Source organism: Diprion similis, chromosome 2 (genome assembly GCF_021155765.1).
Source record: "Diprion similis isolate iyDipSimi1 chromosome 2, iyDipSimi1.1, whole genome shotgun sequence".
Taxonomy (NCBI): Eukaryota; Metazoa; Arthropoda; class Insecta; order Hymenoptera; family Diprionidae; genus Diprion; species Diprion similis.
Window position 1 is genome coordinate 17,582,207 of NC_060106.1, and position 122,619 is coordinate 17,704,825.

Consider the following 122,619-nt stretch of genomic DNA (forward strand, 5'->3'; position numbering starts at 1 on the left):
CCATAAGTAAGTAGACGTGTAGTCGTATACTAGATAAGGTCATATAGATAGGTATATACATTATATGTATATACATGCACACCATGTGGTCGGAGAAATTCTTTATAGAGGAGGCGAATTTATATACCCGATAAACTTATCGTCAGGAGAGTGAGAGGTGTCTAGCCGCATAGACGATATATGTATGTATAATGCCGCATCAAAGTAGCTGGTAGTTACGAGGTTATCACTTTCGCTTATAAGAGACCTTGTCAAAGCTCAAGGAATCGAATTTTTTATTTCGGTTGTGCCTTTCGAGTATTATACATTAATTATTATATCACAATGTTGGATACTTGTATAGGAAAAAAAATGCAGGATTTTTAAAACTCGATTGCTCAATCTAGATATAGTGACAAGCCGCGTTATCCGCTGCTTCGACCGCGGTTATATTTTTATTACTGATAAGATAAATTATAGATTCGTCTTTGTCGAGACGTGTTTATTGCATTTTATTTCTTTCTAATTTGCGCGTCTGTATATGCGGACCTTGATTTGTGCGCAATTATAATTGTACGGTATAATTTACTCTCGATAAGAATTCGTTGTCGATATTATTAAACTTGCGCAGAAGTTTCACGCGATATTCAACGTGTCGTAGACGGAAATAAAAAATGTAGAAACTTGTTCGGGAAGTTATACATTAGTCTGTTACAGTATGCCTGTAAAACAAGGTGTAAGTATAGTAAGATACACATAAGATTACGGTACACCTGTTCTCCGTTAATTCCTACTGCACTGCGGAAAATTGTGGGGAAAATATATGACAATTACCTATGTGATTTAGCAGAGTATTTCCAATTGTTTCCCGAAATAATATTACCTCTGTAACAGCTCGACGTAATGCAACAAATATAAGTATATGCCACGTGACCGTTTATACACCGACATATTCGCATAAATTCGTCGAATCTGCAAGCTCCCAATGAAAGCAGCGAATATATAATATACGTGCCTACATAGGTACGTAACTTTATTCACGGAACACTAACATTGAGCAACAGTTTACAGTCAGGTTCCGATCTGGAATATCCTGGAAAGCACGCGGAGAATGATCTAGAATATGTATGAACTACAAAAATAATCTGGAAAAAACAGTTGTGGTATTATTCTTTTTTTTTTTGTTTTTTGTTTTTTTCGTTTCTGCTGACGAAACGTACAATATTAGACTGTATATTTATGAGTTCAATTTTGCAGGGTATAATTTTGGTACGATAATTAAATTAGACTTGTTTGCGTGTAAAAATATTCGTCGCAGGCAGACGTTCGTTTTATCCGACAGCGCTAATTATCCATTTGCGAAAACATATTTATACCACGTATGATAAGTACAATCTGTAAATGCCTGCCGGTACATCTGCAGGGTGTTTTTCTACGTTCTTATTCAAGATGTAACAAACACAGAATTAATTATAGAGAAGAACTGCTACTCGCGTAGAGGCTTCTGTATATACTAATCAAAGAATTTCTTTTATGTCAATAGACGTATATTTCGATACGGCGAAATAGATGTTTTGTTCTTATATTATAAAATTTTGTTAATAGTTAACGCATCATATTTGTCTAAAATAAAAATTGATGATAATAACGAAATATCTATTTCACGGTATACAAATATATACAAATGTTAACAGTAAATAAACTCTTTGCTCAGAGTTACTGCGTGGCAAAAAAATAATTCGCCAACATCGAAGGTCGATTACCTAAAAATACCTATCGACGTCTCTGAGTCTGCAAGTCGTGTAAAATATACTTATTGCGACGTTAATAACACCGAAAGAAAATGGCACGTAGACGATAAATACGTAAGTATATATATAACAGATCATTCTGTGAATACATGTAGATTGATACGTTCATCTGATCAGTGACCCCAAGAATATCGCCAGAGCTAATATACGTGTATATACACAGTTCGCCTCTTTTGCGTATGAACGTTTAAGACACGCGTACAGCATCATCGTTTCACATGATATGCTCTTCTGCGAAAAAAATCACGATCGTTACACGCGTTTTATCACAGGCACGGCAGCGTATTTTAATGATAAACAAAAACCAGGCCATATTGTAGAACATATGCACACGCATGGGTGGACTGGAATCCAGTGCACACATTACCCTGAAATTCAGATACGATAACATATGTTGTTCGTAGGATAAATCAGACAGTGATTTAAATAGGCGAGTGGAAAATATTTCCTATTTGTCGCAGATCACGTGTAATGAATTACAAATGCCTGCAAGTATAATAAAAAATAGAAACTAAAAAAAAAGAAACTCTTCCAAGATTTTGGTATTATTGTAAATATAACACTGCAATGGTAAATGGACGTTAGAAAATATTTTTGAACGGAATTGCGTAAGCGTATATGTATATAAGAAAATAAGTTGAGAGTATTAATTTTCATCTTACGATTAGATAATTTCATGCAACTTTAATAATAACAACACATAGATAAACGATATAACGTAGAGTATCAAAAAGTTCGCCGGACGGAAAGTGCGCGTCGTATTTCTCAAATATTCCACTATCTCCGCCAAATATTCAAAGTCCATTTCTTATCGAGCCCGATTAAATTTTGCTTCGCTGCAGTTTCCAACAAACGCGCGATAGCGCAAAAATTATCGAATGCAGATCGGCATGTTATGTTCTCTATATCTTCAATCTCCGCCCCTTCGGATCACGTATGAAAAATACCTACAATTTGCATCACGTGTGTGTTCTCAGGCAGGCCATTTGCTGATGTGACGAATGATCATAGGATCGTGTGTCACGTTCTCGATCATACACATTTAATTCATTACACACGCATTACAGGTGTACCAACTCTCATGCAAGACGTATCAGCATCCCGTTTCCACCTGTTTGCACCTACGTATGTATATAGACGCGGTTGTGCGAACAGGAAATCTGAGAATTTAAGGAAAAAGCGACGGGATGAAAAGATTTAGGTCTTATTAATGAAGAAACCGACGATTCAACGCATGTTTCGTGTCAGCACTATTGTCGAGTTCTGAACAATTTAATACTCCGGAAGTGAACACTTAAGGGAGCACGTATGACTGAAGAGACAAACCCATTACCCCAACATGGTTGTTGTAACTCGATTGATCTGGTTTCTTGGGATATACAGGCGTGTGGGTTGCTCGTGTAATGTTATGTCGTATGCATAAAAGCGGGCTGAAAGGCCATCGAGGAAATAATGCTATTATACGTATGTGTGCTGGCACACTTTCTGGCCCAAAGCACTATGCATATTAGACTCGATGGCCTGCCTACATTATGACTGATAAGTCAGCAGCAATGCACAAGCCCATAGAAGCTTGAGTAGAAGTTTCGAAGCGCGTATTGTGTATACCTGTATATACTTGTGGGCGGTAGACAGTGTTGCTTGACAGTGATAGAGTTACCTAAATTCGTCAGATACAGTGGCATTCAAACCAGTAAGGGTTGGAATATAAGCTCATGTCGAAATACATATATCAGGTATTCCACCCCAAACCGATCTACGTCTGACCCTAACCATCGACGATTTTTTTTCTTACAGTATGGTGAGAGAGTGCAAAAAACATTTTTCACCAAGATATAGATTTTTTGACCATCTAGACCATTCTGAAAAAGAAAAAAGAAATCAGAGGGACAGAAGTGGGTCGGTTTGACGTGGAATGCCTCATATGCAGTCTGAATAAAACTGATCGAACAATCCCGGTGGGTAAAATTTACCTCTGAAACATGGAATAATGCGATAGATAAAAAATTGGAGGACTTGAGGATAAGGAATATTCCTGATGAACGATATAAATATGTTCCAAGATATGGATCCTCGGAAATGAGAACGCAGGCAAGCTGCCAGAGCCAGCTTTTTCCTTGACCTCTGGCTGATACGCTACTCATTGAAAAACAAATAAGCCTATATAAATCAGGCATATATATACGAAAAGTTATTTAGATAAATATCTATGGTCTCGTTTAGACATTTGCATTCTGAAAAATGGCCACTTCGTTACACTAATGTATAATCTATACATTATTGTCCTTGCCGTAGACAGATGTTGAGCATATATATTCAGTCGAAGTTTTTTAAAATTCGTTGCAAAAACGCGCCGAGCACATTTGTTACATGTATATAGTGCTTAGGTTGAACGTGTCCTTCGAGCATCGACGTGCCGTTTCGATAATGAATTATTGCATGAAAAAGTGGAAAAGTGGAGTGTATAGGTACTCTATTTTTTTTTACCATTTTGCAAACCAAATGTAGACCCTTTTTGGAAGTTTATAACGAGGTCTAGGAAATACAAAAATCTAGCAATCCCAGACGACTACTTCGAAGCATTATTTAAATCCACGTCAGTTCCTCAGCTATAACCACGGCCTTCAGACACGACGCCTGAAAAATGTTTCTGCTGAAACTCGACACTGACGAATCGGAGGGTCAAGTGTGTCCCCGAAAATGTCTGGTACATATAAGGAGATCAAATGGATGAGAATATTGAAAGGGATTAGCAATGACGTGGCCGTGAGAATTTCCCGAGTCGCATGTAGCGAGGAAATTTGAAAAACTTTTTTCGAGAGTATATATAGTTTGCTGTCTGCAAAAGATTAAGATCCACGTTTATTTTTGCATCTGTACCTAAAAGTAACGGAGATCCGACGCATGGTGCGGGGGGGTGTATTTTTAGAACTTCCCAATTTCAATATGTAGGTATGTATGTACGTGGAAACGGAATGTCGAGAAACCTGCCACGTATCCGGCATTCGTGCGTAAGCTTTATCGCGGTTCTGTGAGTTTATTATCAACGGAGACTTTCGTATTCAAGGGATATTCCGTGAACGCGTAGGAACCAAGTTAGACGTCGAAGAACTCGTTTCAAATATCCTGCAGACAAAGTATAATGCGAAATTGAAACAGAGTCTCATCCGTTTGCAAATGATTGAAATAGACTCAGCTGATCCTTTCGAATCGCGTGTATGTGCATACCTCAATGGCCAGAAGTAGCTGCCAGAGGATCAAGATTTCATTTTATTTCAAATTCTAACGCTCTGACTGCGGGGCATTAATTTGCAATATATAGTTACATACCTATACTTTCTTGATACGCGGAAAGGCAAAATTAAAGCAAGTTATTACATCTAGAGATTCAGATGAGAAACCTATCATGTATGTGTGACGTGCATATGAGTGAGTGTCAACTTTCCTCCTACTCAGTGTAGAGTTGAAAACAGAATATGAAACATCTTTCGAACGCAGAAATATAATGATTGAAAGAAGACTTTCTCGCGATATACCATCTCTGGTAGATCTCGTGTAACCAGTTTTACCCATTCATCTTTCATTCACCTGTACAAATCGATAGCTCCACGACTACAGGATACACCGCTGCAAAGTTGTATAAAAAACACGCGAGTGCTTTGGTTTGAGGAAAAAGAAGAATAAAAAAAAAAGATTTTAATATTAAGTAGGATTGCTTGACATATGTTTAAAAATAATTCAAGGTCGCGGGCAGTCTTGTCTTGATGTCATCTGTCGCAATGCAGTAATACCGGTTGATCGTTATGCCATAATACCTCGAAAGGATGATGCAGTATGCAACTACTCCGGATTGCATGTATCAATGACTCGATTATTTCCTCCTTACTACTTGCTGCACGCTCTCATCGATCAAGGTCACAACATTCGCGTAACAATTTCAATATACGATATCACAATTATACAACGTGGGCAAAGTACCGTATTGAAACGATTACTTACTATTTTATTTCCCGACCGTCGCGTCGGTGACGTCGAGCATCGTCGTGATAGCGGTATAAGCGTAACATTATACAGTGTATGAGAAGTCCGTACAGTCAGTCAGCTGGCCGCCGATCCGACTCAACAGAAATATATGAAACAAAACGGCATGTGAATTTGCATACATCGATGCCGATGTACGCATTATCAGAGTTGCAGAGATAAAACCAAGGGGGTGTGCCTTCGACCCTGGATCAAACATTATAGGACATTTCCATGAAACAACGACGCTGAGTCATCGTTGGAAATATAAACTACGTCGTGTTTTGACAGGGGCCGTTGTATTCCGGGAAAATAATTGTATGACGTCGACGGTTTGATAGAGACTCTCTTATCGCGATGTATGAGACGACTAATGACGATGAGCATGGGTGTGCATTTACATGGGTGTTGGTGCATCTACGCACGAAGCACTGTTTCGTGGAAACGTCAAATGAGCTGGCAATTATAGGTGGAGTATATTATATAAGACAACCCGCCTTGGATTCACCTGCAATTTATGATATACTGTCCCTAATCCGTACAATGACGTCCAGGATATATGGTATTATGGACATTATTTAAAATGGAGTAACGATTACTGCAGGTATAATTGACAAGGTATATTTCTCTGGAATTTCAGGTGGACATCTGCCCGATGAGCAAAACCACGAAGATAGTCTAGAAGCAAGGAGACGTAATTTTGTTGACGCTGATTAACTATATAATATGGGTCGTTCAAAGAGTATTTTGAAACAATCTAGGTATTTTAAACTAATCGAGCTTAAACCGAGGATCATTATGAGTTCTCAAACTCTGTAATTGCTACTGCGTTATCACTAATTCGTTTCTACTGGCTATGCAAACAGAAAACATATAAACAGGTTGAATCATTGTAATAATAATATATGACGTGCGGCGAATTGCGTACAAACACGTAATCACAGGTATTTTCGCTATTCAACATTATTTGTCAGGCACGAGTTTACGAATTCATGATATCCTTGGTTTCAACTCGATTAGTTTAACACAACTACATAATATTATAGATTGTTTGAAAATACTCTTTTAACGACTTTTCATATCTATATATATATATATATATATATGTATACATGTACGTATATGCAGGCATATCAGGTTATCGTACACGTGTAAATTTGATAGGTGGGATCACGCACGATGTGAGGGCACATGTCAGGTAAGAGGGAATTCACGTGGCACGATAAAGGTTGCAGGCGTCTCGACGCCCCCGCGCCGCGTCACGGCGTCGTAGCGGCGCGGGTATCGATTGTGACGTCACCGGCGGGGGCGTGGGCACAGACGGCGTAGACGCAAGGGTGAAAACGCGACGTCGCGACGCCCTGGACCGTCTAGTCGAGCGGTGGGCCCTTTACTTTAGCTCGTCGATTGTCGGATCGTTTGGACGAAAAGCGGATGCGGTTTCTCCGTGCAGGGAAATCAAGCTTTTCCCGTCACTGCCCTGCCGTGCTCGTTGAGAAATCGGTTGGACGTTGAGAAACGGGAGGAAAAAGAGGGGAAAAAGAAGGGAGAAAATGCGACACAGAGTGAATAGCTGGACTTTGAATACAACAAGCAAGTAACCAGTGACGTGTATCGGTATTAGTGTAGTCCGCGTATCCGCGGGGAAGGTAAATTGTTTATAGTGTGTGGGAAAGACCCGATTGGGGGGAGGGGGGACAAGTGAGGGAGTGAAGTGAAGTGAAGCGGGAGGGGCGGGAAGGCAAGGGAGGGAGAAGATCCTATATATTGTTCAGCGCGAGTTCCTTCACTTCAGTTCTGCTTGGACTTCGGACGCGTGAACTTTACTAAGCCTTCAGGAAGCGAAAGTTTTCATTTGTTTGGTGCGCTCATTGTATGGGTGAGTTTTATCTTTGTTTACTTGTAATATCATTAGTCTAATTATACGGAGGTCCTATATTTCCCTGTAAGCCAGACCCCCTCGCAGCGAAAATCTCCCGGATATTTATTCGTCTTTAATCCTCATAAACACGTTTCATGAACGGTTACAAGCCCACACTGACCCTGGGACGTAGGATTTTACCGTACATTTAATTCGCGGACGTGGATTATTTACAAACAAGAGAATTAAAAGGTGGCGTTTTTATGCCAGAGAAAGCGGCACGTCTTTGCGCTTTCTCTTTGTCTCGTTGGAAAGCTTTCAGAGCTAGATATTCGACGTAACTTAATACGTAACACGCGTATCCTTGATTTGTAATACCCTTCTCGTAACGTGATGGTCAATACACATACATGTATATTATACAACAAAATTATAAACGGTCAAGGTTTTCAAGTTTCGGGATTTTCATATACGTACCTGCTAAAAAACTGCACACTGTTGTGCTGATAGGTCGAGTTTGCCGTTAGTCATCTTCTACACCGAGCATATATGTATAATCTCTTGTTCTACTTTTGCTTTGGAAAGAAACGACCGGTCGACTCACAATCAGTCACAGTTGTTGACCTCGTGATCTCATCCCATGTATTTGCGTCATACTGTATTTTTTTTTTTTTTTTTTTTTTTTTTCATCATATCAACATACGTCGATCTTATTGTAGTAAACAAAGTCTGGTGCAAATTTGCAAGCAGTATTTCACAATGTAATTGATACACAGCCGTATCTGACTGCAGAGAAGCTTGAGTAATACATCCGTTTACTCGCTTTATCTTTTTTTATGTAGCTTTTTTCCTCCCATCACTTCCGTTCTCACCAACGCGTCATTGCGGGGGATCGTATCTAGGTAAATGAAAGGCCATTCATGGCACACGTGGCATAAAACATTCCGACGCCCCCGTATTGATTCACCACGCGTCACAAGACGCCATGTTGAACTAAGCACGAGGTGCGAGATGCGAAATGGGCCGAAGTAGAAGTGGCGGCCAACGTGACCAAAATGACAATTGAATTACCTCGAAAACAAAAGATTGTGCGCGCGCCATGATTCAAAAGTATTCTTCGTATTTAACCCCCCCCCCCCCCCCGCCGTCGCATTTGACTTGTCTAAAATTTTCAACAAATCTAACGTTGATTTGATAAAATACTTCTTTCACTACATTTTTACTTGGGTAGTTATAATAAAACAAAGAAAAATTGGGATAAATTTTAATATGAATTTTGTTTTTCTAGAGCGAGAGAAGATCGTAAAACACGGAGAGCGCCCTGTGGAGCCAATAAGCAGCTGCAGGGATGAGCGTGGCTACGTGCCGACCGTTGGCCGCTGGGGTAGCGAATGGCCAAGTTGACTCGAGACGGCAGAAACATGGTGCCAGCCGCGGGGGCAGGCACGTGGGCCCTGGATCAGGAGCCTGCCGTTACCCCTGCCGGTTTGGGCCAACGACGAGTCACCAGCCCTGACCTTTCCCACGGTCGAACAATATGAGGAACTAGCAGGCAGCGTTGAACTCGAAACGCAACGTCTGTTGCGTGAGCATCGCTATGACACCGTCGGCAACTTCCTTAGGTAAATAATTGCTCGAATGACAAGTAGGATTGTGTTCACTAAATTTTTCCAATCGCTTTAATAGTAAACTAATGTGGTATGAGTTTTTTAAAGTAACTTACTTTGAAAATTTTCTTACAGACTTTACGAAGAGTTCAAAGTGAGCGGAGAAACTTCGCTGGAACGCTTCTATCGCAAGTATCAGCCAGTGATAACCAACGAACACCATACATGCGTAGGTCTTGGCTTTGAGTTACTGCGACGTTTGTGCAGTCTTAATGAGAGATTTCCTGGCATAGCCAGTCGTCTGTACTTGGTATCCTGTGAAGAGGTAAGAAATACATAAGATTAAATTTCAATATTTCAATGCGAGAATACCAGAAGGAAAACTTTGCACTATTATACTATGTTTTCTTAAGCATACACATTGAAATTGGCGATCAATTCTAATTTCCTGAAAATGTGAAATTTCTTAGTCCAGGGAGTCAGTGATCGGCTCAATATTATCATGAACTACATTCATTTATTGATAAATATCCCCTTGAGCAGCAATCAATTAATCACTTGTTAAATCTTGCAGACAATCGGTGACATTGCTGGGTACGTCGGTGGCGCACCAGCTGCTGACAGTGGCGAGAAAGAACATGTCTTGGTCTGTCTGAAAATTGAGATAAACGGTCGTCGAGGAGTATTGCTTCTTGACCCTGGTTACCATGTTGCGCGTGTCGTCACCGTGATGGCAGATAAGCTGTACCCGCACTCTGGATGGTTTACGCAATCTGAGGAACCAAACTGTAAAAAAGAGTACAATTACACCTTGTGTACTAAAGATTCTGACTACGTTGAATGGCATGAAAGAGAAAACCGTCCAGGAGTTCAAGAGAGAACACAGGTTGCCCTTATCTACGTTGCAAGGCCATATTTAACCGCTATTGACGTTACTGAGCGACGAAACTTAGTCTACAACTTCAGGAGTCTACTTGCCAGGGACACCAAAGGTCATGTTACCGCCGGAATTTACTTTCCAGTCACAATCGAGATCAACAAGACACATTCGTTTACCATCTTTTATCAGACAAGCAATGGAAAAAAACGCCTGAAAATGCCGTTCAGTAAATTCGATGGCTCACCTAAGGTGATTATTAATTTGAATTTATTGAGATTAAACTGTGGCACTATAATGTTTGATACAATACAGAACATGCGTCGACATGTATTAATATCAAAATTTTTTTAGCTTAACTAATGTCCGTAGCTGGACGGAAATATTTAATTGGTTGATTTGTAATTTGCACATGAGTATGTAACGAAATTAATTACTTTCTTTCAGACCTCCAAAGACATCGAGGAATCAACAATTCTAATGGAATGTGCACGCCAGATGGGTCTAACGCATGAGAAACTGGAAGGTCTTCTAGCCAGTCTTGCCAAAGTTATGTGCGATACACAGTATATTGCACAACTTTTAACCATCAATGCAAGAATCAATACCTTGGCTGAAGACAATTAACAGAGGCCGCTCCACCCAAAGAGGTGTCAGCAACAAAACTTAAAAGATTATCATTTTTTCTGCCAGCTTTCCTCTTTTGTTCTTTTTTTATTATTTACTATTGTTTCTTTATACAAATTCTTTTAAACAATGACCACAAGCCAGTCAGAGACTGAGTGACTCTTATTTTTCTTTTATTAACACTTGTTATAATATTTGGGCTTTGCACTTTGGTTGGGTTATTATAATTTTCTTTATTGTATTTTATTTCGTTAAATTTCATTGTTCAATGGAAATGTTAACTGTCATCGAATAATATTTATAACTATTTTCTGCACTCTTATAATTGGCCGTGATTTAGATTTGCCAAACTAAAATCGAAATTCATCCTCCAAATGTGAACGGCTTAATTGATACTGACATTTTAGCAAATCAGGTGTACGATAAAATTTAATAAGCATGACCAAAGAAACTGTTTACAACGAAACGATGCCACTTGACTGAAGTCGAATGATGTGAAATAAAACTAAATATAAAATGCAGTGCATTGAAAAAAGATATAACAGATGATAACATTTTCGTTGAATTTATCGAAACTGACTAAATAGCATATCTACTTCTTTCGTATGTAATTCGTAGGCATAATATGATTGGAATAGTATTGTTATGATGGGATACAATATATATTTATTTTATACCACACTTTACAATTTTACTTTTATCAGTACACTATAAATTGTAACGACAGATTTCTCTGCTTGGTTCAGTTTCAAATAAATCATGGAATTAAAGCACTCTAACAAGTGAGATGTCATTATTTTGTCATTAAGATCCTGTCCCAAAATATATCCTTAAATTCCGTACAACTGTAAACTGTCCTCTTATCGTCCTATGAATTCTAAGAAATCAATAATATTTATTATATTACAATCTACGGTATACCTCAATTATTTATTTGAATCATCTAAACTACAGTTCCTCTATATTCATTTAAGCAGTTTTCGCACACGTGTTCATAATAACCGTGTTTGGCGTTCAGTTATAATTCGGATACAACTGTCGGATTTAAATTGTAGCACACATAGTTGATTTACGGTGAGGTTTCGTCACAGGGCAATATTTTTGTATCGCAAATTTTTCTGCCCCGGATATCGGAGGCATCATATTATAAAAAAAAAGAAACAATGGAGAAATAATGTCCATACGGAAAAAGAAGGTTGAAAAATGAAAACGATTGGTGGAATAAAATCTCTCCACGAGAACGAGCAGCTTCGTTAGATTAAGGTCTATTAATATGAAAAAAAAAAAAAAAAATCATTGCTGCGATTTTTGAACTAAAACTACTCCGAAAACGGAAATGAAAATTATTGCGCTTGTATCGCAATCAAATGTCCCACATCCACACAAATATATTTAATCTTACATAGAAAATTAACGAACTACCTTGTACTTTAGTAAAGATTCACTTCTACAACCTCGAACGCTTGAGTTTGGGCTGCGGCTCAAAAAATATTAGATGCTTGACGAGCAATAGCAGCACAACATTGTTGCGTCTGATAATATCGCAGATGTGTAATTGTATATGTATATATACACATATATATATATGTGTATGTATAGGTATAAATACTACTTAACTCTGTTTTGCAAGCCTTGAATCCATGATTATTTTAAATATAACATCTAGATCGTCGACATAAATGGGACAGTCTCATAGCTAATGATGGTACAGTGAAATCTCGGTACTTTATAACTAAGCTTCATACCAAGGAAAATTTCCGTTTGTATTGTGAAATCAAACATGCCAAAATCGATGTATGATATATGTGTAAATATTAATATGTGATATTATAAGCTGAAACTCGACACATAATATATTTCACTAGTCTACACTTTAAAATGTAGTAAATTGTAAATCTGTAATAGTCTCTAATAGTAAATTGTAGTCTGAGAAGCTTAAATGTAATTAAAACTTAGCAGTATTCAAACGTTCGAAATAGAGATCTTTGTTCGAACCGATTGAGGGATCCTTAATTCATTTTGGTGTAGTGATAATAACTTTTAGTAGGAATGATAATGAATCATACCGAGATTTTACCATGAAAATGAAATGAGCTCTGGCATTTCGCCTGTCTAAGGTGTCTTCAAGCAGTGGAATCTGGATTGGAGTGTCGCTTATGACTACTCTCTTTCTCTGGACTATGATCACGCTTGCGACTTCCTAAACCAGCAGGTGAGGTTGACGGAGGCTGCGTCACTTTAGTTTCTGTTGATGTAGTTTCTGATCTACTGGTGCTGAAAATAGAAAACAAATAACACTTTAAAGAGCAAGTTTTTTACATGTTGCTGATCTGCCGAACAATAACCATGCGCTAGATGCAGATTACCAAGGTATCATATATACAGATGGAAATACGAAAATGTTTCTCGTTCTTCAATCATATAAATATGAAAATAGCGTCGTCAGTTAAAACTAGCTTACATTTGAGGCAAGTCAAAGGATATTATGCAATATGTCTATTTGAATTACTACAATACACTGTTTTTTACATTACCACTATTACCTTGTAAAAAGAATTGTGAAACATTTCAACCTGAATTAACACTTCATTATAGTGTATTTTTTCTAATTTCATGTTCATGAATTAAATGACATCGTCATGCAGTATCCGATGTAAGTAGCTGGTGATGATTAAAACCAGATATATTATTTTCATTTTACTTTAATAATTTTCATTGTAAAAATGTTATTTGACACTAGCAAGTTTATGAATATTTTTGATTATGCCGATGTATATATGAATACATACAAGTGAGGTATTATTCATGACGTTTGCTTTAAACTGAGGAGAAATGGCTCAAATGTCAAAAAAGTGAAACAATTACCTATCTTAAGCTATTATTCTCTTCTAATTTCAGTAAATTTCAAAGTACCAGGGAGGAAAGCAATTCACTCGTTTGTGTTTGACTAAAGTAACAATTTACATTTTCCTATCTGTGCAAAAACTCCGACTAACTAAAAATAAAAATAAGAAGTTTTCATACTAGAGATTTATCAACGTTTTATTTGGAGTTACTGAACCTATTTGAAGATACCCTAAAATATTGTTAATTGCATTAACATCAAGCTTTATTTTTCAGAAAGTTTGAGACACAACAATGCAGTCAACAATTAGATGCAACACGAAGATATTGAATATCGCACATGACCTATAGCACTCCAAGAAAGAAAAGTAAAACGTCAATCTTCGATTTAGCAATCCATTATTTACAACAATTATCACATACTGAGACATTTAGGTAAGTATAGGAAAACAAGTGATACGTTTGTAAAATTCCATTGTGACAATTGTGGTTCAAAAAATATGTCTGTAAATGGATATCATGGAACAGAACATTCTTTGTGAAGGAACATTACACGGTACAAACGACTTTTGCTCTTTTGACATCCGTTGCTCAATGGATAACGATTAGATGTGCTTATAAATAATTGAACTATTTCTTATTTGATCTATTTTTAATTGCAACGTATTAAATATAACAGGGCGTTGTTATCCATAATTACGCTACTCTAATTTTCCGTTGATGTAATTAACACATTGAAACTATCTTTACTTCTACTGAGAGTGTGAGAATATTCAAGGCTAAGTGCCTATTGCACATTTTGATAAATCTTAGATTTGTACAAAAACGCTGAAAGGTCCTGCATAATTCATCGAATTGAAAAATTTTCTTCAAGAACTAACACTGGCAGAGGCCTGTTCTATGTATACGAATATATATATATATATATACATTAGATTAAACTGAAAAGGGAGTGTATACAAGTAAGATAAAGTTTGATGCGTTTTTTTTAGCAATTAAGATAATTTAATTAGTAATTTAATAGATATAAAAGTCTATGTTACGCATCGTACTTACGTCGTACTAGCGTCACCACTGTGTACTCTACGCTTTTAACTATTAATATTTGCGGCTGTACCTGCAATAGACAATAAACGATATTCGATACTAGTTTAGTTATGTTTCTATACAGTAAAACAGAAAGAAAATGAAACAAGTCTCTCAGCTCCCTGTTGTTTTAAGATAAAGAACTTTCAAATTGTTACGAATCGAAATGGGACAAATCATGCGGGAAGAGCGGTGGTTTGGGGGGGGGGGGGGGGGGGGCATGATAAAATTAACAAGGCCACCTGTTTAATTTTCCTCATACTTGCACATAAACACAGTCAGTTTTGTGCACATAGACAGAGTTCAACAAAAAGACATGGATGAAGTATAAAATAAGTTTTGATCAAAATGCAAAGCCACATGTTCAAATACATTGCTTGAGAAAGATCTTAAACATTAGTGAAGAAGAAGAGAAAATATCTTAGACACCGAAATAATTAGCAAAAACAAAAAATAATTGTGCACCAATCGATGTTTACTAAAAAACAAGGTAGTAAAAACAAGATGCTGATATCAAATTGTGTTCAGATAATTCTCCCTTCTGTAGACCTGAGTTGTAGATAGTTGTCAGTTTTCAGGAGATAAATCAGCATGTACCAATAGAAACTTACCGTGATGTGGATAATAAACTGCTGGGCTTTGGAGAATATGAGGTTCTCAAACCTCGCCTTGGAGAAGGTGCCCACCTGGAGCGACTAGATAGTCGGCTACAAAAGTATACCAACCACAACCAGACCAGGACATAAAATAAAAGTAAAGAAAATAAAAAAGTAAATAACCATCTAATACAAGAGTAAATTTAAATGAAGAGTCGACAATCGAAGACCTATGCTTTCCAGTTAAGATTGACAGATAAAGTAGTTCTACTTGTCTTTAGTTTCAGCCAAAAGAGTAATAAAGTAATACCATCTAATTTGCGACAGTTTTTCATTCAATAGTAAAATATGTTGATCAGTCAATCACACAGTGATATAAACTCAAGCGTGCTAATAAACTCACCAAAAACTTTGTGGAAAAATTTCTTCGTCATATGTTACAAACATGGATAAATTTACAATACCCTTGATTTTTAGATGAAAAAAAAACCTGATCAACTAATGCCACAAGAGCATACATTCCACTACATAAACTACGATACAAAACAAAACTACGAAATAACAATATACTAATTTTTGTGAATTTTATTAAATTCGTGCAGCATGAATATAGTTTATTGGCGTGCAGTATTACAAGGTAATTTCACAGAGGAGACATGAGCAACAAATGATCATTTGCAGGATTGAATCTCTCTCGTTATCACTTTTTTGAGTAGGTATTTTTACCAGTTCGCCTTCCACGTTTCTTGTATCTGCTAATTGAATGCATTCTAATAATGTAGTACATATGACATGCAAAAAAGACTTTAAGAAATAAGATGTATCATGAAACAAGTTACTATACCATCAACTCGATTACAAGAACATTGGATATACTCTATCCATGTATTATTATGATACAACATCTTATAACTATACGAGCAAGAAAAAAAAAAGAATTGAATCAATGATGGATATATTGAGAGCCCAAAATACAGTATCTTACCCAAAGAAAAAAAAATGATGAAAAAACTGATTAAATTTGTAATACTCCACATAATTGACACCTTTAGAATCGTGTGACTAATGGAACTCATAGAATAATTAAAAAAAATATAATAGATAATTGAAGCAGTTACAGAGTTAAATTTATGATTAATCGTCTACATTTTATGTGATCAGTAAAAGTACTTTTATGAAACCTATTTTTCATCCACAAATAATAAAACAAGTATTGATAATAGATTTTCCTAGGAAATTTACTATATGTTAGGCTCTTGTTATGAAGTGAAAGTTGGTAGAAAATAAGTAGCCGAAGGTCAAAACTCCAAGCCAGAAGCAATAATTCTCATGACCTTGTTAGAATTCAGTTCTCATAGTCGATAAATGCAGTCACACGAGGCATCAATATTGAAAACTTCATTAAAAGTGCTTCCAACAATCCTGATTGTGCTTGCGAATATCCATGATGGCGTTAACAGTAAAGAAAATTGGGAGTGGTAGAAAATAGAAAGAGAGACATTTTCATGCAGAAAAGTGGCAAGTTTAAGGTTGTTGGAAGAACATTTGATGAGGACTTCAATATGGACGCTTTGGGTAATTGTACTCAATGACTTTGGCAACTGGATTCCAGCCATGACATGAGAACCACTGTTTCACGCTTAAGTTCTGAATTTTCTGCTACCAATTTTCTACGAAATTCCATTTCATGCTCTTATTTACATTGCCAATGCAAGCAAAAATGAATATAGCAAATTGTTAGCAATCAAGCAAATATCGCATTGTGATAAACTGACCTTGCTGTGGGCGCCGGCAAAGCCAGAGGAGTATGTTCATGACGGTTCCTGTGCCGAGACACCGCATAGCCAGCAGGTCCATGAGTGTGGTGATCCACTGCGCCAACGGCATGCTTAGTACGAGTTTCCCACTCCTGGTTGAAATCTTCGGCTTCCTCTGATAAAGATGCAAAAATATTCGAAAGTTGAAGTGAAGATAAAACAAACAATATAAGTATTAACAATTGATATTAGGATTGCTAGAAGCAATTACGAGTCAAGTAAATACTTGATGATTAATTTATTCGAAAATTATTTTACCTTCTTCAAGATTTATAAATTCCTGACGTTCTTCTTCATCACCGTTATGAACATTCTGCTCTCGTTCGTAGATGTGAGCTCTTTCTCCAATATGATGACCAATTGCCATCTTTTTTGTACCTGTACGCGAGTCACATACAGTTTTCTTTGTCTCTTTAACCCCTCCAGGTGCAGTTCTTGTCGAAGATGATGCTTGATACACCTGTGGTCTGCCATCCGGACCACTGGTCATAGTCATGACAGAGCTACTCATGAAAGAGTGACAATTTCCGTTATTTGGACCCATGTTTCCCTGAAAAGAAACGATTTTCCAAATTAATTAAAATGACATTACACACTCTGAGAGTTGGATTCCTGGTAACTGACAGACCCATTAGATTGATTCTCACATATTCAAGGACACTTACCAACGGAACATTTAAACCGGACAAGTTTTTAAAAAAAAGTACCAGATCAGTGAAAATAACTGAACCAAAGGCTTGATGACTGATCAAAATCCTTGAATACCCTGACATTTTTACTTACATAATCTGCAAAAACACGATTCATGTTGAAAGCAGGCATCGGGGGAAAGCCAAATGGCATCATTTGCATTTCGTTATGACGAGAATTTCCCCGGTGATGATTAGACCCAGTAAGTGCAGCGGGTCCACCCATCATACCGAAGGGATCGCTAAAGAGCGAGTTCATCATGTTGTTCATATGTCTCATAGATCGCATGTGAGTCCTGTTGGGATTGAAAGATGCCTTTTCAATTTATTATGTAGAAATAATATTATTTTTGTACACTTCATATATCGTCATACTTTAACCCTTTGTATAGTCAACCGTTTAATTTAATTTCCTCATTGTACAATATCATCACTGTGAAAAAAATTAATCATTGCAAAATTAAGCCATATGAATTATGCAGCAATAATAATCGCAGGCTAAAATTGATCATAAATAAAACTCTGTTTCCATGGACACATTGGTTTGTCAATTGGTAGTGCACTGTCGGCAAATGATTTGGAACAAAACATTACCACTTAGTTTTGAATGTAAGCTGTGAATAAACATCTAGTACAGAAACTGATATTATACGAATAAGCGCAATTGAAATTTTAATACTCTTGGACATAATTATCATAGTTATATAGTGTAAGAGAGGGTGAAAAGATTGTTCTTTAAATTTGATAACAGATTCAGGCGTTGACTTGACAGAGATTATAGGTATACAACAATGTGTAAGGTGATACTTGCTATTAGTATGATTTTATAATCCACAAAAAACTGATCCTGAATAAAGCATTAAAAAGTGCAAGGGCAAGTAGAAATAAAGTTTTTCAACGTGCAGCGAAGATTAAGCGAAAATGAAAGTTGGTATCCTGCTGTAGTAATAAATAAGAAATTGTTGTAGGTCAGTGACTTAAACTGTGGGAAAATTTGTATCACACATTGTGTAGGTACAAAACACTCCCAACTATTCTTGGTTATTTCGAACGCTTACGGAAAATTATTTTGATCGTCAAATCTAAATGTTCAGGGAAAAAAATGTTTCAAGATAAACAGAGTATTTCCTGCAACACATACGTCGAAATTTTTACTGTAGAATCAGGAAAGTGTTTCGGTCTGCCAAGCTGTAATAATCAAGTTTGCATTGCGTTTATTGAAGAAAAAGACGAAAAATAGCTGTTATTGTGAATGTCAAAATCAATACAGACGAACTGAACTGTCTGGAACAAATTATGAGGCACGGTGCCGCGAACATTCTCCGTTGACCTGCCAGAGTGACGTTACGGCGCTTACCTCACCATACACGATTAACACGATTATATACGTCTAACGATCGAGGAGTGCTAATTTGCCAATTAGTAAGAGACTAGCAAATAACCTTACCCGATGATGGGGTCCTCTTCAAAATCGCCCATCAGGGATCCAAAAAGGGACATAGTGGGTAACATGCGCGTGAAAATTCAGATGAAATTAAGTCTCGGGTTTGTCTTTGCGATGATTTTTCACTCCCTCAAAACTAACGCGATATTCGATCGTATGGAAAAGATAACTCCGTAGTGAAGTCAGATGCTATTTTCTCGGGTGCTGTCGTCGATCTTTCTAGGGCAAGTGAAGAGTTGCCTATACCAAAAGTCCGCGACTGGTCGCAATACACAAGATCACATAAGATGATCAGAAATACAATGGCAAGCTGACCGGAAATGCTAATTACCACTTCACGGATTACCGATCGCAGCGCCTCCTGGCGGCCCGTGGGACCTATAAAGATCGTCTGAACTGGTCTGAACTCTGGCCATAGACCGTAGCCATAGACTTACTAAAACTATGTTCTAGGGTAGCGAGAAGTAGCCAAGTAGCAAGAACTTCTTTTCAAGGAGCCAGAAATTTTATCGGATAAGTCAAAAGTCACTTTTCAGAATAAAGTACGTGAGATAAAGAAATATTATATTAGTGCCGTTATTGTGTGAAACGAGCATCTGATTCATGAACTTTTATAGGTCGTGAAAAAACATACTTTGGTAATGTCCGCAGTAAAAAGAGCACAGGTTAGTTTCATATCAAAGTAGTTTTGAACCTCCTATGAATCTGAATGAAAAACGCTTATTTTTCTGCATAATTTTAGCAATGGGCTACATTTGCCAGAACCTGGCATCTTTTCGATGCCACATGGCAAAATCCATTTGACAGTGCACAAGTAATAATCAAGCATCTCATGGGTTTACACAAACCCATATACCATCCAATGAGTGAGTATACAATTACTGAGGACTTGTATTTAGTGAAATATTTACGTAATCAATAGTTTAGTTTTCATTTTTACTATTAAATTAGTGAATCTTTGAATCTCATCCATAGATGATTGTGGAGATCATGTTGTTGTCATGAATAGTAGAGACATCGCCTTACCAGGTGACGAATGGAGAAAACGTGTGTATTTCCATCACACAACTTACCCTGGGGGTGCATCGTGGACACTTGCCTGGGAATTGCACAATAAAAATCCCACATTGGTAAGAAATGACTATAATTTTATGAAGAATATAAATGTTCCTTTAAAGATCTGTTAACTCATGTATTATTTTCTTTTTTTTTTTCTCGTATAGGTCATAAAAAAAGCTGTGTATAATGGAATGGATGGCAACTTACAACGGAGACATACAATGCAACGTTTACATGTATTTCCAGACGATAAAATCCCAGAAGAGATCTTGAAAAACATCAGTAATCAGATAAAATACTTGAGACCTGTTCCAACTCGATTGGATCATATTCCGCCAGAAGAAGTTGAGAACTTCCCGAAAATTATTGACTACCCAGAACAGTATATTGTGCGATAAAGTAATTCAGCATTTTACAAATTGGTCATAACAAAAAGCTTTGTAGTTTGCAATTTGTAGGAAATTTCAATTACTTCAAAACATACTGGCATTTTGTACATCTGTAAATAGTCGTGAGAATAAATTCATACCAAGTAGATTCCTTCCAGTCATGGGTTATGTATTTAAATCTGTACTTATTTTAAGAACAACCGTTTAATAACAGAGCTGATGTCGGTCAACAGTACAAAACGCAATCAATCTCACTGCTAAAATAAACAGGGTATTACTTAGGTAGTAAAACTATATACATATTTCAACACGTCACTATTTGTTTCCATCTTCCCACCAGGTATAAAATATTTTATTCATCGTACAAAATATTTATATCAAGATATCCATTCTGTCCCATTATTCAGCAAGTATAATTATGATTATCATAGGCACATATGTCAACACTTCATGCATCGATGTTTAGATGCAAATCTGTGGCCACTGTATGAGCGCTGACGTACATCATTTTATCTTTGTTTGCCAAAAATGTATCGATGGCTTGTTGGCGGACCTCTTCCCATGCATATAAGTCTCGGTAAATCGGTCGAACGAATTTCATACGTCCTTGTTCCGTTACAAAGGTTAACGCAAGTGATACTTTGGCTCTCCAACGACCTTTAAGTGACAAACGTATCCATCGAAATCTGTTGAACAATGTATCAATGGATTAAGTGTTGATAGTGTCGCACGAAGTTCAAGACAAATTTACAAACTTTTAGTACTTATGATTGTAACAATTTATTCTGTACCTGATTTCTGCATTTTTCACAAGATCTAACTTGTACACTTGATTCATGACTTCCAACTTTTTTTGTGATAACGTTTCGTTGGCTAATAATAATTCAGCCAGGAACTCAATCTTTTGATTCGAACTTAGTTGGGTAATATCTGATGCGTCGAATGGACTTGTTGTGTTTTCATCCCACTGAAGCCACCGGTCAGCTAATTCTTTACATACCTGTGCCAACGTTGTGTCATACGCTGGGATTACAGGGGGCATCCCTGGTTTGTAAAGCCATGTATCCCAATCAATAGAATTTAGGATCTACAATGAAATTAAAACCCTTAATTCTGAAAATTTATGATTACCCAATGCGCAGAAATCAATTAGATCAATTTCTCACATCAACTTTATCCTTGAAATAATCATACAAATAATCTTTCCAAGTCGATGTCACTATACTTTTGTACTGATATTTGTGCAAATAAGATCTCAAAAATGGTTCAAACACTTCAGGTCCTCCGAGAAGCTGCTCAATATAATACAAGAATGTGTGACCTTTTTCATACGGTATTGTTGAAAAAGCATCATCAGGATCCACGTTTGTCAAGTTTGGCACAAGTTTCGTAAGTTGGTTGGTTTCACCAATTGTTTCAACCTGAAAAGCGAGAATATCGAAATCACCATATTATTCCCAACATACGCAAATCAAACAAATTGTGAATAATCAGGCAGGAATACTCACAGCTTCACGTAAAGCCTTTACCCCCGCAATAGCTGAAAAGTCTCGAAATTTATCACCGTACATTCTCCCATTTATTTTTCGTTCAACAAACATAGTGAATCCCTCATTTAGCCAAAAGTGTTCAAAGTTTGCGTTTGTCACCAAGTTTCCAGTCCAGCTGTGAGATATTTCATGAGCAACCACATCTGCCAGAGAACGATCCCCAGCCAAGAGAGTCGGTGTTACAAAAGTTAAACAAGGATTTTCCATCCCACCAAATGGAAAGCTCGGCGGTAAAATCAACAAGTCATAGATTTCTAAAATAAAAGCTCTGAATATGTTAGAATATCAGCAAAATCCTGGATGTAATAAAATAATTGAGAAATAAACCTGACTCAATACTCCTGATATATCATCACCACATCAGAAACAGAACCTACCCCAAACATAAGGGCCACAAATATCTTCAGCAGTTTTTAGCATGATTTCTGTTTCACTAAATTCAAATGCACTTTGCTCAATGAACTCCTTTTCCGCCCATACATGTGATTTTGGGCCAATTCTCTTGGAGACTATTTTTCCAACAGCGAGTGCAATCAAATAGACAGGAATTGGAACTGGTTGACGAAATTTGTGTATCCCGAGATCTTCACCAGACTCTACTGTTCCGACACGCAAAGCCGACATCAAGACAGTCAAATTCACTGGTGCCTTTATCTGCATTGATACACAGTACATTATAGGGTAAAACATAATGGCCATATTTTATACACAGTGTGTTTCGTTTGCAAAATATTTTAGTGAACATTGCACGGATGCATTACCTCAGCAGTATAGGTCGCTTTCACAGAAGGAGTGTCTTGGCACGGCAACATAGAGCGGGCATGAATCGCCTGTACAAAACGAACGTATTTTTCAAGTAAAATTCATGGGTTATTAATAATTACTTTTATTTCAACCATTCAGCTATATACCTGACATTGTGAAAACATGTATGGATATTCTCCACCTGCTGTTTGTTTTGGCTCTAGCCATTGTAAAGCGCTGGCATTTGGTGAAGTCGCATACTTTATTTCAATTTTATATCTGTAAGTAAAAGTAAAAATGTGTCCAATATTTATATGGAATTGAGAATTATTGTTCTAGATGAAGTGTACAAAATCAGGTCAATTATCTCATGGAAGTTGGAATTCTCTACACAGATGTAAAAAAAATGTAGATTATCGATAGAATTTATCACTGTCTATCAAGCTTTTTGACAGTAGGAATTAATAGATTGAAACAACAAGAGTTCTTGCTTATCAAGTATTACAGATTGATAATCAGCCTGTAACACCAGTTGTACACTTTCAATATTTTTCTCAACTGGAATTAAATTCAAGTAGTAATTGTGAAATAATTTAATTACATATTATTTTGAGATTGCTCTTGAGGCAACTTGATGCTGAGTTTTGACCCATAGTCAACTGATTCCCCTTTGATGTACTCTAATGGCGAGCCATCGGCAACATTCACTACAGTCGAAATGTTCAACCCTCGGTTATCCAAAATCTACAAATTTTTTTTCTAGATTATAAAAATACGAGCTTGAAAAATTATTCAAGAATTAAACATTTCTATTTCGTCATGTTTAAGTTGTTCACCATCGTCGAAGGCATTCACTTATGGAACAATACTAACCACTTCGTCGGTATCACCTGATTTTTTAACATCCAAAATAACGCTTCCAAGCAATACTTTTTTATCAAAATCAACGCGTAGCTTCAGATCAATATGCGTCACAACGGCTAAGTCTGGAAATATTATAATAATTGTAACGTAAGAAGAGGATAAAGAAAATAGCGTGAAATAGTTATTCAAATCGTATTTTAACATTTGAACGAGTTTGCAGCTCAGAAGACCAATTTCGACTTATATTTATTGACGTTTCAAATGATAAGCCTCTAATTATTGCAAAATGTGGATCATGAAAAATGTTTTGTTGTATAAGGTTAAGACTTTCCGCCAAGGATAAATACTCATAAACGATTCACTCTCAACTGAAAAAGCATTGATTCCTACTGTAAGAAAACATTAAATTAAAGCGTAATTATGCGCAAGTATTAATTAAACGTAAATATGGTACAATACCGGGCCGGGAATAGGAATTCGGATCTCCTGGACTCAACGCCATGTTTTGTGCTGCCGACCACTGAGCTGATTCGAATAACACTATAAGAACAGTGTATCTCACACTCAGAGCTATCAGAAACGGACCTGCCGTTAATTCCATGATTTAAGATTATTCAATTCAATTCAATTCAATTACGCCTCAGCCGCTTGCAACCGATTATTCCGTGGATGATAATCAAATTGGTTGACATGCAGATTGTAAATAAAAGAACAAAACTTTTATTACCCCAGTTCACCCTGAGAGAAGCTGATTACGAGGGTGACTATATGTATACATGACCTCAAGATATCTGTATCATTTTTAAAGAAAAAATTGATATTAATTCTTTCGTTCGCTGTACAACCTAAACTATTACGTTAGCAAAAATGTTTAAAGGATTATTGTCTCTTTATTAATTTTCTAAATGTAGAATTTGAATGAAATTTTTTTTTTTTTGCTATGAATTCAAACTTATTACTTGGGTGACTTGTAACAGCAACAAATGTTTTGGTACAGTTTTTTTTCGAGATGATAATTTGTAACCTATGGCGAGCAAAATGTTATTATGGGGAGAAAAAAAAATGAATTTGGTATAAAGAAAGTGCTTTAATCAAGTTTTTTTCTCAGGTTGATAATTTAGAATTCATAGCAAGAAGATATGAATCCTTCAAGTGTATTGATATTTGAAACAACTGTCTTTCATCAGCTATGAAAAAGCCACAAATTATCAGCCATTCATGTTTTGCTTGGTAAATAAGTTGAGTTTAACATTTATTGTAATGCAGCAGCAAACTGTAATTAAACGTGAAAACATTGTTGACAAAAATCTATTACTAGTAGAATATAGTGGGAAAGTATCGAGGCTGAAAAGAAATACATATTTGAATTAAGTGTAATTCATGGTAATAAAAACGTACAGATTTAGACACATTCAGAGTCATCCTAATATAACACTATTCAATCCACGGATTTAACTATCAACATGATTATAATCATTCAAGAACATTCTTGGCCCCGATTGAAAGGATAATAGCCCATATATTTCTATGTTAAAGGCCAGTGATGATTGGAGATTGGTACATTGGAGATACCATGACTGTAAAAAATTTTCACAGGGAGGGTTTGTTTTAAACAGTAACTGTTGAAGTCTTGGAGCTCAGGCTGAGATTTTTGCAGTCATTAAATCACTGCCATCAAAGAAGATGCGAAAAACTAAAAAACTATCCAAACAGTCAATGTTGGTGAAGCACTAAACCACGAGTAGTTATACTTTCTTAGATAGAACAAATAATTAAAGCCCCCTTAGTCCTCAGGCAACTTCCAATCCATTTTGGTTCTTCAAAGTAATCACGACTCCTTTTTTTGTTTACATTTGCACATTCGATTCCTCGAACATGTTAATTTCTGAAATGACATCAAATTCGCAGTGCTGAAAAGTTGATTGTCTAAGATTGAAAAAAAGAGAACTGGATTATGAATATTGCAAGGTAAATAAAGTATAATCAAAGTGAATTTTTCTGGCAATAAAGAACAAATGACGTTTCAACATTCGCATTTCAGTGATCCTTTATTACGTAATATACTCTTTTTAAAATCAACTTTGATTTATCAACCAATACGCACAATGTAAGTAGCGGTTATTAGTTATAAAAAATTTATCAACATTCATTATTGCATTGCATGAAGAACTGCGGGTAGGAAAACAGACATAACTAATAGTTTTAATATTAATTGAAATTGGATTAAGGTAGCGTGGTAACAATCAACTCTGGGTTTTAAATTGTCATTTCATTAATTTAGAGCAATTTCTAATAATCAAAGTTATCCAATTATGTAGACGTTTAAATTTGACAGTGTAAACTCTGCACAAAACTGGCTCAATAGAAATAGGCACTGAACTGAAAAAAAAATAATGACAACAAACTATGGTTTCGATGTGAATTATTAATAATATTCAATCTGTATAATAACAGGCATGGACCTAAATGCCTTACAATCGTAATATATTAGTATTTTAATGTTGGAGGTGTTTGTTTTTAGTTTTTTTGACTGTCACTTTCTTATATTTTGTGTAATAAAACTATTTTTTGTCTGTTTCCATGTGTGCAAAGATTATTGTTTTGTAATAGTGACGGACTTTCACTTACATCTCGGCGCTACATAAAGTCATTAAATTCGTCATCAAAACCATAATCGCCATATTCATTTAGGTGTGAATTATCACCCTCGACTCGTAGTTTTGCTTTGCCTTTACCCTTGTTCTTCTTACCCTTATCCCCTTTTTCAATCTTTTGTTTTTCAATAGCTAAATTTTCAACTGTCGTCTTGACCTTCTTCAAACTCATCGAAGACACTGTAAAAATTTCAATTCCAATTAGAAAACAGTGCATATGGTTGAGCGAGATAATATTCCATAAGGAGTAAGATACTAACAATTCACGGCAATGTTTTTAATGAGCTCTTCGGCGAACGTGGTAAACTCAGCGTGCTTGTTGAATTGGTTTATTTTCTTTAAAAGTGCTTCACTGAACTGGTCGAACTCCTCTTTTGTGTCAGGTGTCATAGAGTCAAGTCCTACGGCAGCCTCTGGCGTCACACCTTAACATAAAAACGTTAGTTTCAGAATAAATTAGATAACACTGTTAACTTGAGAACAGCGCATACAAATTTTTGACCTGTATCTTCAATTTTTGTGGTAGCATTTTCTTTCCGTCTTATACTTCTACCCAATCCAGTTAATAAGTAATTAGAATATAATTGTACATTTTACAAGTGTATAAATACTTGATGCCACCTGAAACTGTACTTATCAAGTTCAAACAAAAAATTGTTGTTACTGATTGATACTTTCGCATATTCGGTTTACACATTTTTGGATGAAAAAAAATTCAACTAGCTAGAAGCCATACAATCTTCACTATTCTTTAAAATAAGATACAAATAAGGAATACATTGTCGAACAGCTCATCAGGAACGATACAGGAGATTAAGAACAGTATGCAAGGATGTATAAAGACTGACGTGGACACAACAGTTTGTTTGTGCAAAATATCAATTTTATTAAAATACATAACATTATTAAATTTCATTGTATTAAAATTGGTAGTAAATCGTATGGATTTCGTTCATCTCTGGTACAGTTCCTGACAATCATAGATTCATTAATGTAGCATTTCGAAACTTAATATTGTTAGATAAAAAATAATTAACATTAATTTCACTTATTATTTCATTAATCTTAGGTGGAAATGTTTATGTGGTTATTTTCATCCTTAATACTGCACCTTTCTACGTATTTTCAGGCAATGAAAAATAATGCACAATGCATTCAGAATCACTAATTAAATTAGACTTCATCTTTTCAACTCGGAATTTCGAGAAAAATACTACTTTGAAACGAAGAATCTGATTTATGATTAAGTTTCTAGACTAATTTGATACAATTTCGTCGAGTTTATTAGCTCAGAATTCTACATCCCTCGAAAATCTATCACAATATTTTAAGCTTGCCTAATCTCGCGGTAACCACTCATGAGTCGGAGTATATTTAAAGAATTAAGCATCAGTCAAATTTGATTAATTGAGAATTTGAATCAGCTTCATTAATTATCTCAGGGTTGAATTAAGTTTAATGTCATTTGCGAAATATCTCAAGGTTAATTCTAGTATTAAATTAATTACGAAATTCGTACGTGTCGAGGTTGTTGTAAAAATTTGTGGGCAAAACAGAAAAAAAAAAAAAAAATGTCTGTAGCAACACCAGGAAACTAAAATTATGTGCAACAGATAAATTTAATATCAATAAAAATGAAATTCCACAAATCTCTCAATAATCTGAGATACAGCAGATTCGAATACAGGTAAAAATTAAAAGTGATAGATAGTACAAGTGGATTAATAATAATTATTATGATTGTGAGAATATTTGATAGCAAGGGAAAATTGTTATTTTTTTTCACTTTTTTGTGGTTTACGGGGACTAAAGTCAACAAGGTTTGACAAACCAAATGTTTCCATGGCTAGTCGAAGATCCGCTTCTTCCTGAAGCCTCTGACGTCTCAGCATTTCCGCTCTCCTTTCCTCAGGTGTCAGTGCCTCTTCCTTTTCTTTCGCCTTTCTTTCTGCTTCTTCTCGCGTCTTTTTCTAGATATGAAGAAAATAATTTGTTTAAAATACTTTATAGCGATTGATTGATACTCTCAATAGAGAGTTCGAATACAGAATTCATTTACCATAAAGAAATATTTCTCAACAATCTTGTAAAATTTTGGTGATTTAAACCGATCAGCAGAGTTACGATAGTGAAATTTTTATTAAACAACTATGAGTGAAAATAAAATAAGTACAATCATTTTTTAATAATACAGATGCTGACCTCACGCTCCTCGATTTTATCGGCCAACGTTTTTTTAGGTTTGGCCTTAGCCTTTGGCACCTCAGCAGCCTTTTCTACATCTTTTTTTTCCTCTTCTACATCTTCCCAACTATCCTAATAACGTCAAGAAATATTAAACAATTAAGTATACGTTAATGAGATCATCGACACGAAGCGGTAATAGACATTGGAAAGAGAAAAATGCCATGTCAAAGACTTTGGAATAATACACACATCTTTTGGGAAAATAATGTTGAAAGAGTAGAAGTGAAGACATATTGATTTATTTGATCCGGACTAGATGAGCTGAAAATTTTTATAGAGAAAGACATTCAAAAATTCCATGCGGTAATTGGGACAAGGTTATGAAAATTCGGTGGTGAAACATATGGAGGCAGAATGAAACTGATATAAGAATGTTCGAATATTTACTATCTGAGTATTAAAGTGTCCGTCAATACCTTAACGTCTTCCTCTTCATCTTCGCCTTCCCATTTATTGGACCTCATTGCGAGGTCGAATTTGGCCTCAACATTATCCGCGTCTGCAATATGATACGATACGAAACGAGTTGTCAAAAATTAAGCCGAATCACTAGAAATTCATTTCCTCCTAATCGAATGTATCGGTGAAGAATATTTTGTCATTTAAAATACATACCCCACTCGTCATCCATGATCTTGACTTTTATGAAATATCACTCAAATTGTCGGGCAAAACGTGCACGCAATAAAAATCAACGAGCCACAACGGGCCTTCTCTTAATCCCATGGGGCGAATGATTCAACTGTTTGCCGTTTAAGCTCTGGCTGTCGACTCGTCCTCTAACTTGGCGGGGCTCACGTTTTCATTGGTTTCGGGAACCGCGAAAAACCCGATTTAAATTTTTACTCGGGTTTTTTGCAGCCTATCCTTCATCGCCTACGTTACTCGTTTGCTGATCGGTAAAAACACATTTCCAACTTTAGACAATTAATTGTTTTATCGTGAAAACAAAAAACTTTGCTATTTCTGTGTTACAAAAGGACAATGGATGTAACGTTATCGACAAAACACCCCAGCATTGTTTCACTTTACCTACAAACATGTGTAACTTATACGTCTCCATTTTGATCTTCTCACTTTCTGCATATCCTCAGTCAACGCTTTCTGGACTGTCCTGTGAACGTTGATTTTGATATATTGGGTAGATTATTTTAATTCAATAGTAATATTAATACAATCCTTTGCAATTGTTAATCATATTTTAATCTATTTCTTCGACTTAATGAATAAATAAAATGAAGGTAATTGCTCTGCAATTTCTAGGGAAGTTTGCTTAGGATTCGGAAGATGGCACTACGGCGGCATAGAATGATAAATTATATTATGTATGTACGACGTTCTACCATTGGCTCAAATCAATGACGTAAACTAATGAAGCAAACGAGCAAACCACGCACAATAACAACAAAATGTGACTGCGTACCGTCAAATTTCATTAAAATAAAGTTATAAAATCTAGTTTTATTTCCACGGGACATTTAATTACTGAATCGTGTGACTATTTGAAATTTTTTTTACAACTAACAAATCCGATCACGACCTGAAATTTTGGCTTGGCATTCCGAGATCTGTAATAGATACATACTTCTACTTGAATATTCGTTGCAAGTTTACTTTTCTACAATAATCAGCGATGGATATCTCGTCTTCTTCGAATATTAATGTTTCTGGTCTTTCTCATGATACTGACGGATTTTTAACCCTTCCTGTAGAATCTCCAAACTCAGATGCGTTAGGGATAAAACGCAGAAGGTATGCTACCCTTTAACCATTACAATTTGGTTAATAACATTAAACTTGTATTGTTACCACGTATTTATTACAGTTCTTCGCGGACGATAAAACGTCGAAAATTTGACGACGAATTGGTTGAAACTACATTCAATCTCCAACCTCCTACAGCAGCAACAAAATCTAATTCACGATCAAGAACTGTATCTATGTCTGGTGGACCGTTGGATCTTTTGCCATCGCCTACGCTACCTAGTCCTATTCCAATTCCAGCAACAATAACACAGTCAGACAGATGTAATCGACGTCCTAGTAGGCCCAGTGGCTCTACAGGACCCGGTAGAAAGAATAAGAAGAATAAAAATCATCCACATTCAATCAATGCAACCAAAGACCTAGGCAGATGGAAACCGACGGATGATTTGGCTTTGATAACTGGTGTTCAGCAGACAAACGATTTGAGAATGGTAAATATATATATGACGAGTATGTATATCGCACATAAACAATTGCTAGTGGTTTTTTTATCCACATATGTTGTGGCTTACAAAAAGATACATTTTAAGGTTTTTTTTTTGTTTTTTTTTTTAATTTTTTTTCTCAGGTCCATCGAGGCACCAAATTTTCTTGCCGCTTCACACTACAGGAAATACAGCAACGATGGTATGCGCTGTTATATGACAGTGCAGTGTCTAGGGTAGCTGTTCAAGCAATGCGCAATTTACATCCAGAATTAATTGCCACAGTTCAAGCTAGAACACTATACAGCAAAGCTGAAGAAGATCTTTTGGGAACAGTGAAATCTGTACAGTACCCACATAAAAATACAATCTGAAAAATTTCAGTCGTTGTATTTATCCATTCAATAAACTTCTCTGCCTCATTTTTCACAGAGTTCTCAACCAACGTTGGAAACGTTTCAGGAACTTTTAGAAGTAAATGCTCAAACATTCTACCCTGCTCGAACAGCTAAAGCCTTGATGGCACATTGGCAGCTTATGAAACAGTATCACTTATTACCCGATCAAACAGTTCAAGGTTTGCCTCGTGGTGAGCATGTGTTGAGTTTCTCCGATGCAGAGGATATGATAAATGATTCTGAACTTGTTGAACAAAAGGATGAAATGATCGATGCCGAATTAGCCATGGCTGACAGAAAAAATAAAAAAGAGATCCGAATGTTAGAAAATGAGCTTGGTAGATGGCAAGTTCTTGTCGATAGTGTGACAGGCAACAACCCTCCAGATTTTGATAATCAAACCTTAGCCATATTAAGAGGAAGGCTCGTTAGATATCTTATGAGATCGCGAGAGGTGAGGAAAGAAATCGCTTTTTAGTGCATATTTTATTTACGTAGAATGCCACAGTAATCATTGGTTTGAAATTTTTTAAGATCACTGTGGGTCGTTCAACAAAGGATCACAGCGTTGATGTTGATCTGACATTAGAAGGCCCAGCCTGGAAGGTATCCAGACGTCAGGGCACAATACGGTTGAGAAACAATGGTGATTTCTTTCTATCTTCTGAAGGAAAGAGGCCAATTTTTGTCGACAGCAGACCCATTTTAGCTGGGAATAAAATGAAGCTTAATAATAATAGCGTCGTGGAGGTGAGTGATTTTTATTTAAGGGTGTAGATGTGCTTACAATTTTTGAGAATCCAAGATTTTACAGGATTGGAGGTATAAAATGATAGTTTATACAACTAGGGCATAAAACGATCTATTTCACACGAGTGTCATGCCGATCACATAAGTGCAAAATATTCAGATGAATTGTATATAATATTTTTTGGCCCCGTGTGCGTAAAGTCAGTGTGTGAAGTATCGATTTCTGAGCGTAAAGTAAACTTTCTTGCGCATGGTGTGTGTAAAGTAAAAGCTGTCACTCAACACACGTGCGCGCAAAAGTTCACTTTCACTCAGAAATTGGTACTATACACACTAACTTTACTCAGAGGGGTCGAAAAGAACTTATTTTCATATAACTTGTTACTCATTAATTATATCAACATCACATTACATCTCTTTTTTTTATTAATCGTTCTGGTAAATAATTTGTTACAGATTGCAGGTCTACGTTTCATATTTTTGATAAATCAAGAATTGATATCCGTAATACGTCAAGAAGCTGCAAAGTTGAATCTAAACCCTTAAATGAGGCAAAAAATAAAACGTGCGTCACTAAAAATCGATACAATTGGAATCTCACGAGCTTATCAATCCGAAAAATTCGCATGCTGAAATACTGAACTCGAGTGATTCAAAGGAAATATCTTTCCTGATGAATTCTGTATCTAAAATTGAGTGTCAAGTGAATATTCCAAAGGGCTTCGAGTGCGTGGATAAGTGATGATGTGTGTGATTCCAACTAAAACTTTCAATCACTGGAAGAAAGTGAAAAAATTCGTAAAAACCTCAATACGGTTTTTAGGCTATATACGTTAATTAAAAAATGTGTAGACTAGTTATGGAGACCCAGTAATTTTCCGCAGATACCTCCACGTTGTTGAGAAAAAAGATTCCGTCAACTATAGTTATTAGGAACAACATATGACGTATTATTACAAATGCATCGTTCTTTCTCCGATCACAGTGAATAAAGATGTGTGTTACTTTGATTAAGATTTATTATTACACCCCTTTTAATTAGGTACCGTTTTGTGCATCGATTTCAAATCCCAATGACTGTAAAGACAGCGAGTAATGAAAGTATTCAATGTTGTATCAATAATATCACAAATAGGTATGTATGTACCTTAGACTGTATCAAAGAAATTAACTGTTTTTTTTTTTTTTTTAAATATACTGAAAATATTGTTCAGGATACCGAAAAACGGCGCCTGTTAAAATGGGAGCTCTTAATTTTAATACCAAGAAGTGCCTCATCGCGATTTTCTACTTTCCATAAGAATAACATGGCAAAAATGGTTCTTGCTCCTTGCGATTTTTACAACTAGATAACGACGCGTCGTACAGAAAATTCAAAAACATATTTTTGTAAGAAATTGAACGTTCTACAAAAAAGGTCTCTTGTCATTTTACGATAAATCTATTCTTTCAAAAGTTATTTGAGGTCAAACATCAACAAAGGACCTCAAATAGCTTTTGAAGGAGTAGACTTATCGTAAAATGACAAGAGACCTTTTTTGCCATGTTATTCTTATGAAGAGTAGAAAATCGCGATGAGGCACATCCTCAAATTAAAATTAAGAGCTCTCGTTTTAACAGGCACCTTTTTTCGGTATCCTGAACAATATTTTCAGTTTATTTAAAAAAAAAAAAAAATAGTCAATTCTTTTGATACAGTCTGATGTACCTACTACCTATGAAGGATTGATGGTAATCGATAGTTTTGAGTTATTTCGTCAGATGGCGTTAGTAGTTGTATTTGTGTTCAACATGGCGTGCGTGTTGTCGCAAGTGATTTTGATAGCCAGGTGAGCTCGCGTTTTTTTTCTATAATTTAGTGATTACGAAGCATTGTTAGTTGTTGCAAATATACGAAATCAGTGAATGAAAGTGATATTATCGTATAAATGGAGATGTTAAACCAATGATCACTCCGTGAGTATTGTTTATTATGTTAAATATGTCAAGGAAGGGGGCAGACGGTCTACCTGGCAAGGTGCATTCATTCGCAGGTATTACGATATATGCAGTATAAGTATATTTTGTACGACACAGGTCCACACGCGACGTTGGTTCGAAACTTTTTCACTCTTAATCGGCGAGTTGTTTCCGAGCCACGTTGTTAATCCGACCACATTATTGTTTACCTTCATTTCGACCTTTTCCAATATTCGTTAGATATTACTGCTCGCCTTTTATCGTTATACTTATTCGAGAAGCCTTAGTGCTCGACTTTGCTGATCACTAGTGTGGAAATTGTTTTTTCTTTTTCACGAATCTATGAATTTCAATTTTATGTGATTGTTTCTCTGCATGCGTATCACTCGCACCAATTGTCTCTTCTATATTAAAACATTTGAAGATTACAAATACTAAACGCTTACACAATTAACTTTTTATCATACGATTCACCATTAACAATGATACAAATTGTATTGAGGATTGGTTTCTTTTTAATAAAAACAACAGTTTGGCAATCAATGGTTTCATTAAATATTTACTTTTTTACCCTCCTATATTTCCTATGTGGAACAAAGGGACTGGATGTTATTGATATATTTTCTCTTAACTTGTTGTTCTTGATTAGCCCATCAACAACATTAAAATGCACAAATCTATTATTCACGTATTATAATGTGAAATATTTACGCACTCTGAGAAAAAGTATGTGCATATATACATACCTCTTATCAGCCTTGATATATTTATCTACCCTTTATGCTTATTATTTGCAAAGTGGCAAAAAAAGAAAAAGAAAAAGAAGAAAACGAAAATGAAAATGTGTAGTATTTCGTGTGTCACATTCACTAGACTATCTACAATAAATAACGCGTAAAATACAAATCACAACAGTTGAATTACCAATTCTAATTGAGATTATATGCTGGTATCACTGTATAATATAAATATATATATGCGTAGAAAAATATTAAACTTATTTAGTACAATCTTCGCACAATTGGTCGAACACCTTTGTTTAATATGCTTGTGTAGCAAATAATTGCAAATGGAATTCGAAAACAATTTGTCCGAATGATTAAAATTTGCTTTGTTTTAGTTAATAAAATACATCATTGCAATATAGGTAGCTAACAATAATCTTCTACAACTATTACTTCTTTACATGATTGAAAATTTTTGATATTGAATAATTTGAAGATTACTAAACCCTTTATAAGTCAGATCATTAGATGGCAAACTATAAGCTAGACCACATGGTCAACCTAATCACCAATTAACTTCTATAGTTTTTGGCTACCGTAGAGCTCCAAGACGACTGAATTAAAAACTCTTCTTGAATCAAATCTTTATTTCTACGATTAATTTTCCTTATCTTGAAACATAACGGCGCAACACAACTGATTTTCTTATCTACGGTATAATAACATTTTTGCATTCTGGCAAATTTATTGCTTTATACCTATTACCTACGCTACCATTAACGCCCACGCACATTGATATTAAATCAATTTCAGTTTATTTCAATTGTATCGAATTTGTTTGAATTGGAGTATATTTGGAAAGTTTTGTTATTCTCATACCTTATCACAGATTCTAATGTGTTTTGTTATCTCTGTATGAACTTGACGATTACTTAATTCTCAGATCTATTATTTTTTATCCTATGACCTTCAGTGTGTATTTTCATCGTTTAACAAATGATGAATATTTTAGCTGTGTAATCAGAACTGTTGTGTAATTTATAACTAATAGAAACCACTTCCTTACTCAGCCAGGCAAAGATAATTGCATTTTAGTTTTTCGTAAGCATTATTGTTGTCAGTGCAACAGTATTGGTAGGCATATTGTAATATTTGGGCCAATAATTGATACCTATTATCACTACTTTTCTAACACACATTCAAACTTTATTTCACTTTCATCATTCCGATTATCTGAATGTAGTAAAATATACGATACTGTATTATTTCCTGCTCTAACTGACATCACTATAACAATACAGACATCGGCATACAAAATGTAATGCGTCACAAAACATCGGTTTAATTTTCCTAACGAAGGAAATATTTTCGGTGTTAATTTGTTTTCTGGTAGGAATTATTTCCTTGTCCATCTATTTGGTGATTCATAAATCTTTACTTTAATCTCAGAAATTATGTTCGATCATGAGAATTAATTAATCACAACACATTTCATTATTAAACGATTTTGAGCTATTGCATATTATTAGAATACATTATCGGTATATACTAAGATTAAATTATTCAGAATGGGAAACTTCATCCATAAATTGTGTATCAACTAAACCAATAAGGTATTAGTATTAGTATATACGTATAGTATAAGTATACCAAAATACAAAAACTGTAAATGCGTAAATTACATCAAAATAGTTGATGATATTTCTGAGAGGATGATGCACCTTGCCGATATATCGTTGTAAAATACAAGGATTACAGACTTCATAATGGCATATGGGATTCAAAGTACATTTAAACTAAATTTTTACTTTATTCTGTTTCTGTTGAATGTTTTACATTAAATCATTGTACTTCAATTTTTGGCTTCGACCTAGAACATGTATGTTTTTAGCATCTGAAGTATACAACTTACATACCATATTGAAGTTAGTAACATTATTGTGATGATTCATGCTGAGGAAAAACTGTTCTTCCGTAATTCTGGAGTTGTCTGAATTTCAGTGATTCTTTATTAGTAAACAATACATGCTCGTATTTCAAAATCTTAATTCCTTTGAAATCATTATAAAATTAAGCAAAGAGTGATTTTTTCCTAAAATTTTGTTACGATAACGTTAATAACTTTAGCCTCGTACTTCCACATGCAAGGAGCACCTCAATCGAAAATTTAATTATGAATTGATGATTGTTATACGTGTTTTTTGGGAACTAAGTTTTTAAAATATTTTTAAGTGGAATTTACTTTACTCTTTGTATTACTCAATTGATAATTTGAATAATTTAGTGAATATTGTGTAACTGTCCGAATTGGAAAAATCGTAAACATTGTCCATTTAATTTATCTAACTTATTTAACATGTGATGTAATATAAATGTATTTCAGGTAAGTAGAAGTTTTATTTATTTTTTTAGGAACACACAACATTTGAATTCATCAATGGCAGCTTGAAAGATGCACGACTAATTATACAAGACAATTGAAGCAAGACAATGTACAATGAACTACAGTGGAAACATGCCAGACTGGCAACAATATCATTCCCCACAACCAATCGGGTCTGAAGTACCATCTGCTGGTGGTCAAAACGTAAACCACAGTCCGATTTTTGGGCCCAGTATTAGCCCGAGAAGATTGAACGGGTCCAGCTTCAGCCCCGAAGGATTGACCAAGCCCCAGAACGATGCCAATTATAATTCCAGAAATTTTCAACAGTCGCCAAATACATTAAATGGGCATAATGTTCCTCCTGAAAATCCTCCTATTGGAGCTACAGTGCTGATGTCAGGATGTCACAGACATTACGGGACACCTAGTCCAAGAAATACAATGATTGAAGGTACGAATGCTTCATTGGATTCCAGAAACGTACCTGTCAGTTCCATGAACGAAGTAGCAGGACAGCGAAATCATCAAATACCAATGAACGGACCTGCTGGACATATGAGCTGCCCTACCATTAGTGGACCCATGGCACCAATGGGCCAAAGAAACACACCCACCGCTCTTCAAGCCCCAATTCCAACGAGCAGCAGGCAAGGACCAGGATCTTACATGCCTTGTAAAGGCCCGTGCTGTAATCCAGACACCAGTCTCAGCTATCAAAGCTGGGAAAAGTTTGGGCCTTATCCACCAAATGTGCCGTATCGTAGTGACACTGGTTATTCTGTTGATAATAGAAGATTTGGCAACGAATTTGAAACTAGAGAACCTTTGAGCACTACAGCATATAATGTAGATCCAAGGAGAAATTTTCCTGATTATAAGTACAGGAAAGATTCTATTATTCAAAGACCCTACGCTCATCCTCCAAGCGTAATACAAAGTTATCCTGTTCAAAACTACAATTTTACAGGAGATTATCAAAAGTATCCTGGTTACCCTGTAAAGGAATATCCTAGGGATAATTCTATCACAAATTCTCAGAACCCGGCAATACTTAAATATCAAGAACAAAGCGTTATTGTTCAACAGAAATATTTTACGAAACAAATACAATACCAAAATGGAGTTATACCAAAGAGCATTGTGCCAGCCAATATGGGAGGAAATATCATATCAAGAGGACAAAATCCGTATTTTAATCCGCCACTAGCCAGGGATTTTCCTAGAGACTATTCAGATAGTAATTCATTGGTTAACAAAGGAATACAAACTCCAAATGCTATACACCCAACTTATTCGAAATACCAAATGTATCAACAGAAGATTGCTATGCAACGGTTCTCAATGGAGAATCACATGCAAGAGCTGACACGGATTCCGGGATATCAATCGCACCCGAAGTATCAAGAATGTATTTTGAGGCATAAAGAATTGTTGAGACTACAGCAAAACGTTGACTATCAAAGTATTGCCCAAGGTACACCCAGGGCTGTCACGTCACAGGTAAATGACGACATACCACCGATTAATCTGCAATTTGATCAAAATGGAGTCCTGATTAATTCGACCTTTGCACCTGCTGGATTTTCTAACTTACAAAGTCCAATCAATGTACGAAACGCCAAGAATATTCAAAGTGTAAGTAACCGAGAAATAGGAGCAGAAAATGTCCATCATCCTGAGCAATTTAAGACCCAATCACCCATTGATAATCACATACAGAGTCAAGTTTCTTCTTCACTGTCTCAGTGTTCGCTACCTTGTAAAAATGAGGAATCGTATTCAGTACAAAAAGAATTCAAACAAGACCAATACAATGTAAAAAAACCAGAGAGAGAAGCTCACAATGTATCTAATATAGAAAATGATAAAACTTCATCCATACTTCAAAGAAACTCAAGCGATTTTGCTGACAAACCAGAACTTGATGTACGTCAGTTTTTAGCCAACTGGGATGAATCGGAGGATGAAGATGCAGGAAACGGTAATTTGCCAGATGCTGTGTCTAGCAATTCAACATCTAGTGTTGTTCCCGAGTATGAAAATACCAAGGTTGTCTTAGATAACTCTAAAGAACCCGCAAATTCTTCAAATGTTCAAGACTGTCAGAGCACAGATGATTGTGAAAGGTTTGAGGATACCCAAAATAATAGAAAATCTTCCAATTACACGGAAAATGAAATATACAAATATGATTTACAACACGATGGTGACAGCAGTAAATCGTCGGAACAAGATTTTGATACTTCTGATTCTAGTAAAAGTATCGTCACAGATGAGACAGAGATACAATCTACTGGCAGTGATTATAAGGGTGAAACAGAGTTACATGTTACTGAGAAGTTGCTCGATTGCCAAGATATACATACGAGTACCAAGGTACAATGTCAAGAGAAGAAATCTTTGAATAATAACGATAGTCAAGAAATTTCAAATTCAATGGAAGTTGATATTATGGTACCAAAAAAGTCAACTCAGAAGGAGACAATAACGACTATTAAAGAACATATCGAAACACATAAATTCGATTCTACTGTAGACATTCGTTCTGACATTGAAGAAGCAATTGAAAGTGACAACAACAGTAGATCCAGCTACAGTGGAGAATCCTCTGATAATAAGGAAGATCATTTTAGTAGCAACGGGGATGTCTCTGAATCAAGTAATGGTAAAAGTATGAATAGCCATTCAATTTCAAGTGTTATAAAACTGCCAAAAACAATCAAAGGTACCGAGATACACATTGATGCGCAAGAATTAGCTGCAATTCCAGTTTCACCCAAGAGTAACTCCGAGGTGCTGGAAGGCTCGGATTTACAAAAACAAAACAGCTTTGTGAATGAAGAATCGCATAATCCAGATGACATAAGCTTACCAGACCTACCAACATCTGAATGTACACCAATTTCCACTACTTTAAACACACCAATCCATTCCGATAGCGAAGAATCGTTGGATCCCGTTATTGACTTGACGATTCCCACCAATCCAATAGAAATTATTCAAAATAGTCCTATGTTGAGCTTCACTCACTCTCCGATAAAAATGGAACCATACGAACACTTTGAGGAGAATGACTTCACAGGCAAATTATCACAAGACGCTATGGAATTTGACTTTCACGCGAATAATAGTTGTGACAATGATTTTGAAAAACTGACTGATGTAAGTAGTCATACAACAGAGCAATACAATGTTGCTCAGAGTAATGAGGAGACCTTTGATTCTGATTGCATTGAGGTATTGTCTGAAAAAGCAGTGCAGAAGGTTGTAGGTAATATGCATAAACTAGAGATAAAGGAAATTGTTGCGGACAGTAATGTTGCAAAGAATTTTTCTGTTGATCAAAGCCAATTTTCTTTTAGCAAAGAAAATGCTGTAACAACAAACGAAACAAACAGTAACATGGGTGATACAGATTGTGAAGCCTGGTCATTAGTTACTGTGAAGGACCGAGAGCATCACATATCTAATGCTACTAATCATCAGGATGAAAAAAATGACATAGACAAATTACAAACTCTATCAGAATTCGGAAACAAATTATCTGAAAGGTTGAAAGGCACTAAAAGTAACTTTGAAGAAAGTGCGGTCCAAGCACCTACTGATAAGAATCATTATGGCATAAGTAGGTGGCAAATTAGATGTGAAACAGATGACGAAGTAACTGCATTGAATTTGGTGAAAGATGAGACTAAAGTAAATTCAGATTCTAAGAAAATGACTGATAGAGTAACAACTTCACAGGTTGTCAACTGTGAAGAGATATCTTTCAAATCTTCGAATAATAGGAACTGCGATTCTTCAGTGGAAAGCAAACAACTATTTACGTCATTGGAACACACAGACTTGTATTCATCATCTTCAGAGGAAGATACCATCTATACAGAGAATACAGAAAATCAACAACACTTTTCAAGTTCATCAACTATCCCACTAATTCCAGGGGAATATTCTGAAGAACCTAAAATACCTGTCTTACCAATGGAAGGAAATTGTTTGACAAAGATTATAAAAAATACATCACCTATAACCGACTTGGATGTTCTTGGATCTGATGACGAAAAATTAGAAAAAATTGATGAACTTTGGATGGAAGTTGGTGGTGTAGAAACTGTTGATAAAGTAATAGATGTGAACACTGACTGTTGCACAGTACGTTGTAAAATTACTGATTGTGAGAAAATTTTGGATTTAAGAAATAAGCAACGAAAGTTACAAAGTAGTGAATGTAAGCGTCTCAAGCATTCTGTCAAAACAAAAGATGTAAGCAACTCATTTGGAAGAATATGGGATAACAGTAAAGAAATGGAATTGAAGAGTAACACTTCGAAAAATACACGGCTTGATGAAACATGTAGTTTAAATGCAGTGCAACAAAAGATTGCACCTGTAATTGACAAAGTACGCACAGACTGTTCAATCAACACCGGAACTCAAAATGCTATAGAAATATTACCAGAGCAGCATACTCTCAGCAAACCTCCAATCGATTCCAAACCAACAAGCAGTAAATTCTTTTATGAAAATGATCACCTAACTCACAACATTTGTGCAGAAAGTAATGTTACAGAAATAATGAAATGTCAAGAAAAAGCGAATCACGTTAATGATATAGCTACAAAGCTTTTAGAAAATGCTCGACTGATTGAGCCAGAGTCGAAAAAAACAGAGATACTGAGAAAGGACTCGTTTTGTACCAATAATATTAGCGATACTAGTAAAAAGCGTATAAAGCTTTTGAAAGAATACAGAAAAATGAAAAGTACAGTAAATACGGACAGCGCTGGTAATCAGTCGAGAAAAACCGAGGATGACATAAACAGTAATATTGTGTCGTCAACTGACATTGTAGAAGAGTGCAAAGCAATTGTTGTCGCAGATGTAGCAAAAGTAAACATTGAAGTTGTGAAAAATTCGAAAAAAAACACAGTCCAAGAAGTTTCTAAAGAGTTCAATTGCTTGAGACAAAATATAAACCTGGATACAGCAGTGTCCCCTGATATTATAGTACCTGAAGAGAAGTATAGAAAAATATTATACCATGGTGAAAGAGCTGTACTAAATAAAGATAGACAAATAGATAATGATTATTATGTTAATATGGAAGCCAACATCACAGTTGAAAACAGTGGCACTACCAATAGTAGCAAAACTTTGAATACCATGGTTGTGAATCTTTTTGATAAAGATACTAATGAATGTGCAATAAATTTATCGAAATCATCAACTGACTACGACTTACTTCATACATTACATGAAGACGATTGTCTACGGAGTGACAATCATAATTCGTGTGTATCAGAAGATATAGCAAGAGACGAGATTAGAGAAATCAAGAGTGGAGGTAATGAAGAAAAAAAATTTGCTTTGTCCGGAACTGCATATGCGGCAGATAATCCATTATATACACAAATGGTAGAGAAGGATAACGATACTTTGGATAAAAATAATATCAAAGCTTGTAATGCTGTGGAAGACAATGGAGATTCTAATATTACTTCAGCACCTGCTCGTTTAACTGAAGAGTGTACTTTGAAGGAGCATAATATGCATGAAATAGATCAGCAATCAATAGAAATTACTGCTGATGGTTCTCAACTTGAGAAATTTTCTCCCATTCCACAAAAAATTCAAAAGTCAATAGAATGTAGCAAAAATTCGGAAGAAATTATTAATAACTTTTTCGTCTGTGAAAAATCGATTGCAGTTTCTGAATCTGAAAGTGGTGAAACAACTGAATTTACATCGAAGCAAAATGGAATTTCAGCATTGAACGAGTCAGTGGCTGAAAATGAAGTACACAATGAGGAACATGTTACTGAAATTATAGATCGAGAGGTTGCATGCGATTTACAGAATGCACATAGAGATGTAGTTTCAGATTCATCATTCGTAAATAATGAAAAATTGATGAAATCAGTGAGCAATTTTGATCAAAGTACGAAAAGTAGTTCCTCCAATCATGCTCGAGAAGAGGAGACAACTGTTCAAAATCATCAGAATTTATTACCATGTAGGACTAATCTTTTAAAAGCTGGAAATACTGAATCTATAGAAAACTGTATTGATACGTCACCATGTCAAGAAATAAAAAATGTTTGTACATTTTTATCTGAAAAGGTAGAAGAGATGGAATGTGAGCCGAGTATTGTGAGCGATAGTTCAATAATCGTTAAAAAAGATGTCATCGATGATATTCGTAAAGAATCACTAATGATGAACGAGGATGCTGAATGTAAAAGGAACTCTTTGAATTTAAACAAACCACTCCCAGAAATTTCCTTTGAATCGACAAAATCTGGAAATTCACAATATAGCATTTTAAATGACATCAATTTACCTTTGGGGACCGATAGAAGTATGGAGACAATCAGTACGAGTTTGGAAGCCTTTGGATTTGAAAATTCTTTCAACTATGATTTCAACAATTTTGATGTAGCACCAAATATTGATGAGGTTGTGGAGAATGATCAAAGCAATACTTGGAAATATTCAAAAGCACATTCTCGGTTTGAAGACTGTGAGCGTTACAAAAATCCTGATAATTGCATCAGCCCAATTTTAGCAAGTTTGGAATGTCTGGATAATTTGAACACAGTTCCCATTTATACAACTAAAGATGGCAAAATCACATATAGCCCAAATCCAAAATTCACATACAGAGCATTGATCATGGAGGCAAGAGAAAGAGAAGGATATTCAGATACACGTGACTCGTATTGCAGAAATTCCAGGACCCCAGAAAACCTGGGTTATCCCAAAAATCAGACCTCCTTTCGCAAAAGGAAAAGTAGTAATGGGTACAGGCACTCCGGGGGTTATACTAAGAAGCATTATCTGGATCACTACGAACCAAAAGAACATGGTGAATCTTCAACAAACAATTTAACCGAGCCATGGAATAAGAGTTACTTTAGTCGTAACAAATATCGCCATCAACCGAGAGATCGAAAGTCTCATCATTTTCTGCACCATAATCTTGATTCACAGAAAAAGCACGATACTCAAAAGATAGCACAGGAAATATCCTCTAGTAAGTATACACTTCGGGAAGGCTGTACTAACCTTGAAGATCACTACAAACAAAAAAATGGAACTGCAAATTCTTTCAAATGGAAAAATAGGAGAGAATTTGAACAGTCAACGGAACAGTCCGTCCCTGTTTCTGTATTACTCAGAAACACCCAAGACTTGAATGGTTATCAGAATCCTGGAGATTTTGCTCAACCAAAGCAAAGTACAAGTACAACATCTATCAAAAAATTTAAAAATTGTGAAAAACGTGGCAGCATTGAAGAAAATGTGTGTGATTTGCAGCACGGTGATCAATCAAAAGACCCTCACAAAAAATTGACACAAAAATTGGCTTCCGGATCTGATCAACATAAACCTGTGAGTGGGTGTACTACAAACCTTGTGTCATTAAGATTGGAACCGAGTACATCCAGTCACCCACAATACATTGAGAACAAAAAGATGGATTTAAAAGTAAAAGAGTTAGAATTGAGTTTTCCAAAACTAAGATATAAATCTTTCAATGATCAGTACTTATCAGAAATTCCAAACAGCAAATTAAGTAAAGACCTAAATGATGAGTCAGAAATCAACGATCAGTACTTATCAGAAATTCCAAACAGAAAATTAAGTGAAGACCTAAATGATGAATCGGAAACCAACGAAATTGACTCTAAAGAAAACAAAACAAATATGCTCTATGATCACGTTGATGAATTGAAAGAGAACTCTGAAAATGTAGTTCAACGAAAAAACTGTCTTGTGATAGATATACCCATTACCAAATCTTTATTCGATGAAACCCAAGAAGTTGATCATAAAAAAAATGAGGCAAACGTACTGTATGATCAAGTCGATGAGTGGAAAGGCAGCTGTGGAAGATTGGCTGTGCATTGTGAGTCTTTTTTTAAAACCGATGTACCAAAAGAAACTTTATTAGATAAAACCAACGAAGTTCACCATGAAGAAAACAAAGAAAATATGCTGTGTGATCGAAATGATGATATCTATAAGAGTAGAACCTCAAATATATCCAAAAACAAACTAATTGACTCAATTCCTTTGGAGAGCGAGTGCATAATTGCTCCAGAATCTGTAAAATCTGCTGAGACGATAGAAACGTTGGAAGAACTTGATCACAACTTAGAAAACCTAAAGAGCGTGAAGGATAAGGCAATTATTAATATCTCACACATTGAAGATGAAACTTGTTTGACACCAGTTCAAGTAATTTTGGCTAATAAAAATTCTGATGCTCCAAAGGTTGCAGAAATATCAGAAATAGAAAACAAAAGTGGACCGAAAATGAGTTCAAATGCAGGAATTCAAAACCTTTCAGAAGAAGCTAAATCTAATCAGCTACTTAATAAAGCAGACGTTCAGACCAGCTCAGTCTTTGTAGTCCATTGTTCGTCGGAAAGCCAAGATGTCGACCAGGAAAACACATTCAACGAAGACAGAAATATTGATAATCGACTTGAATTGAAAAGTGCAGATTCCATCGATGATGTACAAGGTAATCTTGTATCTGTCAAATCGAATGACAACATCTTTCGTTGTCCAGAAGAATCAGACAGCTCACAAAGCGAACAAAATCATCTGGAATTAGCAAAAATGGTATCAGCAGTTGAAAGTAACGAAATCACATCAAAAAATGAAAATGGAATGCTAGTAAAAGATTGTGCGAAAGAACAGGTTGACAGCCACATTATCAAAATGAAATGTGAATACGAAAATATAGCAAAATCTCAACCTCAGTTTGAAAATTATGTCACATATTCGCCATTAAGCGAGAGTCCAGAAGACCCGAAGGTAATTCCAAAACTTGTAATAAAGAAGACGGATAGTTTGAGTTGTAAAAATATATGCCTGACTTCAACTATACTGCTGCAAGATTTAGGTGCTGAAAAAATATTAGGCAAAGATGTAAAAAATTCTAAGGCCTCTCCACATCCTAAAATACCAAAAATATTGATCAGAAACGCCAAATCACGTCCTAGTACACCATCAATAGAAGAAATCTCGGATGAAAAATTGTCCTCTTCATCTACTAAAGAAGATAATAAATCTCACAAAGTGAAAATACGCTCAGAAGAGACACGATCTACGAGTCCTACTGCTGCATCTCATGCAAACAATCTACATACCGATATCATAGAAAGTAAAATTCCAAAGATGAAAATTAAGCTGGAAGATAGGTCATCAAAAGTAATTATTGAAAACGTTATTACAGAGTTCCGTGCATCAAACGAGGATGTCCAAAAAATCATTCCAAAAATGAAAATCAAAAAATTAAAAGGTACGCTGCGACAAGTTGTGGATACTAAGATATTGCCTGTTTCTATTCCTCGAATGTGTATTTATACAGAGTTAGAGAATAAGAAACAAACACGAACTATTACGAGAGAAGATGAAAATGAACCTAGCACGTTAGGTGAAAACTTGACGTCTGTCGCACCAAATTCAATCCTAAGTAATAAAAAATCGATGAATGATATTGAATTCAAAAGAATTCCGAAACTAAAAATAAAAAGGCAAAGTTTAGGATGTACTGTAGAGTTGAATAGAAAAAGATACAACGCTAGTCCTGTCCAATCTGAGCCGAAAAAGATTAAAAAGTCTCTGAAACAAACCGAATCCAATGATAAAAAACTTTCGAGCAAATTGCCATTGCCTATACCTTCGGAGTACCTGGACAGCCCGAAGAAACAAGATAGTTCTGCCATTGGACGGTGTCATCAATTGAATTGTTCTGAAATGGATGAATATGCGTCAGCTAATGATTCCTGTGTCAAAATAAAAAATGATCAAGTAAAATCCACAAAGGGAAAAATTTCTGTAGGTCCAAAGGAAATACCGAAAGTTATTATTAAGAGAACTTCGCCTAGCGCAGAATTCAAATGTGAATTAAGCAAAGGTCGGAGGGATGCAATAATATTGAATAAAATGTGGCAGCCAGAAGTAAAGCTCCAGCGTTCCTGGGTATTAGATTGTATGGCCAAAGATTTGAATCTAAACAACCTAAAGCTTAAACTTGCAACTCCTGATAGCTTAAGGAAGAAAAGTTTATTACAAAAAAGGACAGAACAAGGACAAGCTATGCATGTAGCAAATGACAATGTCAACAAGAATTGTAGTAAAAATAAATTGTTTCGATCCAAGTCTACGTCTGATTTGGTATCTGAACGAGGACACGCCGGAACCCTTGTTGATTATCATAATATGCAACAGAAGCAGACAAGTACTGCAAATTTACCGATACAGTCAAGTACTCGTAAGAGATGCAAGAGCGATGTGGGTAGTATATTCACAAAACATTCAGAGAATTCCAAATGCGATAAAAAATTAAAGTACGATTATGATTCACACAGAATACAATTAATTCCAAAACATGAGCTCAACTGTAAAGATAATGTTGAAAATTCTTCGAATATTCAATCAATCAAAGAATGTCAGGTAGTCACTGGAAATCATGAGAATATATGGGATCCAGAAATAAAATCTGAGAAATCATGTGCTTTTCAAAATCACAATGAACCAATGAATCCTATAAAAACATTCAAAATCAAACCAGAGAAAACTCTAGATGAAAATATGAATTCAAAAAGTGAACACTTTGTACTGAGAAGAAAGCCACTACTAAATGACAAACCTTTAGATAAAGCTGTTATTGATTTGAATCTAAACTCGAAAATTCTCACCAACAATTCAACGTCTAACTTTGAATGTAGCAAAAATGATAACGAAATCGTTAATATTATTGCAAATTGTTTCAGTGCAACTGGTAAACAAGAAGTTTTAGAAGATACCACAATGACAAAGAATGCCACTGTTAATTCTCTTCAGAGGCATATGAAAATTGAAATTAACACAACAGAAACGCGACCCACAATTATCGAAGATCGCAAAATGGATCTGACTCCAGTCGAAATTGAGATATTGAAAAATAAAGATACATCTTGTGATGAAATAAACCAGGTCAGAACTGTCATTGACGATATCAATATACGTGATCATCCAATAACTTTACCGCATATAATGTCAGTAAACCCAGATGTCAATATTTCAAAAAAAAACTCAGAAAACTGTTTTTATAAAAATTCCATAAATGCTGCGCAGATCGTGGATTCTGAATCTATTGATTGCTCAAACAACATAAGTAAATTATATAATACCGATAATTCAGATGAGGATGCAAGCCAAGGGGATAATCAGAATCATATTTCTGAAAATTTAATATTAGATATTGCTGTAGAGCAACAAAGAAAAAATTCTGTCCCTAATGAAAACGTACTTAACAAACCTATTGATTTCAATAGCATTTCAACGGATTTAAGTAGTGAATATGTTCAGAATCCTGAGATCGATACTAATCTGAATAGCAGCCTAGATAATGCAGATGATAGCGATGAAGATTCTGTGATAAAAGCAGAATCTTTTGAAACAACTCAAGCGACAAGTAAACCAGTATCAACTTCGCCAAGCTTCAGTCGATATGAAATGGAAATCCCGTCCTATACAGACACAATCAAGGACAACGAAATGTGTTTGTACTCCGAGGATGCAATCCCTACACAATATGAATTGGAACTAGAGCTTACAGATACTTTGGCTCATGATTCTTCAGAAGTTCCAATACCTGAAACTGGCAACTATGACAAAGAAGTTCCGTATTATTCTCAAGATGACACAAATGAAAATTCTCATCAGTTGCCTAGTATTTTAAGCACTTTCGAAAATATTGGAAACCTCAATGAAACAAAATCAGAAAGTACTACACCCGACAACAACGAGAATAATTTCTCCAAAGTTCGTTCGATAAAGCACCAAGAAGAGCCTTTAGCATATCCTGATGACGAAGATACAATTTCATGCACACATATTGGTAAACTTGATGTAAATAATGATGGGCATATGGAAAGTGCTGTAGGACATGACAGAAACATTGAAGAATCTTCTTGTAATTCAGATTCATTGGTGAAAGAAGTTCTTGCAGCTAAGGAGACATTGAAAAAGTGCCTTGCGAAGAATAAAGACGAAACTAGGTTTAAACTCAAATCTAGACCAAAAACAGCTGCTGAAAAAAAACAGGGATTAAGTTTCGACGTCAGTGCGCTACCCGTTTGTAATGAAAGTCTTACTATGCTGTCAACTTTGCCAAATGGTTCTGAACTGATGGATCAGAATTTCGATACTACCAATAAAAATAAATTCCTTCAGATTCAAACCAAGACTAAGTTAGAAATTAACACAAATAACTTAGATAGAAAACATTCCAAAGGTAGTAGGCATGAATCAATGCAAAGAAAATATTCCAACTTTCCTCCAAATGAACTGCAAAGAAATGACAGCATTACACAAGTGAAAGAATCGTTAATTTCGAAACACAGTTCGATAGATAATAAAGGGAGCATTGAACTAGCCGAAGACGATATGACCATATCGCTAAAAAATTCAAAGTACTTGATGAAAAAGAAATCTTTTTCAGATACACATAAAAAGATACCTGAACTTATGAATTCCAAAGATAATAAATGTAGATCTAAGATGTTGAAGCATGACCTTGATGCAAAATATGTTGGAAAATCCAAAATTGGCCTGGAAAATATTACATTACAAGAATCCAGCACAGATTTTATTCAGTGTAAAGAAAAATTGAACACATCTAAACCTAAGTACAAATCATTGAAAATCTTGTTGGACCAAAATGTAAAATCAGTAAAGGACAAAACAAAATTTAAATTTTATAAGATACCAAAACTTACAAAACCGACTCATCGTGAAAGCCAAAGATTGACCGAAGAAGTTGAGGAGTCACAGAGAAAAGAAGCAAGAATGCCAATTTTAGAACCTCAAGTTGATATAAACATGGATCTTGATATAGCAACCTTCAACTTTGGCCGAGAGATGTCAAGATCGCCACCTGTCATAACAATTCAGGAAAGTCTAACTCATAATGAAACAGCAACTTCAAGTTCCAGGGATGATTCACGTCAGGTATCCTCAAATAAGGAAAAGGAAGTCTTGTCAAAACAAGGAATAATGTTTGCCGACCTGGAGACACCGGAGGCCATGTTAACGCTTGGTAAAGGAACAACTGTTGCTGACATTGTAAATGACATGGCGTATCACGAAAAAGTGAGTAAATATCATTATTGCAAAAATATACCTTGAACGGTTAGCTTAAAATAGGTATAATTACCATCTTCTTTATTACAACTTTTTTTGTTGTAAATTTCATTAATAATTGTTGAAAACGATGAAATCTACGATTACTTGGATCTGGAAAACAGTTGAATTTAATTCATATTCTCTTTCAACAATCATACACCACTATCCCATTTGTGTTGTTATGTTTTAGGCGATAATTAAGCATAAACGTTACTGTACACTATGCGAAAGGTGGTTTCCAACTGTTACAAGATATAGAAGACATTTAAGTGGATATCAGCATCGCCACACAGAATTAACTCAGAGAAGAACGATACACGCGCTGTTTACCCTCTTCACTGGCAAACTATGTCCTAGATTACAACCACCTGGCGTTGTAAGGATTGATTGCGGACCAGGAGAATTAACGCCACTACAAATAGCCGTACAGGTAACTTTCAGTCATTAAAATTATTAACTTTCATGTACTTCTTGCGAAGCATAACAATATGATTATATATTTACTTAACTCCAGCGGAATATGTATTTCACATAGTTGTGGCCTGTTCACAATTGTGTTCCACAAATTCAGTTGAAAAACATTCGCTGACCCACCAGCTATAGAAAACAGGAAATTCCCATACCAATGGGATATCAATTCTTGCTATAATAGAAAAAAATATATCCGAGCTCTGACATATTGATTTGAGAATGCATGCAAAATTTATGAATACTTGGTGCGGCATTTGTGTCAGTATTCTGTACTTTATTGATCATTCTCCCTTGTGTGGTATGTATGTGGTATGATATTATTTGTGTCAGTTGATGTTTGTAAATAATCGGCTCTATGAATATTGATTATTTCGCCCTCATTATCATTGCCGGCCATCATACTGTGTAAAAATTGTTATTAACAATAACAATGAAAAGTTCATTATCATGAAACGGCAGGACATTAAAATAGTAGGCATGTTTTGTTTGCAAAATAAACTCTCTCCTCCATAACTAAAAGGAGTGAATTTCTTTTAGCTTAACTGAATATGTGTGTTCATAGCATAGAATGGTAAAGTGAATGATTCATAAAGCAATCAATAAGACTGACTTTACTTTTCAGGGAGTAACAAAGGAATCCAGTAAAATGGATAATAATATTGAACAGCCAACAAGTGATGATAAGTGAGTTCAATGGCATTAGTTTAATCACCGGGGCATTAATAGAAGTTAATAATAATAAATGCGCAGTTTCCTAATATGATCGGTACTAGTTTTAAGCATCCTGCGTTTTAATGGTAAACTTTTGACTGGTTTGAATTGAATTCCGTAGAATATTAGTCATCATTTCATATTTAGTTTATTAGCCAAAGATATTAGCAAAGCATACATTTATATTTTAATTGTGGCAACATAGTCTCTAGTTGTATAAATGATTTTACATTTGAACCATCCTATATTAATATACAATTAATCAATCAGGTTTTATTTATATCATGCAGGTATAAAATATCTGCAGATTATGTACATCATAAAGAATATATTTATACATATATTTTGTTCAAATTTCTTCTGAAACAGTTTCACGTAAAGTAATGAAGTATATGCTTTTGTATCATAAATTTGATATAGCTCTATGCATAAATAATGTGTACAATTTTGTACTACCGAAATATTTCAGTGCAAAAGATGTAGTCATCAGAAAAAAATAGTTCAAGGGTAATTTTAGTATGTATAAACGCTCAATTCTTCGCGTCAAGTAGTTCGTATTTGATACATCATCCTTAGCTATGAATAAAATTTATAGAAATTAATATCATAGCGATCAGTGGCCTACGTTTGTTTAATTCTGAACTATACCGCCGATATGTCGATGATTGAAGCTAAAAAGAAAACATATATTTATCAATTGCATGTGATCTCACCTACATATATACATATATAAATATATATATATTTAAATATGTTTATAAATATATATATATATGCATAAATAAATATATATGTATATATTTACAATCATTAAATCTAGAACAGAATAGAAAATGAAATAAAATTCACAAAATAAGACTATAATATAAGTAAAATTAAGTAATATCGGAGAAGACATTAGTTCCTGGCTTAAAAAAATAGAATAATGCTATAAAATTATGGTGTTAAGGTCTTACAGGGTTTATACTTGTTTTCTTTCTTATTCGATATCAATTTATTTATATTTATTTCCTTTTAACACATAATGATGGCTCATCGATAAAAATATGAAAATGCAAATTTATAGACTATAAAATTTGCTGAATCTTATTTCAATACTTGGGTATATTAACACAGCACGCGAAAATCAGTGTCAGAAAATATACAAATTTCATCTGTTTCTACGGGTAATTAGATGAAAATCCATTGGATTATTTGCAATTGGTTTTAAAAAAGTGGTGAAACGTTTTATCACTCAACCTAGATAGGTAATTTTGCAATACCGATTAGATTTTACCAATGGATGTGGAAATGACTGGCATGATGATTTTTTAAATAACTTCATTAGGTTCTAATATTTTTTTTTGCTTATTTATTTTAACACACAAGTAGATTTGTCATCTTCAGTTCGCTGAGAAAAAAATCTTGATGTACTACTTGCACTTTAGTTCAAACAAACAATTTCTTAACTTACACGGTTTGACTCGCACGAGTGCCTTAAATACACCTAACAGTATTCGTCGTCATATTATATATGATATGTGTATGTATATACCGTCATATATATATGTATATATATCTATATCGCGTTGTGTGTTCTATGTGCCTAAAATTCGAAAAAATGATATATGAATTGATAAAACAGTATACATACACTATATACACAAAAATAATAATGGGGAAAATAGTGGACTAAAAAAATGGAGTGATCCTATATTGATTTGTATATTTCTGAACAATTTGTTACGTTTAGCATGCGTCAAATAAATATCAATTGTTCGTACTCTTGTGTACATCGGATAAGGAGGGGAAAGAAATGATTCGAGATCATAATATACTTAGATTAAACATTATCAAGTTATATGAGACTATTATATTATTTAAGAAAAATATTTATATATGTATACACACATGTATGTATGTGTACTTTATATATATATATATACGACACTTGTGTTATATTTTGAGGCTTACATTCTATATGTAAGTGTTGTACAACTAGACAGTGCATTTTAATAATGTCAAAATTGTGTCGCGCGTTAGCAACGATACGGATATGTTTACAGATTTAGAGTACCTTAAAGAATTCCGTAGGCATTTTATCATATAAAATTGAATAGCTATGGAATTGTGCTGTTCTGTTACAAAACATAAGATTTACTCTGATTAGTTCAAGTTATAAGTGCCTACACATATAAAATTGTACATATAAAAATTGCCCAGGGTCAGTGTAACTTATCTCTATAAAATATTTAATCAAATATTTCCATCAGAATCATTTTTTAACATTTTACCGAGGTGTTTGATCAATGATCATGCCGCGAAAACAATGAATTTATATACAAAATTCTATCTGCTGTAGCACTCTTGGAATTAATATTATTGCATGCTCGAACTTCTATAAGATTAAATGTTAGTTTACAATGCCTACAACTTTTTGAATGATAATTAAATGGCCAGCTAATCAACTGAAATAAAACCTGAGATTTAGTTTGGTAACTATAAAAATAGAAAATTCATTTCTTTTGCCTATGCAGTGATGTAATACTTATACCTCTACAAGCAGCTGGAACATGTTGTATTTAATTAATTGTGTTGTTTAGTTCCCTTAAAAATACTAGAAAAGGTAATTGTGTTGAAATAATCCGAAACTATGCTCTGTAATTTCAGTATTCCTCGGTTATGAAACGTGTCAATATTTCAGTTTTATTTTAATGATGAAGATGGTGCGAAACATAAAATTACTAAAATACACGTGCAGAAAAGTTATCACAACTAATTCATCCTAAGTCAAATCACGTTACCCTTAAGCATGTTAAGTTTTTGTTATTTCGTACCCAACACTGATATAGTCTACATATTAATTAATTATTTACCTTTATATGCAGTTTTAAAAGAAAACGAAAAAAAAATTTGTTTTCGCAATTTTTACTCCATTCCTATACGAATAAAAATTATCAGCTATTTATACGTAGTATATAAAATGATATACGGTTTTTTAAGGAGTTCAATAAGTTTTAATTGAATAGCGTGTTGTTTTGCTTTAGAAATTTATTACATTGAAGGATTTTTATCCGTAGTAGTCATTATTCCACAATCATGTTTAGGTATATATTATACACAAAGTTATGTAGAGAGTTTTCCTATTTAGATATATTCGTACTACCTGCAGTGTATGTACCATCTACATACTACGTTGTTGATTATAAGTTCTGGTTATGTTTATAAATATATTGATTATAAAACCATAAATTTCTTTTTCCAACTTACTAGTATGTCCATATGTATATGTTGAATAACGTGTGCATAGATAATAATTTTTGGGTATAAAACGAATGGGTTTTACTATACTCGCCAAATACTTTTTACCTTCAGCTGAACATAAAATTCGTCTAATCAAAAAATCGTGTGTGTGATATCAAGACTTGATTGTTTCTTCAATTCTTTTGTTAATGTTGACCTGTTGCACTGTTGAAATAAAAAAAGACATAGTATAAAATAAATTACCGTGTTCTAAATTTCAAAAACCTTACCACACGAATGTTATCAATACATTACATGTCAAAACTTAGTTGCTATTTCTGATGTTTATAACGTTGACAATCCTTATCCTAGAGTTTTTATTTAACGGATAAAATACGAGAAAGTGCAAATTATTAATAATGAACTCGAATAAACCATAGCAATGATAAAATGACTTAAAAAAAAAAACAACACAATTGAAACTCATTGGACGGACGGTCGCATGTCCTGCCAACATGGCATAGTCGGCAGGTTTCTTATGTTGACATCGGTTTATACGAAATGACAATGAAATAGGATTTAAAACGCAACATACATATACCAAGTCTATTGCAGCTTCTTATTAAGTTATATCATTTAAATACAACCACGTAAGTAGCCGTTGTGTACTAAAAGATCGTTGTAAAATTGGAGTGAAATTTTTAGGTTAAGTTTGTAAACAGAACGGTAGGTCGAAAATATGAAAATGCAGATTTTTTCACAATTCAAGAATTGTTGAACGAAGCAGTTAACTTTCTCTTATTTCTGTATGCCTTCTGTATTGTTACTGTAAAATCGGGTTCATTTGCCGCTCTTTCCAAAACCGCAAAGTAAAGTTTCCATGCCGTATTTTGTGCAATATTTTGAAAAGAGGACCAACATTAGTATTAAAAAAACAAGTCTTGTTTGATTGTTAAGCCTAAGATTAAAATCCTTGAATCGCTAGTTAAAAATAAAACAATCCATGCAGTAATATTCTGGTAAAATTAGTCAATTCCTACTTCCAACATCAAGTCTTCGATTCATTTTATGTTCTCAGGTTTACTTTCAGTGATATTAATATAAAATGTTTTCCAGAAAATGAAATCGCCATCTTTAAGCTTACTGCTTTCCGGAGTCTTTTTAGGGTACATAGCTTACTCCATTTACATACTTTCGTTGTTATTTGTACCGCCTCCTTGTGTCGGAGGTCAAACCTGCCTTACCTCGCTTTTGCATACCAAGCCAAAGCTGGGTCTCCATATGTACATCTCGACGATGAGCCGTCCTCTTCAAAAAGAACTTATCCATGTATATTCTGAAGGGATATTTGATTACTCATATGCGCATGATATGTGAGTATAAAACAGGCTGGCTTAGATTTTGGCAAAGAGCATTTTGACTGTCCTTTTATTCTAGTAAATGTGATTTATTGCCGGGTAAAACATTGGTTCTGCATAATTAAATGCGCAAAACTTGCGATAGTCAGTATGTGTGATATTCGGGTATTGCAATGGCATTCATACTGTACTATGCTGATTTTGCAATGAGTTTATCACACGTCATGAATATTTCAAGATTTTGACCCATTTTTACTTATGTACTATTTTAATTCGTTTGGATGATAAGACGGCTATTTTTGTAATTCAACATTTTCATTCAGAATAGTTTCAACTTTATCTATTCACTACAAGTTTAGCATTTAAATGCATTTGTAATTGTCTTGTCCTCACTCTTATCACGTGACTTGCATAATTCCAATTCACTTTTGTTAGAGTTCTATGCTTAGGGTAAGAATTATTCTATGAAATATTGCCTAGATCACAATAATATGAAGAAAAAAAGCAGTTCAAATCAATACTAACAACGTAAAATATTATATACAGGCAGGTAACATTGCCAATACCTCGCAAAACTCGAGGAAATGGAACGCTATTTCTACATCTATTGATAACACCGCACACTGTGGAACATGGTGGCACATACAACGAAGTTATCAAGGCAAGTGAACTATAGCTTTAATCAAGGCCGACTAAATTTTTTTCGTAGCTTATGAAAATCTAATACTTGTATAAAATCATGTATGTACTGCTGCACTATATTACCCTTGTATTTCATGAAAATAGGTTGCAACTTGAGTCAATTTATTATTCATATAAATAATCGCTAGAAACATCATATCTTATTCAATTGGTTTTCTCGTATTTCAGAATCCAACGACAGTTTATACTAGAATAAAAATGACTCAGTATGTAATACCTGAAATTGCAGCCTTCAATTTGTTGGGCGATGAAAAATCTGAAAAGAATACAGAGCGTTTAATAAAACCTGTTTCGCATTTAAAAAGCCGAGTTACTTTCACGATGATAACAGATGACATACAATTGCCTGCACAAAACTTACCATTGGAACTAGCAAGACACATAAGGTGTGACATGTTATCATTATAAATTATGCCGGTCAGCCTTCATTCATACATCACTAAAATAAAAGTTATATTGCACAACTTTTTACAGCATAACACGAGATGGAATGTACTTGCCAATCGTGAACTACGATTTTCTCCAAACTCGGCATAGAGATTTGATAAAAATATTACCTGAAAGTGATACCATGAATGTTACTGTGTTTTACACACCTATTTCAATTGGCAAATTGAGATTAATATTGCATGTAGAGGCTGCTATGCAGGGACTGAAAGGTCTGGGTTTTTCGGACAAAGACGTAGATGAAGTGAAGGGCATTTTTGCTGATACTAACGTGTATCTTCTAGGTGGAACAATTTTTATTGCTGCAGTACACGTAAGTTCACTTATTTGACGATATTGGTTGTTGGTTTGTTTCACTGAAATTTATGTATTCCGTTTTTTCAGCTTTTATTTGACTTTCTTGCATTTAAAAATGACGTCAGCTTCTGGCGTGGCAAAAATAATTTAGCAGGGTTGAGTGTGCGTACTGTAGTTTGGCGAGCCTTTAGTCAAGCAGTCATATTCCTTTATCTTCTTGACGAGCAATCATCTATGCTCGTTCTTATTCCAGCTGGTATTGGTACAATTATCGAGGTAAATTCGTTACTTGAATAAATTTGAGTTAACAATATGTGATTGTACATTTTTTGGGGATACAAAAAGTTTCCTTAAGAATGATTTGGGATTCTGAAATTTAAAGACGCGAAGGCATGATAATTGTTTCTATGCACTATATTTGCAGTTCTGGAAATCCAAAAAAATATTGAAGGCCGAATTCGTTACTGACCAAGGCTGGTTACCACGAATTAAATTTGAAAAGATTGAATCCAGCTCTGCTGAAGAGAAAACACGTAAATTTGATGCCGAAAGTATGAAGTATCTGTCCTATCTTTTATATCCTTTAGTAACTGGTGGAGCAGTGTATTCGTTACTGTACCAACCTCACAAAAGGTTAGATATAATTTTAAAGATTTAATCGATCCATAATATATTCAACGAGACACGTCTCAAATTGTTACTGATGAAATTTACTACTCCTTGAATATTAGTCATATTCTTTAGTAGATTTTTTATTTTTTTTTTTATTTTGATTCTAACACAATGGTAATTGATTCCAGCTGGTACTCGTGGAGCATAAATTCCTTGGTGAACGGTGTGTACGCATTCGGCTTCCTCTTTATGCTTCCACAATTATTTGTGAATTACAAACTCAAGTCAGTTGCTCATTTACCATGGCGGGCATTTATGTATAAAGCATTCAATACTTTCATTGACGACATTTTTGCATTTATCATAACAATGCCGACCGCGCACAGAGTTGCGTGTTTCCGTGATGATGCTGTGTTCTTAGTGTACCTGTATCAGAGATGGTGAGTTCCGTACCAAGATTGGTTTCTTAGCTTTGGCTCCCTTATATTAAGTTCTTCAGTAAGTTTGATATAATAATCCTCGATGACATTTTATGTCATATAGTGGTGTACTACAGAAAAAGAAGATAACATTGTTAAAATTTTGTAGGCTTTATCCAGTTGACAAATCTCGTAGAGATGATGCAGTCTCAATTGATGAAACACCAATGGAACATGCAATGTATGACAAGAAGAAAAATTAGTACAAATATTGAAGACCGTTAATTAAAGATATTAATAATTATTTATTTATTATGTCTCCTTTAATTCAATTTACTAACAATATGGAAAATTATATTACCACCATGTGATACTAAGTTAAACTCTAGTGCACACTTGACATTCCGTAATTATTTAAATCAGAGCAATATTATATTATGATATAGTTCTAATTTACATTTGTTGGTAACATATCGATTTCTTTAAGAACACACATAGATATATATTTATTCTAAAACTCTACCAGTGGTGACCAAAGGCAAGAAGTCTTTGATATTAATATGTACGTTAAGATTGTGGTGAAGTGATTTTTAAACATCTAAAATAAGAAATTCCTTAAGGTTCCCATTACATAGATTCAATGCTAGCTATCAGTTTGCAACGTCGATAGTTATTTAGAGGCCTAATCACAGTGAGTTAAAAAATTATCAGCATCTCGTAGTTTCGGAGTATGTGTTTAAGAATTTACAACAGAAGTCTGGATTTTTATCACAATTCCAACTTTTGCTGAAGATAACTAAGAATGTAAAAGTTAGTGTGATAGTTAAATGCAGTTCCATAATATAACATTACTTTATAGCGTTATTGCTGTATTAGGAATAACTGATTTGTAACCAATGTTAGTTATCGGTTGAATAAATTGTTCCACAACGATTTTTACATGCTCGAATACTTGTTGCGACAGAAGTAATAAAGTGATTAACTGATTGATAAATATCATATGTAAAGGGTGAAAGTAATTGAAATTTTTCTAGAAGTTAACTTATCAGGCTTATCAGTGATGCCTTTCAAGTAATAATCTGTGATGTAATAAACTGTCACCAGGCAAAAGATTCCACAAACTTATATATCTAGCTTCCGAATGTTAACATCTATGCTGTCGATATATGTCAGATTATACAGAAATTATATATCTTGAAAAGTAATGATAATCAACAAAGTATATATTTTTAAGCCTCTGACATCTTGATACTTCATATCTAAAGATATTGAGTTAAAGATCTTTGTAACGATAACAGCACCAGTTCTACACACTAATAACTAAGGCAAACGACTAGACACGTATGCTGAAATCAACTAATATCCAAATATCCTGTGAGTACAAAAGTACATTACAACATTGTATATTATCTTATTGTGTTTCAGTTACCATATGCTAGAGAATAGTTGTTAAATTTGTTTCACAGAATTTTTTGATAATGACGTGCTAGGTGAAGGTTGAAGTCTGTTTTAACAACCGGTTCTTTCATTTCGTTGTTTGACTTAAAAATTATTTCTCTGGCGTAAAGACGCCTCAGAAAAAAGTGACCATCTTTGAAGAATTGTTAGCTTATTACGTCTTTTATAAACTCACGGAGCAAACAATTTTGCACCTTTTTTTCTCGACCTTGAGTGTATAAAGAATCATTAAGTTATGATGTTTATGCATTCACCGGGAGAGCAAAGATATACTAGAATCCTGTAATTTTCGTCAAGGCACAGAGAGCGGTAGCCACGTAATTCTGTTGACGGTTCTTCGCCACATCGTTACATAATCACACTGTGGTTGTCATTTTTTACAACTACTATAGTTTACTAGTAAAACCTTGAAAACAAACACAGCCTTACTTCCAACTCTAGGATTTTTAACCGAAGCTGGTGTAAGTTTGTGCTGATGAATAATAAAATTTCGTATTTAAGTGACATATTACCAGTTTTGTAAAATCAGATGTCTACATCGTACATGACAAAGTTCACTCGGTGAAGATACACTTTATTATTAACGTTGCGACAGCTCAGGAATTATCAGTACTGAATATACCACTTATCTCACAACGAACACCGTTGAGCCAATACTAATTTCAATCATGTTATTTAGATTACGTAGTACTAAAAGTTATGGAAAATGGGCTGGATCATAGTAGCAATTCAAATAGTTACGGTAACTATATTGCCTGTATGGATTTACTTGTGGTTGAACAAACCTGTTCAAAAGAAACTCGTTAAAAATTCTATCATCAGTCATTATACAATACCAGGTAATGAAAAAACGTCCTCCCTATAATTTTATTTCCTCAAATATATTTCCAATGATGTTATCAAATAATGCATTTTCGTTCTACCAGAATGGAATTTTCATTTGAAGCGATGTTGGGCTGCATATTGTATAAAGGATGCGATAAGGAAAAAAGCTGAAATGTCAAAAAATACGTTTAAAAAAGCTACAATTGAGAAAAAAGATGACATAATGGTGCCAAAAGAACTGGAAGAACTTAGGAAATTAACTGATGAAAATGTAAGTATGTTTCAGGAAACATCATTATACAGTAAAACAGCTTACATTCAATTGCTAATGTGTAATATTGGAAAAAAAAATTGACCAGTTACTTTCACGCAGTTTTTGCTTCTGATTCCAGAGTTCAGATAGTATCCAATTCTATGCTACAGATCAGAAAGGGAATTTTGTATTCATAAATTTGACACGAAGAAGACATCGAACTGCTGAATTAATACTTCAACTAAGTTTAGCTGATGGACGCACGTATCAACTTCCTAGTGAGTTTCCATCGATTAATTTCTACTTTTTTTTTTAAATAGCTTTATGCACTTCTGACAATGTGGTTTCAGATCATCCAGACAGTGTGATCTTCAACAACGTGAGTCGTGGATGGTCTGCTGCAGGATTGAAAATCACACCTCTGGATCCATTGAGACGCTGGAGAATTACTTTCAATGGTTTATTGAGAAATGGGATCAAACGTAATTATCGCCAAAATGATGGAAAAGTAGAACATCTTCGTTTCCATTTTATGTGAGTGATAGGACATGTAATGTAATTTCATTTATAATTACTCATATTGCAGATCAACAATTATGTAAAATAAGTAACACGTTGAGTTTGGTAAGCATTGATCTATGTCATCAATAAAAATATTTCAGATACACTGCTGCTGCTCCACCACTGTTATGGCCAAAAGATTGGAGTCCTGGTCTACAAGCAGATGCTCTGGCTAGAGAACCTTGGAAAAATCCTGAATGGATAAATATGATGTAAGACTGTAAGTTTCACTCTACATTAACATTACCATTTACTTACTAAAATTTACAGCAAACTGAACAAGACTGGTGGATTTGACCAATGGGGAACCTTAGTTGGTCAATTAATTTTCCAAGATTCTTCAAGTACTGAATTATATTTGCGCGGGCTACGACAGAGGCGTTGGGGTGTGCATAAACCTGTACAACTACATAGAACTGTTAACATTGTTGGTGTAATGTACGACGGAACAATGTATTGTTTGGGCGCAGATAGTTCTAAGGAAGGCTTAACACAGTGAGTGTATACTTGACATAAGCAGTAGACAATTACCCTGTTATTGATATATTATTCTGGTCATATTGTAAATCTTAGACGGTATCCAATTTTTATACAACAGTATGTGACATTGTATATTCATAAACTAGTTTATCATTGTTTTTTATATTCTCAATTCGAACATAATTCAGTCTACCCAGAGTTGTTTTCAAAGATTTCATTGGGTTTTTATTGATTATTTGTTATGTTTCAGTATGAAATTCGGCCATATCAGGAAAGCTAACGATTTGGTATTCCCCATTGATTGGTTGGATTTTGATTTAGCTTCTTATGCTGAACAGAGGGAGAACATTCCCACTAGATATAAAGTCAATTTCCGAGGTGACTAATTTTACAATATTTCTATTCTAACTTCATACACTGATACTGCCGTGGTTTTTACTGCTACTAGCAATAAGGACGTATTTTTCTAAGCATTAAACAATTAACATTGGAAAATCATATTTGAAAACTAGCTGGTGGGAAGAAATATCGCACTGAAATATGTCGCATAATGGATTCTGGAGCCACTTTGTATGGTGGACGTCCATGGAATTGGGAAGCCAGAGTTTTTAACACCGAAACAAAACTGAATAACGACACAGGTAATGTACTGTTTCTTAAATACACGATGAAATGGGACAAAATATGATCATCGTTATTCATGTATTTTTGCTCTAGGATATGGAATAGCATATTTGTGGTACAATTATAATGGGCCAAGCCCATTGAAATCAGCAGAAAAGATATCTCACATCCTACCATTAAATTTGAAACCGGAAGTTGATTTATACACAGTTTCGTTTAAGGACCGAATCTGCCAAAGTGAGACGGTGGTTGGTGGTAAAGGATCTTCGATAGCATTACTAACATCTATCCCACATAAAGAGGTAGCTGCTGATGGCACTGATTTATTTGACAATATTTTGAGGTAACTAAATAAATCATTCATATAATTTTTACAGTTCATTGTACCTTCAGGATTTTGCATTACCACAGCTGCCCTGAATCTACATATTGAGAAAAATGAAGCATTAGCAAATGCTGTTACTTATGTTAAAAACGTTAGTGCAGGAATATTGAAGGCTGATTTAAAAGTAGCATGCGAGAAGTAAGTATTTTTCCTCTTATGATATTTTTTTATCATCCTATATGTACGGAATACATCAAATTTATGTTATGTATAGTATTTGAAACTCTGTGATTATTTTTATGACTAACACAGCATCACAGGTGTTCTCCACTTCATGTATCTTTACCTTTTCAGAGCTGTAGAACTTTTTGAACAAACTCCTATACTCGAACCAATTCAAGCAGCAATAAGAAAATCTGTGTCAGATTCTGATTCTAATCTGCAAACTGACTTGAAAATACCAGACAAGCTTGAAAGATTTGCAGTGAGATCGAGCGCCGTTGGGGAAGACAGTGAAGATACTTCAGCTGCAGGTCAAAATGCGACATTCCTTGGATTGAGAGGTGTTGAAAATATCATTAAAGCAGTCGCGAAATGCTGGGGTAGTTTATATGCATATCAAAGTGTAGAATACAGGTATCTACTATTGATTGCGTTGACTTTTTTTTAAATTTTCACTTCATATTGATGTGGAATTTCGTTATTGAATAATGAAGTACAATCACTAGACCGTCGTAAATTAGAATTATTTCAAATATTAATAATGCACAAATTTTAGTATATACGATTCCTAAAAGTTTATCTGAATCTGTACTGTACCAAAACTAATTAATTAGGAGACAACATGGTCAACCGATAAAAGCTGAAATGGGGGTTTGTGTCCAGCAAATGGTTAATGCCGAGGCAGCTGGTGTAATGTTCACAAGACATCCAACTTCCGGAGACCCTAGACAAATTCTCATAACAGCTAATTTTGGCCTGGGAGAGGTTGGTACACAAGTATCTGCCTAGTAATAAGTTATACAAACTAATTCTCAAAGAAATGCAATATCATCCGCTAAACTTCCTTCTTTATGACTTTCAACAGAGTGTTGTTTCTGCAATGATTGAACCTGACACAGTAATTGTTGAGAGAAGTTTGAACAATGATTTAGCAGTAAAAGACCTCAAGTTGGGAAAGAAAACTCACAAAGTTTCAATGACTTTGGACGAGGGCACGGTAACTGAGGAGCTCAAAGACTCTTACCACAACGAACTCTGTATTTCGGAAGAAGTTGCTTTGAAATTAAGCAAAATGGGCACACATTTAGAAGCGTTGTTTGGCACTGCACGTGATATTGAATGGGCTGTTGCACAGGGAAAAATATTCTTGCTGCAAGCACGCCCAGTTACAGCTTTGGATAACTGGTCTGATTTTGAAATAACCCATGAATTAGATTCACCAGTGCCCAGTGAAATTGATATTCTAGTATTTTCTAATGTTGGAGAGGTTTATCCAGGAGCTACGTCACCGCTGACATTGAGTACTGTTGTTCGATCACTGGACAGGGCAATCCAGCTTGATTCTACATCTAGACCAACCAATTCTTATTGCGAAACTTTTATTGGTACTACTGGAATGAGATGCTACATGAATTATATGAATGTAAGTGTCCATAAAATATGGTAACTCACAAATTTTAAATTCGTTTAACTTTCCATATGCATTAGAATTCTTACACATACTTTTATGCAGACAATATTGCGTGAAGTTGAGTCCAAAGTATCTTTAGGCAATAAGATCATCGATATCGCAGTTTGCGGTCATGAAGTAACAACCCCAGAGCTTCATGCTTTGGCTGTGAAAAGGAATGGGCTCCAGGGAATAAAGAGTAAACTGAAATTGTATAAAGCCATAATAACAGATACTTGGGTCAATGGAAAGATAGAACAACTGGCCAAGAAATTTTATGCAAATTTCAAATTTGATGTTCAGTCCTATGTAAGGGCAGAACATCTTTACAAAGATCTCGATGATAATTTCGAGAAGTTGCTTCAGGTACTTACAATCATTATTAACATACTTATAATTTCTACCATAGATGTGTGTTGAATTATATACCAAAAAATTGGACAAAATTCGTGAAAGTCATCATTTTTAACGCTGCTTTCATAATTTAATATTTACGAAAAACTCCTAATTCATGTTCTGTTTCATGTAGGCATCAGCATATCATGCTCATACATCAAGAGTGAGTGTATTCTGTCAAATTGTTGCAATATCAATCTTAACAGAAGGTGCTCAAGATTTGAATGCGGACCACTATTCAGATGTAAGCATATTCCTAGGTTCCTGCAGTGACGTAGTGAGCGCTCAAGTTCCCACAGCCCTACGTAAACTTGCCAATACAATAAAAAATGGTGGAAAAGCTGAGGAATTTGTTAAGCTAGATCCAAGAGAAGCTAGAGATTGGTTAACGCTGAATTGTACTACAGCTGCTGTCGTATTTGATGATTTTTTGAAAGAACACGGACACAGGTGTATAAGAGAATTAGATTTGATGACTGAAACATGGGATATGAAGCCTGAAAAACTAATATCCTCACTTCAGGTAAGTCATGAATACAAAGTCATTGTGAAAATGTATTACTTTCAAAACAAGAAAGAAATATTTATATGTTTATTTATTCTGTCACTGGTTAAAAACAGGCAGCTGTAGCATCGTCAGCAGAGCCACCAGTGATCAAAGAATTAAGTGTAGCCGAAACTGTAGATCGATTACACACACCGAAAAGTCGAGTCACAAGGAAGATATTGAAGATGCTGGTGCCACTTAACAGGAGTGCCGTTAGTCGCAGAGAATTCACGAAAGCTGTTTTAGTTTCCACAGTCAATTCTTTGAGATTAGGATACCGAAAACTTGGTGAATTAATGGTCGAGGATGGCCAACTACCTGACATGAATTTGATATTCTTTCTTACTCATCAGGAAATTGGTCTGTTATTACTTGGTCCAAATCCAACATTAGTGCAAAAGTGAGTATTTCATTCATTCATTACTGAGCATAAGGTTAACTTAAAAAAAAAAAAAAAAATGTTTTTAGAGCGATAAGAAGACAAAGGCTTTATCCTCACTGTGATAAAATTCAATTTCCTGAAGTCAATAGGGGTGTATTAAAACCTATAGTGGTAAGTGAAGAGTATCTAATTTTTTTTCATAACGTCTAATCTGTACGTATATGGTGTTCTTAAGATCAGTAAATAATTATAAGAATATTTGTTCAATTTAGGCAGAGCCCAGTACAAAAATCCGTGAGGGAGGTGCTCGGATATCAGGAATGCCAGTCTGTGGAGGGACAGTCCTAGGTCGCGCTTGTATTATCACTAATGTAAACGATGCTGTACAACTGAAGCCTGGTGATATATTAATAACACAGTGCACCGATATTGGTTGGAGCCCCTATTTTCCAATATTGGGTGGTGTGGTCACTGAACTTGGAGGTCTCATTAGTCACGGAGCTGTTGTAGCGAGAGAATACGGTTTACCATGTATTGTTGGTGCTGAAGGAGCTACACAAAAATTTTGTACAGGTATGAATGAATCAAAACGTGTACACAAAAAAAAAGTAGTATACTTGTTCAATTGGTAACTATCGTTTTCAACTCTCAGCTCATATTCAATAAAACCAGGAGTAGCCTTTGTTTTATCCATGCTTTGAAAAAATATAAATATACGAAATGAAGCAAGCTCTACATAAATAGAATTTCGTGTTTTTAATGAAAAAAGTGTGTTCCAAATTGGTTTCTTCAATATTTATTTGCTTCATTTTACTTACTTTCGCTATGCAATATTCGTCATATTTACAATATGTATTTATAACTCTGATCATAGTTAGTTATCGTAATGCTTAGTATTATTAGATATAGGCAGTAAAACAAAACTTTACTGCTTGCCTTTTTTTTTGTTCTAAACTACGTCATCCACTCCTATTTACAGGTGATACAGTATTACTAGCTGGAACTACCGGAGTCTTACAAGTCGTTGAAGAGACAAAGTAAAAATTCATTTTTTGTGAGTGGAAATTGTATGTATGTACATAGTTTTACACCATCCTAATAATATGCAAGTTTTTCTGTACATGGGAAGCTGTCGCATAGCAAACAAATGCATGTCTACCAGTTCTTTGTCTCTGTATTTTACAAAATATAAATAATTATACTACTAATTCGAACTGATTAAAGAATCCATTAAATATATTGTGAATCATGCACATTTTACACAGTGCCAAATCCAACTTGTACTTGATAGTACGTCATTTGTCTTGATAAGAATCAATTGTGCGAGCCATTTGAGTTGGTAAAAAAAATTTGTCAATCATATAAACTAAGGAAAAGTGGTTACCAAATTTCCGAATGGAAGTTAAACTGTTGTCGCGCGATTTGGATCAGATCCCTCCAGAATAACGCCATCTGATGAATCATCAGCAAGACAGGAAAGTTGTAGGCGCATGGAGGAAGCCACTTTGCGTAATAGAGCGTCAATTCTTTGCGAGTCCTCTTTACGGACTGGTTCAGAAATCGCATCCAGTGCTTCTTCAAAAAAGCTCCTGTACGAAAAATTTTGTATTTTCATTATGCTTCAGATTTCTACCCAAGCGAACCATTACCACAAATTTATTTGAATCTGATACAAATAGGGCTTCAATTGGGATTTAAAAACAGAAAGATCAAGTTTTACCCAGCTCTCGGAGTAATATAAGAGTGGACGGCACTCCTCAGTAATGTAACATCGACCCTAGCTTGAACAGCTCCTGAAGGACTAAAACGAGTTACACAAGACATCAGCCGTGCTAATTCTTCAGCAACTGTTTCGACAATGTGTGATAAAACTCTCTTCAATAAACCTGGCGAAACCCGTCGTACCTGTTTGATGAAATCAAAACTATAAAATGAATCCAAGTACTCTACAATATTAATATTTTCAAATGAAAACAACGTAAATACCTCTGCATGAACTGCAATCAGATTGGTCAAAGCCTCTTGTACGTAAGGCCTCACATGTGAGGGCTCAATGTCCAAATGCCATTCTAGACCACCTAAGTACATACTTGGTTCTATGGTACCGACAAGGGGATCGCAGCGACGTTCCAAATATGCGTCTAATACAGCACTATCCAATGTATCCAATTGAGTCCAATCAGTATTCGAACTCATGGTTAAGGATAATGGTGGATAACCATGCTGCTTCAGTGCATCGTTAACATGTGGTATTATTGTATTTAGAGTATAACGAATGTTACTCAGTGATATTAGTAAACACTGCTCCCATGTCTGTAGGACAAATATAATAGTTCGGTTGGTAGTGATTATTGAAAAGTATAACTAGCAATGAAAATATTCGAGTTCAATTCTCACCGGCCCTTGTTGCTTATCTCTAGTTCTATAGCCAACTGGAGAACCAATCAGTTGGGATACTGAGGATTCATCATCGTCCATAGCTTCTTCACTTCCACTGAAAGCCAGCTGTTGTAGACATTTTGCAAAAGCAGTAAATAGTGTTTTTACCGCATTATGAAACAGAGTTTGATGACTAGTATGTGCCAGCAAAGGGAGTTCTCGAGGTCCGCAAGCTATTACTGTTTCTCGAGCTAGTTTCGACACTTCTAGTACCATTTCTTCAAAAAGACCTGGCTGCAGAGGGTAAGTCAAACATAAATAAAGTGAATATCTATCTTGAAATATGTAATGACTGAGTGTATTACCAGTCGTGTTACTCCTCCGTGTTCATTCAGATATTCAATTTTCCAAGTTTCCTTACGATGTAAGGCAGATATTTTGTCTGCGGTTTGCTTGAACAATGCCACCAAGCACTGTAACCTGAGTCGAACGCATTGAACGCAAATATTTTATTATTCACTTTAAATCATATTAATTACACATTTTGAATCTATCAAATACATTAGAATACCTACCTAAGATCGAATAAGTATTTGCCAAATATGTCTAAGGCTTCACTGGGTAAATCCAAATGAATTAAAGATGCATACGTTTGTCGAATACATCTCAAGTTGTGAAGAAGCCAAGAAGCATCCAAGTTTGTCCCACAAGCTGTTTTCATTGCATCCACTGCATGTTGCATACTAGACAAAACCAGGCTCTGAAATATCGAAATAGTATATTATGCAACAAGTGCGTAAAATGTAGGCACGTGTTTCATATGATACGTCTTTGACATAGTATATGTAAAATAATTCGACTTTAAGCACTGTTATTAGTGCATAAAATAGCACTTTCGAAACAGTGCAAAAAATCGAATATTATGTATAAAATGTGAAAAACCTTGTCAACAGCATTCCTTGTCTCATAGAAATGATAAAGAGTCATTATTTGACTACTCACTTTGAAGGGAATTTGTTTTTCTATATCAACAGTGACATGTAATTGTCCTGTAAAATAGCTCTGTCCTAAGCGCCATAAGTCTGGTAATTGCTCTGTAACCACATCGCAAATAGCTTCAACACATAGAACCTGTGGCGGTACATTGTTTTCCTCGTTTTGTTGCATCCTTAATTGTTTGACTGATGTTGGCGTCAATCCATTTGACTTTAGCGCTTTACTCGAATCATCACCACCAGCGTTTTCAGATTCTAAATACTCATTTATACAAGCTGTCACACTTTTTTCTAGATAATGAGCATGTGATGCTAAAATACAAATATATATAATTGCAATACATCGCAAAGAACTTCAACCTACACAGAAATATTATTATACTTGGATGACTCGTGATGACCTGGTTCACAAAGTACATACCTATAGCATCCCATGCTGGATCTCCTTCAGCTGCGAGGTTTACTAAATTTCTTATAATTTTTTTCTGCTCATCCAAAGTGACCGGCATTTCTTCCAATTTTTTTCGGAGCACAGTTCTAAGTTTTCCAATTCTAACTTCGATTTCGTTCAATACTTTTTTAAAAACTTCCAACTCGGTATTACCAAATAGATTCTTCACTCTGGCATAATCATTGATTACCAACTCGTAATTTCCTCCCTTTATATTCTTCTCGATGTTTACTGGCATGCAAAACAAAAATCGATAGCGTTGCATCAAAGATAAGGCATTCCTTGTAGCGTCCGCTTTATCTCTTCGAGCCAAGACATCGTGAAATAGTTTGTCAGCTTCGGCCATTGAATCTTTGATAGCTTTTTCAAGTTTCTCTGTTGGATCTTTGCCATTTCTTTGTACATCTGACTCGAATTGTTCCTTCAGTAGCATAATTGTATCTAATTGCTCCATCACCGAACCAACATTAGCCTATATATAAATAAACAAATCAATAAATGGTTTGTTGAAGAGGAATATTAAACATGAGTGTAAATCAGAAGACCGAATGTTGAATAAATTACAAAGTGTCTGTGTAATTTCCAAAATTGTCCTGTTTCACCTTGAGAAAAGACAGTTGACCCTCTTTTTGTGAGTGAACTTTGCGTCTGAGATAAGCTAATCCTGCCTTAAGATCATCTAGATTAGTAGCATGATGGTGTTGTAATAAAAACCAGCCTGGGTGAAACTTCTCACTGGCCAGTTCACCGCTACCATCGCCAAATAGCTCGATTAATTCATCCTCGGGAAATTTCTTACTGAAAACAATAAAGTCTAATTAGATCTTGCTTCGTTACTATTGCATTAATCTTGAATGAAGAACGTTTCCTAACTCATTTCCTTCGACGCTGAGTCCCAACGGATCCTCCTGCTGATAATTAGTAGGTGACAGAGCTCGTCTTCCCCATACCAAGCTCTGCATGGGTGCCTCTTCAACCCATACAGCAGATTCTTTCATGGGTCCAATGGTTTCATGGTAGCCACGAAATTGGACAGTTGAAGTGCCCTGGCCTCCACTTCTTGTTGTGACTATAATATCGCCTCGTCCTTTACCTGGTCCAGAGCGGGCGATGATTTTGTTTGGTGATTTCCATTCGGCTGACAAAAGACACTCGCATCCGCAGATGGTCAAACCTAAAGTGGATGATTTTTTGTAAAACTTACAGCATGTGTATATCTCGATTTAATTTTCAATAGATGACGTTTACAATTAGTGCCAACGATTTCAACAGTGACAGTTAAAGCTAACCTATCAGGTCCTGCGCTTTTTCTCCTAAAAACTCGCCCCTCAATGTCACTCGCGTTCCTGGTGGCCCTTCCTTTGGAGATATCCCTGTAACTACTGGGGGAGGCCCCATATCTGCATTGGAAATAATCTCAGATGAATCAAACGATTGTCTCCATTCGATTCCTTATTTTGTGCCTATTTTCTGATCAGGATCAGGTTTATCTGTCAAACCGCCCCGCGATTCACGAACACGTCAGATCGGGTTAGATTAGGTTAGGTTAGAAGGTTAGGCAGGTTGATGTCAGTATAGTGGTCAGTAGCACAGCCGTAGAGAACTCAACTCTGATGTCAGTCTCAAAACGTTGTCAAACCCAATCAGAAATTCTCTTTACCGACTTCATTTTGAACTTTAGCAAGAGCCAGATTGGAGCACGGTCTTGCATACAGGTCTGGGGACTCGTCGAAATTTGCGTCGTGGGGGAAGTACGCTTACGCTGCAGTTTTTGTTTTTTAGCGCTACCGCTAGTTGGCACTAATGGTAAAGTAATGTTCGCAAACATAACCTCAAACTTCTCAAACAATAAGTGGTTTGCGATGACGAAGTGATAATTGCACACGTTATTCTTAAAAATAAATAACCATGTACGATTTATGCGATTTTCACTATTTTTACGTACATTTGGACCACGTCATTTGTAAAGTTTGAGAAATTTGAGGTTATGTTTGCGAACATTACTTTACCATTAGTGCCAACTAACGGTAGCGCTGAAAAACAAAAACTGCAGCGTAAGCGTACTTCCCCTACCACTAGAGTCCCCAGACCTGTATGTAAGACCGTGGATTGGAGCCTGAGAAGTACCAAGAAATTCCACCAGGTAGCAGTTAGTGAGCTTTATGTGCTCTCATCTCTGCTCTCATCACTTGACATACTATCTTGACAGTCTTACCACGGCTCGTAAGAGCTCGTAATTCGGATAAGTGCCTGGTACCTTCCGCGGGTACTTGGGGTAGTAGTGTGTGAGTTACCTCTGTAGTGTGAGTTGAATATAAAGAAAATAATATAATACGTCTTGCTTTGAAATATTTTTACGTTATGAAGGTATCGTCGTCTGACTGGAGGAGGTGTGGGATGTTGATTTTGAGTTTCGCATAGTATCTGAGCAATATGACAGATTCCTATTGTCGTCAAATAACGTTTTAATTGTTTGTTGAAATATTTTCAACTATTATCTGTGTGTTGCGATCTAAAACGTCTCTAAATTACGGTATCACATTTTTTTCTTGAAACATGCAGCCACTCGCGAGTCAACAACCCTTAACGTCTATATTACCTCATAGAATAACATCCATTTCTACTAAACATATCTTGTAACCTTCAGTACAATTGCTTTCATCGTACGGTATTCCTTGGTGTGTAAATGTTTACACAGCAAATCTGCAGGGTAATAAAATATGGTAGGTGATTATTCGCCGCTCTTTAATCACCTCCACCTTTCCATCATTGTTCGTCATAAAGGTCAGTAAAGGATTTATTTTGTTCATAAAAATGCAATATGCAAACTTATGCTGAGTTGTGATCGTCTACCGTACCTGGGCATGGACACAATACAATTTTTGAGTCGAGCATGCTCTTGACCCATCGCCATTATCAGCGAATGCAAAATACGAGCAGTTATCTTTTTACGTAACGCAACTTATGGAGTAGTCCAATTTTTAGATCCTTTCAATCATGTGTTTGAAATCTTTACAGATAACATCGATTTACTTCTATATTGTAAATATATCCACTGTCTTTGAGAGGATGAGAAATTGTCAAATTATTGACAGCTAACTTTAACATGCACGCTGTGGCATTAGACCAAATAATGGGAGACACGGACAACCCAGCTCCTTGCAATGGTACTTCTATCTTGGAAGATGACCTTGCCTTGAGTCCATCGACAATGGGTAAGAACAAGTACTATTCCAATCACATAAATTTGAAGAATTGTTAAAACAGATCCAATCTCTATCTTTACCAGCGATCAACAATATATGTGAAGTTTGATTTAAACAAATCAAAATACCAAGAACTTGGAAATGTCAAAAGAAATCTCAATCTCAAAAAATCAGAGAGTTTAAAAAAATATGCAAATAAGTTACTCAGCTATATATAATGTTTATTTTCGATTCTTAAAAACCTTTGGGAAATTGGAATATATGTCAATTGTTTAGTGCATTTCTGCCATCATTATAGCCACACTAAAATATTGTATTTAATAATAATAGACGACATAAAAATTCTGTACAAGTTCTAAAAAACATTGAAAACAAAACACATAATACTGACATTTAATGTTTTATATGCTTTCAGTTAATCTATTGAGTAATTTTTCAACTGAATATTGCTGCTCAGTATTTATAATTAATACTCATCATTCCATACAATTTAGATTTCAAAATAAATACTTTTTGACTTATTCCTAATATAATTTATACACGGTTGATGGTTTTATCATTGGTTCTATTAGGTGTTATATTAACGTTGAGCTAACGTAATTATTTTAAAGAAAAATCTGATTCTGCTAACCAATTATTTTCAATCCAATCCTTTTTCTAATAAACATTTTTTTAATTGCTCATTCGTTACTCACTTTTTATAGATTAGATACGTGTTCAATACTAAATTTCAGGAATGTCGAATAAAAGCACTAGTGATTTGTTGGTGACTAACAGTACCTCCGAAGTTGAGACCAAAGTCATCTACATGAGCGAAGACGCTATGGACTGTGTATACACAGAGTCAAACGAGACTTTCAAAGATTCTGAAGTAATTGACCAGGCCCCCAGTCCTGATATGTTTGGAAGTGATACTGAAGATGCCCCAAAAAGCAATTCAGGTATTATATGAGTATCTAGTTGTATGGATTAGAAAACAATTCTACTGTTCTTATTAAATTGTGTAAACAATTGAGCTTTGTTAGTTACAGAACCCGATCAATTGGACATAAAAGATGAAGATAGCGAAATATGCCAGGCAGACTTGGTAGCAAAATCAGACAGCCAACTACTAAATAGAATTCATGAAGCATTGAGTGGTGTTCCCCCACCTCCTTCTGTTACAATTTCCCAAATGGATTGCAATGACTTCCTAAGGTGCATCAAACAAAATAGCCATTTGTTTTGGCCGAGGGGTTTATGTGAAGAGAAAAATTTAGATCAGATTGGGAGCCAAGACAGTTCTAACGTTAATCAAAAACTACTTAATTCTGAATCAACAAACTTAGCTGCAAGTGGAAGTAGTAACACGTTTTATCAACAAATTAAAAGTGGTTCTAGAAACTTAATGAATGCTTTTGATGCCTGTGATTCATCTAGTGTAAGAAGAAACGAGCAACACTGCCACGGTAAAAGTGATAATGAAAATTGTGAAAAGACTTTAGTAAATAAGAAGTTGAGTGATCCTAATCTTGCAGTGGAAAGTGATAGTAGTACTTTGAGTAACTTTGTGTGTCATAATTCAACATTGACTCTACTGAATGATAGTAGGGAAAGCAGAACAACTATATCAGTAAACGAAACAACTAACGAGGATAAACCTTCATTGTTAAATTATAGAACAATTATTGATTGTGATCCAGCCACACTGGAATGGCCTGAAGCTTACGCACATAAACATCATGGCATACAGTAAGCTTCATTCAATTATAATACAAATCAAATCTATTACGCTATTCTTTTTATCTCAAATTATTCACTTGCGATATTTGACATTTCAGTTATAATCGCAGTATAGCTGTAGAGGACTTCGAATACTTGTCAATTAAGCTATGTGAAAGATATGTAGGAGCTGAGACACAATCCACATGCCACCCCTGGTTTACAAAACAGGCACCAGGAAGTGCCACTAAACGTAAGATGCTAGGAAGAAGAAATGTTGGACAAAGTCCAGGAAGACGACTTAGCCACCTCGCAAGGCGAAGACGAGCTTTCTCTAGTGCTAACTTACAAGGCATGGGACTCACTGATAAAAGACAAGTCGTTCTTGATATTAAGTGAGTCTCTCATTATGCATTTCATCAATCTTGTCATTATAACAATGTGGCAGACATAACAGTCATAAAAATTTGAACCTAACGATCATGCAACTTTAGAGTCTTATTCATTTGCTCACTGTTATTTCAGAAAAACATTAATTAAAAAGGGTAAAAGTCCACGCGGTAAAGGCATTAGAGGAAAAAGCCCGCGTAGCTCGGCAAAAAAACGTGCTGCCAGGAGATTAACGATGGAAGGTTCAAGTCCTCGAAAATCTAAATTGGAAACATCCAAGAGAGCGTTGTTTCAAAGTCCACCTGGAGATCGGGCTGGTCCTAGTCGAATAAATACAATACGACCTGTCCCATCTTTGAATCCACAAAAAATAAAACGGGCCTTATTCCCAACACCAAATAAAAAAGATGATGTTGAGAAACGAGTTAGTTTTGAAGATACAAAAAAGCGGAAAAGTGAGGATGATCTTGAAGGTCCGAGGCCTAAATGGGCAAAGAGTTTGTCATTTGACTGCCCTCGTGGCTTGGAAAAAAAACAAACACCAGATTGTAAGATTGAACGACATTCAACTGGAAGTGTACTTGCTAAAAGTGAGGGTGCTGTGAAATATCGAAAAGGAGAACTGACTGAAACTAACAAAAAGGTAAAAACTAATTTACATTGGCTAAGAACCTCGGTCTCAGTATGAACTCGAATCCAAGGTATACCGATTAAACTTTGCATTCCCCATGATATAAGGTGATATCCCTTTTTACAAATATTTTACAGAAATTATTGTGGGCTGTTGCTGAAGCCTTGAGAGGGAAAGGGATTGGTATGAATCATCCACAATTCAAACAATATGGTTCACTCTTAGCACGTACTGTCAGGAAATCCATGCCTGACCTGGAAAACCAGAATATTCCGCGAAAACCTGGAAGTACAAGTGATCGCATGTTGAAATTTGCTAAGCAATACGTGCTTACAATTGTTGACCCAAAACCTACAAATTGTTAATTGATATGATATAGTATTGAGTGTTTATTTCAGTTTTACATTTTTTAAAACCACTATTGAATTCCTCAATTTTCACAGTTTTTATCTTGAAGCGAATCACCTGGTTTCCAACCAGAAAAGAATGACTGAACGCAACTGTGAATGCATAATTTTAGTCTAATTATAATTGGTTTGCAAAGTCCTCAAGTTAATTTCGTTTTCTTCACTGTGACAGTAACGGTATCTTTTTTTTCTATTTATTGTGTTCTATTAAAATATGTGCGCAATTTCTGTATCTAATTGTAAGTTATCATGTTTTTTTTTTTAACACTATTATTACCATATTGATATATCTGCGTGATTGTTGTGTGCTTTGTTGCAAAGTGAATAACTCAAATACTCTGATGAAGTATCCGAATTCTAAGAGGTATTCATAACTGCTAAAAATAACGAAATACAAATTCGATATCTTCATTAAAAAAACATGTCAATACACTCGTGGTGATATAAAATAGTTAAGATCAGAATGAGGTGTAAATATCGTGGCAAGTTTTTATTCCGTTGCCAGACACTAGTAGTTTGATATACATGGTTTTGCCGGTTCGAGACTTCAGCAGTACGATTTATTTAATTCATCTATTTTGCCCGTCTAAAATTATCAGTCAACTATCTTATTTATTTGTAAAATGAGCACTCGATTTGTTACAGGATTTTTTTTTATAAATTATTGTTTAAATAATTATTTAGTTTGTAATAGATTAACAAATTGAATTAGCAAACCTATTTCATAAAAATCTCTTTATTCTCGTAATAAGGCCCTTTGCCCCGACTGAAATATTATTTCTAATTATTTTATTTAATAACTTCAATTGAATGTACTGATAAAAACACCAGAACATCTTTGCATGCGAAGAAACATCATTTCAAGTCGATATAAAAGCAGGACATCTGAACTTCTTGTTTATAAACTAATTGTTATCGTTGAATTTAGATCTAAAATATATTTTTACAACTAGCATATGAAAACGCAAAAATTTAATAACCGAAAATAATAATCCTGTTGAAATATTCCCACATCTGGGTTCAATAATTCCAGCCTGAGTAGCCCGAAATTCTTACTGCGCGTACTATCCTGTTTTAAAACACCTGCTCGGTCAGATCTAGCTAACAGGGAACAATTACCGAATTAGCCTACAGTATGTCATAATTGTGATGTATGTATACTCAGTGAAATGTTGAACTTGATTCGAAATGTTTACGTAAATTTAGGATACTATAAATTTCGTTGGTACAGTTTTACAACTACTGGCGAACTTAACATTTACGAGGAAAAGAAAAGATAAACGGAATTATGTAAAATTTAACTTATTGTGAGCAAGAATCCATTCAGGATGGGCTTTAGTGATGTGTCTAATAACGGTGACAATGATATGATGATAAATGACAAGTTTTGAATAATTAGGCCTATTTTATTAGGATATAATTTATTTTACAGTCTATAAATAAAGATCAATAAAGAGTACTATTCATAAACACAACGGTATATAATCAGTTATTATGTTATCGTATATTATGAACGTATCAAGTAAAAAAATAATGACTGATATAAATATTCACTCGGGATTTTGACCAACCCTGGCAATGAATTCATCAAGTATCGAGGAAAGTTCCTTATTTTCCTTTGACTTCTGCTCGACCATTTCCGCTAAAGAATTACTTTTCAATTCAGCCTTCCTTATCATTGCCTGTAATCTTACAGTCTCTGTTTCGTGTTGCTTTCGGATCGCTTCCAATTCCAAATTTGCCCTAGAAAAAAGAAGATCAAGTTGCAACTGTTCGCAATCCATAAGTTTTACTGGTATTGAAATAATGTATGTAATGACTACTTTTCAAGCTGTGACATCGCGTGATTCTTAAGCTGGTCATATCTGTCCTCAAGCGTTTTGATTGTTTTAACATTTTCTTGTATGCTCTCTTTGAGAACATCCTCGTTACTCTTATATGCTGAAGTTACACTTTTTAGTCGTTCGTATTTCAAGTGGACGTCGTTGAATGCTGCTTCCGTGTTACCCAAATGATGATTAGCAGCCTGTAAATCATCTTGCAGCTTTGCTTTTTCCTGCGCGAAGATCGTTCTTTCTCTTTCCCGATCTGCCATTTGTCGACTCAATGATTTTTCATATTCATCCATTACCATCCTATCAAAATAATTGTATGTTAGTCTAAATTTGGCTGCAATGGACGTAAATATTCAATTATTTAATCTAGTTAACAAATACAAAACCGCACGTCATCTCTTTCTTCTTTTGCATTTCATGTGCCATTTCTTTTTCAAGACTCTCATATTTCAACCGCTGCTTTTCCTGTTCTATTTCGTGCTCCTTTCTTTCTTTTTCTCGTTCTTTTCTTTCCTTCTCAAGCTGTGAATCAAGCTGTAATACTGTCGACCTAACCAACTCTAATTCTTTGGCCATAGCCTCATCAACCATTGGTGTAACCATGGGTTTCACTTCTTCCACCACTATCTTCTGCAACGAAAAGCAAAACATGTTCCATTATTTGGAAATTGGACAGACTGAATTACCAGTGAGAAAAACCAGTGAGTAAAATGGAGATCAATATTTACAATGATATTACCTCTTCGATTTTAGGTGGTTCTTCAATTTTTTTAGGTGTTCCAGGTGTCGGACTGTAAAGCAACAGTCTGTCAATGGCTGCCAAAGCAGGATTTCGTTTTGGCGTGCCAAGTGTTGGCTGTGAAATATTGTTTTTGGCATTTTCTTCGCCGTCAACTACTTGCGGAGGCCCCTGTGGTAGCATACTGGTGTTACCAACCAAAGGGTCGAATTTCACATAAAGCGACTCAGCTCGCAAATCACGAACGGTATTCTTACTATTATTTCTTGTAAGCAAGAAATCGAACGATGCTGGATCAAAGAATACTGTGAACAGATAACATATAGTATTTTACTTGTCAAAAATAATTATTTTCAAGTATTGAAGATATATCATTTTCATGCTATTGAAGAAAAAAAAAAGATATAATTACACTATCGCAAGTCTCAGGCAAGTATCTGAAATCTGAACTTACACTCTGATTGAGCGTTGAAAAAGTGATCAGTATCTTCAGTCAACTCCGATGACTTGTTACTAATTTCTTCAGCAATAGCTTGAGCTGCCAGCCCCAATTTCTCAAAATTGTAGTCTGCTATTTGTAGACTGGTACTTTGTTGTACAGGTTTAAAAGCATCATAAGGGTCACTAGTATTCTCAGAGCTAATACTGTGAAAAGATTCCTCCCTGAGAGTGGATGTTTGATTTAAATCTTCCTCACCTGAACTACCTGTATTCTGACAACTTTCTGCATTCAGCAAGTATATTGGTTGAGTGTCAAAATTACTTCCTGGATATGGTGTGACATTAATTTCTACTTGAGGTAATTCTTCTGACTTAGATTCTTTCAAATCTTCCAAATGAGTAGACGTATTTTGTGGAACACATGGCACCTTGTTTTCTGTAACTTGTGAAACAGTTTCTAGATCCTTAGCTTGTTGTAGACTTTGTGATAACTGGTCCACTGAATTTTCAAGTACCACTTGTTTTGACTGCTTGGATTCTAACTCAGATTGAATTGATTGAGTTTCAGGATATACTGTCTTTTGAACTTCTGGTAATTCTTGAGCTGGCTCTATGTTTTCCAAATTCTCTTCAGGGACACTGACTGTAGTCGATACACTGAGATTATCAGAAATTTCTAGAGCTTGTTCCTGAGTTATGCACTCTTTGAAAGTTTCCGAACTTATATTTTGAGATAAGTTTGGAACAACGGTGGATATGCTTTCTGCCTCAAACTGACTTGTATTTCCTGATAATTCCTCTGCAAAATGATCTGTAGAAGAATCAGGTGTACATCGTTCTGGAACCAATTGTGAGTTTTTCACATTACGGCTTACCTCCTTAAAATCGTTCACAGTTTCTGGTTCGATAAATCTTTCAGTTAATGTATTCAATTGTGGGTTTTTCACATAACGTTCTTCTTCCTTAGAATCTTTCACAGTTTCTGGTTCGATAGGTCTTTCTACTGCAAAATCAGATTCTTTATTCAGCAGTTCTTCAACAATGCAAGGATCAATTACCACACTGTTTGATGTACATAGAGTCTGTTCATTTGAACTAGATGTATTCTGATTTGGACAGAGCGTTGTCTCTGGAGGTAAATTCAAGGGATCGTTCAATGATGACACATTCCCAACTGTTGAGGTTGCGGACAAGTCGTTCGATGGATTCTCACTGATCTCAGTTATGCTCTGTGAATTGCAATTTGTTGATGCAGCGTTTTCATTATTTGAGACACAGTGAGTACCATTTAACACCTCTGATTCAGTTGAGTAAAGCTTGTTGAAAGTCGAGTTACAGCCCGGTGCCAATTCGATAGTCCCATTCAATAGACGTGAATTCTCATGTGAACTATCATGCGAATTTGACGACAGTGAAGAATCTTGTGCTTGAAGCGAATTATTTTGTGAATACTCTGCAGCTGGTAGTAATTCTGTAGTTTTATTTAAAATTAATATGTTCTCAGAGTCAGACTTCAACGACAAATCTCTGGTTTCGTTTAATGCAGGGTTATTTGCAGAGGATTGTGGAATGTCTGGCGAATCTTCAACGTGATTTTCGAACAAGTTATCACGGGTTTGTTTATGCTCTGAATCCTCTACTGGTTCAGCACTTGAAGAATCAAGCTTGGGATCGAGCGTTACAGAAGTTTCTAGCGGTTCGGCTTCTCGAATATCAGTGGTTTCATTTAGGTGAATATTTCCCCAGCCTGATATCAAGTCATCCAGTCCAGGAATATTCGTGTTTCCATATGAAGTGTCTGCCGCCGTCTGCGGGGTTATAGGTCTCAAATGATTCCAACTCTTAGTACTTGGTGTACTTGTTAGACTTTGAAAACTGCACTCTGAAGACAGGCTCTCGGGCCTGGAAGTTGGAGCTCCCGCATCCACAAATTCACGTGTGAACTGTACTTTTACTTCGTGTTCTGTTTTCCCTGTTTGCGTGTTGCTCGCAGCCTGAAAATAAAATACAAATAATTTTTAATATTTAATAGTGAATTTTAATTATGCATAGACTTCTTATTGCACAAAGTTCAATTTTCATAGATCATTCAGTTATATACCTAAATAAATAATTTTTTGGGCATAGGTCAATTAGTTCAAATGTCTTACAATCAGAGACTAGAATTCAATATTTTATACATTTCGGAATATTCTATGTTAAATTGTTTCTTTTACTGAGGTAATATTTTAACAAAAATTTTACAATCCAATATTCTTTAAGAATTTCAACGCGAATATATGCCAGAAGTTTTATCCTAGTTACCTTATCACCACATTCAAACAACGTTTATTTATGGAACTAGCAAATGATGACAGAATCTCTTTTTGTTAAGAAAGCAGAGAAACACGAGCCAGTTTGGCAAAAGAGACAGACAATAGCTGAGAATTAAATGCCTACAACCGAACAGAAAATCAAGGTGGCTTTAAAAGTTGGTCAATCGTCCTGATTATCTCCAAACAGAATTAGAAATAAATTGTAATGTGATTTTTACATAGTAGAAATTATTTTTTTCTCCTCTCTTCTCTTTATTCAGGATAATATTAAATTTTCGGAATTCATGATGCGCAAAACAATGACTCACATCATGGCGAATGTTTACGAAAAAAATCAAGAGTAAAGACATTGCCAGGATCGAAAAATGGATGGCCGATTAGTACGAAATGATTACAGCAAGTAAAAGCTAAAATTCCACTTGTCAAAAAAGATGATTTTGCAAAGGACACTGGACATTTCTACCTCGCTAGCAATGGGGGGAGCGGATCCGCGATGTAGGAGTTTGTTGATGAAGTCCATGCCGATCGGTGACAGTAAGAAGAGACTTTCCTGGTGTTTGCCCAATGAAAACTGACTCGCTTTTCGTTTTCTTAGCCAACTGACCCGAAGGAACGGATGATGGTTTCATTCGAATTGCGCAACGGAGATCAGCTCTGGCTATTATAAGAACAGCAAAACACTAGCAAAAGACAAGGAGAGACCGAAACCAATGGTTGGAGTCCTCGAAAAACTGGCACGTAATCAATGCCGACTGGGTACATATGGTTTCACCCTCGTCAGTCTAGCCTGGTACTCTTCAGTGTGATAAACTCTTTTTCTAACGTGAACCGTTTCAAAAATGCAACAGCTGTAACGATCTCTGTGCTATCTAGTACACTGTTTTATTTTTCAAATCGAAGACTGCCGTATTTTGCTAATCTGCGGTTTTCCTTTTTAACCACGTTAACGTCCTGATTACCAAAAAAATGTCAGAATATCCTGTAGTGCGCGGTGGCATACAATACATGCACAGATTAATTTCCGCCGATTACATTGTCAACTTTGCATTGTTATACTACCACGTGCTGAATTGTGTGGCGCGGTTAATTCACATAAAATACAATGTATGTAAATCAATGCTTACAAAGTTATGTTTTAACAGATCTTTCGAGATCCGAAAAATAAGTTTCGCGTCAGCAAGTGGAAAAAAACAATTCAACACACTCAAAAACAGTTATAGAAAATATTATCATTTCGTCACCGCCACGCGAACAAGAAAAAAAAGAAGAAACCAAAGTTGAAATGTGTCGATTCGAAATGCGCGATTAAAAATTAGAAAATTTATTAGATTTTACTATAGATACATGTTGATTGCAGGTGTAATATTATTTGGACGTTTATAATTAGGACAGCATTTCTATTCCTTTCATCATTTTTGTCAAGAGCAAAGATTCGACCGACCGACGGACTTACGCAGGCATTCGTTTTTAGAATGCATCCCACGCAATTCGTTCCGACGGCTCTCGGTGATGACTTGATGAGATTCAGAAACCCGTATAGAAGTTGTTAAAGCTGCAATATATCACAAGAGGCACGCGAGTAGGTCGATCTAATTGTAATTTCACCTCACACCGCAAATGAAAAACGAAGCTTCGGAGTGAAAGAAGTTGTAATATTTCATGTGTTCCGACGTAAAATGCAACGGTGCGACGAAAGATGCAGAGCATCGAAGAATGCGATCACGAGATTAGTTTTGAGAAGCGGGTGCACGGAAAAATTTTAAACGCACCGGAAGTGCTGGATCTGTAACCTCGCGTGTGCGATATACTTGGGCGTTTTTCTCGTTAAGAGTTCTCATCGGTAGTTGCAAGTTGTTAGTTTTCGCGAGTATAAAGAAACGAAGTGCACATGAAGAAAGAGATGAAAAAAGAATAAGATAAGACTGTCCAGAACGAATGAATTTACCTTGTTACCACGATTACCCATGATTTTTGTACAGGGAACGTACTGAGAAAGATCGTAGGAAGTGCGGCTGTCACTAGCACGTGCTGTGTCCATATATATCGTGTTTATATGTGGAACCCCACGGAGCGAGAAAGACACTGCCCCAAAAGAGGTTTTCTTTCTTGCTCCCTTCCCTTTTTGTTTGTTTTCTCTACTTTCGTTGATGGTAGGCAGGTATCAAATTGTAGCCTAACGTGTAGTTAACGTGATTCCGAAAAGAACATTGTTCCGTCGCTATCGATTCGATATATTTTCCTAATTGTTCGTCGAATTTAAAAAAGAAACTTCTACGCGGTTATTACAAGCCGTAAAAGCACGCTGCGTTCTTCAAGTAATTACAGCTGACATTACACGATCTATTAAACAACGTATACATACAAAAGTCACTCAGTTAAATGATATGATTCCAGCGTCGTCTCCAAGCAGTATGAAAGAAATGCAATTTGAATACAGCTGTTTCTAATTCCTGTTCTAATATTTCTTACCTCACATATTTTGATACGAACGCATTATACTTTTTCAAAAAAGAAACATCATATCAATGAAATTTCTAATTGTAATCGCTCGGACTGGTTCAAATATACATGTGTATGCATCGTTTCTCCTCGCAGTAAATAATAGAACTAGCTGCATAGAATTTACGTACAAAGATTGCAACAATATTGGACAGAATGACGTAATATAGACTAGGGAAAGTGATGACGAGTACTGATTTGCCTCAGTACTCATTTTAAAATAAGGATAAAATGTATGATGTACATATATGTACATGCAATACCATATAAATTATATATAGGTGCAACACTTAAAACCCGCATAGGATATTCCGTAAATGGTAAAGAGAGTTGAGAGCGGTTCGATGAAGCTGATCGTGTGTGCGAGTGTGAATGCAGAGATATATGTATATATACAAGAAGGTGTGTGTGTGACTCATTCATTCGCATCTGTTTAAATGTTCGTACGAAAATCCGATAGACTTATGAGCGTGGTATTCGGGGTGTGACTCTTTGATTTATACAGAAACATTGCAACAATAACTCCGAGCTAATTCGGCTTGATTAGTACTCGGGAGTATTTGAGAAATGCTAATATTAGATTTGTCAAGTCTTTCTAGTCAATAAATTGCGAGTAGCTGGCTGCATGGTGGTGGGTTGTCGAGTAGAATGTGATCGTCGTCTAACGTTTGATTATATTCTCACCTTCGTATGCAACGTCCAGCTTCTTACAAGCCTCGGTTATACGGCTGTATTCGAATGTCGCCGGTTATTTGATTAAATAGGATCGGAGAAGGAGCAGATTTCGTCTAATATCGAGCAGTGTACGATTGTTTTAAGAGCCATTTCCACACCGTGTCACGGTAGACGGTACAGTACTAACACACCATGTAAGATGTATCACTGTACTAGGCACTGGGCATACAACTGGTGGTGGTCGTCGAGATAGGAAATCAGCTTAGTGGCGCTATCTATGGAAATTCACTCCAAGAGATTGCCTAAATTCCAATTGAACCTCCGCCGATATGCACGTATTTACGTACCTGTCCTTAGTTAGTCTCGTTGCAGCGCTCGTATTGTTCGTATGTAGGCAAAATTTCATTCATTCTACCGTCGTTGTCATTGTAAAGGATGCACCAGAAGTGCGAAGCGCGTATGAAAGCTTTTGTTCAACTCGATTCGTCGAATAATATAGGGAAGAGGTAATTGTACGCAGTTACGAATGCAGTAATCTCATTTTATTCCTTTTCTGAAAACTTTTACACCGCAATTGAAGAGAGAGCGATTGAATAATGTTGGGAGCGAATGAAACTGACTTTTCTTTTTGCCAGTGGCGAAAATCAACCGATGGATACATACGACGCTGAAAATGTTTCATAGATAACGATTAATGTATAGTATAGGTATACACGTTGTGAGAATTTTCGGATTGGAAAATTTATCGAAGTTTCGTTCACGATGATCTGATGAGAACTTCAAAATTTCTTGCATCTACACGTTTTTCTTCACCCTAATACCGCTTATTCAATATAGACAATTGTATCACCTGTAAAAACGTTGACAATTTTCATTAAAAATTTTTTAGAATTACCAGTCACGTGTTCTCCGATCCATGACTCTGTAAAATAATAGTTTTTTTTTTTACTAATAAAAATAAAATATCTGCAAATGACATTGTTTATTCGGAGCGTTTAATTTTAAACGATTTTTCTTCGTACCGAACGATCGTTTTTCTGTAACTATACCAACATCTGGGAGTTTTGAACCGATGAATTTAACTTATTTTTAGTTAACCAAGGAAGAACAAAAGGAACGAGGTGGTAACGAGAATAGTTTGAATTCATTCGCATATGTGCCTCGACAGTGGTATGTCGGTTTCGAAAACTCGTCACGATCAATTACAAGCCGTAAATGGTACGGAAATAATAAATAATTACGATGCGGTTCCTCGCCTGTAGACGAGGAGAAGCATTAAACGGTTTAGGGAACGAATATCGTTCCGTGCATTTCTCGCATCACATATATGCATATAAACAAAATGCATATAAGTATAAAGTGTTTATTTTTCTTCAGTTTAAACTCGGGCAGATACGGGGGCTATTTATAGAACCCATACTCGAACGAAACTGTCAGATACATACGAAGTTGCACCGAGGATTTTAAAAGGCTCTGCTGCTCTGCGGAACTTTATGTATATATGTATAGATGTGTATACGATAGAAAAAAAATTCTGATACCTGATACGTGCATGTATGTATGTACATGATTCGCACCCTACGCCTATGATTCTTGTTATGAAATTATTATACATACGTGAAAGTACGTTATGTTTGATACTTGCAGAACAATTCGAATTTTTTTTTTGTAAATAATTGAACAAAACTACTCTCCGAAAGGTATTATTCTTTTTTTTTTTACAACGTTTCATATTTTTCAGCCGTTTTGTGCTAGCGCGAGATATTTTCCTCGTGGAGTCATGCGAGTAAAAAATCCGCCAGAGCAAGCTAGTTTCAAAGGATTTGAAATTCAATCTGTTCGTTTGATACATGATGCACGCATGTTAATTCTGTACAGGATGACTCTCTCACCTTGCGAAGTCCAGGCTGCATCGGTGGCGAATTTTGTAGAGTCGCTGTTATTTCTCTGAGTACAACACGTGTTCCATCGCGCGTACCCAAAATACTGCAATTGCTGCCGATACCATTGGGAGTTCCAGAATTTGACATTTTTACAATTTTAAAATAAACTGGCTGTCAGGCAACGGTCTCTCACTCGCTGCAGGCTGACGTCAAGCCAAGGAACAAAGAAAGAATAATGAAACCGGCGATATATTGGAACAGAAAAGGGCAAATATCACGTGGAAACACTTCACAATAACTAAGCACTTACGAATGGTATATTAGGTGAGAAAATATGGGCAAAAACTCCGTGAAAACACCTTGTCCTTCCAAGGAACGCTTGTAACGGCTTCACGCTATTTTGACAACTTGAATATAAACCCAGTAACCAATCAGGAGCCGAGAATTAAAAGAACATTTCTTTCCGACGTATAGGTGGCGCTTAACTCGACCAATGTACCCAGTCGGTAATACAGATTGGATTTGTCCGTTCTTCCACACGTAATTATCCGAGCGACTTGTTCAATAATACTGTCAATGGAGTCAGATATGTAATACATACGTAATAAATATTTTCTTGCGAATGCAGGGCCAAGTGATGTTTCAAATGCTTGTTCATATTTATTCGTAACTTGTGATGCAGCCGTTGGTAAAGCAGGTCCCCAAAGTGGTGAATGTTAAATGGCGCAGGCGAACCAATCATACGTCGTACTGTCTAAGATCCTAAATTTTCATTGGTGGTGTAAAACACACCGTAAACAAATTTCTAATCAATTCAAACACCGTCGAACATATACGGCCTATATTGAATCAAAATTACTCACAGTAATCGAATACTGCCGAATTTTGAACTTATAATAATTGAAGTCGATCGTGCGTATCGTGTAAGCCGTATAAGTTTCTGCTTGATCAGCTGACGTCGCCATGTTTTCCTTGAAAAATTGAAAAAATCAACATTTGCAAGTTTTCAAAATAGTTACAAAAATTTCGTCATTACCTAAAAAGTATTACAAATGGGATTATATAAACGAATCAAATTCACAACATCGCTCGTCTTAGTAAAGTAAGTCTTTATTAATTCATTAATGTACTTTTCATACAAAAATTTATACTTGGTGATACAATTTTCACATAAGACAACCTGTTTCTTTCTGGTTGCTCACTGGAAACTCTGGGACATAAGAAGGGTGGGAATTATATGAGGATAGAAATTGGGACACCTCTCGTATTTTTTACACTCAGTAATAATGTTCATTCTGTGCTGTGTAATAGTAACGAATAATGATTATGGTATAATAATGACATAAGGTACTAGAAAATACTATTCTCATACTTTGTCACATTTTTCTAGACGTAGATAAAAACTGTCACAGGTCCAAGGCACTTGTTTCTTCTATGTTTTACAATACAGGTACAATAAGCAAATGCTTATGTACTACAATTGATAACGATACTTCTTAAATTTTTATAATAGAATTTCGACCAAAACGAATATTCAAGCAATGTGATAGGCTTGTTTAAAAATATATACACATACGCATATTGCCTGTAACGTTAACTATTATTATTGGTATTATTATTTTTTTACTCGTTACACCGATGTAAAAAAATATAACTAGCATTAAATTTACAGCGCACACAAAAAGCACGCAACACAAGATACAACAAAAGATGGAGTTTTTTTCCGTTTCTTTCCTACACGTAACAACAAAAACTTTCAAAATACATATCTAATCAAACAATGTATGAAAAAAAAAAAAATAAAATAAAAGATTTTTCTAAAGTTTACAATAAAAAAGATCATATATTTAATAATTTGCTGTAGTCAAGCATGCATAAATTTATTCCAGATATCCGTTTCAGAAATTCAAATCAAGAGGTTCCAATCTCTATGAAAATGCATATTCTGCACTGAAAAATGATCGTGTGTAACCGAATCGGGACCTAAGTTATTTTCTAACATGTTACGTAAGTTAACATTCTAGACGGCGTTAACAGCAAGGACATAAAATGCAAAAAAAAAAAAATAATAATATATTAGTCCATGGCAGTAATGCCACAAGTCATAACCCAGCAATACATATGAATGTTCTATGCCCTTGTAGCTACTTAGAAATTAATACAGCCATATGTATATAGATATATACCTATAAAAAACTGATCGAGTCTATCATGTAGAATTGTTATAGGACCTTAAAACATGAATTACTTAATCTATCACTTTTTTTTCATTTTTCATTTTTTTCTTCTTTCTCCGTTAATTCAGGCCTTAGGACATGTGTCATTAGTCATTAAACATCAACAATATATACGTTATCAATTTCTGACATAATAGACACAATAAACAATTAGTATTATGTACAAAAATCAGTTACAGAACAATGAAATTCGCTGTTAAGATAAATATATTATGTTAGGATGGATTATATTCACTATTCCCAAAGTTTCATTACAGCCAGTAGTTAAACGATCCCAGTGAGAATTATTAAAGCGACTGGTCTGGTCAGTCTTATCCGAAGGGTAACAAACAAATCCCCAGTTTACTACTATAGAATCAAATATCTGTAATATTACTTATTCGTATTGATAAAGAAAATTTCTAATCAATTTTAAATCATAAGTAAATTTGTTTCTGCACATTCGAAGAATTATTCAGTCATATTTAAATTGACTGAGTAATGTTTCCTTTTTTTCTTGAGTTTGTGTAATTCCGCATTATGACCAATGCTCGGAAGATCCCCACATGTGAGCACCCGATAAGAATTAAGAATGCTACAAGATACAGTTACTTTACTAAATGATGCTTAGAATGAAAAATTACTAGATGCATATAATGCGAATTAAACTGAAAAGTGGAAAAAACGAATATTAAGAAATTAGCTCGCGTGCAAAAGCCATTAAAATGAATCTTAGGATAATTAATTGTCTACAGGATCCGCCACGAAAGTTATGCCAAACACTTTAAATAATTTATAGTTATCAATCCGGGCAAGTTCATAAACTCTGATTTAATTTTGAATTGAAAAGGTAAAAATTAATACGGTACAGCTTGTTCAACTACATATTCTCTTGAACTATTTGACAAATGGAGAAATAAGAGGAAACGAATGACACTTGATGTTTCAAGTTGAGGATGCAAGAGCAGTTGTCTAAGGCTTCGATTTTTAAATAATTTTTTTATCTATTAAAAATTATGCATCTTATTCAACACTGTTAATACAAAGAGTGAAATGGTCATAATTTGAGCAAATTTTGATCACTTCTTCGTTCTTTTAATTAATTTTCGTCAAATGAAGCTATATAGGGAAGCTACAAGTTGTGTGAAAAATTGTAGCTTATTATCAACTGATATTAACCGTTAAAAATTCTTGGTTCTGTAAATGACTATTTATGCCCATCTGGCAACAGCGTGTACATCTTGAAAAATTTGAACAATGAGCATTACTTTTCTATCTTTAGTTTAGTTTTCTACTTTCAACTTTAGAGTTGAACCTTTTTTTTCGAACTTGCCCCAAATTTTTCTGACTGAAGATATCAGTGTTATGTTAATCCCTGTGCAAGCCCTTTTACTTATGGCAAAAAGTTGCGCAGCAAACGGTGTCGGAAGAGATATCACGATGGTTTAAATACGATGGTTGCCATTGATGATTAATTAACTATAACAAGGTTTTATGCTCATTTTACTCAAGCCATCATTATAAAGTCAATTACAGCTTAAGTATAAGGGTGCAGTGGCGGTGGAAGTCGGGGCGGAGTTGTCGAATGTTTTTGGCTACTTGAGGGTGGGGTTAAAATGCCACTTCTATTAAGGCTACTGTTAGAATCGAACTCTGCTTGCGGGTTGACAGACTCGACAAGAGGTAGTTCGGTTGTCAACCGTTGCTGGGCTCGCTCCAACATATTTAAATCTACTACGTGAGTTTGCATGCGATGTGATTCGTCCATAACTATATTAGGCACTGCCGCTCTTAGCCCAGACCCGGAATGGGATTCTATGGGCGGTATGGCGGACCGTAACAGAAGTTGTGGAACTTCTTCAGCAACGGTGCTGGCGAATGCGTCCAACCATCTTGCACACGGCGATAATTGTTCCCATGTCAAGCCCGATACTCTCAAGGCGCACTCTCTTCCTTGTATGTGATAAACAGCTGCGGCAGCTATATGACTGTAAGGAAATTTGAGGCAGCTTTCATCCAACGTTGCCAAGTCAAGGAGTTGGGCAGCCTGAGAATATTTAAGACCGCCGTATTGGGGGTAAACAAACGCGTTTGGACGAGATGTATCCCCACATTCCACTTGCATATAAATGTTGAGCCAACCAGGCGCTGTGACTGGAGAAAGATTCCATCCCAGTCCCTTCAGAACTATCAGTTCTTTTCCAAGTATTTCTGACTCTGTACAGGCGCCGTCCGTGACGTATGCAAATTCCGCTATCTTAGGAGGGTAGATCTCTTCAACCTGTACAAGAAAATAAATAACTGTATTAGTCGATTGTACCGAGAGGAAATTTTCATTGCAAAATATGTGATACAGTGTCAATCGATTTTTTTAAATGTTTAACAAGATAAAAAGTTTACTGGTTTTTATTGCGTTTTTCAGTAATCACGAAAGTGGTTTACTTCGTGAAAGTTGTTGTTTGATGCAACAATTGTATTTAAATGTTATGGGCATTTTTAACCTTATGAACTATAATTCAGATCTTTGTCGGAATAGCAAAATAAATTGTACTTGAAAAACACTCAATTTTCAACACTACCAGTGGCCTTAAAATTCGGCTTTGAAAATATGTTGATAAATAATCAACAAATTTATAGTAAAAATTGAATTAATTTTATTTGGTAAAGTATGGATAGGTTATTTTGGATGTTCAGTGTGATATCGTTTACGATTTCAGCATAAAAGTGGTCGAAGAATTAAAAAAAAAAAAAGAAAAATTAATAATAATGATTTTCAGAAAAATTCAATTTCTTTTTCAATAATTCTGGTGTATCTGTACAATATTTTAACATCAAATTATGCGATATGAAAGACAATGAATAGTTTTGCATACTTTGTGATCAGAAAGATGATAACTAATTAATGTGGCTCAAGAAAATTTCTACCTAAAACCACATACTGAAAGATTACATTTTAGATGAGCAACAATGAATTTGAGGCCTGGATGTGGTGGAAAAAAATTAAATCCTACTCCAAAATAGCCTGTTCCACGTGCTTGATTGATCAATTCTTTTTACATATGGTAAATGTTTACTTATCAAAATGTTTTGAATTAAAATGATTTATTGAAGATGGAGCTTTGAATATCGAATTTAGAAAAATATTTTCCAAGCTGAACGTTCCCATATAAATTTCCTGAAAAATAATAAAGCATAAGAGTTACCAATTTGTAGGTTAACCCAGTAATATTTATTTCAAAAAATTTAAACAACTACAAAAATACTGGAAAAAAATTTTGCAATCCAAAGCTGAATTATGAATTCGTAAAAGAAAGGTGTAATTTATGAGTAAAAGTAAAAAATGAGTAATGAGAGAAAGATGTGAATGTTACCACAATAGTAGAAACTCACCTTAGCAGCAATGAACAAGCAAGTAATGCCAATAAGTTGAAGCTGGTTTTTGGGGACATTCTGATGAGTCGATAGATACCTATCAATGAAATCCATTGCTAAGTAATAAGTCTCCCTGTGTAACTTGTAGACTTCGCAGACCTCGATAAGCCAGTCTAACAGAATAGCTCTCATTCGAGGTTGAAGGGTGGGATGCCTTTGAAACATCTGAGGATCCCTTTGAGTCAAAGTCTTCTGATCCCCTAGACACATCAGTGACCATACTTGTGATCCGTCTGCCCAAGGAAAGGAAGGAAGGGGACTGGGCCTGTTGGGCCCACCGTTGGACGCGGATGGGGTCAGGAAGCAAGTTGCGTTCCTGAGTTCAGACCAGCTAATTGGATCCTGCTGCTCTGTTAAAGGTGAGGTTTGCTGCTGTTGTTGCTGCTGCTGCTGCTGCTGCTGTGGAGTACGAAGACCATCTGCAGTTGAAGTCGAGTGGCAAGTTTCGTTGGATGGTGTGTGACCAGAAGATATCGAGGCAACCTTCTTAGGTGGGTAAATATTTTCTGCATCCTCAGAGATCTCTGTGTTTCGACGTTTACGTTTCAGAGTTTGTGGCTTGCTTGTTGCCAGATAAATCTGTGATGGCTGCTTTTCCTGCAAGCTGAATGTGAGAAATATTGTGTTTTAGATCGGTTGTTATTGGACAACAATTTGTTCAATATTTCTACATTAAGATATGACAAGATGCATTTCCTGTTCAATCACGTTTTAAATTGTGTCATTTTTTCCACACACTTACTTTGAATGAGCATAAGCACAGATAATCTGAATGTTGCTGTCTAAATTTTGAAGCTTTGGTAATCAGGTGTTGAAAAATTGATTAAGTTGACTTGACGATATTGAAACAATATCACTAATAGAAAAACTAAGAATATGTGATAAAAAAGCCGGTGTTTCGATCATTATATCAGCCACTCTGTGATGCTGATTATAAATTTATGTACAAATGCAAAGGGTGACGTTCTAAAACACAACTAGTTGGCGAATTCTGATCCAACAAGGCGGAGCTTTCTCGGTTAAATTTTGGACTATGATCACTTATCAGAATCAAATTTTTAGTGTTTGATCTGCGCATCAATACACACTGGTTCAAGTACGCCTCATATTTGCTCAAATTCTAATTAAATTTGCAAAGTTATTGTGAAAAAATGTGTCAGTGACGAGAGACGTCAAGGTTCGGTTCCACGACTCTGAAGGTATTGAAAAGTTGTCAAAAATTTATGAAAAGCAGATATCTGTTGGAGAAGAACTTTAGTAACCAATGAAATTAATTTTGAGTTTTATTGTAGTGGGTTAAGTGGGTTTTTCACCCTAAAAACCTGAGCCACTTAATGGCAGCCATTTGCAAGTAACTGGAACACCTCCAATAGGAAGATTTTTCGTGACCTCCACGTTGTTGGAAGAGTAGAAAATTCTTCGGAATTACATTGTTAAGACTCAGAGATGAATTTAATAAGGTTTAATCGTTATAATAATAAGAGAATGAAATAAATACAACCTTACTTTCGGAAAGTCGAGTCTCTTACCGGGATAAATTACTTATATATCAAATGGATGAAAATTTGATAAAAATTTCGCTGGATTATTAAATTACGATCCAAATAGAACCTGGGTAAAATTAAATTGGCCAGATAAAATATTTTTCGAGGTGTAAATGTGGCGTTCGTCGACCTACCTCGTTTGTGGCATCTTGTTCGTCGTTTGGTGACGTATTTTATCTAACGACGAAGGTCCAGGTGCGTTTTGATTTTTTTAACGGATCGAGTGGATCTTGAGGAATATTCAGAGACCGGATAATTAAAAATCACTATGGAATATCCAGAGTAAAATAGAAAATTATAGGAGGTCCGTGCATCCAGAGTTCACTTTACACACTCGCCATAATGCACAGTCTCTACGTTGACTCTGGCAAATTGATGTCGAAATATTATTTACCAGGGCTTGGAATGGTTCGCAATATTACTAAAACTTTGCATAATTAGTTAGGGCCGCTACGTACTGGCTGGAATATTTATTTCTAATGAAATATCGAGAAGGTTTTCTTCTTAAAGCGCGGGAGAGTAGCGCGCGAAACGGTGGCCAACCCCTAGTTGCGGCCCGGTACTGTCACGCCCTCTGTACACACAACATAACCTCAAAAAACTGCTAAAAATTTTCACCTCACTTAGAACAACACGTCGAAATCAGCAACATCAATATCCTATCATATAAAAATGATGCGTTCGTGTTGAATCGCGAATATAATCCAACCTGATCGAACCGATGGTGGTCACGTTCATCGCTCACGATGCACACGATATTCTCGACTATTCTGTCACCGAGTACATACACAATTCACTCAAACGAACCACCGCTAACACGCGAACCTTTTTCTTGCGATTGAAAATTAATACGGCTGCAATTTTCACCGAAATGCAACGGTTACACCATCGCGCGTTCGCGGGAGAATGACCGGTTGTGTGACGCGCTTGCCGCGAGTGCATTGTTCGGGGCAATCCGATTGGTCGAACTCTGGCAGACAGCTGGCGCTCAGCTGATTTCTCGCTCCACACATAGACGACATCTCGCTACGCATAAGCGAACACATAGAAGCGGGCGCGGGAAATATCGCGCGTAAACTCAGCCTGCAATACCTTCGGCCCGCCAACGAGATGTCAAAGGATATCTTGCCACGTACCCCAATTCCTTAGGTGGGGTCTTTACCGGCGTTACTGACCACACTCACTATCATTAATTATTATTTACAAGATAGTGATTTATTAACAGAGTTAATGATTCGACTATTTTCGTTAAATAATAACGCTCGAATGCGTCGATGTATACAATTGCGCGCGAATTTTTTTTCCCCGTTGATTATCACCAATTTCATCTATCAAGTGAGGCTTATTTTAGTGATATGTATTACTTTCCAGAATACAATTTTCGCCAATTAGGGGCACGATGCTTGTTACGTAAGCTTTACCTCCTGTACGTACGTCATAACAGCTGCGTAAGCGATTTATTTTGCATTTTCAACTGTCGGTTTCCAGTCATTATTATAGTACCATTGAATATATTGAACTAAATTGAACTGTCATCAATTGGCGGCAAATATTTAGAGTTCTCGAACAAATTCCAGCATAGCAGGCTACGTATTTATTTACTTAAATTTTTTATTACGCTATGAATATACAAAACTGGTTCGCTGCAGTATTCGCTGTCTACGGAATATAATTAGTAGAAATGTTAATCTTCAGACGGAGCACGAATTTGGGGATCTCCTGATGCCATTATTCTTCCTTTCACAGAAGGCCCTTGACATTGGTCCATGTCCGTGACATTGCCTTGAAATGTGAATCGAATGTGAATTTTGAGGGCCTACGTCTGCCGGCATATCTATCCATAAACAGATGGCCAGTGAATCTTCTCCGGTATCTCAATAGTTGCGGTCGGAATAGATAAACAAAAGAAGCCGTAGAAAAAATTAAGGAGTGTAGAAAGAAGTGTAGTTAACAATGAGGCTGATGTGAAAAATTTTAATTTTGAACTTCAATTAATTGTAAGTAGTAAAGAAAAAAAAAAGAATCAGCAGTATGTCTACTTCTTCGTGACCCCAAGACCACGTGTAAACTTGCCCTATAGTTGTGCTGTTATCCACCGAGAAAATAGTGGCGCTGCATTGCATCACGAAGCCCGAAGAAATATGACGAGCTGCAGGATTGAAGGAGAACGGTTAGGCCGTGGCCGTGGCGGAGAGGAGGGACAGGAACGAACAAACGATTGTCCATCTGCAATGTGAAAGTCAATGGGTATAGTTGCTTGCCCACTCGTTCATGTCACCCACCTTCTTCGTAGTATGGTCCTTCTACAAATGGCCTCCTGTTATTGTATGTAAACTGGAAGAAGAACGGTGGGCATAAGGATCAAAGTAGATTTGCTGCTCATTGTTGAGGAGAAAGAGAACCACTGGCTTTCTGGAAATCATCAGTGGCTAGTGGGGTCCGGGGGCCATTATACGCGTTATATATGTCCCGCAATTTGATCCTACATCGCTCGTTCTCTACCGAGAACTAATTTACGCGAATTCCTACTCACGAAATTCGAAGTCTGCTCAAGAGCCCAGAGTTCGAGGAGTTACTTTTGCGAGAGCGTCTACTCCCGGTAAAGTGGAAGTGTTAGTATCGCATCGTATTCTCCGTTGTAATAATCGTACTTCGCACCTGCTCAACCGGGTTTTGTGAAACCAAAGTGCTTGTAATAAAAATCACCCTGTCGATCCCCTTTGTCAACCGCTATTGGTTAAAGATAACTACACTAACGAGGATACTTCGTTGCTTCTTCCACTATACCTCTCCGTGCTCTTCGTAGTTTGTTGACCCCCCCACCCTCTTCGATTATCCAACAATTTTATTACTCGTGATGTATAGGGTCACCGCGTGATATCTGGATGCCTACTAATACTGCGACTTGCACGGCATTTATTCCTAATCAGCCACAAGCGGCATTGAAAAGTGTATTCAACGAGCGTGTGTCTACACAGCCTCGTAACCACATACATACAATATGCGCCGAATCTGTTGCATCAGGAAATGCACTGCGAGTTGAGATATGATATTTTAAACTGATGCATGAAGATACATTTTCATTGATTCTTATCGATCTAGTAACATATCGGTATATCTACACACATTAGATTTAACTTCAATTCGGATTATTCTCATTTTTAGTAATAAAGCAACTAATTTAAAATGATTTTTGTTGATGAAAGTGAAAAATGAAATCTTAGGATAATATGGAAATTAATAATTAAGGAAAGATGATAAAAATTTTCCGATTGGTTTTTTTTTTTTTTTATCACATATGTACTTGAGAAAAATTTATAAACCTCAAATGATTACTCTGACTTGTGTATAACTTCTTTTCCACAAATATTTCATTTCCGAGCCAATTCAGCCCTGTACACCTGAATTTCCACTTACCGTGCGAGCTATAACAGTCATTGCATTCCATAAGATACCTAAAATAAAATTCGTATATCATTTTCAATTTTTTACTACTTTCATTTTGATTTATCAAGTAATCTTAGAATCATAAATGTTTATTACAGGGTAGATGACTGGGATCTGTTGAGGGGGTAATAGAACGCGTGATGCCGGCCAAGACAAAACCTCGTGTTCCAGAAAATATGGGAGTCAGTAGCGGTTTAGTTGACGCCAGAGCTAAGCAAGTTTTACGAGAAGCAGTTGACGCTGTGGTGAATAGCTTTGCTAAGCACACGCAGGGTTACGGAAGAGGTAATAATCTTTATTTACAAATCATCATTAATTTATTCTAGTTATCTTACATGTCTAAAATTTTCCCTATTTTCAAAATTATTATGCAGTACTTTTGTTAACAGAAATCATTATGTGATTCTGGTTTTATTTTTGGTAACAGTGAACGTCGTTGAGGCTTTGCAAGAATTTTGGCAAATGAAACAGAGCAGAGGAACAGAGTTACGAAATGGAGCGCTAGTGATTTATGAATCTGTCCCTGGCGCCAGTCCACCCTATGTTTGTTACGTTACTTTACCAGGTGGCTCTTGTTTCGGTAGTTTCCAAAATTGTCCCACTAAGGCTGAAGCACGTCGTTCTGCAGCCAAAATTGCATTGATGAATTCAGTTTTCAACGAACATCCATCAAGACGTATTACAGACGATTTTATTGAAAAAGCTGTAGCAGAAGCTAGAGCTAGTTTTGCAAAACCGTCATCCACCCCAAATGGAGTTGGCAGTCAAACGCAGGTATTTTTTAAATTAAATAGTCACTGAAATTACTACTTTAAAACGTTGTCGTTCGTTTAGTCATCTGCAAACTTGTGGAGGAATTTATGAAGTACATGTATATGCATTTACTTTGTATTATTTTTAAAAAGTCATTCGTAGTCCAATTTCGGGTATTTAGTTCTACTGGATTAGTACCTATATTTTTTTTACTTAAATGATAGAGGAAAAAAAATATGAAGTTATCCCCACTTTCCAGTACGTGAATGGTATATTTACAGGATTGTGGGGAAAACAATGAAGGTGTGCCAAATGATAAATTGTATCACCTTATTTTTGAACGCGCAGTAGGTTTGCAAAGAGTTGTGTATATTTTGAATAAAAATAGATGTATGCATATTTCCAGGGAAGTGGAGATGAAAAGGAAGACCCGAACACTGGAATCGGAGCGTTTAGATTCATGCTGGAATGTAACCGTGGCCGAACAATGTTAGAATTCCAAGAACTGATGACTGTCTTTCAGCTTTTGCACTGGAATGGATCATTAAAAGCTATGCGAGAAAGACAGTGCAGCAGGCAAGAGGTAGTCGCACACTACAGCCACCGAGCGCTTGATGATGACATGCGAAGCCAGATGGCTCTTGATTGGGTTGCCAGAGAGCATGAGAGCGGAGGTGGGATTGTTGCTATGGAGTTAGCTGTGGCTGAACGGGAATTAGAAACGGCTCGATTAGCTGGACGAGAGTTAAGATTCCCTAAAGAGAAAAAGGACATTCTTATGCTAGCGCATGCTCAGGTCTGTCCTCAGTAAATTTTTTGAAATCGTAGCAAAGAAAAAAGCTACTGGATCAAACGCTGCGTATCAATCTGCTTCATTCATTCAACGATTAGGCACTTTCTAGATGATCTAGTTGACCATCGTATCTATGGTTCCTTAATACTGTAGGTAGAAAACTCATAAGATTAAATTGAATAATTTGATTCATTGATGATCGGGAAAATACTTGCATTTGTTTTGCTTTTGTTATTTCATACATTCGTATCATGTGTATAGGGTTACTACCAGTAGCTCAATTTCTTTGATGTTATTGCGCTTTGTGATTTCGCTTTCCTTCCATTTACTATATTCAAGGCTTGCTGAGAGTGCTGCTTTTTCAGATATCTATTTTTGAAATCGCTGTATTACATTATTTTATGTCAAAAATTGTATCTAATAGTATGGCAAAATGTGTGGTTTATGTTTGATGTAGAAATTCGATTAGCATAACTTGTTTGACTTTTTGATCACTTAATCGTGACAGACAAATATTTAATTACGTATTGTCTGTATTGACTTAGACCATGCAATAATAATTGTATTATCAAGTAATAAGTACATATTCGTGAGTAATTGTTAAGAAGCTATATTGAATCAAAATACGCTGATATATGGCAGTGCTTCCAAAAAATGTTTCCAATTATCGAAAAAATTCAGACACCACACTGCTAGTGATGCAATCATTTAATCTAAAATCTAATACTATATGAAGTTTATTTATGTATATATATATTTGCCACTAATTTCTATATATGTTGAGCATTGTTTCACTACTAAACATTACGTGATAATATTTTATACTTTTTTAAAAAATCGTTCAACGTTAGGTAGTAAATTTTATGTGATCACAAGTCGCTTAGCGTCTGTGCACAGAGTATGTTCATATTTTTCATAGGAATAATGATAATCAAATGAGAAAATAAGAAATATTTTCAGTTGGGGTATTTCAAAACCCTACACTCAATGGGTGGATCAACGAAAAAAAAAAAAAAACGACGCACATCGTTGCCGTACTCTGCTTGACTACAATAAACAGACACAGTTTTATAAGTATGTTTATTAAATATTATATTATTAATAAAATCATTTTATAATGATCTCTGCTGTTTACACCCAATCTGCACGGCTTGAAATCAAGTTGTCGGGGCACTAGTAACAGATTTGTCTATCAATTGGGGCGAAGAATTGTTATCATCCTTCTCTTGTAAGGGATGTTCTAACACTTTGTCTATTATCCCAAATTCCTTCGCGTCGTTCGGTGCCATAAACTTGTCTCTTTCCATGCTGTTTTCTAAGATTGTTAATATTACCAATTGTAATTAAATTCCTTTCTATTTCTTATCGGCACTAAATTAAAATTCAACCATATTCGTTGTAAAAAATATCGATAGATAAATTTTTTTTCACAACATGCAATTGTTTTGGGATTATAGATTTTCACGTCCTCGAAATGACACAGGGCTTACCTATTCGTAGCAGATCAAGTCCGGTATGTTTAACATAGAGTTTATTTATCTGCTTCTTGAGTTTAAGGATCTCTTCAGCTTGAATTTGAATATCTGTTGCCTGACCCTGAACACCTCCGGAAGGTTGGTGAATCATTATTCTAGCATTAGGTAACGAATGTCGCATCCCATGGGACCCAGCAGCCAAAAGTAAGCTGGCCATCGAACATGCTTGACCAACACACCAGGTGGCTACGGGTGGCAGTACGTATTGCATCGTATCGTAAATTCCTAAACCTGCTGTAACGCTTCCTCCGGGTGAATTTATGTACATATGAATTGGTTTTTTACTACTCTCCGATTGCAGGAACAATAACTGTGCCACAACAAGCGAGGAGACATCATCTGTTATCTATAAGGGATAAGCTCAACAATTAATCAAGTCCAAGTGATTTTCCATAACTTGAAAACTCTGTAATATAGTCGGATGAGCCTTGAAGATAACAAAAATTTTATGCTATTGTCAATTCCCACAACATCAATTTGAGCCAAACAATCTCTTAGAACCTGAATATATTGCATGACGTTGAGCATGACTTAAAAACTATTGAATTCCTACCGGTCCCATGAGACAGATAATCCGTTCCTTAAGCAGTCTGGAATAAATGTCGTAGGCTCGTTCACCACGTCCCGTTTGTTCAACGACAATGGGAACTAGATTTAAAGTTCTTTTGAAGACTGCGTGAGTTCCATTCTAGGACGAACAAGTACAATAGATGAGAAAAGGGTAAGGTTAAAGTAGTATATTGAAATAAAAGTCTAGGTTACAAAGTTGTAGGAGTTAGTGAGAAGGTGCTTATTATTAATTTATTAATATCGTTACAAGTCCAGTAAATACATGAATACATACCGTCGCACATAGCAAGTTGAAAGCATTTCGTAACATCTTTAATTAATGTTTTTTTCTCTCAATTACTCGAACATCTATCAACTAAATTCATTTACACATAAACACAGAAAGAATAAAAATTTATCATTAATTGACCAATTTGTGATCTAGCAGGAATTAAACGCCTACTCTTCGGATTAATCTGTGAAAAAGTATCGATGATTTGTCAAGTTATAAAATAATATCAAATGTCCGGTGGTTTAACCGTTTCTTAACACAATCACAGCCGTTACAAGTAGCCAATTAAAATTCAAAGATTATTTTTATTGCCATTGGATATAGAACAATGTAGATCTGATCCTACTTGGTGAAGGTGGGTCGCTAGTTTCGTGATACGAAACGAGAAACTAAATCGTATGCATTTAATCCAGTCGGTAAGACAATATAATTTCAGATAACGAAGAATTCTACAATGCAATGGATGATAATACACACACGATAACAAACAACGTAAAAAATAATATAAACCGTAGGCAACGTGGCAGAACTGATAGCAAATTATATCATCACTACGTCGCAAAAATATTAAACATAATTGTGAGTATAAATTTAATATTTTTGATGGATTTACTGACTTTTGTAATAAATTGAGTAATTCAACCCCATATTTAGATATAATTCATATTCTACGGTGCGTCCACTAATTTTTATCCAATGCATAGCTGTAATCGTAGCTGCTAATGCAACAAGTATACTCGGGTTTTAAGCATGCAAATTAGAAGTCGGCAGGTATGAAATCTGTTTCATTGCAGTAAATACGATTTTCAAGCGTCAGGCATTTGTTTACGTACAGATCATTTGATGTATGTATGTACGCTTCATCGTATAACCGTCACGTTCAACATATATAAACGGTGAAAACGGCTTTGTTTACCGGCATTCAAACCATAACCAGTGATCATTTTTACTGACAATGAGATAGATTGATATTTCATATCACCTCACTTTTCAAATTTATTGTACCAATATTACGATGATTTATGGTAAAATCCATACAATTATTTTCACAGCTGTAGTAAATGGAATAGATTAATTATCCATTTAAATTAATAATTAATTGTAACTTTCCAATGTTCTAAAGTTTGTAATCATGGGAATGTATACATTAAACATTGCATTTGACATTGTTGTGTATATTTCCAACTATCCAAGTCCTCGTACCACAAACCGCAATAGTAAATTCATAGAAAGCATGACAGTTCTTTATTTCTGGGTCAAATAAAAATGTTTTGGAGTGTTTTTGTTCAGAATTCCATATAAAATCGCGTTGTTAAACCTTTTTTCACATTTGTGAAACGTGGAATTAGATATCTAAAAATATATATGACAATATTCGAAGTATAAATATCATCGAATTGATAGTAATCGTTAACTTGATATAAGTGGGTTTCTTTTTCTATCTATATCTAGATTGTGGATATCATAAACGATCTTTTAAAACATTAATAAAATATATGTATTTTTAAGGTTTATGGCCTATGCCTATGCTTGAGTAAAAAGCAGAAGTTTTTTATTCAGGCATGGATCGAAATATTACTCTATATACTATTTCTATATATCTTTAATCGTCTTTATTACCTCTGTAATCAAGAGTTCAAACAGATAACTGTTAATCAGCATTTACGTAACACTAAGAAATGAAAAATATGCTACTGAGCCGGATATCAAATACATACTACACAATTTTATGTGTGCATTACATCATAATTGTAAGTTGTATATCACTTCTTTGAACAGTGATTCTAAAATTGTGTCTTTATCTGTGCAGTTGACACAAATACTTTTTGTTCATCCGGCTAGTTATAAATTAAAATAGCACTCTACTTTGAGCTTTGCTCACGATAACTTTTGTACACAGAGGTTTCTGAAATGGCAGTGCGTTGGGGTATAGCAGGTGCAGGAAAGATATCTCATGACTTTGTAACAGCCTTGGCTAGCTTACCTGCAGAAGAGCATACTGTTGTCGGAATAGCAGCACGTGATCTCTCACGGGCTCAAACTTTTGCAAACATTCACAAAATTGAAAATGCTTACGGAAATTATAAAGATCTTGCCAATGATCCCAACGTCGGTAAGTTAGTTGCATTCTGATACATCGAATAGAAATGTTGAAGATCCATGAGCGTATGACGAACCTCTGAATGTCTTATTCGAAAGTTTTCCATCGATCTAATGGTGTATCTTATTTAATAGAAATTGTATATATTGGGGTATTAAATCCACAACATCTTGAGGTTGCCACGCTGATGTTGAACAATGGCAAGCACGTGCTGTGCGAGAAGCCTTTGACGTTGAACTTGAAACAAACCACAGAACTTATTAATCTGGCAAAGGCGAAGGGTTTATTTTTGATGGAAGCTGTCTGGAGTCGCTGTTTTCCAACGTACGAATGGATCAAAAAGGAAATTGATTCTGGAAATTTGGGAGAAGTTAAACAAGTTATCGTTTCTTTTGGAATATCAGCGCCAAGCATTGACAGATTAATGTAGGTGTAGTTATAAGATGATATTGCTCTGGCGAATATAGATTCTATTTCTATTTAGTTTGAAAGTTGATTGTTACCTCCTCAAACAAGCGTAGCGTTGAAATTTTGAAAACACTCATCCATGTTTCTATGTACTGGGGGTTTCATTAGAACTTGAAATTGCAGTATATATGTTTTGTTGATAATCCAAACTAATTGTTTCAGCAAAAACGATCTCGGAGGAGGTGGTATATTAGATTTGGGAGTTTACGTATTACAATTGACGTCGTTTGTGTACAATGGCGAGAAACCAATTTTAATAAAAGCTGGTGGTCATCTGAATGAGGATGGCATTGATATTTCCATGTCTGCGACACTTTTATACAAAGAAGGTCGTACCGCAACGGTCATGACACACTGCCACGTGGAGCTACCCAACGAAGCTGTTATAATAGGCACAAAGGGTACCTTGCGGGTACCTTTGTTCTGGTGCCCAACTGAAATTGTGCTGCCATCGGGTGAGACGAAGTCTATCACCTTACCTGAGCCGAAACATCCACTCTATTTCACTAATTCTGTTGGCCTCAGATACGAAGCAATGGAAGTCCGGCGATGTCTTCGTGCTGGTAATAGACTATAATACACAGATAATCAATTGATAGAACCTCATGTAATCGTGTATACATATGTGCTAATGGAGTTTTGTTTTACAGGATTAAAGGAGAGTCCCCTGGTTTCTCATGAAGTGTCATTGCTTCTCGCAGAACTAGAGGATGAAATACGTAGACAAATAGGCGTAGTTTATGCAGAGGATTAACGAGTCATCGAACTCAACAGACTACTGATGTACAGCAGATGGTATTGCGTGCTTTCAATTTTTTATCAAACCACATTGAAGAGTTATATTCACATTTGTATATTATGTAATAAACATATACTTTTTAAACAGCATAAACAAATTTGTTTCAAATCTATTTACAGTGTATGATTAGAAATGCAATATTACTCAAGGTAAAATAAGATATTATCCTTGTTTGCCATGTTCATTTTATTTATGTTACACTAATAGTCTTATTTGACTCATCTTTAACGACAGCTTTTACCATCTATATACTTGCGAAGCTACAGAACAAAACAAGAGATTTATAAACTGCATTGATCGTAAATACAATATACACAGATATTCTACTCAAATTTAAAATCCTTGCTGCATGGTGGGCATGTTGGCATGCAGGCAAGCTTGTGCGGAGAGCAAGGGAAGCATTTTGGAATACAAGGAATTTGAGGACCACAGAGACTGCAGGATCCATAAGCTGGTTTGAAACATATTGGAGGGCAAGGGTAAGGTACAGAATTCACAAGAGAACATTTTGGACAAAGTGGTGAAGGTTGGCAACACTCGCCACTATGTGGAGGCGAGCAATGGACTTCTGTAACTCTACAACCGCTGCAGGGAATTATTTAATTTTTATTTTGATCAATGCTGAACTGAAATTGAAAATTATGACTTGGTAGCAAATATGGGAGATGGAATATAACAAAGCAAGAAATGCATTGCGATGAAGCATAAATATCATCGAATTGATGGTAATCGTTAACTTAATATATAAGTGGGTTTCTTTTTCTATCTATATCTAGATTGTGGATATCATAAACGATTTTTTAAAACATTAATAAAACATATGTATTTTTAAGGTTCACGGCCTATGCCTATGCTTGAATAAAAAGCAGAAGTTTTTTTCTTCAGGCATGGATTGAAATATTACCCTATATTGTATTTTTATATACCTTTCATCGTCTTTATTACCTCTGTAATCAAGAGTTCAAACAGACAACTGTAAATCCGCGTTTACGTGACACTAAAAACTGAAAAACATGCTACTGATTGTGAGCCGGATATGGAATACATACTACACAATTTTATGTGTGCATTTCATAATAATTGTAACTGGTATGTGTATATAATGTAAGAACTGTACTTGTTGCCTGTCCAGTTAATGTTGAGAACAGTATCGAGTACATCAATTCTTTGAACAGTAATTCTAAAGGTATATACGCGCAAAAACAGTGATTTTAAATTATAATAATCAATATTTGGTAATATTTCAAAGCAAATTGTCAATAAATTGTCTCTGCATCTGTGCAGTAGACATAAATACTTATTATTTTAAATGGAGAATTGCCAATATTTTTAGCCTGTACAAATTTTCCGTAAATCAAAAAAAAAGTTGGAGAGTATTACTTTCAATTACATAATTTTGGTTTACAATCACAATGCAGTGTGCTTATTATATTTTCCATAACGATGAATATTGTTTGGAAGAAAAGTTCTTTTCAATTTGGAAGTACGTTTTATCAGTTCCAAAGTTTCTATAACTTTCCAATATCTATGTTTTCGTGGGCGCATGTATGTCTATTTGTTGTATATGCGTGTATGAAAAAATTATTTCTCCTGAATCCCAGGAATGCGGCTTGTATTTTTGAATATTGCTCGAATCTATTTACAAAAGGGTAGTACTGCAACTCCAAATAAATTCAAAATTCTGAAAATTTTCCTAGAATTTTATGAACTTTGATAAATTTAGTACATGATCTTGCATCTTTCATTTTGACGTTATTACATATTTTACCGCATTCTTTTTATTGCCAGTGGAAGCAAGAAAGATAGAACAACGGTCACCTTGAATTTCATACACAGAAACATACAGTTTCGATATATCAGAGTTTAGATAGCTTTAAGGTGATTCCAACATTATTTCTCTCTTTTTCAGATTTATGCTGTTTCTTGGTATTAATATATAAAAGTTCATTGTTATCATTCGCTGGTTTCAAATTTGGCGGGCGTGCTAATTCGCTGTAGATTTCCCTATTTAAACATCCAATGTACTAAAACTGTGCTATTGAGAACTCGGAATGTGATCATCTGTTATTACATGCAGTAAAGATGCTTAACTTTTTTGTTCATCCGACTAGTTATAAATTAGAATAGCACTCTACCTTGAGCTTTGCTCACGATAACTTTTGTATACAGAGGTTTCTGAAATGGCACTGCGTTGGGGTATAGCAGGTGCAGGAAAGATATCTCATGACTTTGTAACAGCCTTGGCTAGCTTACCTGCAGAAGAGCATACTGTTGTCGGGATAGCAGCACGTGATCTCTCACGGGCTCAAACTTTTGCAAACCTTCACAAAATTGAAAATGCTTACGGAAATTATAAAGATCTTGCCAATGATCCCAACGTCGGTAAGTTAGTTGCATTCTGATACATCGAATAGAAATGTTGAAGATCCATGAGCGTATGACGAACCTCTGAATGTCTTATTCGAAAGTTTTCCATCGATCTAATGGTGTATCTTACTCAATAGAAATTGTACATATTGGAGTATTAATACCACAACATCTTGAGGTTGCCAAGCTGATGTTGAACAATGGCAAGCATGTGCTGTGCGAGAAGCCTTTGACGTTGAACTTGAAACAAACCACAGAACTCATTAATCTGGCAAAGGCGAAGGGTTTATTTTTGATGGAAGCTGTCTGGAGTCGCTGTTTTCCAATATATGAATGGATCAAAAAAGAAATTGATTCTGGAAATTTGGGAGAAGTTAAACAAGTTATCGTTTCTTTTGGATATTCAGCACTAAACCTTGACAGATTAATGTAGGTGCAGTTATAAGATGATATTGCTCTGGCGAATATAGATTCTATTTCTATTTAGTTTGAAAGTTGATTGTTACCTCCTCAAACAAGCGTAGCGTTAAAATTTCGAAAACACAGTAGAACTCATCCATGTTTCTACATTTTGGGGGTTTCATGACAACTCAAAATTGCAGTATATATGTTTTGTTGATAATCCAAACTAATTGTTTCAGGAAAAAAGATCTAGGAGGAGGTGGTATATTAGATTTGGGAGTTTACGTATTACAATTTGTGTCATTTGTGTACAATGGCGAGAAGCCAATTTCTATAAAGGCTAGTGGTCATCTGAATGAGGATGGCATTGATATTTCCATGTCTGCGACACTTTTATACAAAGAAGGTCGTACCGCAACGGTTATGACACACTGCCACGTGGAGCTACCCAACGACGCTATTATTGTAGGCACAAAGGGTACCTTGCGGGTACCTTTGTTTCGGTGCCCAACTGAAATTGTGCTGCCATCAGGTGAGACGAAGTCTATCACCTTACCTGAGCCGAAACTTCCACTCAATTTCATCAATTCTGTTGGTCTCGGATACGAAGCAATGGAAGTCCGGCGATGTCTTCGTGCTGGTAATAGACTATAATACACAGATAATCAATTGATAGAACCTCATGTAAGCGCGTATACATATGTGCTAATGGAGTTTTGTTTTACAGGATTAAAGGAGAGTCCCCTGGTTTCTCATCAAGCGTCATTGCTTCTTGCAGAACAAGAGGATGAATTACGTAGACAAATAGGCGTAGTTTATGCAGAGGATTAACAAGTCATCGAACTTAATAGATTACTGATATACAGCAGATGGTATTGCGTGCTTTCAATTTTTTATCCAACCACATTGAAGAGTTATATTCACATTTGTATATTGTGTAATAAACATGTACTTTTCAAACAGCGTAAACAAATTTGTTTCAAATCTATTTACAGTGTACGATTAGAAATGCAATATTACTAAAGTTAAAATAAGATATTATCCTTGTTTGCCATGTTCATTTTATTTATGTCAAACTAATAGTTTTATTTGATTCATCTTCAACGACAGCTTTTAGCATCTATATACTTGCGAAGCTACAAAAGAAAACAATAAATTTTTAAACTGCATTGAACGTAAATACAATATACACAGATATTCTAATCAAATTTGAAATCCTTACTGCATGGTGGGCATGTTGGCATGCAGGCAAGCTTGTGCGGAGAGCAAGGGAAGCATTTTGGAATACAAGGAATGTAAGGACCACAGGGACTGCAGGGTCCACAAGCTGCTTTGAAACATATTGGAGGGCAAGCGTACGGTGCAGAATTCACAGGAGAACATTTTGGACAAAGTGGTGAAGGTTGGCAACACTCGCTACTATGTGGAGGCGAGCAATGGACTTCTGTAACTCTACAACCGCTGCAGGGAATCATTTAATTTTTATTTTGATCAATGCTGAACTGAAATTGAAAATTATGACTTGGTAGCAAATATGGGAGATGGAATATAACAAAAAAAGAAATGCATTGCCACTATGTCATCATGATATGTTGACATTAAAATACTCACGACATGACTGTTTGTTTAATGAGGATGAAGATGCTGGTAAAGTGAAAATTTAGTGGAATTTAAAATACAAACTTTCAGATTTAGCGAATGATTGATGCAAACAAGAATTTGCAAACATTAGAGTTCAGAAATAATCAAATGCTTTTGTTACGCAGGTGTGTTAATGACTGGAATATAACAGATTCTGAGAAACTCTAAAAATTTCTCTATCGTTTGATTGGGATAGGAAAACACAACCGCCAGTTAGCGTCAAAATCTTGGAAAAACTTGTCAGTTCAAAGTTCAAAACGTCATCCAACAGCTAGGATAACAACTGATTTATCTTCATTTTTTATTCATACATGACTTATTTTTCCTCTTTTCGTTAATCCAAAATCAACAAATTTTAGACCTGGCTATAAAATAAATACCAAGTAAACATTATTACCTCTGTTGCTTGATCTCTAGTTTCATTCTTATCTTTATAAACTTATTCTTTGCAATGTGTAATAAAAATCAATCTCACAAAACTGCTTGTTGGAATGAAATGGAAGAATTGAAATACTTGATTTGCGCAATCGACTGCTGGTAAGTTATGTCTGATAATAATATAATTTATCGTTGCCATGTTCACAAATATTCACATATTGACATATTGCATTTTCAGCAAGTGTCGGCATGTTCTGCCACCGCCATCCTGCTCAATCATGTTACCTCCTCGCATAGAAGAGGTACCCTGCATTCTACCATCCCAAAGACCAGTTTGCCGTCCACCAAAGCCGTGCTGTCCGCCCATTTTCCTAGGACCTTGTTGTCCTAGTCCTCTGCCACCACCGCCACCGCCACGTTGCCCTCCGCCCCCGCCAACTGGACCTCCTTGCTGTCCACCTTGCTCACCTCTCCCATGTTATCCAAGTATTTGCTTTTTTATTTCCTACATATTGCTTTTATAATTCTGTGACATATCATTCTCGGTTGCCAAGTCAAGAATTATTGGAACGAGTCTTTGTTGTTTCTTATACAGAACCATATTGCTGAGGGTGTGAAGAATTCTGAACCGTTGGTGTTGTGTTCAAAAGATCAACACTGTGAATAAATGTTCTCCAATGTGGTTAATGAGAATAAAGATTGAAGCGAAATAAATAATTGTGAAATTTCATAGATTGCTTCATGAAATCTAAAAGGAATTTAATGTGTACTGGTATGCAAATTAAAAACACTTATTATCATTCTTGCAAAAGAAACATCCGGCCTCTATTTATCAAAGTTTAATAATTACAATTATTTACATTTTTCAAGATGCAGAGCAATTAGTCTATATATATTAGGTATAGCTCAACTTGAAATCAAATCAAATATATCAAGAGAAAAATTAACAATATAGATACCCTCAGAAATTATTGATTTTACAGACATCCTCGTAGGGTAATCGTTTAACAACTAGCCCTTTATCACGTTCAAGCAATTCTACATCGACACTGAATTCTTCAAGACGAACTTTTTTCAGTGCAGCTATGGCTCCTTGAAATTGTCCTTTCAGAATTGTTACCGGCTTTCCAATTGCCGGTATAACAGTTTCCAGATGTTCTTGATCCAGTCTTAACACGTGGTCCTTGACTTCGGTTGGGCTTGTGAGCTTTACTCGTGCAATACAGCAAGGTGCTGTGTCTTCTGGCAATTGTACAATACCTTTGGCCCGGTGATATTTTTCTCCTAGTGATCTTGTTACCACTTTTACCACTAATCCATCTCGCAACCATCCTTCATCCTTCTCAATTTTAATATTAATAGCATCTTTCTTCTTTTCGTTTTTCTCATTACGTTGTTCTTGCTTAATTTTTTTATTCGACACGTACTCAAACTCTGACAATTGCTCGTCAGCTCCCGAGTTTCCTCTCTTCTTTTTCAACTTATTGTCCGATGTAAAGCTAATGCTGGGCCCTACCACAGGCGCAGGCTTCGGTTTTAGTTTGAGTTCCAGAACAAGAGGCTTATCCTGCTCCGGTCTTTCTAACGGCTTTTTGAACTCGCTTGAATCTTCATCCGTCTCTTGACGACCGCGTTCAACCTGCTTCTCAATAAAATCCATCATGCGTTCCTGGTCATCTTTGTCCATTCTTTCCTTCTTAGCCTTTTTTTCTTGCGCTGCAAGTGTTTCGGGATCCCGATCGATGTATGTTACAAACCATCCCTTCTCAGTTTCATCTACGACGCATTGACCACTTCGTCCTAACCATTTGACGAAACCTGTTAAACTCAACCACTTTGTCGCGTTCATGTGTATGTGATCTCTGTCGGCTATGTAATCCTGGTAAACTCTGTTGGCTGGGACTCGCTTTGTGCCAAATTGACGCTTAAGTAAGTTTATATATCCCTGAGAAAATTCTCGAGAAAATTCGTCCATGTATTTGCCAGCGTTATCGGCGAACAGCAATAGCTGCCGCTGATGCGATTCAGACATCGTATGGCACTTGAAGCCATTCTCATCACGACATTGTTTTTGACACATTTGACAGTACCATCTTAGCTTTTGTAATCCCTTAGCTTTTATCTTGTTCGCAATGTATTTTGGTGTCCCAACTTCGTGTTTACCCATTTTGATTTGTGACTATTTATTACAACGAGAAGTTACTGAATATCCACGTTCACTCAGTGCTTGCTGAATATTGACTGTCCGGACGGAGTTTTAGGCCCCGTTTTTTCATTTACTTATATTTCAACGGTATACATAATTTAAACGTATCACTCGTAACTTTGCAGTACGTCAAGCAATTACACACAACGGATTTCTTGAGAGATATCATCCACCAATAAAGTATAGTCCACACATTATTAGTTGATTACAATATAAAGTTTGACTATCAACAGCGTTACCAGATTTCCTGCTGATTTCTTTACGTCAACACAAGATTTTGAGGTTACTGTGTTCTGTGCACTAATCGCGTACTTTGTAAAGTCTGGTTTTCACAAGAGCGACAAGCATAGCATGTCGCTGGCATGAAATAGCTGCTTTCGTAACACAAGTCCTGGTGACGCTGCTTGCGAATATTTACTGGCTTGGCGCATTGGCGCGTGTGTGCTTGCGAGTGAGCGAAGGTGATTGATTTGTTTTGTATAATATAAATTCAGGTTGAACGGATCAGATATTTTAATTCAATTATTTTTCGAACAAAATCAGCAACATGAGCAATTTTCATTCGCCTATGCGCTGTATTTCACCCAATGCGAGGTAAGTCAAACCGAATTACAGGTATTTTGAGATTAAGAAAGAGGTTATAGACGCCGGTATTCTACTTCGAATGAAGCAAAATACATAAAGTTTACAAGTAAAACTTACCAGTGACACGATGCTTAACCGTTTTTTCCACTTTTAGAGTCCTCACTCCAAAGCCGCAGGTGCAACAAACCTTAGATTTGAGGCAAACGCAGACAAAAGTGAAAAACAGTATCACCTGGTTTTTCATTAATACTTCTTTGTTTACTGTTGTGATCTATGATATGTAAGAAACTGCTTTTCATTTAGCACTAATTGTTATAAAATTGTAGTTCTTGATAATGACTTTTATGTTACAGATTATATGGTGGAGTAGCTTATAAACCGTTTTGTTGGATAGAGTGGTGTTTGGCATCGATATTAGCTTTAAATGCGGTGTATCATATAGTAAGTTATGCAATAGCTACGCTCAGTATTCAACCAGTAGTTTTGAGTCCCCGGCAGAGAAAGCTACTGGGTGTAACGGACAATGACCCACTATTTAAAACAGAAGCACCACCTCCACAAAAACTATCTGAGCCAAGTTCTCCTCAGCATTTTTCAACCATGAATCTTAGTTGGCGATCGAATACCCTCAACTCCCCTGGCTTAAACGAAAGCAGTATGTATGAATTTCGTGACTAATGTGTCCAATTGTGACTTGTGTTAATTAGCTGAGATTTACTAAATATTGGAAAAAAGAAATCCAAGAAGATGTTCAAATTTATATAAAAACTACTACTATTTTTTGCAGAAGATTATACAGTATCAAGTCCATTTTACAAGTACAATAGTCCATCATCACCTCGCAAGTTAACTGTGAGTCCAAACACTTCGTTAAACAAATCGTTCAATAACTCTCTAAATGGAAGCTTGACCGGCGAAGGTCTTATATATGACGAAGTACAACTCCAGAACTATTTGAAGGAGATAGAACATAGAGAGCGAAAATCAACGTCAATAACAAATGTGGATCAGCCATCAAATTTATTAAGCTCATTTTGGTCACATCCGGCAACCAGAAATCCTGGCGAAGTTTCCCCAATGTTGAGGCGATGTGTCTATCAATTAGCACCAACAATTGGTATATTGCTGGATATTTATCACTTGTTCTTTTTTTATCTCTATTTTGTGGAGTTTTAACTGTTTACTTAAAGTTTTCATTCTTACTACAGTGTTTCTCTCTTACGCAGATAAATCGAAATCTACAAGTCCAGGAGCTGAGGAAGGTAACTCTCCAAGAGGTATCTTTGGAGCACCAGACATTTGGAGAAAATACAGGATAGATTCGAATAAAGTTAATCAATGGACAGCTAATCTTCGAATGGTTTGTTTGTTGCATTATTGAATATAAAGTTTGTCTCGAGAGGTTAATAGGATGCTGTAGTCAGTTCTTACCAACTGCCTTAAATGTCTCATATTTTGGTTAATATCAGAGACTCTGCATCGCAATGTAAAACAGGGTGCAAAGTTCGAATTCTACATGCAATTCTGAACAAAAACACAGTATTACATTTTGATTTTACAACAAAATAACAATATGTCATGAAAAATAATAAATCACCTGAATGCGATATATTTTTATGAATGGATAACGTGTGATTCTAGTGGATTAGTAAAACTGTCGTTGAACGTGTAGCCATGGAAATAGAGAACGTTCGTTCAGCCCTAGTAAGACATGGTTTAAGTGACTCGCAGCCAGGTCATGTGGGACTGGATAGGCTTAGAAAGTTAGCCCAATCACCAACTTTGGTGGCTGGGGTTCCAACATTACCTGCTTTGGTACCATTTCTTGAGCTATCAAACAATCAGGATTATCTAGTGAAAAGAATAAAAGTTCTGGCTAAAGGTGGATCCATGAGTGATTTTAAGTGGAATGGAGGTAGCTCCTACAATGGCAAAGAATGGGATAATTCATTACCTACGGATACAGCGGTAAATATCTAATTAATGTTCAACTTGGAGAAAATTTGAAAAAAAATCTCATGTACACTGTTAAATCTTAAATTTATTATGTATTTTCAGATAGTTATGCACTTATTTGCTTCTTACATGGATACACAACTGGAGGCTCCTTTAGATCAACCGGATGCTCGACCTTTTACCTCTAGATACACAGCCAGAGCTGGCAAAGACTTACCACGAAATAAAGGTCCCATAATTGTCTGTACTTCGGTTAACCCGCCACATTATAGTTTGGCGTTATCAGGTGATTCAGCACCAAATGATTATGAAGAAATACCAAGGGTATGTTTTTGATGTTCTGAATAATTGACGAATTTTTAAAAACATACACGATCTGCACATAAATTCAGTATCAAAATTTGCTGGATCCCCTGTTAAAATATCACCATAATTTATGTGAATTACTTATTTCAGGGTCGAAACAATATGTTTCATACTTTATTGTTATTCCTGTACATAGTAAAGACGCGGGATCACGGAATGCTAGGACGTGTTAATCTAGGAATGTCTGGTGTTAATGTACTATGGGTAACAGATGGCTGAGACTGATTAGTGTACTAGAATGTGAACCTATAATTGAATAACACTGTATTGTATAACACAATTCATTCGTCATCTATTTTCACACATCTAGGTACGAAAAACAAGATTCCTTTCGAAATCGCATAATTCATAATATCGTTGAGTCTCCAATGGTGTAATAAATGATTTTTGTATGAATTTTAAACTTAATTGGTTTTGTAATTATTTGATGATATTTTTCTGGGGGTGATTTGGGAGAGTGTCTGCAATTATTTGTTGAGTTCGAAGTGCTTGATCAATCTTTATGATCCAACCATACCTATGCTTGAATTAAGAGCAGAATTTTTTTTTGCTCAGGCAGGGATTAAATTTTTACCCGATCTTTGTATTGCAACTGTGTTGATCTTAGAACTCGTACGACTGCACTATGAGAATAGTGCTCAGAGTGAAGTCCCTTAACATCTGGAAAAAGTAAAAATGAACAATAAAGTATTTTTTATATATCTTTTGTCATCTTTATTACCTCTGTAACCAAGAGTTCAAACAGATGACTGTAATTCCGTGTATACCCTCTCTAAAAAATGAAAGATATGTTGCTGAGCTGAATTTGGAATAAATACTACACAATATATGTTATTTGTACATTACATAATAATTGTAATTGGTATGAATATAATGTGAGACTTTTTGAAAGTGTCTTCAAAATGACCCTCTTGGATCGACGTAATCCTGCATTCGTGGGGGTTTTCTGCGTTCGTGGGGGTCCTATTGATCAAGAAAGGGTCATACAAATCGATTCTGAGACAACAGATTTTTCACTCAAAAAAGAAGTAAGGCCTTTGGATTTTTGGGGAAAATTTCGACGATTCCGAAAAGTGCTGGAATAAATTTTTGCATGCCCCATTCCGACGTAATTTTGCGAGAGAAATCGATTAAGCGCAGTCCCAATACGCTGCGAACAACGCATCAAAAGTTACAGCCGAAAAACTGGAGATTTTCGTCGTCATTTCTCTGCCGTTGGTCCGACGCTCTTTTTTATGTGTTTTCTGAGTTCCTTGGGGTCAAATTACTCTAGAGATGGTCGTACAAATCGATTCCGAGTCGAAAAATTTTCGGCTCCGAAAATGACCAAAAAAGTAAGGCTTACCCCTTTGGATTTTTGGCGAAAATTTCGACGATTCTGAAAAGTGCTGCAATAAATTTTGGCATGCCCTATTCCGACGTAATTTTGCGAGAGAAATCGATTAAGCGCAGTCCCAATACGCTGCAAGCAACGCATCAAAAGTTACAGCCGAAAAACTGGAGATTTTCGTCGTCATTTCTCTGCCGTTGGTCCGACGCTTTTTTTTATGTGTTTTCTGAGTTCCTTGGGGTCGAAATACTCTAGAGATGAACGTACAAATCGATTCCGAGTCGAAAAATTTTCGGCTCCGAAAATGACCAAAAAAGTAAGGCTTACCCCTTTGGATTTTTGGCGAAAATTTCGACGATTCTGAAAAGTGCTGCAATAAATTTTGGCATGCCCTATTCCGACGTAATTTTGCGAGAGAAATCGATTAAGCGCAGTCCCAATACGCTGCGAACAACGCATCAAAAGTTACAGCCGAAAAACTGGAGATTTTCGTCGTCATTTCTCTGCCGTTGGTCCGACGCTCTTTTTTATGTGTTTTCTGAGTTCCTTGGGGTCAAATTACTCTAGAGATGGTCGTACAAATCGATTCCGAGTCGAAAAATTTTCGGCTCCGAAAATGACCAAAAAAGTAAGGCTTACCCCTTTGGATTTTTGGCGAAAATTTCGACGATTCTGAAAAGTGCCGCAGTAAATTTTTGCATGCCCTATTCCGACGTAATTTTGCGAGAGAAATCGATTAAGCGCAGTCCCAATACGCTGCGAGCAACGCATCAAAAGTTACAGCCGAAAAACTGGAGATTTTCGTCGTCATTTCTCTGCCGTTGGTCCGACGCTTTTTTTTATGTGTTTTCTGAGTTCCTTGGGGTCGAAATACTCTAGAGATGGACGTACAAATCGATTCCGAGTCGAAAAATTTTCGGCTCCGAAAATGACCAAAAAAGTAAGGCTTACCCCTTTGGATTTTTGGCGAAAATTTCGACGATTCTGAAAAGTGCTGCAATAAATTTTGGCATGCCCTATTCCGACGTAATTTTGCGAGAGAAATCGATTAAGCGCAGTCCCAATACGCTGCGAACAACGCATCAAAAGTTACAGCCGAAAAACTGGGGATTTTCGTCGTCATTTCTCTGCCGTTGGTCCGACGCTCTTTTTTATGTGTTTTCTGAGTTCCTTGGGGCCGAATTACTCTAGAGATGGTCGTACAAATCGATTCCGAGTCGAAAAATTTTCGGCTCCGAAAATGACCAAAAAAGTAAGGCTTACCCCTTTGGATTTTTGGCGAAAATTTCGACGATTCTGAAAAGTGCTGCAGTAAATTTTTTCATGCCCTATTCCGACGTAATTTTGCGAGAGAAATCGATTAGGCGCAGTCCCAATACGCTGCGAGCAACGCATCAAAAGTTACAGCCGAAAAACTGGAGATTTTCGTCGTCATTTCTCTGCCGTTGGTCCGACGCTCTTTTTCATGTGTTTTCTGAGTTCCTTGGGGTCGAAATACTCTAGAGATGGTCGTACAAATCGATTCCGAGTCGAAAAATTTTCGGCTCCGAAAATGACCAAAAAAGTAAGGCTTACCCCTTTGGATTTTTGGCGAAAATTTCGACGATTCTGAAAAGTGCCACAGTAAATTTTTGCATGCCCTATTCCGACGTAATTTTGCGAGAGAAATCGATTAAGCGCAGTCCCAATACGCTGCGAGCAACGCATCAAAAGTTACAGCCGAAAAACTGGAGATTTTCGTCGTCATTTCTCTGCCGTTGGTCCGACGCTTTTTTTCGTGTGTTTTCTGAGTTCCTTGGGGTCGAAATACTCTAGAGATGGACGTACAAATCGATTCCGAGTCGAAAAATTTTCGGCTCCGAAAATGACCAAAAAAGTAAGGCTTACCCCTTTGGATTTTTGGCGAAAATTTCGACGATTCTGAAAAGTGCTGCAATAAATTTTTTCATGCCCTATTCCGACGTAATTTTGCGAGAGAAATCGATTGAGCGCAGTCCCAATACGCTGCGAGCAACGCAATAAAAGTTACAGCCGAAAAACTGGAGATTTTCGTCGTCATTTCTCTGCCGTTGGTCCGACGCTCTTTTTTATGTGTTTTCTGAGTTCCTTGGGGTCGAAATACGCTAAAGATGGTCGTACAAATCGATTCCGAGCCGAAAAATTTTCGGCTCCGAAAATGACCAAAAAAGTAAGGCTTACCCCTTTGGATTTTTGGCGAAAATTTCGACGATTCTGAAAAGTGCTGCAAAAAATTTTGGCATGCCCTATTCCGACGTAATTTTGCGAGAGAAATCGATTAAGCGCAGTCCCAATACGCTGCAAGCAACGCATCAAAAGTTACAGCCGAAAAACTGGAGATTTTCGTCGTCATTTCTCTGCCGTTGGTCCGACGCTTTTTTTTATGTGTTTTCTGAGTTCCTTGGGGTCGAAATACTCTAGAGATGAACGTACAAATCGATTCCGAGTCGAAAAATTTTCGGCTCCGAAAATGACCAAAAAAGTAAGGCTTACCCCTTTGGATTTTTGGCGAAAATTTCGACGATTCTGAAAAGTGCTGCAATAAATTTTGGCATGCCCTATTCCGACGTAATTTTGCGAGAGAAATCGATTAAGCGCAGTCCCAATACGCTGCGAACAACGCATCAAAAGTTACAGCCGAAAAACTGGAGATTTTCGTCGTCATTTCTCTGCCGTTGGTCCGACGCTCTTTTTTATGTGTTTTCTGAGTTCCTTGGGGTCGAATTACTCTAGAGATGGTCGTACAAATCGATTCCGAGTCGAAAAATTTTCGGCTCCGAAAATGACCAAAAAAGTAAGGCTTACCCCTTTGGATTTTTGGCGGAAATTTCGACGATTCTGAAAAGTGCTGCAGTAAATTTTTGCATGCCCTATTCCGACGTAATTTTGCGAGAGAAATCGATCGAGCGCAGTCCCAATACGCTGCGAGCAACGCAATAAAAGTTACAGCCGAAAAACTGGAGATTTTCGTCGTCATTTCTCTGCCGTTGGTCCGACGCTCTTTTTCATGTGTTTTCTGAGTCCCTTGGGGTCGAATTACTCTAGAGATGGTCGTACAAATCGATTCCGAGTCGAAAAATTTTCGGCTCCGAAAATGACCAAAAAAGTAAGGCTTACCCCTTTGGATTTTTGGCGAAAATTTCGACGATTCTGAAAAGTGCTGCAATAAATTTTTTCATGCCCTATTCCGACGTAATTTTGCGAGAGAAATCGATTAAGCGCAGTCCCAATACGCTGCGAGCAACGCAATAAAAGTTACAGCCGAAAAACTGGAGATTTTCGTCGTCATTTCTCTGCCGTTGGTCCGACGCTCTTTTTCATGTGTTTTCTGAGTCCCTTGGGGTCGAATTACTCTAGAGATGGTCGTACAAATCGATTCCGAGTCGAAAAATTTTCGGCTCCGAAAATGACCAAAAAAGTAAGGCTTACCCCTTTGGATTTTTGGCGAAAATTTCGACGATTCTGAAAAGTGCCGCAGTAAATTTTTGCATGCCCTATTCCGACGTAATTTTGCGAGAGAAATCGATTAAGCGCAGTCCCAATACACTGCGAGCAACGCATCAAAAGTTACAGCCGAAAAACTGGAGATTTTCGTCGTCATTTCTCTGCCGTTGGTCCGACGCTTTTTTTCGTGTGTTTTCTGAGTTCCTTGGGGTCGAAATACTCTAGAGATGGACGTACAAATCGATTCCGAGTCGAAAAATTTTCGGCTCCGAAAATGACCAAAAAAGTAAGGCTTACCCCTTTGGATTTTTGGCGAAAATTTCGACGATTCTGAAAAGTGCTGCAATAAATTTTTTCATGCCCTATTCCGACGTAATTTTGCGAGAGAAATCGATTGAGCGCAGTCCCAATACGCTGCGAGCAACGCAATAAAAGTTACAGCCGAAAAACTGGAGATTTTCGTCGTCATTTCTCTGCCGTTGGTCCGACGCTCTTTTTTATGTGTTTTCTGAGTTCCTTGGGGTCGAAATACGCTAAAGATGGTCGTACAAATCGATTCCGAGCCGAAAAATTTTCGGCTCCGAAAATGACCAAAAAAGTAAGGCTTACCCCTTTGGATTTTTGGCGAAAATTTCGACGATTCTGAAAAGTGCTGCAATAAATTTTTTCATGCCCTATTCCGACGTAATTTTGCGAGAGAAATCGATTCAGCGCAGTCCCAATACGCTGCGAGCAATGCATCAAAAGTTACAGCCGAAAAACTGGAGATTTTCGTCGTCATTTCTCTGCCGTTGGTCCGACGCTCTTTTTTGTGTGTTTTCTGAGTTCCTTGGGGTCGAAATACTCTAGAGATGGTCGTACAAATCGATTCCGAGTCGAAAAATTTTCGGCTCCGAAAATGACCAAAAAAGTAAGGCTTACCCCTTTGGATTTTTGGCGGAAATTTCGACGATTCTGAAAAGTGCTGCAATAAATTTTGGCATGCCCTATTCCGACGTAATTTTGCGAGAGAAATCGATTAAGCGCAGTCCCAATACGCTGCAAGCAACGCATCAAAAGTTACAGCCGAAAAACTGGAGATTTTCGTCGTCATTTCTCTGCCGTTGGTCCGACGCTTTTTTTCATGTGTTTTCTGAGTTCCTTGGGGTCGAAATACTCTAGAGATGGTCGTACAAATCGATTCCGAGTCGAAAAATTTTCGGCTCCGAAAATGACCAAAAAAGTAAGGCTTACCCCTTTGGATTTTTGGCGAAAATTTCGACGATTCTGAAAAGTGCTGCAATAAATTTTGGCATGCCCTATTCCGACGTAATTTTGCGAGAGAAATCGATTAAGCGCAGTCCCAATACGCTGCAAGCAACGCATCAAAAGTTACAGCCGAAAAACTGGAGATTTTCGTCGTCATTTCTCTGCCGTTGGTCCGACGCTTTTTTTTATGTGTTTTCTGAGTTCCTTGGGGTCGAAATACTCTAGAGATGGTCGTACAAATCGATTCCGAGTCGAAAAATTTTCGGCTCCGAAAATGACCAAAAAAGTAAGGCTTACCCCTTTGGATTTTTGGCGGAAATTTCGACGATTCTGAAAAGTGCTGCAGTAAATTTTTGCATGCCCTATTCCGACGTAATTTTGCGAGAGAAATCGATCGAGCGCAGTCCCAATACGCTGCGAGCAACGCAATAAAAGTTACAGCCGAAAAACTGGAGATTTTCGTCGTCATTTCTCTGCCGTTGGTCCGACGCTCTTTTTTATGTGTTTTCTGAGTTCCTTGGGGTCGAATTACTCTAGAGATGGTCGTACAAATCGATTCCGAGTCGAAAAATTTTCGGCTCCGAAAATGACCAAAAAAGTAAGGCTTACCCCTTTGGATTTTTGGCGAAAATTTCGACGATTCTGAAAAGTGCCGCAGTAAATTTTTGCATGCCCTATTCCGACGTAATTTTGCGAGAGAAATCGATTAAGCGCAGTCCCAATACGCTGCGAGCAACGCATCAAAAGTTACAGCCGAAAAACTGGAGATTTTCGTCGTCATTTCTCTGCCGTTGGTCCGACGCTTTTTTTTATGTGTTTTCTGAGTTCCTTGGGGTCGAAATACTCTAGAGATGGACGTACAAATCGATTCCGAGTCGAAAAATTTTCGGCTCCGAAAATGACCAAAAAAGTAAGGCTTACCCCTTTGGATTTTTGGCGAAAATTTCAACGATTCTGAAAAGTGCTGCAATAAATTTTTTCATGCCCTATTCCGACGTAATTTTGCGAGAGAAATCGATTGAGCGCAGTCCCAATACGCTGCGAGCAATGCATCAAAAGTTACAGCCGAAAAACTGGAGATTTTCGTCGTCATTTCTCTGCCGTTGGTCCGACGCTCTTTTTTGTGTGTTTTCTGAGTTCCTTGGGGTCGAAATACTCTAGAGATGGTCGTACAAATCGATTCCGAGTCGAAAAATTTTCGGCTCCGAAAATGACCAAAAAAGTAAGGCTTACCCCTTTGGATTTTTGGCGGAAATTTCGACGATTCTGAAAAGTGCGGCAGTAAATTTTTGCATGCCCTATTCCGACGTAATTTTGCGAGGGAAATCGATTAAGCGCAGTCCCAATACGCTGCGAGCAACGCATCAAAAGTTACAGCCGAAAAACTGGAGATTTTCGTCGTCATTTCTCTGCCGTTGGTCCGACGCTCTTTTTTATGTGTTTTCTGAGTTCCTTGGGGTCGAAATACTCCAGAGATGGTCGTACAAATCGATTCCGAGTCGAAAAATTTTCGGCTCCGCTAATGACCAAAAAAGTAAGGCTTACCCCTTTGGATTTTTGGCGAAAATTTCGACGATTCTGAAAAGTGCTGCAGTAAATTTTTTCATGCCCTATTCCGACGTAATTTTGCGAGAGAAATCGATTAAGCGCAGTCCCAATACGCTGCGAACAGCGCATCAAAAGTTACAGCCGAAAAACTGGAGATTTTTGTCGTCATTTCTCTGCCGTTGGTCCGACGCTCTTTTTCATGTGTTTTCTGAGTTCCTTGGGGTCGAATTACTCTAGAGATGGTCGTACAAATCGATTCCGAGTCGAAAAATTTTCGGCTCCGAAAATGACCAAAAAAGTAAGGCTTACCCCTTTGGATTTTTGGCGAAAATTTCGACGATTCTGAAAAGTGCCGCAGTAAATTTTTGCATGCCCTATTCCGACGTAATTTTGCGAGAGAAATCGATTAAGCGCAGTCCCAATACGCTGCGAGCAACGCATCAAAAGTTACAGCCGAAAAACTGGAGATTTTCGTCGTCATTTCTCTGCCGTCGGTCCGACGCTTTTTTTTATGTGTTTTCTGAGTTCCTTG

The 122,619-nt window shown here is 36.0% G+C and overlaps 19 protein-coding genes and 1 long non-coding RNA gene across 37 annotated transcripts; 11 read left to right on the forward strand and 9 right to left on the reverse strand.

Annotated features, from left to right (window-relative positions):
• Positions 1 to 9,075: 9,075 nt before the first annotated feature.
• LOC124416276 lies at positions 9,076 to 11,234 on the forward strand (the record flags this gene model as incomplete). Its single annotated transcript, XM_046897206.1, has 4 exons — positions 9,076 to 9,293; positions 9,414 to 9,603; positions 9,853 to 10,407; positions 10,603 to 11,234. Coding segments are annotated over 4 exons (1,143 nt in total), but the record flags the coding sequence as incomplete, so codon positions are not given.
• A 194-nt stretch (positions 11,235 to 11,428) lies between these two features.
• LOC124411892 (myeloid leukemia factor) lies at positions 11,429 to 19,596 on the reverse strand. Of its 4 annotated transcripts, XM_046891433.1 has the most exons (7): positions 19,262 to 19,596; positions 17,909 to 18,110; positions 17,384 to 17,675; positions 17,084 to 17,240; positions 15,324 to 15,419; positions 14,683 to 14,743; positions 12,918 to 13,056 (listed from the first exon to the last, which is right to left on the reverse strand). In XM_046891433.1, exons 1-6 carry the CDS (start codon positions 19,324 to 19,326, stop codon positions 14,725 to 14,727), a joined length of 831 nt encoding a protein of 276 aa, XP_046747389.1. In that variant the 5' UTR covers positions 19,327 to 19,596; the 3' UTR covers positions 12,918 to 13,056; positions 14,683 to 14,724. The 4 variants fall into 4 exon arrangements, with proteins under 4 accessions (XP_046747372.1, XP_046747381.1, XP_046747389.1 ...); XM_046891416.1 differs by lacking the exon at positions 14,683 to 14,743 and having other exon boundaries at positions 11,429 to 13,056; positions 19,262 to 19,595; XM_046891425.1 differs by lacking the exons at positions 14,683 to 14,743; positions 15,324 to 15,419 and having other exon boundaries at positions 11,429 to 13,056; positions 19,262 to 19,591.
• Positions 19,597 to 19,765: 169 nt separating this feature from the next.
• On the forward strand, positions 19,766 to 20,828 carry LOC124411925 (39S ribosomal protein L13, mitochondrial). The gene is made up of 4 exons (XM_046891475.1): positions 19,766 to 19,923; positions 20,001 to 20,124; positions 20,234 to 20,388; positions 20,482 to 20,828. Exons 1-4 carry the CDS (start codon positions 19,900 to 19,902, stop codon positions 20,713 to 20,715), a joined length of 537 nt encoding a protein of 178 aa, XP_046747431.1. The 5' UTR covers positions 19,766 to 19,899; the 3' UTR covers positions 20,716 to 20,828.
• A 196-nt stretch (positions 20,829 to 21,024) lies between these two features.
• LOC124411868 (leukotriene A-4 hydrolase) lies at positions 21,025 to 24,470 on the reverse strand. The gene is made up of 10 exons (XM_046891376.1): positions 24,324 to 24,470; positions 23,874 to 23,986; positions 23,602 to 23,744; positions 23,168 to 23,279; positions 23,018 to 23,086; positions 22,634 to 22,910; positions 22,215 to 22,510; positions 21,873 to 22,127; positions 21,498 to 21,793; positions 21,025 to 21,392 (listed from the first exon to the last, which is right to left on the reverse strand). Exons 1-10 carry the CDS (start codon positions 24,463 to 24,465, stop codon positions 21,155 to 21,157), a joined length of 1,941 nt encoding a protein of 646 aa, XP_046747332.1. The 5' UTR covers positions 24,466 to 24,470; the 3' UTR covers positions 21,025 to 21,154.
• A 1,423-nt stretch (positions 24,471 to 25,893) lies between these two features.
• LOC124411912 (eukaryotic translation initiation factor 3 subunit J) lies at positions 25,894 to 29,524 on the reverse strand. Of its 2 annotated transcripts, XM_046891453.1 has the most exons (6): positions 29,381 to 29,524; positions 29,182 to 29,264; positions 28,721 to 28,834; positions 28,350 to 28,488; positions 26,779 to 26,943; positions 25,894 to 26,698 (listed from the first exon to the last, which is right to left on the reverse strand). In XM_046891453.1, exons 1-6 carry the CDS (start codon positions 29,394 to 29,396, stop codon positions 26,502 to 26,504), a joined length of 714 nt encoding a protein of 237 aa, XP_046747409.1. In that variant the 5' UTR covers positions 29,397 to 29,524; the 3' UTR covers positions 25,894 to 26,501. The 2 variants fall into 2 exon arrangements, with proteins under 2 accessions (XP_046747409.1, XP_046747417.1); XM_046891461.1 differs by lacking the exon at positions 28,721 to 28,834.
• Positions 29,525 to 30,256: 732 nt separating this feature from the next.
• Positions 30,257 to 33,115, forward strand: LOC124411883 (microspherule protein 1). Its single transcript, XM_046891402.1, has 6 exons — positions 30,257 to 30,517; positions 30,591 to 30,963; positions 31,101 to 31,301; positions 31,390 to 31,809; positions 31,890 to 32,105; positions 32,562 to 33,115. Exons 1-6 carry the CDS (start codon positions 30,399 to 30,401, stop codon positions 32,649 to 32,651), a joined length of 1,419 nt encoding a protein of 472 aa, XP_046747358.1. The 5' UTR covers positions 30,257 to 30,398; the 3' UTR covers positions 32,652 to 33,115.
• Positions 33,116 to 33,851: 736 nt separating this feature from the next.
• On the forward strand, positions 33,852 to 54,412 carry LOC124411827. Of its 2 annotated transcripts, none has more exons than XM_046891295.1 (4): positions 33,852 to 34,061; positions 37,202 to 50,327; positions 50,551 to 50,790; positions 51,454 to 54,412. In XM_046891295.1, the coding sequence occupies exons 2-4, from the start codon at positions 37,287 to 37,289 to the stop codon at positions 51,517 to 51,519; spliced, it is 13,347 nt and encodes a 4,448-aa protein (XP_046747251.1). In that variant the 5' UTR covers positions 33,852 to 34,061; positions 37,202 to 37,286; the 3' UTR covers positions 51,520 to 54,412. The 2 variants fall into 2 exon arrangements, with proteins under 2 accessions (XP_046747251.1, XP_046747259.1); XM_046891303.1 differs by having other exon boundaries at positions 33,854 to 33,934.
• Positions 54,413 to 54,854: 442 nt separating this feature from the next.
• On the reverse strand, positions 54,855 to 56,142 carry LOC124411931. The gene is made up of 2 exons (XR_006929719.1): positions 56,009 to 56,142; positions 54,855 to 54,989 (listed from the first exon to the last, which is right to left on the reverse strand). It is a non-coding gene; the product is annotated as an uncharacterized LOC124411931 (long non-coding RNA).
• Positions 55,216 to 59,532, forward strand: LOC124411876 (cleft lip and palate transmembrane protein 1-like protein). The gene is made up of 9 exons (XM_046891389.1): positions 55,216 to 55,414; positions 55,881 to 56,137; positions 56,669 to 56,783; positions 56,993 to 57,210; positions 57,299 to 57,584; positions 57,656 to 57,844; positions 57,993 to 58,201; positions 58,369 to 58,620; positions 58,769 to 59,532. Exons 2-9 carry the CDS (start codon positions 55,884 to 55,886, stop codon positions 58,860 to 58,862), a joined length of 1,617 nt encoding a protein of 538 aa, XP_046747345.1. The 5' UTR covers positions 55,216 to 55,414; positions 55,881 to 55,883; the 3' UTR covers positions 58,863 to 59,532.
• Positions 59,533 to 59,819: 287 nt separating this feature from the next.
• Positions 59,820 to 67,373, forward strand: LOC124411840 (uncharacterized phosphotransferase YvkC-like). Of its 4 annotated transcripts, none has more exons than XM_046891326.1 (20): positions 59,820 to 59,973; positions 60,737 to 60,896; positions 60,984 to 61,153; positions 61,275 to 61,413; positions 61,486 to 61,669; positions 61,798 to 61,908; positions 61,967 to 62,191; positions 62,427 to 62,554; positions 62,689 to 62,817; positions 62,894 to 63,102; positions 63,178 to 63,323; positions 63,480 to 63,761; positions 63,962 to 64,112; positions 64,213 to 64,770; positions 64,861 to 65,163; positions 65,327 to 65,716; positions 65,815 to 66,140; positions 66,209 to 66,293; positions 66,395 to 66,695; positions 67,102 to 67,373. In XM_046891326.1, the coding sequence occupies exons 2-20, from the start codon at positions 60,764 to 60,766 to the stop codon at positions 67,161 to 67,163; spliced, it is 4,032 nt and encodes a 1,343-aa protein (XP_046747282.1). In that variant the 5' UTR covers positions 59,820 to 59,973; positions 60,737 to 60,763; the 3' UTR covers positions 67,164 to 67,373. The 4 variants fall into 4 exon arrangements, with proteins under 4 accessions (XP_046747282.1, XP_046747273.1, XP_046747301.1 ...); XM_046891334.1 differs by lacking the exon at positions 59,820 to 59,973 and having other exon boundaries at positions 60,131 to 60,896; positions 60,984 to 61,042; positions 61,073 to 61,153; XM_046891317.1 differs by lacking the exon at positions 59,820 to 59,973 and having other exon boundaries at positions 60,130 to 60,896.
• Positions 66,370 to 71,537, reverse strand: LOC124411857 (exocyst complex component 2). 2 transcript variants are annotated; one of them, XM_046891359.1, is made up of 12 exons: positions 71,237 to 71,536; positions 70,821 to 71,121; positions 70,550 to 70,745; positions 69,918 to 70,419; positions 69,504 to 69,808; positions 69,077 to 69,261; positions 68,867 to 68,981; positions 68,520 to 68,795; positions 68,109 to 68,435; positions 67,843 to 68,027; positions 67,507 to 67,711; positions 66,370 to 66,674 (listed from the first exon to the last, which is right to left on the reverse strand). In XM_046891359.1, exons 1-11 carry the CDS (start codon positions 71,343 to 71,345, stop codon positions 67,525 to 67,527), a joined length of 2,688 nt encoding a protein of 895 aa, XP_046747315.1. In that variant the 5' UTR covers positions 71,346 to 71,536; the 3' UTR covers positions 66,370 to 66,674; positions 67,507 to 67,524. The 2 variants fall into 2 exon arrangements, with proteins under 2 accessions (XP_046747315.1, XP_046747322.1); XM_046891366.1 differs by lacking the exons at positions 66,370 to 66,674; positions 67,507 to 67,711 and having other exon boundaries at positions 67,909 to 68,046; positions 71,237 to 71,537.
• Positions 71,538 to 72,254: 717 nt separating this feature from the next.
• On the forward strand, positions 72,255 to 77,234 carry LOC124416415. Of its 3 annotated transcripts, none has more exons than XM_046897443.1 (7): positions 72,255 to 72,731; positions 72,966 to 73,162; positions 73,888 to 74,094; positions 74,185 to 74,884; positions 74,974 to 75,249; positions 75,380 to 75,887; positions 76,013 to 77,234. In XM_046897443.1, the coding sequence occupies exons 2-7, from the start codon at positions 73,054 to 73,056 to the stop codon at positions 76,238 to 76,240; spliced, it is 2,028 nt and encodes a 675-aa protein (XP_046753399.1). In that variant the 5' UTR covers positions 72,255 to 72,731; positions 72,966 to 73,053; the 3' UTR covers positions 76,241 to 77,234. The 3 variants fall into 3 exon arrangements, with proteins under 3 accessions (XP_046753399.1, XP_046753398.1, XP_046753400.1); XM_046897442.1 differs by having other exon boundaries at positions 72,256 to 72,731; positions 74,179 to 74,884; XM_046897444.1 differs by lacking the exon at positions 72,255 to 72,731 and having other exon boundaries at positions 73,025 to 73,162; positions 73,858 to 74,094; positions 74,179 to 74,884.
• Positions 77,229 to 87,058, reverse strand: LOC124416414 (transforming acidic coiled-coil-containing protein 3-like). 3 transcript variants are annotated; one of them, XM_046897439.1, is made up of 6 exons: positions 86,679 to 87,058; positions 79,311 to 81,291; positions 78,857 to 79,161; positions 78,509 to 78,744; positions 78,106 to 78,417; positions 77,229 to 78,025 (listed from the first exon to the last, which is right to left on the reverse strand). In XM_046897439.1, the coding sequence occupies exons 1-6, from the start codon at positions 86,814 to 86,816 to the stop codon at positions 77,833 to 77,835; spliced, it is 3,165 nt and encodes a 1,054-aa protein (XP_046753395.1). In that variant the 5' UTR covers positions 86,817 to 87,058; the 3' UTR covers positions 77,229 to 77,832. The 3 variants fall into 3 exon arrangements, with proteins under 3 accessions (XP_046753395.1, XP_046753394.1, XP_046753396.1); XM_046897438.1 differs by having other exon boundaries at positions 78,509 to 78,747; positions 86,679 to 87,057; XM_046897440.1 differs by lacking the exon at positions 86,679 to 87,058 and adding an exon at positions 82,076 to 82,230 and having other exon boundaries at positions 78,509 to 78,747.
• A 1,502-nt stretch (positions 87,059 to 88,560) lies between these two features.
• LOC124416416 (G1/S-specific cyclin-E) lies at positions 88,561 to 94,817 on the reverse strand. The gene is made up of 3 exons (XM_046897445.1): positions 93,996 to 94,817; positions 92,276 to 92,921; positions 88,561 to 91,166 (listed from the first exon to the last, which is right to left on the reverse strand). Exons 1-3 carry the CDS (start codon positions 94,007 to 94,009, stop codon positions 90,423 to 90,425), a joined length of 1,404 nt encoding a protein of 467 aa, XP_046753401.1. The 5' UTR covers positions 94,010 to 94,817; the 3' UTR covers positions 88,561 to 90,422.
• On the forward strand, positions 92,684 to 99,975 carry LOC124416417 (protein limb expression 1 homolog). 3 transcript variants are annotated; one of them, XM_046897447.1, is made up of 4 exons: positions 92,684 to 92,808; positions 97,407 to 97,593; positions 97,736 to 98,082; positions 98,450 to 99,975. In XM_046897447.1, the coding sequence occupies exons 2-4, from the start codon at positions 97,449 to 97,451 to the stop codon at positions 98,870 to 98,872; spliced, it is 915 nt and encodes a 304-aa protein (XP_046753403.1). In that variant the 5' UTR covers positions 92,684 to 92,808; positions 97,407 to 97,448; the 3' UTR covers positions 98,873 to 99,975. The 3 variants fall into 3 exon arrangements, with proteins under 3 accessions (XP_046753403.1, XP_046753402.1, XP_046753404.1); XM_046897446.1 differs by lacking the exon at positions 92,684 to 92,808 and adding an exon at positions 96,047 to 96,473; XM_046897448.1 differs by lacking the exon at positions 92,684 to 92,808 and adding an exon at positions 96,055 to 96,473 and having other exon boundaries at positions 98,468 to 99,975.
• LOC124416418 (ATP-dependent Clp protease proteolytic subunit) lies at positions 99,227 to 101,522 on the reverse strand. Its single transcript, XM_046897449.1, has 4 exons — positions 101,234 to 101,522; positions 100,943 to 101,077; positions 100,345 to 100,735; positions 99,227 to 100,169 (listed from the first exon to the last, which is right to left on the reverse strand). Exons 1-4 carry the CDS (start codon positions 101,267 to 101,269, stop codon positions 100,012 to 100,014), a joined length of 720 nt encoding a protein of 239 aa, XP_046753405.1. The 5' UTR covers positions 101,270 to 101,522; the 3' UTR covers positions 99,227 to 100,011.
• Positions 101,523 to 103,130: 1,608 nt separating this feature from the next.
• Positions 103,131 to 108,329, forward strand: LOC124415878 (trans-1,2-dihydrobenzene-1,2-diol dehydrogenase-like). Of its 2 annotated transcripts, XR_006930742.1 has the most exons (5): positions 103,131 to 103,343; positions 103,466 to 103,757; positions 103,962 to 104,362; positions 104,450 to 104,635; positions 108,280 to 108,329. XR_006930742.1 is itself a non-coding variant. In XM_046896569.1 (4 exons), the coding sequence occupies exons 1-4, from the start codon at positions 103,142 to 103,144 to the stop codon at positions 104,551 to 104,553; spliced, it is 999 nt and encodes a 332-aa protein (XP_046752525.1). In that variant the 5' UTR covers positions 103,131 to 103,141; the 3' UTR covers positions 104,554 to 104,836. The 2 variants fall into 2 exon arrangements, 1 of the variants encoding a protein (XP_046752525.1); XM_046896569.1 differs by lacking the exon at positions 108,280 to 108,329 and having other exon boundaries at positions 104,450 to 104,836.
• Positions 106,757 to 108,329, forward strand: LOC124415879 (trans-1,2-dihydrobenzene-1,2-diol dehydrogenase-like). The gene is made up of 4 exons (XM_046896570.1): positions 106,757 to 106,980; positions 107,103 to 107,394; positions 107,607 to 108,007; positions 108,095 to 108,329. Exons 1-4 carry the CDS (start codon positions 106,779 to 106,781, stop codon positions 108,196 to 108,198), a joined length of 999 nt encoding a protein of 332 aa, XP_046752526.1. The 5' UTR covers positions 106,757 to 106,778; the 3' UTR covers positions 108,199 to 108,329.
• Positions 108,330 to 110,215: 1,886 nt separating this feature from the next.
• On the reverse strand, positions 110,216 to 111,684 carry LOC124415987 (DNA/RNA-binding protein KIN17). The gene has a single exon (XM_046896780.1). It carries the CDS (start codon positions 111,551 to 111,553, stop codon positions 110,348 to 110,350), a length of 1,206 nt encoding a protein of 401 aa, XP_046752736.1. The 5' UTR covers positions 111,554 to 111,684; the 3' UTR covers positions 110,216 to 110,347.
• A 349-nt stretch (positions 111,685 to 112,033) lies between these two features.
• Positions 112,034 to 115,316, forward strand: LOC124416022 (transmembrane protein 209). Of its 2 annotated transcripts, XM_046896838.1 has the most exons (8): positions 112,034 to 112,186; positions 112,332 to 112,457; positions 112,531 to 112,832; positions 112,965 to 113,294; positions 113,404 to 113,537; positions 113,819 to 114,145; positions 114,236 to 114,457; positions 114,590 to 115,315. In XM_046896838.1, exons 1-8 carry the CDS (start codon positions 112,140 to 112,142, stop codon positions 114,716 to 114,718), a joined length of 1,617 nt encoding a protein of 538 aa, XP_046752794.1. In that variant the 5' UTR covers positions 112,034 to 112,139; the 3' UTR covers positions 114,719 to 115,315. The 2 variants fall into 2 exon arrangements, with proteins under 2 accessions (XP_046752794.1, XP_046752795.1); XM_046896839.1 differs by lacking the exon at positions 112,332 to 112,457 and having other exon boundaries at positions 112,049 to 112,186; positions 114,590 to 115,316.
• The last annotated feature ends 7,303 nt before the right edge of the window (positions 115,317 to 122,619 follow it).

Coding starts and splice junctions, on each gene's coding strand:
- LOC124411876 (XM_046891389.1), top strand. CDS start 55,884: ATGAAATCGCCATCTTTAAGCTTACTGCTTTCCGGAGTCTTTTTAGGG. Junction 56,784..56,992: donor CATACAACGAAGTTATCAAG/GCAAGTGAACTA, acceptor CTCGTATTTCAG/AATCCAACGACAGTTTATAC. Junction 58,621..58,768: donor GTGTACCTGTATCAGAGATG/GTGAGTTCCGTA, acceptor AAAATTTTGTAG/GCTTTATCCAGTTGACAAAT.
- LOC124411912 (XM_046891453.1), bottom strand. Junction 28,835..29,181: donor ATGAAGAGGAAGACGTTAAG/GTATTGACGGAC, acceptor TGACGTTATTAG/GATAGTTGGGAAGATGTAGA. Junction 26,944..28,349: donor ACTAGCCATGGAAACATTTG/GTTTGTCAAACC, acceptor TTTTATGTTAAG/GTGTGACGCCAGAGGCTGCC.
- LOC124416418 (XM_046897449.1), bottom strand. CDS start 101,269: ATGTTACGAAATGCTTTCAACTTGCTATGTGCGACG. Junction 100,736..100,942: donor TTATCTGTCTCATGGGACCG/GTAGGAATTCAA, acceptor TATCCCTTATAG/ATAACAGATGATGTCTCCTC. Junction 100,170..100,344: donor ACTTGATCTGCTACGAATAG/GTAAGCCCTGTG, acceptor TAACAATCTTAG/AAAACAGCATGGAAAGAGAC.
- LOC124411868 (XM_046891376.1), bottom strand. CDS start 24,465: ATGGAATTAACGGCAGGTCCGTTTCTGATAGCTCTGAGTGTGAGATAC. Junction 23,987..24,323: donor GAATTCCTATTCCCGGCCCG/GTATTGTACCAT, acceptor TAATATTTCCAG/ACTTAGCCGTTGTGACGCAT. Junction 22,511..22,633: donor TTGTGGCCCTTATGTTTGGG/GTAGGTTCTGTT, acceptor CTTTTATTTTAG/AAATCTATGACTTGTTGATT.
- LOC124411827 (XM_046891295.1), top strand. CDS start 37,287: ATGAACTACAGTGGAAACATGCCAGACTGGCAACAATATCATTCCCCA. Junction 50,328..50,550: donor ACATGGCGTATCACGAAAAA/GTGAGTAAATAT, acceptor GTTATGTTTTAG/GCGATAATTAAGCATAAACG. Junction 50,791..51,453: donor CACTACAAATAGCCGTACAG/GTAACTTTCAGT, acceptor TTTACTTTTCAG/GGAGTAACAAAGGAATCCAG.
- LOC124416022 (XM_046896838.1), top strand. CDS start 112,140: ATGAGCAATTTTCATTCGCCTATGCGCTGTATTTCACCCAATGCGAG. Junction 112,187..112,331: donor TGTATTTCACCCAATGCGAG/GTAAGTCAAACC, acceptor TTCCACTTTTAG/AGTCCTCACTCCAAAGCCGC. Junction 113,295..113,403: donor TCAATTAGCACCAACAATTG/GTATATTGCTGG, acceptor TCTCTTACGCAG/ATAAATCGAAATCTACAAGT.
- LOC124411892 (XM_046891416.1), bottom strand. CDS start 19,326: ATGTTACCCACTATGTCCCTTTTTGGATCCCTGATGGGCGATTTTGAA. Junction 18,111..19,261: donor GAAGAGGACCCCATCATCGG/GTAAGGTTATTT, acceptor CAATCCCAACAG/GACTCACATGCGATCTATGA. Junction 17,676..17,908: donor ATCGTGTTTTTGCAGATTAT/GTAAGTAAAAAT, acceptor GTTTCTTTTCAG/GGAAACATGGGTCCAAATAA.
- LOC124415878 (XM_046896569.1), top strand. CDS start 103,142: ATGGCAGTGCGTTGGGGTATAGCAGGTGCAGGAAAGATATCTCATGAC. Junction 103,758..103,961: donor CCAAGCATTGACAGATTAAT/GTAGGTGTAGTT, acceptor TAATTGTTTCAG/CAAAAACGATCTCGGAGGAG. Junction 104,363..104,449: donor CCGGCGATGTCTTCGTGCTG/GTAATAGACTAT, acceptor TTTGTTTTACAG/GATTAAAGGAGAGTCCCCTG.
- LOC124416417 (XM_046897447.1), top strand. CDS start 97,449: ATGCCGGCCAAGACAAAACCTCGTGTTCCAGAAAATATGGGAGTCAGT. Junction 97,594..97,735: donor CACGCAGGGTTACGGAAGAG/GTAATAATCTTT, acceptor TTTTGGTAACAG/TGAACGTCGTTGAGGCTTTG. Junction 98,083..98,449: donor GAGTTGGCAGTCAAACGCAG/GTATTTTTTAAA, acceptor GAATAAAAATAG/ATGTATGCATATTTCCAGGG.
- LOC124415879 (XM_046896570.1), top strand. CDS start 106,779: ATGGCACTGCGTTGGGGTATAGCAGGTGCAGGAAAGATATCTCATGAC. Junction 107,395..107,606: donor CTAAACCTTGACAGATTAAT/GTAGGTGCAGTT, acceptor TAATTGTTTCAG/GAAAAAAGATCTAGGAGGAG. Junction 108,008..108,094: donor CCGGCGATGTCTTCGTGCTG/GTAATAGACTAT, acceptor TTTGTTTTACAG/GATTAAAGGAGAGTCCCCTG.
- LOC124411857 (XM_046891359.1), bottom strand. CDS start 71,345: ATGGGGCCTCCCCCAGTAGTTACAGGGATATCTCCAAAGGAAGGGCCA. Junction 70,420..70,549: donor GTCAACTGTCTTTTCTCAAG/GTGAAACAGGAC, acceptor ATTTATATATAG/GCTAATGTTGGTTCGGTGAT. Junction 67,712..67,842: donor TATATTACTCCGAGAGCTGG/GTAAAACTTGAT, acceptor TTTTTCGTACAG/GAGCTTTTTTGAAGAAGCAC.
- LOC124416414 (XM_046897438.1), bottom strand. CDS start 86,816: ATGTCAAATTCTGGAACTCCCAATGGTATCGGCAGCAATTGCAGTATT. Junction 79,162..79,310: donor TTTCAACGCTCAATCAGAGT/GTAAGTTCAGAT, acceptor ATCTGTTCACAG/TATTCTTTGATCCAGCATCG. Junction 78,026..78,105: donor GCGATGTCACAGCTTGAAAA/GTAGTCATTACA, acceptor TCTTTTTTCTAG/GGCAAATTTGGAATTGGAAG.
- LOC124411840 (XM_046891326.1), top strand. CDS start 60,764: ATGGGCTGGATCATAGTAGCAATTCAAATAGTTACGGTAACTATATTG. Junction 61,670..61,797: donor CATCTTCGTTTCCATTTTAT/GTGAGTGATAGG, acceptor AAAATATTTCAG/ATACACTGCTGCTGCTCCAC. Junction 62,818..62,893: donor AAAACTGAATAACGACACAG/GTAATGTACTGT, acceptor TTTTTGCTCTAG/GATATGGAATAGCATATTTG.
- LOC124411883 (XM_046891402.1), top strand. CDS start 30,399: ATGGATATCTCGTCTTCTTCGAATATTAATGTTTCTGGTCTTTCTCAT. Junction 31,302..31,389: donor TTTTGGGAACAGTGAAATCT/GTACAGTACCCA, acceptor CATTTTTCACAG/AGTTCTCAACCAACGTTGGA. Junction 31,810..31,889: donor ATCTTATGAGATCGCGAGAG/GTGAGGAAAGAA, acceptor AAATTTTTTAAG/ATCACTGTGGGTCGTTCAAC.
- LOC124416415 (XM_046897442.1), top strand. CDS start 73,054: ATGCACGCTGTGGCATTAGACCAAATAATGGGAGACACGGACAACCCA. Junction 73,163..73,887: donor CTTGAGTCCATCGACAATGG/GTAAGAACAAGT, acceptor ACTAAATTTCAG/GAATGTCGAATAAAAGCACT. Junction 75,888..76,012: donor TGACTGAAACTAACAAAAAG/GTAAAAACTAAT, acceptor AATATTTTACAG/AAATTATTGTGGGCTGTTGC.
- LOC124411925 (XM_046891475.1), top strand. CDS start 19,900: ATGTCCGCAGTAAAAAGAGCACAG. Junction 19,924..20,000: donor CCGCAGTAAAAAGAGCACAG/GTTAGTTTCATA, acceptor GCATAATTTTAG/CAATGGGCTACATTTGCCAG. Junction 20,125..20,233: donor ACCCATATACCATCCAATGA/GTGAGTATACAA, acceptor TCTCATCCATAG/ATGATTGTGGAGATCATGTT.
- LOC124415987 (XM_046896780.1), bottom strand. CDS start 111,553: ATGGGTAAACACGAAGTTGGGACACCAAAATACATTGCGAACAAGATA.
- LOC124416416 (XM_046897445.1), bottom strand. Junction 91,167..92,275: donor GCTTGTTCATTGCTGCTAAG/GTGAGTTTCTAC, acceptor TTTCTTGTACAG/GTTGAAGAGATCTACCCTCC.